Here is a 121886-nt window from a genome sequence, read left to right as displayed (position 1 = left end):
CGCGGCGGCCCTCCTCGCGGGGGCAGGGCTCTGGCTGCCCACCACCCGGCTGCTCTCTGAGCAGGGAACACGGGGCCGTCTCGGCTGGGAACCTGGAGAAGGGGAGCGCGGCCCTGACGGGGCGATCAGCCCCCGGCAGAGCCGCCACCCCCGCCCGCTCCGGGCGCCGCGGCGCGGACAGCCCTCGGAGGCGGGAAGAATCCCTCCGCCCCCCAGCCGCAGCACCTCGCCGGCTGGCGGCCACTGCTTCCCTCAGCGTCTCCCTCCGCCAGCAAGGAAAGAGGCCGTTGCCTTCTCCTCTCCCCCGGGCCCCCAACGGGAAGGACGAGCTGGGATTTATGCACCAAAGGCCACCAAGGTGCTGTAGAAACTGCAGTTTGGTTGGAAACTCTTTTCCTCAGTGCCTGAGCAATGACGTGTCACCGACTAGAGCCAAGCAACCCACTGCCAATTATTTCTACGAGCCAGATGTATTTTTCTAAATTGTCTAATTCCTAAAGCGTGAGATCCTATATGTACAAATGCTGGTGTCCATGGCCCTTTTCCATGCTCCTTCTCTGATTAACACACAGCAGAAGAGACCTTGCTTCCCTTTTTTTTTTTTTTTTTTTTTTTACAGTAGGAAGAGTTGATTCAGCCAAAGACTTTATTCCAAAAATAACAAGTATTCATACAGCTTCGCACTTTTGAAACAGGTGTTTCCTCTTCAACCGCTGAAATTTCATTTCTAAAAGGTTATTTTTTCAAAGTTCGTGCTAAATTGGTTGCTTTAAAACCATCAAGAGTGGGCAATAAAAATAGAAACATCCTTAGCGCCTGTTGCTGCAAATATTTTTTTTAAGGATTATCATCCATACTACAGTGAACAAATCCACTGAAGCCCAACAGATCCATTATTCCTGGTAGTAAACATTATAACAGGAATTTTATAGAACTGAGCCTTAAAATAGCTTTCTCTTCGATATTTCTGCTTTTGTAAATAAATCTGGCTAATAAATGCTTTCTAATATTTAAGAAATAATATTAATTGAATCAATCTTTAGTTAATAAGGTATGATTCCTGTTTATTTTTAAGCAACAAATTCACTGAAATCAATTGGATTACATTCACATTTTAAAATACGTACAATACCATATGTAGTGAAGGCCATGAATAAAATTAGAAATAGGATTTTAAGGCATGTAAGAGAGCAGCATATTCACCACAGCACTTACGTTTGCTGCTTCTCTGCATTGGAAGAGCATCTCGGAAGCATTCCTGGCGAACAAATTATTGTGCTTTTCTGAAGTGGAATTGCTGTAGTGTTCGCAACTGTTTATAACATCTTCTGAATAACATATTCCCCCACTTGCCTGCCAGAGAGAAGTCCCTCAGTATGCAGGGCAGGCTGCAAGTAAATAGGAGTCACTTTAAAATAACTGATGTCTTTGAACAGTAGAACAGGGCAAACAACTAGAATTGCATGAAAAAGAAGAATGATTTTTCTTGCATCTACACAGCTATAAATCAAGATTATTTATTAAACTCCATCCACTCGTTTCACGTCTATGGCTTACTTTGTTGTATATAACTTAGATACCTAGCAGAAGCTGACAGACTTCCACTGAAGCACATGCTGCATGCTTTGCACTTCTCAATTTGCAACTCCTGAAAAAAAATTATTCATGCTACTTGTTTGCTGATATTACAAATTTAATATAGCATATTTCTACTAATGGTGTGGAAAAAGACATAATTGCTTTCCCTGCTACTCAGTTCAATAATATGGATGTAAATACCACATTTTTGTTGTAGAATTTTGATAATTTCAAATTTTCACTTTCTGTCAATTGCCTACATCTCCATCACACGTATCATGTGTATAATAACTACTATTATACTATGTTTGCAAGCTGACAAAGTGAGTTGTAGATCAGCCTCTTGATGAAGTTGGCAAAGAAGTTTTGGGTTATGATGCAGCAATCAAATCTCAGAAATATTACTTCACTTCAAACTATGATTTAAAACTCTTACAAAAGGTTTTGTAACTCTCACTCTCTTTTCATTTTTCTTTTTTTTTTTTTTTTGAAAACTAGGAAAGAAAAACATTGGAAAATATTAAAAAAGAAAGGTCAGGAACAAATATTAGGACATTAAGTTAAATATCAACAAAGACAGCACCAAAAATAATTGTGCTATAAAGATCAAAAGACACCCAAATTTTACAATCTTAATTTGTCAAGTGAAGCAGTGTAATTTGGCTCAAGTCCTTTATCTTAATTTAGCTGTGCTAGCTGAATGACTGCAGCCTTGTCCTTACAATCCATTGTAAGTAAACTGCCTTTTTAGAACATGAAATTTCAAGACAGAAGGACTATCATGAACTGTAATGCTAAAAAATTCCACTCTGAAAGTAGCTCACCTTGTAACACTGATTCATCAAAGGTCATAATTAAGATTCCAAAGGAAATGTACTGCTTTACTAGGGAAAAGTTCATTTTGATACTTGTCATGTAAAGGGGAAATTGGTCATTAACATTCTTAAAACTGTATTTTTTAAATTATGCTTTTTTAACAGCTTACTGTTCACATGTCACACGGTCACTTCATCTTTAAAAGTATTAATAAAAAAAAGTTGATGTATGAAAATACTTTCTATACTTCCTGTCACAAGTGCTGCATCTGCAGCCATAGATAACATACTTGCTATCTATAGATGGAATTTTGCTATAGTTTAAATAAAAGCTTCACTCCTTCTCTTTGTTCCAGGGTAATCCTCAATAACTAATACTAATGGTTAAGCTTGCTTAGCATTCTTTGTTATAATAAAGATAGAACTACAACTTTACTCAATGTACTTTCAATCATAAGGAAGCTAATGTCTCTCTGTATGCATTGCATGTATTAATTCCATATTGTGAGCAGAGTGTCCATACTGATTAACAAAGAAAAAGCACCACACTGGGGGTACACTATGTTACTATCGGCTCCTCTGTGTATGTGGACAACAGTCCTAGGGCGGTTCAGCAATATGTTAGTCCTTCAAAGCTGGACATGGAATAAAATTATTGTGAAAATCACAGACTCCCTGAAAAGTTATTTACCAAAAGTTTGCTAACTGCTCAGCAGCATTTCTTGAGATTATATTATTTTTATAGAATCACAGAGTCATAGAGTCATAGAATAGTTTGGGTTGGAAGGGACCTTTAGAGCTCATCTAGTCCAAGCTCCTGCAATAAGCAGGGACATCTTCAACTAGATCAGGTTGCTCAGAGCCCCATCCAGCCTGGCCTGGGATGTCTCCAGGGATGGGGCAAAGGTGGTTTGGTGCTCTGATTTCCTCTGGTAATAGACTCTTCTGTCTCTTTCAAAGGCAGTTCTTTTACATCTTGAGGGGTATGAAAACAACATGCTTAAGAGGTGTTTAAGAACTTAAGCCAGCCCTGTTTAACTGTAGAGAGAATCATATCCCTCTGTGACCCCTTTATTTTGTCCGCTGCAATGAAGTCACTGCTCGACTGCCTCATGTCCTATGCATTTGACAGCTGTCACTTCGAATAAAAACTGCTGTTTATTGGACTTGATATTTTGGACACATTCTGTTCCTGTCACCTGGTACACTGCTTGATCATACTGCTCCATTGCTGAGACCATATCATTCTCTATTATATTAACTCCCTGTACAATTCCAAAGATGTTCTCATTTTCCAGCTGAAATACCTTGTTTACAGCTTAATGCCAAAACAGAAGTGGCAAAAAAACGCATCTTGAATACAGAGCACTAAACACACAGATACAAAGGAACTTCATGCAATTTTAGCTGCCACTATCCATCTTCTTCATAAAGGGCAGGGAAAATAGTTCTGCCTGCCAGACGGTTCAAACCTCTTTGTTGAAAGTCTGCAGTGCTGTTGAATCCAGGTCACACACGTCCAAAGGCACTTGGAATGCAGCGTTCTTCTTTTCATGCTAGCACGGCAATTAACTCAGCCCATATGACCCCCAAGCCTGATTGACTTCTGCTCAAGATACTGCATAGAACATACAGGCTTGTTCATAGAGCCATAGAAAAATAGAGGCTGGAAGGGACCTCTGAAGATCATCTAGACCACTCCACTCAGAGCAGAGCCAACTTTCCAGTTGCATCCAACTTCAGTCCTTGATCAGGCTGCTCTGGGCTTTTCCAGTCAAGCTCTGAGTATCTCTAAGGCTGGAGATTCCCCAGTGCCTCTGGGGTGCTTGCTACAGAAAGCGAGTTGTAGCACTAAATTTTAAGCAGCCCATCTTCCCTTTTTCGGTGTAGCTGTCTTCTTTTAGTCTCTATCATGTACAGACTAACTAAACCATGTGTAACACATGAGTTATATGCATAGTGATTCACTTTAGTCTTACAGTAGTATCTATTTCTGATAAAAAGCTAGTTAGACAATAACAGATCACATTTACATGGCAAAGCTTAGTCTTAGCCACATCTGCTTATCAGCCGTCTTTGATATCCTTGGAAATAAGTCTGGTTAACAACAAACACATCATGCCTTCAGCCATCGCTAACTGGGTATCTTGTAGAAGTTGCAGGATTTAGCTGCTCAGGCAGCTTCTCACACAAGCAGAGCCAGGTAAGAAGTGATAAAGTATTGCAGAAACTCCGGGGAAACGGAGTCTGTGTTGGGAAGTCCACAGCAGAAAAGCCAAGTGTGAGTTGCACCCACACAACCTTCTGCCAAAGCATGTAATCAAAGTGCGAAACATCCAGGGGGCAGCTGAGAAGTTTCATGAGATCGTTTTCCTTATATTGATTGCACCTCAATTCCTGTATATGGAAAAAGACAACTAAAATAGGTATTCAGCTGTCTTATGGCAGTAAGAGCAGTGCAGATTACTGATTTTGGTTCCTGGACTTCCACACAGAGGTATTTGGCAAAGTTAATGATGTTTCATTTTGTGATAGTTTGGAGATGTATCAGAGGCAGGAAAATACTAAACTCTTCTAGTTCTCCTATGAGGGGAATTTTGAAGTTTTGTTCAGCCCCTTCTCATCTAGCTTCTTAAAATTAGGCAGATTATAATGCTTTTTTTATTGGCAAGAACAGATGAAAATTAAGTGTGCAAGATGAAAGCATCTTTTGAAGCAGAAAATCAAAAACTGAAGTGCACTTTTCAGTAGTGTGTATTTAGTCTCTACCTATGGCCATCAAACTTCACATGAAAACAAGCTGATGGGCTTCACAAAGCCTTTGTTCTCTTTTTATTTCTGATAAACTGTGCAGTTCAACATACTCATAAATTACCTGGAAAACTATGTAAGACAGATCACAGTTATCAGAGGTACTCAGAGTTGATTGTGAAGAATCCTAGAATCATCCTGCAATACTAAATGACTGCATAATAAAACTATAGATAATTTCCATTATTGATAAATGAGAGCTAATATGTAGAAGAAAAATAACCCTAACAGTACATGTACATTTAGCATATACTACTACTACTGCTACTCAAGAATAAAAATGTGGAGGAATCTGCAAAGAATCTCTGAAAACAGTAATTCAACATTCACCAGCAGTGGGGAAAAAAAAAAAAAAAAATTATTGGGAAAACACTACTGATATCTCTATAATCCACAGTATGTAGAAATCTTTAATAGTGAGTGCTACTCTGGTCATCCCACCTGGAAAAAAAAAAAAAAAAAAAGAGCTGGAAAATGTAGAAAAAACAATAGTGATGATCAACATGAAACAACTTTCATACAAGAAAAAAACTAATCCACTGGGGCTTTTAACTGAAGAAAGGGATGATTAATGGAGAATAAGATATGATCCTATAAGTAACTGGTAATTTAAAACAGGGAAAAAGAAGAAGAATATTAACAGAAACGTAAATGTGGCTGTATTGGATCATACTCAGGTCAGTTTAGCCCAGTATTCTATCTGACAGCAACTAAAAGCTCAGGCATGTTGTCAAGAGAATAAGATTGGGATAAAACGTGGGTTTCCTCAGAAGTCTCAGAATGCAAGTATTTCTAGTTTGGTCACTGCCTATATATTCAGGATTTCCATGTGGGTTTTTTTTTTCTTCTATATTCTGGTCTCCCTTTAACTCCATGTGAACTTTTAGCACCCACAAAATTTGGGAACAAAGAATCTCACAGCTTACCATCAATAATATAAAGAACAATCCCTTTTCATTTATTTGAAACCAGTGCTCTGCTTTGATGCCTCCCCTTCTTGTGTTGAAAGACACAATGAACACTTAATCCAGATATACCTCTGCCATACTATTCATGTTTTTCAGACCTCTATCACATCTTGATCAGATGTGTATTTTTCCAGATCAAAGAAGTGTTTATAGTGGTCAAGTTGCAGGAGCTTCACATATTTATGCAGAGGCACACTAATGTGCTGTGGGTTTTTTTTATTTCTTTCCTAATAATTCTTAACATTCAGCTTGGGTTTTTTTGACTGGTGCTGATCACTGACCTTTTCATTGAATCACCTATCACAACTCGAGGAGCTGGCTTCCTTGCAATAACAGTCATTTCAGAGCACATAGTTATAAATGTGAAGCTAGGACAGTCTTCTCCTCCTCTGCAGCAGTTTACATTACTCTAAATTGAATTTCAACTGCCAGTTTATTGCCCCAGCTAACAAGGTCCTACAGTTCTCCACACGGTTCCCACTTTTACTACTCTAGATAAGCCAAAATCATCAGTAAACTTTGTCACCTTTGTACGCATTCTCTTTTCCAGATCATTTTTGGATGTGTCAAATAGGGTATAAGAAATTCCTGGCAGGACAAGAAACAGGACGTATCACTAAACTGACTGTTCCAGAAGATTAGCACAAACAAAATATAGTACTTTTCATGTATAATTAAATTGTGGAACTCATGGTAGCAGGTAGCGGTGAGGCTCAAAGGTAAAAGAGGTTTCAACACTAATTAAGGTAAAATTCAGGAAAGATACCTCCATAAAGCACAATGCCTTGACTGCAAACTAAGGTTTAGAACATCGCAAAATGTTGATTGTCAGAAGGCAGAGGGTACTAAGCAAAGGATTATTTTATATTTGCATCACTTCATAGACATTTTCTCTAAGCATCAGCCAGTACTGGAGACAATCTACTGTGCCATCTGTATGCAGATTGGACATACATGTCTGATCCAGTATGGCCATTTTAGATTCTTTGATTAGATATGTATTTCAGATTGTTATTAATGCATCAAAAATGTGCTGTATTTTCACATTTTCAATAAGATACTTTATTCTGAAATGTGCTACTGATGAAGAGTAATCAAGCCTAAATATTCATGAAATAATAAACTACTGGCGTTATGAACTCAGTGCCCATTACACAGGTTGAATATCCATCTGTCTTTAAATCTGTTAGAGATTTTTGAATGACTTCTTCCTTTTTTTCTCCATTAATTCTGTTTGAACTGTTTACAAAAAAAGTATATCTGTCCACTGATAAAAAAGAAGATATGTTGATCTTTCAGCACGCGGAACAGCATAATGGTATGTTTTGTCCTAATAACAGAAGGTTTTGATTTTGAGAGCAATTGACTGGAAGTTGAAGAGCACGTTACTCCATGGCAAATGATTCAAAGGGTGTTTTCATTACACATGAACCTCCCATAAGTTCTTCAAAATTAAAATGTCTTCTTTGGACATCAGAAACTGTTTGCTGTAATAGGACTGCAATTGAAGACGTCGTATTTCTTAGCAAAATATCTACACCAAATTATTCACGTATGCAGTCCATGACTAAAGCTCTCTTCCAGACACATGTTCCTCTGTTCCTATATATCAACCATGATAAATATTTTCTGAATTCTTTAATTTAGTATGATTGCAACACATTTGTCTATCATGAAGAAAGATTTAAATATCAAGAAATCAAACATATTGCTTACACTGTAAGGGAATTGGGACATTATAGTTGATAGATGCATTATTTTTCTTTTTTTATTTTCTCCCACCAACCTGATCTAATAAATACTATTATTTGTGGGCATATAACACACTCATTTAGTGAAGTGTCAAAATGCAGTTGTCAGGAGTTCATTTCTGGCAGGCACACAGAACTAATGAGAAGTAGCTGAAGTGGGTCACCGAGCATATGGGCAACTTATGTGTTCCCTGTTAGTTTTGTAAAGTCTCCAGATGTCGTGGCTGTTAATGTAAATAATGCAGGTGAAAGCTGATTCCTGATTTTCCAAAAACTGGAAAAGATTAAGCTTATGAACTACAGAAAAAACTCTTCTCCTAGGTCTTAGTTGTCATCCCAAAATATAATTTGCTATCATTACACCAAAGTGAAAACATTATTATAATATATGGATCACATTTGTATGAGCCTTGTATTTTGGAAACTGAAATTCTTAAGGTTCTTTGGTTCTAGGCTGGAAAACACCTAAGAAAGAGGCACATCTAGGACATCCAGGTGAGGTACATCTAGTACTTCAGAATACCTGATAATGTGCTGATTTAATGCACTGGTTCTCACTTTTTACAACATAGTTTGTATAACTGAGCATTTAAAAACTGTCTTTTCATGCATTTAATAGGGAATCATTGGGAGTTGATTATGGCTTATTGTGAATAAATTATGTACTATATTTTAAATTATGACTAAAAGATGTATGATGTAAACATTGTTGGCAAAGCTGAAACTCAACAGAAAATCACAAAAGTGGGAATACTGTTGCTAGTATTTGAGGAAACTCTAGGTTGTAATGATGAAACACTCTAAATGACTGATAATCAAAACGGAAGTGTTTTTCCCCATGGAAGCACAATTCACAATTACTTGTTGAATTTTGAATATTCAATAATAACACTTAGACATCCTGTGCAGTATTTGTAAAGTGAAACCAAGTGAACTTAAAATGTGGCACTTCCCTCGTAGTATCTTTTAAAGTTATCTTAGTCCAAATGAGATTCTGTAATTATAACAACATACATAAAATACTGCAGATCCAAATGTATATTTTAATTTGTTAGGATGTAAGACTGCAAAGAATAGGAAAAATTAGTAATGTGATATGCTAAAGCACAGGAGTGATGATAAAAAATGTTATGGGATCATTAATATGAGCAATCCTTTACCTGTTAAAAATAAATATAAAATAAATAAATGTAAATAAAAGCTATTTTATTTTTAAGGGAACAGTGTACAGTGCTGCTGCTGGACAGTGATTCTACAACATAAAAGAAATATAGAATTCTTCATTTTTATTTCTTTAAAGCTTAAACAATCAAACCATAGGTTATCATCATAACATCACTGGCTTTTCTTATTATCTTGAAAAAAATCCTGACCCTTTGTTCACATGGTTTCATGTATAAGATGCTTTATAACATATACCACGAATTCACAGTGTAGCTTCAGTGTCAATTTTTACACAAATATTTATTCACAAGTCCTCCTCTCCGCAGACACAGAAAAACACTAAAAATATGGAAAAGTACTTAAAGTAGGCAAACACAGGAATAAAATACCCATTCACCAGCATTCTGTTCTGCCCACCCTGTTGAGGGCCCTGAATGACAATATATTCTCCCGTGATCCCAGGCTTTCCTGCCACTGTTGTGAGCTGAAGAGCATCGTGTCTGTGTCCAGCCAGTCCAGGAACCAGGCAGAGCGGACGGGCAGGTCGGTTATTCCTCTCTGCTGTTTCACAGCATGTAGTGATTTGATATAGCTGAAGGTCAACACTATAAATGAGAATCCTAGCAACTGGTAAATGGTTTCCACACTGACTGCTTGCTAAAACAGCCGCTAGGCTGTGTTGATTTAATAAGTAGTTTGCTTTTAAATGAAACGATTATTCTTTCTAATCTATTTTCATATATTCAGGTGTTGCTAGTTTGAAAGAGACATGGAATTTTAGTAATACTCATGGTATGAATAGAGACCAGTTAATTATTTTGATCAAAATCTCCTTTTTAGATGTCTTCCACAGACTCAGGAAAAAACAAGGAAAAAAAAAAAAGGAAATTATGCGTAGAAGGAAAAGAAATTGAGCAAGGTATATGGGGTCCACAAATCCAGGAAGAATTTAATGTTCTTTTTTCAAGAATATGAGTCAGAAATTTGTGTTCAATAAAAGCCTTAGGGGGAAAAAATGTTCTTTAAGAAGACGGAGCTTTTTCTTGAGGTTCATGCTGAACAACTGCAAAATGAGATAGCTTCCACCTCCTGCTTGGCCCCATCTTAAACATGGTCAACTATCAACATATGACACAAGAAAGACTGCAGGCGTTTCTTCAAGTATCTTGTAAACGGGGCACCACCATTTTCACATAAAAGGTACACAAATTAAATCTATACAGTTTTTATATTTGTATAGAATTGTATATTATTGTATAAAATAATACGTACATTTATGCAATTTTATACTAAATGCATTCTTATGCGTAGAAACAGTTAAAAATGGCAGTTATGCAGGTCTTTACAAAACTCTTATGTCCAATCCCCATTTCAACTACAGATAGGAATTTAGAACAGACTCAAGATGAGGAAAGAAAAACAATTAAACATCTATGAAATAGTTCAGATGTCCTGTTAGACATCAACACATTGGTAAAAGAGACAATTCCATAGAAAGACTAAAAAAATCAAACTACCCAGCTGCCTAAAAAACAACTAAGAGGTAGGTAAGTAACAGCCCCAAAATTCTGTAAACAAATTTTGTAAAGAAAACATTTAGTACATGAGATTGGGCAGTAAATAATATAGACTTAACATCTTGTGTGCCTAGTTGCCTATACACACAGAAATTATGTATATATATTAACCCACGTTTAAACAACTCAAATAGACCAGAAAATATTAAATATATCAAGAGAAACAACAGAATCTCAGTTATGCTACATTCACATTAAACTAAATGGGACAAAACACTCATCAGTCTATCATTGGTTTGAAATGGCATCAGAGAGAAGGATCATGAATTACTAGATGTTTTGCAAAGACAAAGAATCTGGAACATAAGAGGACATTAAAACATAAATCATTGCTTTCTTAAGATATAATGCCTGAAAGTGATCATCTTGGTAGTAAATGAGCTCTAAACTCTGGGCCCTTTCACTGCGTAGCTAATTATAACCTCACTTCTGTAATTTAAAAGTCAAATGTCCAGTGTGGGAGACTCATCTGGCTGGTGACTCACCTCAGTCTCTAAGAGAGAAGAGATGTGTTGCCATGTGGTGGCATCTCCCAACTACAGAAAGAGTGTAAAATTATTTGCAGTAACGGTGATTTCTTTATAATAAACATTAAACTAGGTACAATGATTTGCATCTAAGCTGCCGAAAGATCAACATGCTGTAGGTCCAAGAGGTAAATCTGCAGTTGACCTATTACCCGTTTCTTATTGAATTTATCTGAAAGATAAGATTAAAACCAAAGTACTAATTAACAGATTATTAGAATGAAATAATGGCACATGAACTGACTCTCCCTATGTTTTCTAAAATACATTATGTCTGCAGGAGGGAGAATATAATCTAAATTAATGCAAATTTAACAGCTAAGCAATTGGGTCAGCAATGTAGATCCCACAGATTCGAGCACCAGGACTGCCATTTTTACAATTAGCAATATTTCTTACCAGTCTGAAAACTACAGGGTGCTTTTCACGTAACCTAATTTAGGATATCTGTATCTGAGCTAACCACTCAAGGTTCCCTTTATAGACAGTGGGGAAAAATAGGCATTTCTGGGCTGACATTAAATCTCAAGTATTTTAGGTGTTTAGGAAGAGAAAAACTATTAAAAATGCCTTTTTGTTTCAACTGACTATACTGGCAACACAGTGTGGCTACCTCAAATGCAAAGGGCTTCTGCGGTGTCTAAATTTGGTTAAGTGAATGTGTTTGCAACTAGGTGCTAATCGTTTGAGAAGCTAGTAAAGTATTGCTTCCGAAAAGGCTGCAAAGAAAATAAAGCAACAAAAGATTATGTAATGAACAGCATGTCAGAAGGTAATGTCATGAACTCTAAATGATTTTGAGTATAGGAAGCAGTTGGATCAGCGGGTAAATAAATCTGGTTTCAGGGATGCATTAGGTGACTGTCCCATTGCTGGAACCTAAGTAAACTCACTCAGGATTAGGTGTCTCCATCTCGAAGAGCATTATGAAGCACAGACACGTCTTTTGACCAACGCTGTTCTTTTATTCACTGTTAAATAACAGTTAAGCCGCCACTTTTCCACTAGGCAAGCTCAGCAGGATGACAGAGGGAAACATCATCTTCACGGAGACTGATGCTTGCAACAGATATTTAAGCTGAGTTGCCTGGGCTTCCTCTTGAGTTCCTAGATTGTGCATGCCCACAGAGTTGCTCTACTCAGAGCAGAACATGCTCTGCATTTATTAGCAGACATCTCTGTGGAGCAAAAGGAATGAGAGGCTGCCTCCCTTCTCTGTCTTGTCCTTTCGTAAGACAGGTAAGAGCACAAGGAATTCTATGCTGTAATCAGCCTCTGGAAAGCTCATGGTGAAAGTACTGAAGAAAGGGTCTAGCTTACCTATATACACCAGATAGACACATACATATCCCAGTATATGTGTACAGGCTATGATGAATCTTTGTCTAGCAACATATGCCAAAGTACAGCATGATAAAGGCAACAGGTCTAAATATGTTTGCTCCATTCATAGACCTGCTTGGTTCTTGTTTAGTTGATTATTTATGCTCACAAAATTTTAACTGGAAAAATATTAGCTCTTTTCACTTAGAACAGCCTTCAGAATAAACAATTTTCTTTCCAGAATTATTTTAAAAATCATTATCCAAGGCAATGGATGACAGGCATATTACAGAGACATTCTTTAGCTACTCATTAACACTTCTGATCTGGAGAGAAAAATTACTGCTCAAAAAATCAGAACTGTTTGGTCTAATAACATTACATGAAGTAAATTATACTCAGCATTTCCCTAGACCTTGTTAAATCTGATGAAAAGATATAACAACTGATGGTAAGTTAAAATATCTAGTCTAAGGCCTCTATTAGTTTCTGGGTTTATTAAAACTCATCCAACTCAATATTGCTTTCATTTCTTGCTGTGATACAGTGTTACATTACAATACTCTACCCAGTGAGTAGCAGTCTGCAGTCATATAATAATGAGCTAGGGGCAATCTTTTTTTCGCAGTGAGTTGATTTTAAATTAATTTCAACTTATTCTGCTATTTTTGGTTCACCTCCCAAATTACAAACACTGCTGGCCTCATTATTGAACAAAACAGCACCTGGGATAACTTGAAGTATGCTGACCAGTAATGTAGACAACATGTAGAAAATCGTATAGGTAAGAAAATCATTATGAGTAAAGAAACTGAAGATTGGAAGATTAATTGTACAGTGTAAAGTACTGCATAACATGAAATAAACTACCAAATTGTTAAAAAGAAATAAAAGTCCATTTTAAGGATTAAATTTTTTTTTATGGATATAGCTAACATTTATTATTACTATATTATACATAATTCAGATAAGCCAACAACTGTATGGAATAATGCACAAATATTTCTCATTAGTCTGCAGATACATATTAATAGATGACGGAATAATAAACAGCTAGAAAAGTTGATAATGCTTATTTGAAACAACAGTTTTGCAAAGTATAATATCTGCTGCATTTGTTTGAAGCTTTCTGGCTTCAGGTCTGTGTTGCTACAGAATAATTTGTTTATGACAGCCACACCAGACTGTTCCCTGTTTGTATAGCTTACTTTGCTATCGGTGCTAAACAAATCAAAAGAGCAAGTAAAAATATTAAAATTCTCTTTGTCTTACATAAGATAATAGGCCACATTTGAACTTTAAAATATAATATGCACACAGCTACCTTATTTTTTGGTACACCCCTCCACTGGGAACAACCAGCCATTCTGGAAGAGGCTTGTGCCTCAGGCTGTTGGATGCAGCAGAGAGCATGGGAGATGCCAGGGATGCAGGAATGAAGAGTGATGCTGGATGGTCAGACAGGAACCTGAGAGGGAGGACAGCATGGATGGAAATTCAACAGCGGCTAACCACAGGGCTCCAAAAGGGAGTGGAAGTTCTTCAGGAAGGCTCAGGGAAGCAGGAACACTTCCTATCTGATGTCGAGCTAAACCACCTCAGGTGGTTCTCACAGGGAAAGTGTTTTCAAGCTCTTAGAGTTTTAGGATGAAGGTTCTGAGAACAGCAGCTCTCTTCATCTTTCCCTCTTCGTCCTCTACCATCAAATACAATCATCCACCAGTACATGCATACCCCAAACGCTTCCTGAGGTCTGACTTTGCGGGAAGGCCCTTGAGTTCTGCAGCAGGAAAACATGGTGATGGGATATGCTACAGAACACTTGTTCACAAGTTTTAAAATATTCATTTTGTTTTGTTTTCTTTTTCAGTTTTGTAGAATCATAGAATCATTTCAGTTGGAAGCGACCCTCAGGATCATCAAGTCCAACCATAACCTAACTCTAGCACTAAACCATGTCCCTAAGAACCTCGTCTAAATGCCTTTTGAACACCTCCAGAGATAGTGACTCCACCACTTCCCTGGGCAGCCTGTTCCAATGCCTGACAACCCCTTCTGCGAAGATTTTTTCCCAAATATCCAATCAAACCTCCCCTGGCACAACATGAGGCCACTTGCCCTTGTCCTATCACTTGTTACTCAGGAGAAGAGACCAACACCCTCCATGCTACAACCTCCTTTCAGGTACTTGCAGACAGCGATAAGGTCTCCCCTCAGCCTCCTTTTCTCCAGGCTGAACAGCCTAAGCTCCCTCAACTGCTCCTTGTAAGACTTATCAGATAGAAAATAATGAAAATCAGTACAGTTAGCTCAGTATTGATTTTTCTTAAATATTTATATTATGCATTTTAATGAGTATTTACAAATTTGTATTTTCAAAGTTACTTCAAATTAATATGTTGATATTGCACAGCTTGTTTTCAGTGTGGCACTAAATTTTTCACCATTCATGTGAAAAACGGGTACGGGTGTATATTTCCTCACACATCTAAAGCATAGTTACTTGTGGAACCCATTGCAATAGGAAATTACAGAAACCACAGATATAAATTCATTAATAACGGCAAATTCATGACTAGGCAGCTCACCAGTGCCTGTTAAGCATCCTGATCCAAATGTATTCTCCAGCTCTGCATGTTCCTAAACTTGAAACTACTAGAAAGGGAAGTGTTCTCGTCAAAGAAATGCTGTGTAACTGTTGTGCTTTTGATAAGCTTTCCTTAAGCTGACATCTCTACTACCAAGTACCAGACTAGATGCTGTGTGATGTATGTTGGCGAGAGAAGCAGCAGCAGCACAATTTTGGCAAATAGAGATGTTGGCAATTAGAAAGGTATGTATAGAGGACTGGCACTTATTTTAGGAGCTAATAGATGTAGTAAAGATGATCTAGTATTACAGATGGAAAGATTTCCTTGCAAATGGAATTATGAAACAATTTGTCAATGTTTTGTTTAACATCTCTTTTCTCTGAAGAGCACTTTTGTCTGTTGGTTATGTGCTTATTTTATGTCCAGTAGCCCACTTTCTTACATGTATCTCCACTCTTAGCAGTACATTCTGCTTTTGCGATTATAATCCAAGAGTGCTGATTCACTGCTGTTTTCTCAAACCAAATTATATTAAAAAGTATTACTTCTGAAATAAAGACTATTATGAGAAGTCATCGCGTCTCACAGTGCAGTTTAATTACAAAAAGATAACTACCTCAATGTGCACCAAGATTCGAGTACATTTTGTCCACAAGCAAGTAAACATTCCTGCTGCAACCTTTATTCCCCATGTACCCTTCCTGCCATATTTTAGTAGAAAGTGCATTCACAGCACAGCGTAGAAGTGTATTATTAACCATACAGAACTGCATTAAAAAAATTAATAATAAAAATAATGACAAAAATGCAAGTAAACTGAGCGAGATAATCTGGTGTCTAAAACAGTTGGGTAGCATCTTGTTTGTTTTGATGTGTATTGCTAAAACTAAGTATTTCACTATTAATAAATCTTCTAACCTATCTGGAATGTGGGCTTTTAATTTATTATTTAATTTCATTTCCTTTATTATTATTTCCACAGCTGCATTCCAATTTTTTATGTCACCATTATAGTATTTTAGCTAAGGATCAAAAAAAAAGGATCACTTTTGGATCAAATAAGCAACCAAAGCCCTCTTGGAACGTCTCAAGACTGCATGACCATTTTGACTTCACAGGAATTATTTTGTATATGTAAGAGTTCTGCCTTGAGCTAAATGGCAGAGGAAAGCATGACACTATGTTTAGGACATTTATAGAAAATGAAATGTTTCAAAGTTTTGTTATTCCTATCCTTCTAAACAACCATTATTTACCTGAAGCTTATATTTCTTAGGTCCAGAATGCCAACCTTATATTTCTGCTTGAGCGAATCCCTCACTTAAGAGGAACAACTGAAACAGCTTCTGTGGGAAACTCCCTACTGGGGTGAAAATTGGGCTCATGCCATTTACCTTTAGACGCTTCATTTAGGTACCTAAACTTACAAGTCTTTTTCCTTGGCTCTTGGTAGCCAGGTTCCCAGTCTGAACCACCCTGTCAGGGCTTCTTTTTACTTTCATTGACAGCAGGGGCAATGCAAGGAAACAGGCGAGTAACTTAGCTATCAAATGTAGGTATCTAACATTGGGCATTGTGTGTACTCTCCAGTTGTGACTGTATTATACAACATCAGAGATGATGTTACATAAATGATATTTCCTTTACGTTTCATTCCATGAGCCTTAGAAATTGAAGACAAATAATCTCATTAATAAAAAGACTGAATTATAAATTATCTGGTTTGACACATACAAAAGTGATCTGTATACATAAAATCATCCAAGTTCAGAAAGAAAAAAGATTGGATTTATTAGTTAAGTAAATACATTTTGTTTTATCTGTATTCTTAGGGGCATTATTTAAAAATGAATGAGAGATGAATGTGAAAGATAATGCATACACATAAAAATGTAATTTTCATATAATTATATATAGCACATTAAAGCAGCAAGACAATCTACAATCATTTTGAAACTGATAATCTTGGTCATGCTCATTGTTTGCTGTTGAGTATCGCGAATCTCACCCTTTTCCAACTGCAGTGTGTTGCAGCAGCTTCATTTAATCCTAAAGCCTTGCAGCAGCTCCCTTCTGCCAATCCTTGCATCCGCAGTGCTGCTTTCAGCTCCCCACATACAGACAAGTATATTCAGTGAGCAGAAACTGCATGAAGGGAACACAGAAGGGAAAAAGGCAACCCCTCCTTTAGAGGCCTGGCAGAACATAAAGGATACTGCTATAGATACAGACTCAAATTTCTTCCTATTATACTTATTCTGCTGTTGACTCTCATAAAATATATACGCAAATATATTCTTAGTAAGTATTGAGCATAAAAGGGAGGGGGGGAAATGCAACCCATGAAATGGTATTCTGCAATTAAATTGGTGCCTGTAAAACAGGAGATCATGCTAAAAAAAAAAAAAAAAAAAATCTCATTACCAGTAAGCCGCCTGCTGAGATAGTGACTCCTCTCAGAGTCAGTGTCTTTTAATATTGAATTCTCTACTCTGGAGCAAAGAAGGGAGAGAAAAAAGGAGAGGAAGATCCTCGATTTCATTAGATTTTGATTTTCCCTCTGGAGATGCCTATCTGTCTCCCTTGACAAGATCAGAGGCTTAGGGCATCACTTGGCTTCTTTCAAAGGCATAAGCAGAGCGTTTAGGAATCAAAGCCTAAAAGAGACCCACAAAAGTGATGGTGGACTGTAAAAGGAGCATGTACCTACATTTTTGTTCTATTCATTCCTATGCTAGAAATTCTCATATTTACACTGTTCATTCTGAAGATAAGATAAATATACACTAAATAGAAAATTTTGGGTCAGATCCTGACTTTGTTTAAATTGCTGTAGCTCGATTATGAGCAATCAGTTCTTTAGGTTCAAAAACCATTTAAAGCTGCTAAATGGCAACAATTAGTTTCATTTGCAAAATTCAAAGAACTGAATAGCAAGAAAATGAAAAATCCTACCATTATCTATATGATAAATAAGTGCAGTGCATCTAATTCCCCACAGTCTAAAATCCAATATTATGATTTACATAGATTAAAAATGAATGTTAAGTGGCTGAATATGCCAATGGTCTGAACTGGTAAACTTCTACACCCAGCTTACAAAAGCCTTCAGAATTGTGTAAGGTGTAGGACAGCACAGCATATGATGTGTCAACACCATTGCTGATCATGCCGTTAGTATCTTTTCAATAATCCTGTGCATGGTTTAATAGGCAAGATTTGTTAAATTGTTGATTTATAGCAAAATGAATCTTCTTCATGGGTGTTTTGAACTAAGCAGTAATACTATGAATGGGAAGGTTTTATATATATTTACTTTTCATACGGGATTTTGTATTGCATTGTTACGTGAAAAAATAAACCAAAGTTTTCTATAATAATACCTCAGAGTACTTGTTTTTTTGAAAGAGTATCATGTTTTCAAATGCATTCAAAAACATGGTCAAAGTAACCTGATTTTATACAGAATTACCTAAACGTAGATTGGGAAAGTCATACATGAAAACACACTATATAGTACCTTCTACTTAACCTACACTTTTTTATAGTAGAAGGGAATTCTGCCACTGAATTCATTGGAAAAAAAAATCATTATAAGAAAAGTTCTAACGTGCAGTAGGCAAAATATTTTAAAATTCAACCTAAGGTTTTTGTTTTCTGAGGGCAAGCAAATGCTCATCGCCTTTGTGAAAAGCATGCCCCTCAAGAATATTGAAAGGCATGTCAACTACAAGTGCCAGGTACGCAGCAAACAACCCTAGGCCAGCTTTCAGCCAGATAACTGAGATATTGTTACCTCGGTAGCTGTGAAAGAATGAAACAGCAGCAAAACCCAACTACAACACCGAGTAAATACCTGGTCTTACAGCCAACACGGAGCTCTGCGCTCCCAGGGCTACACGGCTGCCACTGGAAGAGTTACCCAAGATGAGATGAAGTCATACAGTAACTGCAATATGGGCACCATCAAAATAGGTCTCACACAATTAATGTTGCACTGTGATGGTAAAAGAAAAACTTATAAAGAACTGAACAAGAGGCAGAAAACATGAGGGAACCATGTGGTTAAAACTTACCAAGCAGATGCCACAGCACATAACTTTCATTATGCTAAAGATGATTATTAATGATCTGGCAGGCCGAGCAAGCAATGAGGTAGCAAAATACGAAGATGACAGGAAATAATTTAAATTAATCAGAACAAATAAAACAGGAATTTCAGAGATACTCAGTGAACTAAATCACCTCCCAAGTGTTTGCTTGTGCTAAGGTTTGAATCAACCTAAATTTTTAGCATTTTCAGGCTGCAGTTTTGCACCTGTAGAAAATCAAAATATGATCTGAGGAAGTGACATGCTCTGGGAAACTCCAAAGAAGCATAGCATCCTAATATTATTGTCTTACAACAACAACAAAAAATCTGGATGTAAACTTAGTGATTTTTCCTTATCATACAGGTAACTAATGAATTCAATTGTCTAATAGCAAAGTGAAAATACTGTATCTTCATGTGTATTTATAGAATACTTAACACATCAGTTTGAGTTACAATTGAATTCTTTGGGCATTTCAACAATAAACTAAAAACTATTATGTCGCGGTTGAGACGGACAAACGACATAGACCAAGTTCTTCCAAGATGAAAGTAGTAGATGCCATTTATTGCCACAAGTGCATTTTTATACAGTTTTACCAATTCATGTGTCTCTTCGCTATTGGTTACAAGTTACAGCAGTAATCTCATTGGCTAATTTTGCTATCATCAATGTTATTCTTCTATTCCCTTCTCTCTCACGGGTACACCTTAATATCTCCGGATACTCCTTTACTCCCATCTTTCTCATGGGTAGGCCTTAATATTTCAAGGCTGATCTCTGTTCCCATGCTCTCTGTCAGGGAATCCACGGACCCACCAGAGTCCTCCACACTATTACCATCTATCATGTATTATACAATCTTCATAGTTTTGTTTTTCTGAAACAGAGTAGCAGGATAAAAATGGGCATGGCTTGATTTAGATACCCTTTTTTGTACGTGCCATTATTTTACTTTCCTTTCACCTCCTTGCTGCATCCATTTGCTTTCTCTAGGACATAATAAATATGCTTAATTTATGTATTGCAAACAGCTGGCAACAGAACTTGCCATGCATGAAAGTAAACATTTATGTATGTCTTTGCCTTAGAAGGGCTCTACCAATTAGTTACATGCTGTGTGATGCCTATTGAATGAGCCACGATCTTTACTCCTTCCAGAACACCAACTATGACGAGAGTGACAACAGTGAGAGAAGGGCAACATCAGTTGGATTTTATATCGAAGGGCAAGATCAGTTTAATTTTACATCAAAGGGCTGAACGTTATGCAAGTTAACCTATCTAGCATTAACTCTGACGCTGTTATAAGAAGCTTGTGGAAAAAAGACACAGATGTAAGTGTGGCTTGCAATGCACAACGATGTCTCCACAGGTGCGCGGTGGCTACAGGTGGCGCCACATGCTGGACACAGGTGCCGCCATCCCAAGGGCAGCTGCACTGCAGGGCCGTGTCACAGAGTCACAGAACAGTTTGGGTTGGAAGGCACCTTCAAAGCTCATCCAGTCCAACCCCCCTGCAATGAGCAGGGGCATCTTCACCCAGATCAGGTTGCTCAGAGCCCCGTCCAGTGCGACCTTGAACGTCTCCAGGAATGGGGCATCCGCCACCTCTCTGGGCAACCTGGGCCAGAGTTTCACCACAGGTGTGATAGTTTCGGATGGCTCCACGCGTTGGGTAAAATCAGAGCTATGTCCCCGCACGTGCATGATGGCCACAGACCATGGTGGCCACCGGGAGCGCCCCGGCGGGCCACGGGCCTTTTGTTCGAGCCACCAGGTGTGACACTGAGGACACTTGGCTGAGGCGGCCAAGGGGGCAGCCCGACGAGAGGAAACGGCCTCAAGTTGCACGAGGAAAGGTTCAGATTGGACATTAGGAAACAGTTCTTCACGGAAACGGTTGTCAGGCACTGGAACAGGCTGCCCAGGGCAGTGGTGGAGTCACCGTCTCTGGAGGGGTTGAACAGACGCATAGACGAGGTTCTTCGCGACATGGTTTAGTGCCGGAGTTACATTACGGTTGGACTCGATGATCCTGAGGGTCTCTCCCCACCAAAATGCTTCTGGGAGTCTATGACCCGCACGCCCCACGGGTTCCCGGTCCCCCCGTCCCGGGGCTTCTCCCGCTCCCTCCCGCCCTCGGGCGCCGCTCCCGCCACCGCGACGCCCCAACCGCCCGCGCCCGCGCTCCCCCTCCCTCGCGCCCGCGCGCATGCTCGGGGCGCGGGGCGGCGCGTGCGCGGGGGGGCGCGCGGGGCGGCCGTCTGCAGTGCGGGGCGGGCGGGCGGCGCGCGGGGCGGAGCGGGGGCGCGCGCGGCGGCGGCGGCGGCGGCGCGGAGTGAGCTGCGGCGCGAGCGGCGGGCGGGCGCGCACCCTGCGAGCCCCGTCCCTCCGGCCCCGGCACCCCGGCGGGACCCCGCGGCCCAGCGCCCTCCTCCGCACCGCGGACAGCTCTCGGCGCCCTCTGTAAGTGCGCCCGGGGTGCTGGCGGCGGCGCGGGGGTCAACCGGGGTGGGGGGGGCTCCGGGCTCGCCAGCCGCCCGCCCGCCGGGCGGCGGGGTCGGGAGGGACGAGGCTGTCCCGGGTTGCCCCGCGCGGGGATTTTCCTCCCGGGAGGGCGGCGGGGGTGCGTGCGGGTGCGGGGGACGGAGGCGCGGCGGGGGCTGCCCGGGCGGCGCGGTCGGCGCGGCCGCTGCTCAGCGCTCGGGGATCGTCCTCGCCGGGAAAGTTGATGTGCGCGGTTGGTGTTCGCCGCCCCGTGTGCGGGAGTTGTTGTTTGACGGGCGAGGCGGAGGGAAATCGCGTCCGCAGCGATTTGCCGCGAACTGTTGCGTGATAAGAGACCGACTCCCGCATCCATCCGGATATAAACACCGACAACATCAAAAGGAAGCATTGATCTGTCGCTTAATAATTTGCGCTTGGGAATGTTTTGGTCGAAGTGGAAGTCTTTGGCGTTCTTGTTCATTTGAAAAGAGATAGCGAAAAGGTCGTTATTTTTTTCCAGTAGGGGAAAACAAAAAAAGAAAGACCGTGTGAAACCGAAGAGCAAGAGCAGTCCTCGCAAGGTCATCACACCCACTGGGAAGGCAGAAGTGCTCCCGATCCTTGCGATCGCTTTATTGATATTCTTACTGCCTGTAAGAGATTTTCTACTTTATTATTTTATTTTGTTTAACACGCGAGGTGTTTGCAGGGTAAAGCCTCGGGTTGCGGTTGCCGGTGGGTGCGCTCGCCTCGCCTCTCCGGCGGGGAAGGTGCGGGGTGGAGGTGCCGCGCTCCTGCTATTTAGTTGGGCATCAGTCGGAGTGAAAATGGAGGTGGGAGGAGATAACAGGAGCTGCTGTGCGATCCGAGTCATTTCCCACACGAAGGCGTGAGAAGGAGGAGGGAAAGGAGACGACGGGAGAGAGAATTTCATTTCCAGAGATCAAAAACAAAAGGAGGAGCAGGGTGAGGCAGATCCGTGAGCAGCCGTGGGGGGAAGCGAGGCGTTTTCCGCGCTGACCGGAGCGGAGAGGAGCGTGGGGGGCTCTGCGCGGCCGCGGAGGGAGGGAGCGCGGGCGGGGGGCAGCCTGGTCAGCGCAACTTTGGGCGCAAGCACCGCTTGAGAATGAGTTGTCCGCCGCCGGGGAGATGTGCTGTGTGTGCGGGGGCGAGAGGGAGGCATGCTCGCCGGTGCTCCGGGGTGGCTTCTTCTCCCTCCTCTTCCCAGCCCCCCCGTGAAGGGCTGTTTAGCCCCCGGCCCTCTCCGGGAAGGCTCGGATCCCGGGGGTGCGGTGCCGGAGGAGCGCGCCGGGCTCCGCGCTGCGGCGGGGACGCTTCCCCAGCGCACGGAGGTGCCGCGGCGGGACACGGAGGCTCAGCGCCGGGCGGGGGCTGCTGGAAGGGCTCCCCCAAGCGCTGCCTTCCCTCCCGCACAGCCCACTCCCCCGTGCATCGCGACCCTCCGCCCTGCGCCATCCCCCGCCGCAGGGCTGCCCGTGCTGCCGGCTCCCCCGCTGCAAGGCTTCCCATTCCCCCCGGGGGTGTCCCCAGCCCCCCCGCAGACCCCCGCTCTCCCCACTGCCCCCACCGGGGAACGCCGCCCCCTCCCCGCTGCCGAACGGTCCCCTCCCTGCATGAAGCCACCTGCAAAGTCCCCCCCGCCGCATCCTGTCCCCAACCCCGTGCGCCTTTCCTCTGATGGGGTGTCCCCACCCCGGCTTGGCTGCTCCGGCCCCCGACCTGGGGAGAAACGCTCGGAGATTGGGAGGGAAGGCTGGAGGGGGAGCCTGATCTTATGCAACTGCAGGGACCCCTTCCTCCCGCCCCTGCAGGAGCCCGTTTAGGGGCTTTTCGGGGGTGGGACGGGACTCTCCGCCTTCCCGGGGCGGGAAAGGGGAGCCCCAGCCCGGCCGTGCGGAGGCCGCCCCAGCCCGGCCGTGCGGAGCCCCCGGGCGGCCGGAGCTCCTGCCCCTGCGGACGTACCGCCGGGGGCACCGCGCTCCCAAATGCCGCGTCGTCCTAAACAGTGCAGCGATGCCGGGGGAGGGGGCGGCGGTCACCTGCACCACCAGCTTCTCAGCTGACAAAGAAACCGTGTAGATAACAGGGTAATTAAAAAACAAAACAAAACAAAACAAAACAACTGCCCTTTTAAACGCCAAACGTATGAAAAAACTCTATGTTCTTGTACGGAAGATATTATTATAACAGGCGTGTTTAAGAGATACAGATACTTCTCCCAACAATTCTGCTTGCAAAATATTTTTAGCAATATTTTGTCATGCGTGTTTCTGTGTAGAGGTGTTCTCTTCCTTCAAATATTAGAAAGTTCAGCTCTTAGAGGTACCACCACCGTTTTATGAAGAGTATGCACATATTTACTAACCATAATATGATAAGGAACAGAATCCTCACATTCAGAGAAAAAGAAGTACGTGAGGAAGTTCAGTCTTTGTAAAATGTATATTCACTGGCCTTCTCAGAGCACATGCTTACTAATAGTTTATTTCTGACACATTTTCAGACCCATTAGTTTTCACTACTACCTTCTACTTGACAGAACGCCTTAAAAATGTTTATTTAAGAACACAGTTCATTTATGAACACAGTTCATTTAAGAACATCAGTTTACTTGAAAGGTCTTCCAGTACAGTGTTAGAACAGCACTATCCATTTCAGGTTTGTGGACTGCAATCAATTTTAATTAAAACTTTAATTACATTTTGCTTCTCCATTCAAACAAAGCATAAAGTAGTCTGAGCTAATGCTGCTCTCAAGGAAAAATAAGGATACATGTTCTTAATCTTCATTGTGTATTATTCCTGCCTTTTAATTAAGGACTGATTCCTTATCTTGTTGGGCTCAATAGAAATTTAGCCACAAACTTTTCTGACATGGAACTGGAATATTTAATCAGTTTTTCAAGTTGCCCTATCTTCTCACCCCATACAAATGGATACCCATACATAGAATTACACCACTGATTTTCCGCTAATTTTTTTGACGTGCCTTGTGTTCTGGAACGTCCAGCTATTGACGGCACCTCAGCTGTGTCGTCGAGCGACATCCTCTTCAGACTATCACAGCATTACGTAACCTCACAACCGCAGAGCGGATGCCAGAGATGTCCCCGCTGCTGCCAGTGCCGTGGAACGGTCCCCTGTGTGCACTCCCCTGATGTCACATACCAGAAGAGTGATAGCTGACATCACACTACAGTACCAGCCAGAACAAATGTGATGCTCTGGCCAGAGTGGTACAGCAAAATCTAACTGGGATGTGCTGGAGTAGGGTAGGACAGAGCAGAGCAGAAGGCACCTGGTTCAGCCCGCAGAAACTGGGCTGGCTCTGTGGAGTGGGAGCAGTACAATGAAGGTGGCTTTGGTGGTCTTCGTCCCAGGGTGTGACGTTAGGGGATGCGCTGGGGATCCTGGCGTGCCTTCCAGCATGTTCCTGCTCACGGGGATGGGGAAGAGGCTGCAGTACCACAACCCAGCAGCTCCATTTCTTCTCTTTTCAGTGTGTTGGGAAGGAATAGCCCTCTTGACCTTTCTTTCTGTCTGTACTCTCAATATAGCTGCAGGCAGGATCTGAATCTAAGAATATAGATTCCTTTTAACAAACACATGAATACGGTGAACTTTGTTATGGGAGCTTTCAAAGTTGTTTACTTTTCAAGCTGTTGTTCTGGTTCTGTTTTTCAGTTTTGGAATTTTAATGCACTGTGCATTCCTGAGTTTTTTTGTGTTATATCTGTGCCTCACACTCGTATTTTAGGTATTCAGTTCTGTAAATTTTGCAGATTCCCGTGGATTTCCGGAAGTTTATGTCACTTGGGCAAATAATGCTGGCTAATCATCTAATTGTGAATTAAACAGCAATGTACACTAATTGAAATTAGAGTTAGAAAATTTAAAATATGATAGGCAAATTTGTTTTTAAAGGAATTGAAATACATAGCACTTACCATGAGAAACTGTGCTTCTTGTCTGTGATATTGAACATTTTCAGCACTGGTCTTCACCTGTTTGGTTTTACTGTGTCTTGTTTTACCAGCATGGATTGGTGCTAAATACCCTTTGTCATAAGAGTGATCTAAAAAGCACCTTGTTTCAGAGTAGTTTCGTTTGCCAGTAGATTTTGTACTTTCCTTTAAGTCCCACACTAAATAGGGAAGAGCAACCATGTTGTCTTTCTGCATTATTCCTCATGCCTGATTTTGACTCAGACTTCACTGTCATGAGCCTAGACCATTCCATCCATCCCCATTTTCTTGTGGGTCCCCGTTACCTACATTTGCATACCTTTTGCCATTCTACACATCCTTTGCCTTTCTCTTTCTTCCTTGGGAGTGTAATTTCATTTCTTCTCTGATCTTTGTGTGCTTTAATTATGTCTTTGGATTGCTTTTCTCTTTACCAATTATCTTCTTCACTCTTTATTTCCCTTAAACCTTGGGAAAGATTGTGACTCGCTCTATAGCTTCTCTAAGCGTTGCCTGATAGAGGAATGCGGCATGAATTGGGGAGGCGATGAGCTCGAGTGGTGCTGTAGGATGTGGGGATCCGGATGGGCTCCCATCGCAGGGAGGCGCCTTCTTACCTCAGCTCCAACCCTTTAGTCGTGGAAAGAATCTTATCTTTTGAATTTTGTACTATTACTCTGAGAGTAATAGCTATAATCCTTTTCAAAGATAACGAAACAGATGATAAAAAGGATATGGCATACTTGTTAGTGGAATACAAAATCTCTGGGTAGTGCTTCAAATCCATATTGATTTTTAAGTTATGATTTAAGTTGCTAAGGATACATATGTATATATTTTTTTCAATTTTGTTTTAAACTTTATGTGGACATTATCCACAGGGTCTCTGCTTTCAGGAGCTTTTCCGCACTTAGGTGTGGATATGACCCAAAGGACAATAATACACGTGTAGGAAATGAAGGCAGATTATTAGAGACGATCTCATAGCTGAAAGTTGTAAAAGATAAGTAGTTTCAAGGAAGCAGTTGAAGGAGGGGAAAAGATAGAAATCCCTTGACACTCAGTTTCATTGATGTGTTTATAGAAATATCAAGCTGTTTTTCTTTGTGATTATTCCCCTGAGGAGGGTAAGGAACAGAATATGTTTTGTGTAGTAACTTATAAAACCACAATTAATTGAAATAAATACTGTTCATTGGGAGTGAGATGACAAATGCATCTCTTGTTGACCTAAATATGATGTATTCTGAAATTCTGATGTCACGGACAAAAGAAGAAGTATTACAGACATTACTGAAGATCTTCTGCCTGGAACAAACCCTGTTACATCACATTTTAAATCCCAGACTGTACAAGTTTAACAGAACATGTTGTAGTTTCCCCGATTTCACTGTTTTGAAAGAGCAAGAGTGTGCTACATCCTTGAGTTTGTCAACAACCTATGATTTTTGAAGTAATGAGAAATGATAATTTGAGGTAATCAAGTGGATCTTTTAATATAATTATAATAAACTCATTTCCTACTAGGAAGATGAAGAATTTTAAAATCACTGTCTTTATCATCACAAAGCCATTTGAGGAAGAATAATCAGCATTACGAGAGTCTAGATTGATGTGCAGGAAAAAAAAAAACAGCTGTAATGGTGATATTTTTTCTAGCATTTACATTTACTAATATATATGAGGCACTAAACTTTTTGATTAAAATTATATTTAATCACTTTTGAATTAAAGCAAATTTAATTTTAAATACTTGATTATTCCAGAAAAGCATAATTGTTTTTATGCAGTTCCACTATATGGTTTAGTAAACACCAGAAAGAATAATTTTACCTGTTTCTTGTTCACTGATTTAGACTTTCTCAAAGTTCATTGGTAAAAATGATGTAGAAACTGAGATCTGTGATGGTAAGACTTATACATGGCATTGTAACTTTTTTGGGGCAGGTCCTGCTGAGGTATTTTCACACCATAGTTAGGCATAAGAAAATTTTGGATTTTTGTTTCGCTCCTGATGAGCTGGACCAACCAGTGTAATAGCAACCAATGGGATTACCTTGGTTGTTCAGACTTTGATGAAGAATATACTGTCAGCACTGTACAAGTCAAAATAGATACCCAGGAAGAAAACAAGCCGTGATGGTAATTTACAGAGCTTTTAGGCTAATAAATATAAGGCTCTAAACTTTTTGATGAAAATTACTTTAATTAGTTTTAACTTGTAGCTAAATAGGAAGTTGTGTGCTAGAGATGAAAGCTTTGAGATTCATGAATGTTTAACTCTACAAAGGAGAATAATGAGAGTTTTAACCAAGTGTCTAGCGGAGTCCATTATATTTGACTCAGCGATGACTTTATTTAGTCTCCTGTTCATGAAACACATACGTGTTTTTGGAGAAGGAAAAAAATCTTGATTTAAACACCATCGATAATGGAATATTTATCTCAGTTCTCCCTAAGCTTTTCTAATATAATTATCCTTAGTGTTAAAATGTGCACGTTGTGTGTTGGTTCCGGACTTCATTACCAGTTCTTGAGCCAGTCAATCCCTGAAGCCGTTGATGAGCCAGATGTGTGTATCTATGGCTTTATTTTAGTATCTAAAAATAATTTCACAAAGGCAGTATGTAGCTGGAGATTATTTTTTAAAATAAAAGATTAGTGTTCCACTTCTTAGTAGAAAACACTGTTACTCAAAAGTAGATATTAAATAATTCACTATAAGATAAAATTAAATTGCAGTGAGGAGAGCTGAATATTACCCTTTTTGTGGACTGCGTTTGAGAATATCCGTGTATTTAATTAGACTTTATTCAGAATGGAGTCCTCTAAAATTAGAATGTCTTGTTTATAAAAGCTCTTAGAATACAGCATATTTCTGTGTACTCTTATCTGCTATATTTAGAAATACAAAGTAACTGAAGACTGTTAGAGAATGAAGTTTGGGATATTGGTAGTTTGAATTAAAATGCTTTTGGTTTTTAGTAGAAGTTGGTATATATAGAAAAAAAACTGAGATTTTGAAAAGTGAAGTAAAAGTGAACATTTTTACAGGGTCTTAGCACTGAAAATAAAATTAGCTCGTATAATGGATAATGCTGCAAAAAGTTACTTGTGCAAGTATTGCTAATATCCAGCACGTATCCAGTCGATACCACTGTAGTCGATGTCCTGTAGTTACAACAGCATATATACTGTACTTTTTAAAAGCAGTAATTTTTCATTTTAAATGTATATTTTTTTTCAAATGATACAGATGAGTACCAACATTCAGGAATGGTCTTGAAATACCTGTTCCGAATTGTGTAAAAGGCTTTCAGTTTGAAAGTATGATAGCCTGAAAAGGAGTTTTATTTTGGTGCATATAACATTGGATCATATTGATGATTTTTTTGCAAATGAGACTGATTTATACAAAAGGACTGTATCTTCAAATGCCTTCTAATGAAGTTTGACCTGTATTTTTCATCTGGTGGTTTTTTGGCATCTGACTTGCATATGTTAGTACTCTTGGGTCTGATCACATCAACTGCATTGTAACATCAGAGGATGTGCTACTGTGTGCTCCAGTGGGCTTAGAGTCTGGTCCTTGGGATCCGTGCAGAATGAGAAGATTCAGAAGATTAGCATGCTTTTTGGCCTCGAAATCAGAATGTTACACGTTTTACCTTGTTAAAATTTTTATATTATGCATCCTTAACTGTGGAGAGTCAGAGAATCACAATCTGGTTTTCCCATATAAGTACATAAAATATGCCTGCCTTCTTCTGTCAGTGAATTTCTGATGATACAACTGTATAACTGAAATGCCAAAGTGCTTAAGAGAAGTACTTTCTAAGGCTTCATTTTCCTCCTCAGTTATGGTAAGTAGATCACAAAGTAGCCTTTATCATTCTTCATAAACAAGTTTTATTTACAAGAGCTGTCTCTTGCTATGGTACACATTGGGTGAATGCTTAGCTGTTTAGTTCAAGGGCTATTTTTTAATTTATTTTAATCCTTATCCGGGGAAATAGGAAGGCTGGAAGCTGTTCTGGTGCTTGACATTTTTCCCAAGTGTCTACCACAAAGAGGTGCTACTGGAACACAGATCAATAAGTAATATTAGTTTGTACGTGGTTTTAAGAGGTGAATGTTACTCATCCAGGCTTCCCACTCTGTTATATGAGACTAATCCTGAAGTGTCAGCAGGTACTAACTCTGCCTCACGTTTTATTTAATCGTTCAGCTTTTACTGATGCCTTTTTTCCTCCCTCTCTGGCTCTTCTTCCTCTCTCTGATTCTGCTCCAACACGCTCCTGTTGCCTGTGAGTCTCCCTCTCCTTAATGACACCTGGCTGTGTGTGTTTCACCATGGTGGGTGCCTCCTTCATCTTGAATTTTAACTGCGGGTTTGTGTTTGTTTTTTTAAACTGTGAGCTTTATAAAATAAGGATCTGGCCTTTGTATGTGTCCTAGGAAGTGCAGCTGTATGTTCAGTGCCATAAGGGTAAATATTTTTATTAAAATTTGAACAATATACACTGTAACTACAACCTGTGCAGAAAGATAAAGTGTATGTTTGGGGGTTTCATGGAGTGGCTTTGAACCAATCCTTGTCTGATAGCAGCAACCAAGTCAGTCTCCTGCAATGCTGATTAGGATATGTTTATTCTGCAGTGACTAGGTTGTGAGTGAAGTGTGCTGACATACTCAAACTAGCCCTAAACCCAATATATGATGAACCTGCAGCAAGCCAGACACGGCAATGCAGCGCTTAGCGTGGCTTTTGTCCTGAGCTCTCCGTCCTGCCCTTGAGCGGCGTGCGCGGCCGACACCGCATCCCGCTCTGCCCCGGCAGGGCTGTTTGCAGCGGCACAGCCGGCGAGTTAAAACCGGGTGCAGGCACAGGCTCTGCGCCAGCTGCAGGGGCTGCGGTGTAGATACACCCTGGAACGCGTGCTGAACAGCTGGGTTTGTATCCAAATATCTCTAGACTGGTTATTTGCAAAAAAGTCTGTAAGGAGTCCCAGTACAATGTGAACAGATGTTGAATACAGCTGTGTTCCTGCTGTGTATCTGTCTGCTTTGTCTGTTGAATCACTCCCTTTGGTGCCCTGTATTTTGGTGCAAGGCCCAAGATGTAGCTTCTTGTAAATCTGCATGGTAGGAACATAGCCTATGTATTTTTTTTTTTCTGGGTTGTGTAATGTCAGAGTAGTAAGATGTGATATAGGAAACTGAAAATGTTACAATAATTTAGCATAACGTAATCTGCGTTTTTTATTTCTACATACTGCTGTCAATGGTCCTCCTATCAGTATGTGAATATCACGTACCACTACATACCACATCTTCAGCAGGTACATATCACTTCATGCCATAACATCTATGTTGTTAATTAGCTTAAAAAAATCTATTAATGCAAGTTCTTCAGTCACAAAGCAGTTTGCTTTCTTTAACAAGAATGAGCCAGAAAACTGTTTGTTGTTAATTGCTATTACTTGTGAGATACATTACTTTAGATTAGTAACTCCTTCAAATATTTTTCAATGAATGTAGATTTTTTCACAATATGCAACTATAAATAAAACAGTTCAACAAGGTTCTGAATTGTTGCATGAGAAATCTGTGGTAAATATAAAATAATAAAGTAATTTGCATTTCAGTGTCAAACAGTCCTGTCATTACTTTGTATTGCTGTTTTAATGTTGGTGAAATACAGACTAAAAAATTCCTGCAACTTCATGGTCTTGAAATATATGAAAAATGTGTCTCACCCTGACTTGAGTTTCAGTGGGCATCTTGTATTCCATAGTTGGCTGAGGAGGAGACAGAAAGATATGTTGAAAATTCCACTTTCTTCCATATAAATTGCAAGGTGTCGCAGTACGTGACTCATTTCAGCTGTCTGCATCTCCCTGTTGCCAATAGAAGTGTGTTAGTGATGACCAATAACAATATGTCAATGTCAGCTTATCTTCAGGTAAAAGAAAGAGTTCACAAAACGTTCAAGGTTATTCTGGGATTATATGTAACAGAGGTATCTGGAGACTGTAATTCTCAGTGTTGCCCAGTAAACCCAACTGCTTACTGTTGTCAGCATTGATATATTCAGAAGGGCTACAATATCCAATGATTGAAGTTAGGGTTATCACTGTAAACACTTGAGTAATGAGATAGTCTTTTATAATATTGAATCTATGAGAATTAAAAAAAAAGGATTGAATTCACACAAATTACAGGGGCAAAGTCACCATGTGTCAACCGTGCTGTGGTAATTGGCCATGCTGCAAAAATTCAGATTACAGTATATGTGACTTACGTGTGGTCGTACAGCGAAGGGAAATGTATGCCTTCGGTGGACAGTGTCATTAGCAGTGATGTTGCCAAGCACAGGCATCAGGAAACATGTAGGAACAAATGGGAGGATGACTTCATGGTGTTTCATTATTAAACATGCCCATGGAGTTGAATATGAACTGGAAATTTCTTTTCTGAATCAATAGCATCCTGAGGTAGCTGGACCAAAGACCAATGCCACACAAATACAAGGACTCCTGTGGGCTGATCTGTCAGGTCCTTATTGGAAAAATTGGATAAAGGAATGGATTTGAATAGTGCAAAGTATATCCTGAACTACCAAACCACTTCTGCAAGTGATTAGATTTAAATACATGGGAAAATCTGTTGGTTTGAACACAGAGTTGACTAGAAATGTAGGTGTAAGTGTTCAGCGAGCTCATAGCCTAAGGGAGATGAGACTTGGGAAAAGGAGATGATGTGATCATGAATCATGTCAGAGATGTAGGAAGGATCAGAGTTGCGAGGATTTCAGTGCTAGGGAGAAGACATTTTAAATGGATCAAAAAGGAAGGAGGAGTGAAGAAAAGGAGTAGGATAGCATTTGAAGGTAGCAGAAGGCAAAGGTGTCAGCATCTGGGAAAGACCGAAGGGTGGAGAGCCTCTCACAAATGGGGCGATTAATTAGAAAATTACCAACAGATTTAACACTTTTCTCAATTACTTCGGTTTTGTTAAAAAACTTTGCAGGGAAAATTTGAACTGCTTCTTCAGATACAATGACAGCCAAGCTGTGTCAGAACTGTACTAGGGCAAAAGCATCAGAGTTAGGTGCTTAGAGAGAGCCTTACTGGGGTGCCAATAGCTAGCTGAGCTGTGATAACTTTGCTTATATGTATGTGTGAGATGGGTGATAGATGTAGCTGTTGGGCAAAAAGAAGGAGAATTGAGATGGTTTTAAGTCACACGTAAGTGCTAAAAATGACCAGAGAAACACCTCCAGTGCAGGCTCCCTTCGGCAGTGAGTTCTGTGTGGGTGCAGGGGAATTGGCTCATCTAGAGGCATTTGGGACATGAAACTAAGTGGAGAGAAGGAATGAAAAATAAAATGTGAAGCATTTGCATAAGACTTTATATGTTTTCCCCTCATATGATTCATTGATCTTATGACTGAACTGCTGCTTTTGAAAATGCTTTTCTGCAGTAGAAAGCTGTTAAGTTTGAGGCCCTGATTTTGAAGTATTTAAATGACAAGTTGCTCATTGTTTTGCATTTGTGTTTATGTGCCACGTAGTTTTTCACTGCTGATGTCAGTTTTGAACGGGATATGACACCTACAGTATTGGCAAATTTATAGAATTTGACATGAGTTCATTCACATTGTGTTACATGATGAAGCAGGAGGCAGAAATGTGACTTGTCCAAGAGCTTTTATAAAATTCATGGCAAGGCAGGGGATGGAATCCAGGACCCTGATTCATGTAGTGAATTAGTTGTAGGCCATGTTCTATCTATTTGCTTGATCACAGTGCTATAGTGAAGTTTTTTTTCATGGGAGGAACTCAGTTTGCACTGCTAATTTGAAAGACGTTGGGCAAAACATCAAAAATCCTATTTCTAGTTGTTACAAGTCAAAGTAGAAAAATGTTTGACAATGGTTAAATTTTTCACTGATAAGATGCAAGTGTTTCAGTCCTGTATATCAGTAAAGGCCAATCTCTTTGTCAAAAGAGTTGCCCATACAGTTCAGGTATCATTCCCATATTGATGAGTGTCTTCTGCATCCAGGAGTGGGACGGATAGTACAAGATCTGCTGGTGGGGTGACCACATTTTGGGGTTGAAAAGAATGGGGATGCAGATCTAAAAATTTGGATAAAAATGGTGTCCCGTTGGACTTCAGGTGTGACACTGGTCTGTCCCAAGTGAAAGGTGACATCTGATTACCCCAGCACCAGGTGATCTATGTTCTGACAGCAGAAGGATGATGGCACCAGCTTGTGCTGAGCTCTCTATCTAGCCCAACCCAACCTTTCCCAGCTGGGTTGTTCAGCCTGGAGAGGAGAAGGCTCTGGAGAGATCTTGTTGTGGCCTTTCAGTACTTAAAAGGGACCTATAAAAAAATGAGGACAGACTTTAGCAGGGCCTGTTGTGATAGGACAAGGGGTGATGATTTTAAACTAAAAGAGAGAAGACTCAGGTTAGACATGGGGAAGAAATTTTTTACAATGAGGGTGGTGAAATACTGGCCCAGGTTGCCCAGAGAGGTGGTAGATGCCCCATCCCTGGAGACAGTCAAATCCAGGTTGGACAGGGCTCTGAGCAACCTCATCCGGTTGAAGATATTCCTGCTCATTGCAGGGGGGTTGGACTAGATGATTTTTGAAGGTGCCTTCCAACCCAAACTATTCTATGATCTATGATATAGTAACCAAATCGTATGCATCTGCTAGAAAGGGAAGCTTTCACCGTTGGCTCACTTCCCTGTTAGCACCTATTCTTTTGTGGTTTAGCTCACCCAAATGGCCTTTCTTGTTGTGGGTGAAGGGGCATGGCCAGTTTTTTCTTATCCTGCCTTGCACATGGCCATACAGATCCTAGGGTATGTATAAGACATTAGGCAAGGGTGTTTTCCAAAAATGAGAGAGGTTTCTTATGGAGGGTATAAATCTCTTTTGGCAGCAGAACTGGATTATGGCAGATTAAAATCATTATGTAATCGTCCTCCCATGGAGTAATGGGACCAGTGCAGAGTTATCGTTGCCTGCCCATGACCTGTTTCTGAGTCTTGTCTTTCCTCTTGGCTCTCTGAGGTAAACTGGTATGAAGCTAAACAGTGCAGTTTAGAAATATTGACTACCCTTATAAACTCTTACAGAAGCAAGTGTTTGTGTGCAGTTGATGAACTAAAGATGAAATAAAATTATTAATGAACTAAAAGTAATAATTATTTTATACCTTAAATTTGAGTTATTAGGCACCACCAGTCTAATTTTGGAATATTTATAAAGTGGAAATAAGGAGGTATTTACATCTCTCCCAGGTTCCTCTGCTTTTGCTGCCGAGGGGTTGGTGTGATAATGATGATCCATGTGGACTGGAGCTGGTGAGGAGATGGGCCGCAGCGCACGAATTGAGCTCTTTCACAGTGAGGAGAGGCACATCTCCATTATTTCTGGGTTTTAATTACATTGAATTAATTACATCACTTTATTACATTTAAATATAATTATTACACAAGTTTTAATTATCAGTTTAGCCGTAGTCCTTGACATATTTTTTCTTCTTAGGTTTTTGCATAATGAAATACAGGTGTCAGCACCCCACTACACATATGAAAATTGCTCATGCACACATGGTTGTCGAAGTACTATGAAATAATAAGGATCCAGATCAGTTTCTCATTTGGATTTGAAGCTATCCTTTAAAAAGAAGCTTGGAACTGACCTCTGCTCAGTTGTATGCTTTATGGTAGACTATAAAATGATAGAGCTCTTCTATAATATATAGCCAAATTCCATTTGGGATATGCTTTGTGGCTTTTTCTCTTGGACATGTGAAGCATTACCTAGAAATAAGTCTGACTATGAATAAACTGGAACGTGAATATTTCTCAGTACAGCGCGGTAAACAGGCATAACCAGTTACCTTCTGCTAATCTATGGGTTGTGCCTGGGATTTGTCACTATGGAAGAGTTGGCAGGAGTGGCTGTTATCTGTTACTGCTTGTTTCAGAGGGGAACGGGTGTGACAGTGTAAAGACTGAGAACTAGTAAAGACTGACACCTGGTAAAAACAGTTTTTTAAAAAGTACCGGAGCAGAAGAAAACAGAAGGTACGTATTTTATGTGGAATGGTCCAGAAGTTGTATGTTCCCAGTTTTTACTTTGAAAAGTCTCTATTTCTTTGGCCAGCTGTGGGTGATCATTACTTCTTATTTATTATTATGGCAAAATATTTAAAAGTGGAGTCATTTGAGCACCAATCACACTGGATATAAGCCAGTTCAACTCCATCAGGCTCCATTAAGTTGTTATATTGCTGTCAGCAAAGTCCACATTATGGAAGGCAAAAGATGAAAATCTGCCATATGTAAGAGTTGGTTATACAATTTCTTTTCAGCATAGCAAGAGTCCAGAGCTTGTACAGCAAACGTTTCAGCTTAGGTGTGTATTCTGAAAGTAGAACTCCGTAGTCTGGTTGTTTTTCAGCAAAAGAGCTTGCCAGTTTTTTCTGTTCCTGCAGCTTCAGACCATTCAACTGGACTTTTTATCACTCTAAATGAGAAATTTAAAGTGGTTTAACTGTAATGGGATTTTGCTTTGGCAGGAACAGCCCTGCATCCCATGGCCAGCTGAAGGGGCTCAGTCACTTGATACTTTGCTTATTTTGCTGCCTGAGGCTCTTGACAGCACTTGCCCTAATGTGTCACTGCAGTTCTGCTTGCTCCCTGGGGGGCAGATGAACAAGCTGGGAGGAAACTGCTCATCCTGCCTTTCTTCCTGGGCAGCATCCATAGATCAGTAGGTAAGGCAGCTCCCTGCACTCTGCCATTCCTGCGAGCATTTCTTCAAATCTCCCTCCCCCTCTGTCAAAATGGAAACGAGCCTCAAGAAGTAGAAAGGCAAGAATATGGCTGGTGGGAAGCAGCATGCAGCCCTTTCTGCGGTGAACAGATGAAGTAGCTGTTCAAAAAGGGGATTGCGATAGGAATATATTCTCTAGCATGGAGCTTACTCAACCTGTCTGAATTATTTCTCTTAGGTTTATCAGATTTTGTCTGGTTTTGTGTCAGGTAATAATCTCCTGTGCATCTGCATTGTACATGTATTAGCTCATGTCTAGACTGCTTTGGAGTGAAATGTACTTCCTTGGTTGGGGAGCGGATGGTGTGCGGTAAAGCACAGAGGATGCTGCTGGGGTCCTGCTCCTGGCTCTGGTGTGGGCACAGCCTGCTGGCACCAGGTCTCTGCCTTGGGCGGGTTGGGGACACCTGTCCCGGGGACGTCCCCAGGAGCTGGGGCACCTCGGCAGTCCGGTGCACAGCCCGCCCCAGCACCCACCGCTTCAGTGACAGCTGGCACCTGCCGCCAGGACACTCCAAGGGAATAAAGACCTGAAGACCCCACAGACAGCTTGAAGGGTAACCTATTTTTCCTAGGAAATAAACAGCCCGCGTTGGTTATGCCCAGGTCACAAGTTTAACCTCACATTTCCCCGAGGCCTGTGTCAAGCTTTGAGGAAAAGTTTCTTACTCAGCTATTTCGCACACAGACGAGGGATGTCGTGCCATTACCTCTGCTCTGTCAGTTGGCTCCAGAAGAGCCTAACTTACTTTTCCCTACATTATTAATGAATAAATTTGCAAAGCTACCTTCTACCTCTGTGCAGAACCTCTATACCGTGTAGTATGGAGTATATAAAGTTTATAAAGTATTGAGCACCAGTGTGCACAGCTTGTGTGGACATCTGGGGATTTAAGGGGAATCTTTTAAAATAGATTTAATTTAATTCAAATTTAATTTAAATCCTTTAAAAAGGTTTATACAGCTCACTGTGAAATCTTCAACAATTTTGGTTGTTTTTTGTATGGTAATTCTTCCAGTGAACTTCTGATAGCATCCCAGGGTAGAATCAATTCTACTCTTGATTGTCCAAGATAATCAATAATAAGTTATATAAAATTTCTTTCTGTAAGTATCTAGGTCCATGGATCTTATACCTTCTTTGTAAAATGAGAGATCACATTTACGTCGCAAAGTGAATACCAAAGAGGAGCTCTCTCATTCCTGATGTTCTTTGGGAAAAACTCTTCCAAAATCGTTCTATTTATAAGATACTCTTAGTCTAGAGAATTATTGTTCTCTGGAAACACAGCTGTGCCAGTAAGATGCTTTTCTGAAGAACAAGAAAGAGATGAAAGTGTTATTACCTTGAATTTCTCAGGAATACCTTTTGTACTTCATATCCACCATCAATTTTAGTCTGAACTAATATTCAAGTATAGGCATGTCCATAGCGATTGAATCATTAGAAGAGTTTGGAAGGATTACAGAAACTTGAAAGATGGCAGTTACCAAAGCAGTAAAAGTAATTCTTTTTATGTAAGAATAAAAAGCTAAGCCTGAGACTGAAACCACAGCTCCATAAATGGACTTACTGCACATCGTGTTCTTAACCACAAAATCCAGGAGGTAATTACCTGGCTTAATCAGGCACAAAAGAAGGGCCGTCACAGGAAGAAATTACCTCATCCTGAGCTTGGAACCAGGACAAAACTTCCTGGTCCCGAGAAAGGTGTATTTACCCTCCTCAGGGTGTCCATGCTGTGACAGCCCACTCACGAGGCAGTTGGTGGTTAATATCTCTGTTTTGTCTCAATGACGCAACCAGCCTCAATTCTTTTTCCAAAAGCTCAACATTGTCTGAAATGCCACCATGTGACCCGTGGAGCTTGCCGCTTGGGTAAGTGGAGCTTAAAGGACAGCCTACGCAGTTTCCAGGGTGTAGGAAACATTAGGAAATACTGACAAAATCATTGTGATGAAATAAATAGTATTCTCCGGCTGCCCTTTGTCTTACTTCGAAAACATTACTTTTTATGGCCACGGATTTTCCAGTGAGAAACATCGAATGCAGTTCAGGACCAACTTTGTCTAGACTTCCCCTGGTCCTAACTCCAAGAAGCTATTTGACTCCCTGTGCACTCTAACAGTGCTAGAATTAAATTCTATTTTGTAACAGAAAATCACCCCCTGATTTAGTGCCTAAGGCTGTTAATGCTAGTGCTACACAGAGACCCACATCAGCATTTTTGGATGGAAAAATAATTGTTGCATTACTTAGATCTGTATCTAGTATCCTAACTCAGGTGTAGCATCCGTGGAACATTTCATGGTGTTCAGTTAATCTAAAAAGTGCTCTGTCAGAGCATACCACAGGTATCTACGTGGTAGATGTAGTTTCGCTATTTATATTATAGCATTCTACAAATATTAATAACACTGTGATTCAGAGTGAGATACAGCCATAAACCTGTAAAATAACTCCCATCAGTTCATCTTGATAGTCTGTTGAAATTGGACTGCTCTCACTATACCCCCTTCAGGCTCACTGCCAATCTCATATTTTATACTGAAATTCCATGAGGAGACACTCAAAACAAACACTACACTAGCAACAGCTTGCATTATCTTTAAGGCAGTAGCTAGCATCAGTTTCACTTCAGCCTCTCTGTGGTTTTCTTCATTTGAAAATCCATAAAGTTTGACCTTTTGGATACATTTTGCTCTTATTTATTCCCCATGTTGGCTACAGTGGGAACTGAATGGATGTAGCTGAGCAGAGAATGGGAATATCGTAGATGCTAACCTGTTACGGCTAAATTATCCCTGTTAGTCCCATGCTGCCAGCACCAGCCACTTCATCTAGTGCGTATCTCCTCAGTAGCTTGCTTTCAGGATACAAAAATACAGCTGTTAGCTTTGTATATGAGTTTTCTTAGGAGGGAAAAAGAAAAAAAACACAGCCTGGAAATGATAGTATTATTCCAGGCACCATTTCAGCTTTTTGTTCAGCAAACACTTTTTCTTTGCTACTGCTTTTGAAAATAAGCTGATCTTGTAATTAACTATTAAAGCCTAAAGGTGAATGTGATCAAAATAACTGATCAGCAAGGTCAGTATACCCTTGAATCAGAGAGGTTTGCTAATTTTGAACTTCAGTGTTTTTCAGAAAGTAGTGTGTTTCGCAAGAATAGAAGAGGTAGAATGTAGGATTGGGACAATATGAATGTGCACACATCGCTGCCAATGAAAGCAAAGCTTGCAGGACTAATTTTAGGCTTTTCAGCCTTGGTATTGTTCCTTACAGCACAGTTATTTTCCATATGATACAAAGCAGTCCTTTTTTAAAGTTTCATAAACTGCTTTAGAAAGTAAAAGCAAGGACAAAGCGAGTATATGTCATGGTTGAAAGCAAATCAAAGCAGCTTAACCAAGGCTGAGGTTAACGACTATTGCATGATGTTTCTATATTCAGAGAACAATACTTTAAGAAAAGCAAGAACCTACAGAAACATGTCACGAGATGTGGAAGTGAAGAGAGTTATACAGTATCTGAACTGGGACCCTTGGGTGTGACTGGATTTGCTTCGGCTCATTTAATTAATTTACACTGCTTAGATACCCAGTAACTTAGTCCTCCTAAAATGTCAAAATGACCTGTTCTGTTTGGAGAAGTAGGACTTCCAGGATATCTACCCATCTCTGCGTGCTTGAAACTAAACATTGTAGATGCAGTGGGATGTTACAACTAATTCTTTATATAACACTAGCTAGATGCTGTTTTCTAAAGTCACCTTTTACTGATACATTCATACAGAATTAGTTTATAGAATTATAAAAATATAATACTGTAGAAATGCTTGTGTTCTTTCCTATATATGAATTTCCAAGGACTGGAGCCAGTTGGTGCTAAGCCGTTACCCATGGAAGTGTCAGCAAGTCAATGGTACTAAACTGTCAAAACTATTAAAAATACCTTTAAAATAATTAAGTTAACGTAGTCCTCATTTTTCATCCAAGAGAAGCCTATTAACCGAATGAACGTACGACAGTTGCCATACAAGGGCCAGAGAAATCAGAGAATATGGAGCTGTGTGATTTTTATTAGTAAACCTAGACCCCAAAACGAACTGTTTGAAACAGGTTGGAACTGGCTGTATTGGCAGAAAGGCCGTTTCTTGGGAAGAGTCCGCACAGGGGCTGCAATAACGTCGAGCTGGTATTTTGTCCCAGAAGTTCAGCCAAGATCCGCTGCCTCGTCTCCGGACTTGGGCAGCCAGGTCGTAGCTCGGTTTGGTGATGAGGGCTGCAGCACAGTTTGGCTGGAGGTTCTGCTGGTGTCCCCAGCTGCGGGAGTCAGCTCAGGGCTGGAATTATTTTTCATGCCATTCTAGCTGTCCAGAAGTTCAATGTTTAGTCTAAACTAATTGTGTAGGGTTTCCTGTTTGTCAAACGAGTAGGCATCTCCAGAATGCAATTAATCCCACTTATCTTGTATATATACTTCTAGCATGGGATGGATTGCCTCTTAGTGAACTGGGTGCCTGTTTCTCTCCATTCTGCATTGGAGCCTTGACGACTAGTTTAGATTAGGTATCCAACTTCTGAAGGGTGCCACCCAGGTAGAAATAACCTGGATTAATCAAGTTCCCTGCTACTGACTATGTAATAAATTCCCTGTTATTATTCTGTGCATGATTTGTGGATGCTGTGTTAGAAGAAAAGAATCTTCTCTTGTTTTTCTTTGCAATAATTTCAAATAGTTTGGCATTAATAGTACAGTTACTCAGTTTTCTGTTGTCCCTCGTCATACAAAAATTTTAAAAATTGTGACCTTTTTTTTAATAATAAAAACCATTTTATAATGAAAAAATAAGAAACAGTTTCCTTAAGTTTCTTGAGGGAACAGATTAAGTTACAGATTGGCAGTTTGATGTCCTTCTGCATTCTGGCCAGGTTCTCAGAGTCGTAAATCAGCCTCGTTCCTTTCAAGTTAGGGAAAAATAATGTTTCTAAGAAAGTGTGGAGCACTGATACTGGAATGGGGTGGAAGTATGACATCAGTGAATAATGAGCAGACTGTCGAGTGGCTTTATTTGGTGGCAGGCACTAATTTGATAGAAACTTTGGGACAGTAATTGTATAGTTGTTTGGGGTATTGCAGCGCCTCAGGGCTTTCCCATGCCCGTCACATTTAAGATTTTTTTTTCCTTGTTTTTGGCAACAGATCTATGTAGCAAGCAGAGCAGAGGAACAAATGGATTGTTCCTCTTAAAAGAGGTTTTTCCCAGGTGTTCTGAAAAGTTTTTTTGAGAAGTATAGCCGGTTTTTAAAAGAGAAAGTACAAATGCAAGTGACATCTCTGACCCCGGTGCCTTTTCTGTTTCCATGTTATCCTTTTATCAGGGCAGATTGGCAGCAGCAAGAGTCAGGTTCGTTTCTGCATTTGTTCTGGGGAAAACAAATAAACAAAACCAGTTCAAGCCTCCACCTAGAAACCCAGGTGATGAGATGGGTGGGCAATGATGCCTCCTACAAGTGACACACAAATAGGTGCACCCAACACTGCTTTGAGGAGAGAAGAAGGGATATAGAATAACATGTAGAAAATATACATAACAACCTCTCTCCCCACTAGTTTGAATTCTCTTTTTCTACTTGAAGATATCAAAATCAATCTTTTCCCTTTAGGGGTGTGAACTCCTCCCACACTTTTTCCTCCTATGCCATTGTTTAGGTGGTTGGGTTTCACCAAGACCCCTTAGGATATGAAAACATTGTGCTGTGCGTCTCACTTGCCATCACTGCTAATGAATGTCGCTGGTTCTGCTGCTCTTCCCGACCACTGGCAGCTCCTCTCCACGGGCATCTTCTCCTCCAACTTGTCCACAGTAATTTCAGGTAGTCAGAGGAGTACACATACATCACAAACCCTGCACATCTGCCCGCATGTGAGGGAGATATTTGTATCCATCTTGCCTTCCTCCCTGCATCTAATGTCTGTAAATCACAGTGTTTCTCAGATGGCTGCCTTGGGTTGTTTAAGCTTTACATAACATAAGTATAAGCTGCACAATTCACTTAGCTTTACAACCTGTTTTTTAACATAAAATGGTCTCCAATACTGTATAGCGTGCAGTATCATTTAAACATGCTGCAGCCTGCCCCTGGTCCCTCCTGTTCCGCGGCTGCCTCTCTGCAAGATGCTGGCAGCCGTGCTGGCAGCCTGGGCACCCGTCCCTCTCCGCTCTTTGGGAGTGGTTGTGTTATCTTTGTGCTTGAAGATGCCAGGATTGTTTAAATGTTGATGAGATGTTGCCCAGATGAATTTCTCTGCAGCTTAAGCAAGCCTACCTCTTTTTTTTTTTTTTTCTTTATGCATACACCTTGCATGCTATGAACATAGCTGCTCTCACTGCTTTTGCTGATAAAAAGCCGAAGAAGGAAAAGAAAAAAGTGCAGGGAAAACACAAGGGGTGATGAGAGTTGGCATTGGGTAGGGAATAGAGCCAGGTAGGATGGAGGGAGGGAAGGAAAGTGGGAGAAAGAGTCGGGATGAGCTGGTACAGATTTACTGGGACTGGTTTGGCAAGTGTGCTGCCAGAGATGGGGAGGAAGCCAAAGGTACAGGGAGAACACTGGATGAAGAAGAAGAGGGACAACTTGGGGCTGAGATTCACAATCAGTTTACTGTTACCTAACTGTGTCTGACAGCAGAGCCGCGGTAATACTGCGTAGACGCTCTTAACACTAAGCATGTCTGCATACTAAAACCAGCTTAGCCTATATGTATTCCATGTATACATCTATATAGGTGTTGGTGTCCCTCAGCAACACTATAGCCAGTAATTTCACTGGGCTGTTCAGGCATGTTCCTTACCCCACTCTGTTAATGTGCAGTCACAGCTTGGCACTCGCAGCTCCCCAGGACTAACATTAATGTGACGTGTGATTATTCGTGTGCCTGGCTATTTTTATGAAGAATCGAATGCCAACCTGAGTGTTTCACAGTGGCAGTGTGTGAGAAATCGGGACCTTCAAAATGCTAAGAAATGGTACCGTGTAAAACAAGGTGTGGATGCACAGGCCAGCGTTACGAAGTTCAGTGCCTGGCCTGCTTTGTATGCTGTTGTCATTCTTAGAAAGTAGAGGTGTTTAAGTTGCGTTTTGAGCAGGGAATGCAGCAACTAAATACTTCAGGTGAGAAGCATAGCATAGCTATTTAGGTACTTGGTGAGATTTTGTAAGAGCACTCAAGCTGTCGAGACAGTCGATACGTTTATACTGAACGTCACCTTGACTTATTTGAATAAAAATGAACCAGGCAATTAGATGACAGCATCTCCATTAGCCAGCAGTCCAGACCCATGGAAGTGCTTTCATGTCTCTGTAAATCTGGCTCCTTATACCACTTGCCTTGAAGTCTATGTTTTTCCATTCCAGGATACACACATTTTCCCACAGAATATAGTACAGGGTTTTTTTATAAGTGAGAAGTCTTTGATCTTTTTCCCTGGATCTATTTCTTGACATACACTTGTTCCCCTCCCTTTTCATTTGGCCTTAGTAATGGGGCTGCTCTGGTCAGGAAAGATTAAGTGGTTTTTTTCCACCATGAAAAAGCAGGCAGATTTCCTGAATATTTGTTTTGTATTCCCTTTTGTCTTGGAGATTGAAAAATATTGCTACCAAAAGTCCATTATTTGGAGTCTTGTTCAGTCCCAGAGGGAATTCTGTAACAGGTTCTCTTCATACTGAGTCTTTTTGGAGTAATTTAGGAAAGAAAAAAAAAAAGAAAAAGCGCCACAACTATAACCAGCTCAAACAATTATTTACCTTCTGGCAGCCAACAGTTTTTATACTGCATCCTCAGATTTGATTTACAAGCTGTTCGAAGCTCCTGGCAAGTGCCACAATAGCTTTTAAGATTGCTCTGTTTCTTGCTGCTGGGTTTTGGGGATTTGGAGATTTTTTGTTATTATTTTATTCCACTGTTTACCTTATTTCTAAGCTGTATCATTCCTTTAACTTCTCCCTTGTATTGTCACACCAGAGAGAGTTAACAGCTCTACCAGTGCAGCATTTAGCATATGCATGGCCTGATCCAACTATAGACCTGGTAGATTATCTGTTATTTAAAGCTTTAAAGCGAGACCAGGTGCCTATCTAAAAACTGTACTCTCGTTCAATGACAAAGGTTGGAGATGAACCAGGATTTTGTATATGAATTTCTACTATTTCCATCCTAAACGATCACAACACTTCTTCCCAGGATGTTAAAATACATGAATCTATGAAACTTTTTATCAAGTTTTTAACCTTTAACAGTAGCAACGTTTTAAAGCCATCTTCTGTTTAGTTTTGAATGTTCTAAGTCATTAGTAGAACTTATTTATGCATAATATGGTAAAAGATAGGCATAAAACCAGTTATCACACATTTTTACAATTTAGGGAGAGTGGGGGAAAAATGAAATGTAGTCATAAACGACTTGCGGAGTTGACTAATGAAGTGAGAAAGCTTGCATATGACTTCAGATTACCTATAACGGTCAGATTTAAATCTGACTACAAAGTGCTGCATCATCGTTACGTAATACTGAATGCTGGCAAGATTAAACAACAGGTGAGTTTGGTGGCAATAAAAGGAAGTTCATGTCTGTGCGACTAACTATATTGATGACTATATATTAACAAGTAGGAATCAGGAGAGGAGCTGAGCATTACTCAGGATAGATCTCTGAAATTACCAGTTCATGACAAATAGCAGTTAAAATGGCTAGGAAAGGCTAGGACAGAATTAGAAAAATATTCTACTGCATAAGCATGCGGAGCATGCTATCTGTAATTGTTGTCACTTGCATGATAAAGAGTTAGTAAAATCGTAAAAGGTCTAGAAAAAGGAAGTAAAGTTGGTTAGGAGCATGGAGCATAGGCTAGGCAGAGTCTGGCTGTTCCATGACTGATGAAGAGCAGGTGAATAAGAAATAGTTGCTGTTTCTCACAGTAAAAGAAATAGGGTCACCAATGAAATTATTTTATAACGTTTAATTAAATTATGAAACTGGTTTCCACAGGATGTTGTGGAGACCAAGATATAAATGTGGTCAAAAAGGGATCAGACAAATTCAGGAAAGCTAATTTAATCAGTGATTATTAGACATGATAGTCTGGAGAGTCAATGGAGAGAGAACAGCACCTCCAAAGTATGACTCATCCCATCCGAGGAGAAATGTCTCAGATCAACTTGCTGAATCGCTATCTGGAGATGATTGTGTCTCTGACCTAAATGACTATCGTAGTGTAGGCACCAAAATTTGACAGCGTTCATACATTGCACTGTAGATGTTACATTAACTTATACTGAAGGTGTGGGGCATTTCTGCAGTTAAAAAAAGCTGTGGATGCAATTAAATGGTGAAGATGGCATTGAATATAAAGAAAGGATATTTTTCTATTTGTCATCCAAGATATTCTTGTTCTTTCTTAACTGCAGTTTCATTTGTGTGCCTTATTGCAGAAGTATAAGAAATATGAAGGCAATTTTATCATCCTCAAAGTCACTCCCAGCCTCTGGAATCATTAGAAAGGGCAACAACCATTTTTCATCATAAACCCTTTCACCTCCACATTCTCCAGCCATCAGTGAAGTAATCATGACGTAATGCCAAGGAAAGCAGTGTTCGGTATTTCTAGCTTTCCAGATTCTACAGACTTAAATAGCCCAGGGAGGCTGTCAATGCAGTTGCAGCTGCTCGGTATCATAGAATCACAGAATCATAGAATGTATCGTGGTTGGGAATAAAAGTATTTCACCCGCTGCCATGTCCTGTCCCATGGGAGCAGCAGTGCCTGCAAAGGGCACAGCCGTGTGAATGCTGTCCGGCTTGCTCCTCCTTGCCCATTGCCTCCAACAGTTCCCCCTTGACCTGGAGAGATGCTCCCTGATCGAATTCAGCAAGACCCTCAAGGTTGTCTCAGGAAGTGCAACTCTGCTTTAAAATGGAACTGTCTTTTTATGGTTATTTTTTTCTTTTCCATCCAGTACCTTGGTAGTCCAGGTCTATGGGCCTCAAGTATTCCCAGGGACGATTCAGCAACAGGCAGCCCTAAGTCAGGGAAAAACATCCTGCCCCTGGGGAATTAGAATTATACCTCATGCTTTCCAGGATTCATAACCTATAATAATGTCTTTTTCTTGCTAGGTTTTCTAAAGTAGATTTCCCAGCAGGTCCTTATCTTCCAGAGGTGAGCAGTAAATCAGAACAAAATTTTATTTTCCTAGGCAATTTGCTGGAACTGCAGGCTGATATTTTAGATTTGCAATTTTGAGACCTTTGAAAAGATTTCTGAGTCAGCGTGTCTGTGCTTAGCAACCTCAATCAATTGCTTTATCCTGGTGGATGACAAACTCAAGGAATTCAGACAGTATTTCCCGTGAATTTCATAATCATAATACTTTAAATGTTGATATAGCTTTCATTTGTTTTCTTTCATATTTTTATCTGCATTTCTATTGCTTTTCTCTGTTTTGCTGGATGCATTGCTACAGTGTGTCCCAGAGCTGTCCCTTTTTTACAGCTTCCCATGTGCTTTGCCGAAGGAATTCTACATGCATGGATGTCCAAATCAAAAACATTGCTAGCATTTTTTTTTCTCACCTTTTTCTGTCATCACTAAAAAGCTAACTCCTGAACTATGTGTCCTAGAAAACCAGCATTTTAGAAAGTAATCTGAAAAGCAAGAATTTAAAGTAAAAAACAAACAAACAACAGACTGTACCTTGTGTGTTGTCCTTTGCAGGTTGAGGCACTGAAGTTCTTGTGGATGGTGCAGCACTACAAATGTGTGACACGTTGTATAGATCTCTGTTTCCTCCTCTTTCTTCAGTATAGACTTTATTATTCTTGGCCATGGTAAATACTACTGAAATTTAGACTGTCTCTCTTACTCTCTATCATTTATTATTTCGCAAAAAAAAAAAGCTTGTGTGCACACACATGGATTAAGCTGAGCAAGTGTATCAGTTTTATTAGCACAGCTAGAATAATCAGTTGTTATAAAATTTATTTCAGTAGACCTCTCATGGAAAAACAGTTGGAAGAAATGGTTCCAATTATTTTTAATGTATGAAATTATAAAATTGAGCAGTCCTTTAGCATGAGAGGTTTCCTCTCTCTCTCCCTGCCTCCCTCTGGCTTATCTTTCAACAGAAAGACCATATGCTGTGATTCATACTTGGAACTTATGAAAAGTTACATGTTTTACCCTGCTGTCTCTCAAAACTCTTCTGCTATGTAAATGAAGCCAAAACTAGAAGAAATAGCTAACAGCTTTCAATTATGCTTATCTGACATTTTCTGTTTTATGTTTGTATTTAATTTTTTTTTGTTATGAAGGACATACATGAGGCTTAGAGGCTTGCCATTAAGGTAATGAAATAATAATGAGACTCCTGTACTGGGGACATAGAGTCTCCTCAGAGACAGCCAGCTTTCCTTTTGCTTTGTCCTTTTTGCTCATTTTGCAGTTTCTATCAATATTAATGTCAGAATGCATTCTTTTTTTCCCTCAATATATAACCTTGCTAGGAGCTCTGTCATCTTTTTGAGGAAGAGGGGTTTGTGAGACTCATCTATATTATCTATCAGTCTGTTTTCAAATAACTATAGTGGTTTCAAATAGCTATAGTGTTTTCAAATACTAGGTAATGGTTATGTGCATTATTACTTTGATGCTGGGTTTGTCCATGTAACATAGATGATCTGTACTGAAGAACTCATGTTCCTAATCTGTATTAAAGCCATTTTTACATTTTTAATTAATTGTGTGCTTTATGACAGAAGTTGGATTGGCAGCTCTGGTAAGTGCAACTCCTAAAGGAGGAAGCACAAGGAATACTTCTAATTTCAGTCCTGGTGGGACCAGTTCGGTTTCACACTTTCCCAGCCTTGACCTTTTTGCTCCCATGTCCATCAATGATACTAGTCAAGGCCAGCACCTCAACATCAGCATGTTAAGCTAGATCAGAAAAACCTTACTTCCCACCTAACCTGCAGGTGCATAACAAAGCTGTCCCAGCATAAGTGGGCAGTAAGGGAAGGCCGGCATTTTTCATGGACTCCAGAGGGAAAGCCTATAGATATAAACTTGATGAATTAATTTAGGTCTTTCCTCTGTCAGCAAAACAGGGCGCTTTGGCTCTTAGCTGGTTTGTTGGGCTCAAGTTAGTTGTCTAAATTAGGTGGACAAGAACTCATTGAACTGATTCGGCTGCTTAAGCAGAGGTGTCCAGCGCCGTCTGAAAAGCCACGTGGGGCTGGCAGGTACCAACACAGGGACCAGCCGGACACCCTGTGTCTGCGCAGCTGCGTTGACCGGGGTGGCTGGAGTCACCCTGACCGACACTGCCTGAGGCATCTCGTCCTCTCGTTGCTGCGACGTGGCCGCCAACCTGCCTGCTTAGAACTGCACTGAAGGAACTAAAATGTTATTTCAAATGAGCCGTCAAACCACTCTCAGTAAAACTGTTATTTATTCCAAAACATAAAAATCAAAAGTGATGGAAAAACTTTGGATTTCATAGTAGCGTGATGAAGGAATTTTTCCTTGAAAATTCTACCTTACGGAAATCCATTTTGTGATTCTGTGAAAACATTTTCAGGTTTTCTTCTGTGTTTCTTTGATAGTCAGTGCTGCTACCAGACAAATTTTAAGTATATTTTTCCTGTTCAAGCTGTTTACGTGATTCATTCGCTCACTTGTTTGTCTGAGTAACATTTTGACTGCCCCTCAATGTCCAACTCAAAAGTGTAAAGCCATTGATTTCTTTCTGCAGAATTATGATTCATCTTCTCAGTAATGTATTTCCTCTGCATTTAATCATGCTCCATCTGAAGCAGTCACAAGGGATAGTTCTGATGATTGGCTTATAATGAATTTGGGGCAGGCTTCGCACCAATGGATCACTAGCCACAATGATGTAAACACTTCGTTTTGACTTTGAAAGGTTTTTAGTAAAATAAAAAGCTGTAATCTGCTTTCTTGCTAACCACTTCTGTTAGTATCTGTCATAATATAGCCATGTGGCTTTTAGTAATGTAATTGTTTAGCACGTAGGTCAAAATCAGCAGTTGAAATCCGCTCATTCACAGCTGTCATAGATGCATGTGCAAATGCAAGCTAACTCCAGAGTCTTAAACATTCCTTTTTCATGTAGAAATTGAATGGAAGCAAAAGATTTATGTATTAGCTTATATTTTTTTCAGTTACCACGACACTATTTATAAACCGCACACTGATACCCCTGCTCAGAGTTTTACTCCATCTTTTGTCAGTCACCGTTGTCATCACAGGGCACAGGAACATGAACAAGACAAAAAGGAGACCCTGTCACTGCCTTCTGAGTTGGGAACAGAGAGGAAACAACCTGGGCACTGATCCTGCTGCCGTTACCCCCAGCAGAGACTGGAGGAGGGCTGTGCCGTGCTCACCGTACCTGCCTCTCCCGGTGAATCCACAGCCGTGAGACAGCACCTTGCACTGCCAGACATGGCTGTGGTGAATAGAGAGATGAGTATTAGAAATGGGCTGGAGAAGACCAAACTTTAACACAGCATTTAGATGGTCAGAGGGAGATTTCTCATAAAGAATATTGTATTTTGTAATAATAAATGTTCTTCTTACTCCTTGATGCCAAGACTTTACTTGGCTAAGGACTATACTAAGGAAGAAGCAGGGAATGACGAGGGCACGATGAAACAATTTTGAGCAGCCTGATCTTTACAATCCAGCTACTGAAAACTATTTTGGTTTTGCAAAGGCTGGAAAAGGATGGAAAAGAGTTAATTTTTCCACTGTGTTGATGGAAGTCAATAGCAGTTCTGGAAAGACAGCCTCTATTTGGTAGACCAGCATGTTGTACTTGCAATGGCATTAATTACACTTGAACACAGGTTCTGATACATAGGAATAACAATCAGCCTCAGCAGATCTGTGTTATTCTGATGACATCAGGAACGGTGTTTTGATTCTAGGTTATCCACTGTTGATGAGCAAGGTAGGATTTTTCTTAATTCACTTCAAGTATGTAGAAATCCAGTTTCAGATCTGAGTAAGTTTACAAGGCTGCCTCTACAATCAGCAGAAAGAAAGAGGCACTTGTAGAAGGCGACTCATCCTGTCTTAAAATAAGTATGCATGTATTCATCCTGCCTCTTTCAGGCATCTTTCTCTGCATGGGCTGAATCACTCTGAAATTTCTGGGCATCTCCATTGGCTGCAGGGGAACCAAAGACAGCTGACTATTTAAACAGCTAACGTTCGACGCAATTAATCCACCTTTTCAGGGAAGTAGGGTAGTATTGTTTAAGAGCTGTGATGAGGACTACGGATATAAATGAAGAGTGAAGCCTGTACCATTAAGTGGAGGCCAATGAATTATGAGTCAGAGGTGCAGTCCGAAAAAGTTGTGTATTGGATTCAAATCCAAACTAAAATGAGGCTGGAAGGGGAGCAGTAAAAGTAACTCTTGGTAAGCATACCGACTTAGAGAATTTGGCTTTGCACATATCAAACATAAGGGTATAGTGACATTTCAAACTACCAATAAAGCAAACTGATAGCATATAAGAAGACCCGCTGTAATACAAGTGGAGAGAAAGCATGTATTACTTTTATTTCTAGGCAGTTACAACAGAATAAATGAGTATTTGTTTAAAAACAAACAGAAACTAAGAAAGAAAATTTGGTGCATATATGAACCATCAGTAGTGTTTCTCTCAAAGAAAAGCAGCATTTTAGTTAACACTAGTCTCTACAAATTGACTAAAATTCTCTATCTCAGGCAGAGGAAACGTTGATCTAGTTTGGCAAAACAAAACTAGATGGATGTTTACAGCCTACATAAATGTTGTCCCATAGTTGCAGAAGATGACATGAACCCACTGAGGGGAACAATCATCTTCAGGCATGCCTTGCGAGGCTTCCTCCCAAAAAGGAGAAGTTTGCAGCAGCTGTCCCAGAAGAGGTGGGATACTGATTAGTGGATAGATCTCTGAAATGTCTAAAATTGTATAAGCTACTCTTCTGAAAAACAAGGCTTGGAAAGTGATCAACAGCACTGATGCATAGCTTGTTCCAGTGGCCAGTCTGAACTAGTGATGTCCAGGAGGTTACAGGTTTCTCTGTTAACATATCAGCATCTCATGAGGGAAAGCCTATTGGAAATCATATTCTAGAATAAAACCTCAGAGAAAGCAATCAAAACCTGTTATATTTGGTATAAGGCATATAACAAGCTTGTCACAGCAATCAAAGCTCTGATGTTGGAGCATTCTGGATAATCAGACTAACCATCACTCAGGTGATTGGAATGGTATTCAGCATAAGAATTATTACAAAAAGGTACAGTAAATGTTCTGCATGCATTTTGAGATTATTATTGACAGGGACAAAATTGAAGAGAATAGACCAGTGAAGAAAATAACTCGTTTCACTACTGAAAAATGAGATTTCTTCCTCAACTCATACCACCTTGTTACATACTGATCACCACAGCTGATAGAAACTGGGCCAATAGCAAAATGAAACTATGGCAACAGATGTACTTACATGTTTGTCTGACAGCATTAACAAGCATATTGTTCTCTTCAGAAATTAATCACAGAATTCTCTAGAACATATAAGTCACCAAATCCTGTCGAAATATTGGAGAAGAAATGGACATGAAAAAACCGAAACAAACCCAAACAAAAAAAAAAACGAGTTTGTATTATGGCATGCAACAAAGCCAAATGATAGAATTAAGGAGGAAGTAAAAATTTTGTTAGGGACCAGTGATCATCCAGAGCCTAAGCTTTCTGTAGAAATACAGACACTCCCTTTGGTCTGAAAAGAAACAGAAAGAGCAAGCGGAAGAGCGATTTTGTCCCTGTCCCTCCAACTCTAAAGCTGATAGAGTGATAGAGTCTGGAAGCTCTTCTGAGCACTCGTGTCTTGTCGAACAGCCCAGATGAGTCTCTGCTTTTTGCTATTTATCTCCTCCCATGTCCACTTGCAAAGAAGGAAAGCCAGCTATGGCATGTCCATAAGTAATTCCCCAACCCAGATGAGAAGAGGGAGCAGAAATAAGACCCTGTGATGTACTTCAGAGCACGTCTGCAGGTCAGTTTATACACAAGCTGCCGCCTTCAGCATCGGGCTCTGAATAGAGCCCTGCTGTGACCCACAGGAGTCCATCAACAGTGGAGCCACTGGTAAGCCCGGTATTGCCCTTGACTCTCATGTTGAAAATGTAGAGAGCTCCCTTTTTGGTTTATTCCATACTAAACAGACAACAAATCCACACTTTTAAAGAAATAAACTAACCTAGAGAAAAAAATGCCCTACATACCAGTTGTTGTTATATTAGAGCATCCTCCTGCACAGCTTTTACCCTTTCAAATGTTTTTTTTTTTATTGCTTGAATCTAATTTAATAGCCATCTCATTTCAAATAAAATTTTAAAATATATCTCTCTTCTTTTGCTTAAACCTCTCCTCTCCATTTATTATTTAATTCCATTGGATAATTGCATTCCTTAATGTCATTACTCTCTATTTTTCCCAATTTCTTTTACACGGAGAGATCGCAGGCCTGAATCTGATCTTTGGTAAAGCCAGTAAAGTAATCTGAAATCACTGGATTTATTCCAGTTTTTGCTGTAGTGCAACATAAATCAGAACCTAGCCTGTTTGTTTCACCCTTAGTTTGAGGTTTATGTTATCAGCAGTATATTATGACTGCTTCTAACTTCGGTATGATGGTACGCAAACACAAATTCTTATTTTTCGCTGGTGGACAGCCCATTGTTTTGGGATGGGAGTTTGATTAAAATGAGTTTGATTAAAATGTCAGAAGAGAGCCCTCTATGTTGCATGAAGGAGAAAGCTGGTAGTTCAGGGTGAGTTTTGCTTCTGAGTAGGGAGAACAACACATTCTGGAGGTCACTGGTGGACAATATACCACTATCATGAAAGTATATTAACTCTACCTATACCTGATAATCAATTTCTCACGAAATTACTACTGAAAGGATGTCCACAGTTCTTGAGTCACGGAACCTTGGAGGTTGGCAGGGACCTCTGAAGACTCTCTAGTGCAAGGTCCTGCTCAGAGCAGGGTCAGCTGGAGCAGGTCCACAGTGCTCGGCATTGCCTGGCCCCGTTTGGCTTTCACCGTGTCTGGTGCTCTCTGCCCTGGTGCCTCTCCCAGTGTCTGGGGTGGTGCTCCTTGCCTGGAGATGAATTGCTTTCATCTCCTACAGGTTGTCACAGCCCTTCTTCCTTGCTGGCAAAGTGCAGGCACGGAGCTGCTGTGTGTTTGGATCCGTGGGTTTTGAGAGAGGAGGTGGAGGATGAGACTGAGCCGTGCGAGGGAGTCTTTTACCCATAAGGATTTTGGAGAGCTGCAGATGCCACGCCATGATGCAGTGTCTGTCGTGAAGTAACGGCTCCTGGTCACTGAAGAGGATCCAGCTGTCTGGCTTACAGGAGAGACAGTGAAGGGAGAAAGACAACTGCTGCCATCACTAGTTCCTTCTAAGCTGACTGATCCCTTTTTCAAAAGGTTTAAGATATCTGTATTGGGTTTGCATGGCAAGGTTTTGGTAGTGGTGGGCTGGCTACATGGGTGGCTTCTGTGAGAAGCTGCTGGAAGCTTGTCTGATAAAGCCAATGCCAGCTGGCTCCAAGACAGACCACTGCTGGCCAAGGCTGAGCCCATCAGTGACGGTGGTAGCGCCTCTCTGATAACATGTTTAAGAAGGGGGAAAAAACCTGCACAAATGTAGCCAGAGAGAGGAGTGAGAATATGTGTGGGAAACAATTCTGCAGACACCAAGGCCAGTGAAGAAGGAAGGGGACAAGTTGCTCCAGCCACTGGAGCAGGAGGTTCTCCTGCAGCCCATGGGGGAAAGCTTCTCTTTTCTTATACACTCAGCTGGTTTAAAATAGTTCCTGCAATTCCTGTAACATGTAAATATAAAAACTTCAGAGAAGTTCAGACGCGGGTGAGTATCACCCACACTGTGCTGCAGCGGCAGGTGGAGCAGCTCGTGCAGTGGGGCGCAGAGACTATCACTCCTCGCTTGTTAGACCTTCTTACCTACTGCCAGTGTCCCTGACTGTTGCCAAACATGGTCTCCTCCAGGAAGAGAGCTTGTTTAAAGAAGACTGTATCAACTCAGACGGAGCTACTGCCTCGAACCGTGGCTGTCCAGGTGTCCGGCTGCAGGGAGTGCCAGAGCCTGCTGCTGCCGGGAGAGGGAGATGAGCATTCAGCCTGTGTGAGGTGTGAGCAGGTGCAAGATCTGCTCGTCATGGTTGCAAAGCTTAAGGAGGAGATTGAGACACTGAGGTCCATCAGGGAGTGTGAAAGGGAGATCGACTGGTGGAGTAACTCCCTGGCGTGCCAGGCAGAAAGGCCCCAAGGGGGAACCCCCCAAAAGGTGATGGACCCCCTGCCCTGTTGGGCAGAGAGGGAAGATTTGAGAGAGCCCCCGCCCTGTCGCTGTCGGGCAGAAGTAGGGGGCCAAACAGCTGAGGAGGGTTGGAAGCGAGTTCAGTTAGGCGTCGCGGGCAACCCCCCTCCCTACCTGCTTTGCTTCCCCGGGTGCCCCTCCGTAATAGGTTTGAGGCCCTGGATATTGAAGAAGATGTAGGTGGGGACGTGGTGCAAGGGCCACCTACGAGGTCACATAGGAAGAGGCGATCGACTCCACGCCTCAAGACTGCCTCCGATAAAAAAGAAAGAAGGGTAATTGTGGTAGGCAATTCCCTTCTGAGAGGGACGGAGGGCCTGATATGCAGAGCTGACCCTCAGCATCGGGAAGTTTGTAGCCTACCTGGAGCTCGGATCAGGGACATTGCCAGGGCCCTCCCCAAACTGGTGCGCCCAACGGACTACTACCCGCTGCTGATCTTCCAGACAGATGGGGAGGAAGCGGCATCCCGTAGTCTGAGGGAAATGAAGAGAGACTTCAAGGCCTTGGGACGAATGGTGAAAGAGTCTGGGGCTCAAGTTATCTTCTCTTCCCTCCTTCCATTTTCGGATGATGATGTGGGACGGAATAGAAAAATTGAGTCCGTAAATGATTGGCTTCGGGACTGGTGCTACAGGCAGGGCTTTGGGTTCTTTGATAACGGCTGGTTTTATAAGACACCAGTCCGGTCAGTGATATGTGGGAAAGGTTTATCCCACAGGGGTAAAAAGATGCTGGGACAGGAATTAGCAGGGCTCATTTGCAGGGCTTTAAACTAGATTCAAAGGGGGATGGGGTTGTAGCTGGGCTTGCATCAGTGGGGCAACATGCTGGAATCCATAAAGACCGGGAGGCCCCCCAGGCCCCTAGGGTGAAATCGGTGTACTCAGCTCGCTCCCTGAAGTGCCTGTACACCAATGCGCGCAGCATGGGGAATAAGCAGGAGGAGTTAAAAACCTGCGTTCGGTCAGGAGATTATGATCTGGTGGCATTAACAGAGACATGGTGGGACAGCTCACATGACTGGAATGTGGTCATGGATGGCTATGCCCTTTTCAGGAAAGACAGGCCAGCCAGGCGTGGTGGTGGAGTTGCTCTTTACGTGAGAGAGCAACTACAATGTATAGAGTACTGTCCAGGTGCGGTTGAGGAGCAAATTGAGAGTCTGTGGGTGAGAATTAAGGGGCAGGCTGGCAGGGGTGACACTGTTGTGGGAGTCTATTACAGGCCACCAGATCAGGGTGAGGAAGTTGATGAGGCCTTCTACGGGCAGCTGAGCATGGCCTCACAGTCACAGGCTCTGGTTGTGATGGGGGATTTTAACTACCCTGATGTTTGCTGGAAGGACTACTCAGCCAGTCAGCCTCAGTCTAGGAGGTTCCTCCAGTGCATTGACGATAACTTTCTGATGCAAATGGTGGAGGAGCTGACTAGGAGAGGTGCGCTGCTGGATCTTGTCCTCACTAACAAGGAGGGTCTGGTTGAAGCAGTAAAGGTGGGGGGCTGCCTTGGTTGCAGTGACCATGAGATGGTGGAGTTCAGGATCTCATGTGGTGGGAGCAGAATACCGAGCAGAATTGCAACCCTGGACTTCAGCAGGGCCGACTTTGGCCTTTTCAAACAATTGCTGGAGGAAATCCCGTGGGCAAGGCTGCTTGAGGGTAAAGGGGCCCAAGATAGTTGGTTAGCATTCAGGGACTGCTTCTACCAAGCTCAAGGTCAGTGCATCCCGACGTGCAGGAAGTCAAGGAAGGGAGCCAGGAGACCTGCTTGGTTAAACAGGGAACTGCTGGGCAAACTCAAGTGGAAGAGGAGGGTTTACAAATCATGGAAGGAGGGGCTGGCCACTTGGGAAGAATATAAGGCTGTTGTCAGAGGATGTAGGGAGGCAACTAGGAAAGCTAAGGCCTCCTTAGAGTTAAACCTGGTGAGAGGGGTCAAGGACAACAGAAAGAGCTTCTTCAAATACATGGCAGATAAAACTAACACCAGAGGCAATGTAGGCCCACTGATGAACGGGGTGGGTGCCCTGGTGACAGAAAATACAGAGAAGGCAGAATTACTGAATGCCTTCTTTGTCTCTGTCTACTCTGCCGGAGGCTGTCCTGAGGAGCCCCGTATCCCTGAGGCCCCAGAGGAAGGCAGGGCAATGGAGGAGCTTGCCTTGGTTGATGAGGACTGGGTTAGGGAGCAATTAAGCAATCTGGACATCCATAAATCCATGGGTCCGGATGGGATGCACCCGCGGGTGCTGAGGGAGCTGGCTGAAGTCATTGCTGGACCGCTCTACATCATCTTTGCCAAGTCTTGGGAAACGGGAGAGGTGCCTGAGGACTGGAGGAAAGCAAATGTCACTCCAGTCTTCAAAAAGGGCAAGAAGGAGGACCCGGGCAACTATAGACTGGTCAGCCTCACCTCCATCCCTGGGAAAGTGATGGAACACCTTATCCTTGGTGCCATCTTAAGACATATCAAGGATAAGAGGGTCATCAGGGACAGTCAACATGGCTTCACCAAGGGGAAGTCGTGTTTGACCGACCTTATAGCCTTTTATGAAGACGTAACAAGGTGGATTGACGATGGCAGAGCAGTGGATGTGGTCTACCTTGACTTCAGCAAAGCATTTGACACCGTCTCCCACAGCATCCTCACAGCAAAACTGAGGAAGTGTGGACTGGATGATCGGGTAGTGAGGTGGACTGCAAACTGGCTGAAGGAGAGAAGCCAGAGAGTTGTGATCAATGGGGCAGAGTCTGGTTGGAGGCCTGTATCTAGTGGAGTGCCTCAAGGGTCAGTTCTGGGACCAATACTGTTCAATATATTCATCAATGACTTGGATGAGGGAATTGAGCGTACTATCAGCAAGTTGGCTGATGACACCAAACTGGGAGGAGTGGCTGACACGCCAGAAGGCTGTGCTGCCATCCAGCGAGATCTGGACAGGCTAGAGAGTTGGGCGGGGAAAAATTTAATGAAATATAACAAGGGGAAATGTAGAGTCTTGCATCTGGGCAGGAACAACCCCAGGTTCCAGTACAGGTTGGGGAATGACCTATTAGAGAGCAGTGTAGGGGAAAGGGACGTGGGGGTCCTGGTGGACAGCAGGATGACCATGAGCCAGCACTGTGCCCTTGTGGCCAAGAAGACCAATGGCATCCTGGGGTGTATTAGAAGGGGGGTGGTTAGTAGGTCGAGAGAGGTTCTCCTTCCCCTCTACTCTGCCCTGGTGAGCCCTCATCTGGAATATTGTGTCCAGTTCTGGGCCCCTCAGTTCAAGAAGGACAGGGAACTGCTGGAGAGAGTCCAGCGCAGGGCCACAAAGATGATTAAGGGAGTGGAGCATCTCCCTTATGAGGAAAGGCTGAGGGAGCTGGGGCTCTTTAGCTTGGAGAAGAGGAGACTGAGGGGTGACCTCATCAATGTTTATAAATATATAAAGGGTGGGTGTCACGAGGATGGAGCCAGGCTCTTCTCGGTGACAACCAACAGTAAGACAAGGGGTAATGGGTTCAAGCTGGAACACAAGAGGTTCCACTTAAATGTGAGAAGAAACTTCTTCTCAGTGAGGGTGACGGAACACTGGAACAGGCTGCCCAGGGGGGTTGTGGATTCTCCTTCTCTGGAGACATTCAAAACCCGCCTGGACGCCTTCCTGTGTAACCTCACCTAGGTGTTCCTGCTCTGGCAGGGGGATTGGACTAGATGATCTTTCGAGGTCCCTTCCAATCCCTAACATTCTGTGATTCTGTGTGATTCTGTGATGGTGCAGACCACGGTGAGGCCAGCTGTCCCCCTGTAGACATGGAGGCCCACGGTGGAGCGGAGATCCACCTGCAGCCATGGAGGACCCCACGCCAGAGCAGGTGGATGCCCGAGGGAGGCTGTGACTCCATGGGAAGCCTGTGCTGGAGCAGGCTCCTGGCAGGACCTGTGGCCCCACGGAGAGAGGAGCCCAGGCCGGAGCAGGTTTGCTGGCAGGACTTGTGTCCCCACGTGAGGACCCACGCTGGAGCAGTTCGTGGAGGACACTGGAGCAGGGGAAGAGTGTGAGGAGGAAGGAGCGGCAGAGACGAGGTGTGATGAACTGACCAAAACCGCCATTCCCCGTCCACCTGCATCACTTGGGGGAAGGAGGTGGAGAAATTGGGACTGAAGTTGAACCCGGAGAGAAGGGAGTGGTGGGGGGAAGTGCTTGTAAGATTTCATTTTTTTCTTATTATCCTACTCTGATTTGATGGTAAAAGACTAAATTAATTTTCCCCCAGGTCAAGTCTGCAAAGGCAGTGTCAGAAGTGGCATGAGGAGAAATGAACAATGCTGGGAGTTATCAGGATTTATAGTTATTATCAGCACACAACTGGAAATTTGATAAACAGCCTGCTCAAAAATAATATTGAAATTATTCTGTTATTATAGATTATACGCATAATTATTTGCTTTCCCCAGAATTTAATTGTTTTGGGTTTTGTTACCCCTGTGTAGGTATGTATGTTGGAGTCTATACAGTGTTTAATGTACCATGTATAGATTTGCATTGTATCAAAGATTACAAAGACACCCACCACTCTTGCTTGCTCAATGCCTGAATTTCACATGTAGTCCCCAGGAGCCAGCACGTTCCTGTGGGAGCGTGTGGGCTGGGAGTGGGCAGAGGGGTGGGGATGGAGCACAGCTTTCCTTCCAGCCTAATGAGTGCCTGCCAGCACAGCTGAGCTGGCAAAGCGAGTGTTGTAATTTGCTTCTGGCATAGTCCACAAACTCATTCCCATTTCCCAGAGCCAGGGGAGAGCAAGAAAAACATGCACCATACAAGGGAACTCATGTAATGCACAGACCTCATGAGAGTGCAGAGATGTTGGTTGACTAACCCCTTCAGCTCGTGCAGGATTGCTGAGAAAACAAGAGCACATATGTGGGCAGGTGTCAAAGCAGCCAAAATGTGCTGAGATAGGTTGGGGTAGCCCTGTTCAGTTAGGTGCCTGTGCCCAGGGACATAAGGTGAATCTCCCTGCTCTCCTGGAGTCAGAGAGGGGAGGGAGGTGTCTGCAGTCACCAGCACATCTTCTCCGAACCATCCTTTGGATGAGCCCTTTTTCTCTCAGCTACCCGTGGAAGGAAATTAGTGAAACTAGGCAGCTACTGTGGATACCAAAAGTTAAGTAGCATGACTGCCCCATTTCCCTCTAACTGTTTCACGGAGTCACAGAATCACCGAGGTCAGAGGGGCCTCTGGAGATGCTCCGGTCCAACCCCAGGCTCAAGCAGGGTTATCTGGAGGTGATTGCCCAGAGCAATGTCCAGTTGGGTTTTGAGTATCTCCAAGGATGAAGGCTTCACAACTTTTCCGGGTAACCTCTTCCATCGTTGGATCGCCTGCATAGTAAAAGTGTTTTCTTAGATTCAGACAGAATTTCCTGAATTTCAGTTTGTGCCCATTGCCTCTTGATTCTCTGGCCACCCCTGGGAAGATGCCGGCTCTGCCAGTTTTGTTCCCCCCATTGGGTATTTAGAAACACATTGATAAGACCCCCTGAGCCTTCTCTTCTCCAAGCTGAACACCCCAGCTCTCTCAGCTTTCCCTTGTATGACAGATGATCCAGTCCCTTCATCACCTTCATGGCCCTTTGCTGGACTTGTTCCAGTTGTGTCCACGTATGTTTGGTCTGGGGAGCCCAGCACTGGTCCCAGTGTTCCAGATGTGTCTCACCAGTCCCGAGCAAAGGGCAAGAATCACCTCCAGCAACCTGCTGGCGACACTTTTCCTGGTGCAACTTGAAAATAAAACGGTTTTATATAACTGGGTTTGAGGAGAGTAAGCAAAACGACACACAACTGGATTTTTAGGGACATGGTTAGACTTTGCTGGTCCTGTCTTCTCAAGGAATCTGGGTCCTTTTTCAGCACAAATATGAGATCTTCAGCAGCATCAGTTTACCCTTCGTTAGGAGCAGCCAGGGTTACATTTGTTTGCACTGGGTCCCTTTGAACATTGAACACTTGCCAAAGAGGCCAAAGGGGAACAGAGAGGAGGGGAAAGAGGAAGCAGGTGGGAAAGGAGCTGTCGTAGGAACAGTTTGGGGAGGTTTTGAAATTGTTAAACAACAAACAAGCTTCCGTAAGTCGTAAGTCACTTTAACTTTTCTTTTTTCCTTCTTCTTAGGTCTTCAATAAAATTTTGGTTTATAAAACTGTGCTCCCACTGGCAGTTTAGTACTGGCAAGCCAAGTGGGAGAGGCAGACCTGATAAACCTGTGCAGGAATTGCTGTAAAATATTCCAGGGAAAAAATCTTGCCAGTGGCCAGGAGGTTTGGATGATGATCATGTGGAGAGCGGAGAGCTTTTGAAACAGCACAAGCATGTGTGGGACCCGTGATAGCATTGCAGGATAGTTATCTAATGAAAGAGATAAACTGGGAAAAAAAACTGTTTTAAAACCAGTTATGGTCTTAAAACTGAGGAACTCTATTGTTCTTCCTGCGTGTGACTTAATGCGTTACCTTCAAAGCCCCCAGTAAATCATATCAAACCAGTTTGCTAAGCCGTGCTGCTGAGTCATTTCAGAGTAACTTGCAGCTGCTGCTGCAGCCCTTTCCTTCCTCCAGGGCTGGCCGGGACCTCCTGAGGTCCAGCGGGGCAAAGAGCAGGTAAATACATCCTCATACTGTCCCTGCCTGCTGCTGGCACAGCCTGGACTGCTTCAAGCTGGGGACTGGTTGTTTAATAACATTCTGCCTTTTAGACCTGACCCTCCCATGAACCTGTAAAAGCAGCAATTAAGGTGTTACTTAATGAAGTACTGAAGTACTACTATGCTAAGCATTTCTGAAAAGCTTGTTTCTCTGGGTGGCTGATGGCCCCTTTGCAGTATTTCAGCCAAGATGGGTTTTCAATCTCAGCTTTCATTGCTGTTGCTACTTGTGGCACAACAGTAGAGTTTCAGTGTTTTTCTTGACCTCTAATCTGGGTCGTGCTGCCCTTGCTAATATTAATAAGCATTCTCCTGCCAGAGTAATCTCATTGGGAACACACTTGACACCTTTACTAATGCTAAATGCCACCCATGGACCTAGTTCCTTGTTTACTGTGAATCTTTTTCCCACAGTGGTTTGGAATCAAAGCATGTTGCTTTTTTGTTGCATTGTGGGTTTTTTTTTTCTTCCCCTTTCATGATTTTTGCCTATCAGAAAACACAAGAGAAGATGAATAACAGTGCTTGGATTGTTACATTGCATGGCTGGAAGCATGGGAGTTGGAAGCAAATTTATAGTTTAAAAGAAAAAAAATTACTAAACAAAGAAATGCTTGCAGAGTGACCTTTCCTCCCCTTGAAAACTTAGTGATTGTGCAGCTGTTTTCTCCTGTCTTTTCCTAATCCATATTCATAGATTTTCACAAGGAAAAAGCATGTTTGGGAAAGCATGATTATAAGTTAATTAAAAATAGTTTTCATTTTAGAAAATTAAATGTGTTGGCAGGGGCATACTCATTGCTAATGGGTGATTGTACTTTTTCAATAATAATAAGAGATTCAATGAAACTCTAGAAGATGTTAGAATATGATTAACTAGATAATCTATGTATTTGAGTTTTTATTCCCAAATAAGCCAGATCTCCTAGAGCCAGAAGTGTGAGTTTATATTTGATAATTATATGACTCTTGAGCTTTCTTGCAGATGGTAATTCAATTCCATAGGAAAAGAACTTTAAACCGAGAAGAATTAGTGCCTCTAGGTACAGGAGGGCTTTGTGCCTGGCTTGGTCAGCTTGTTCAGTCCCTTGTCTCAAACAGAGCCTGGCAGATCATGCACTGGAGTAGCGAGTAAGAGAACAGAACCCAGCAGGCCCAGATTATACCTTCCTCAAATACTGGCTTAGTTCTGTGGAAGAAATAGTTACTGGAAGTGTTTATCAAGATGTCAGCTGTGGTTTTGATTTACTGGAAAACATTATATGGTGAGGTACATCAAGGATGGCTGGAAGGTGTTTGGGACTTATTGGACAACCTGTGGCAGAACAAGCAGCTGACCAAAACTCAGGACCTGTATCACAGAGCCAGAAAACTGGTGTCTTGTTTCTCCTAATCTGATGACAGAAAGGGTTATTTGTGGATATATTCATCTGGCTCTTCGCTCATGTATTCTCACATACGTGCATACACACTCCATTTTCTGTAGTGTTTTACGTCCACATTACTGAAAACAACACAGCTAACTTTGGAGGATGGTGCTGAGATTCACAGTTCTGTCTGCTTCCATCTCTGTGTGGTGCCAGGTCCAAGGCCTGTAAAGCTAACACAATGAATACAGAAAAGTTGCTACTACAGAAAATTTGTCATTTAAAACCACCCAATCTTTGCCCATTGAAGATGCTTTTTTTCATGTGTAAGTGTCCTTGAGTTAAATATTAATGGGTATAAGAATCCAGGTGAAAAGAGTCAAGCAAAAGCACACTTGGATAAATTAAGAGAGCCAGAAGATGCCTTATGAAGCTACCTAAGGTAGTTACTATAATTGCTGAGAATCTTTAAGGGTCTCCTGGGTCTTAAGAAAAGCACCTTATGACTGCAAAGGGTAACACAGTTCTAAGTAGAAAAAAGAAAAAGGGGGAAATAAACAGGCTGCTTAAAGATTAAAACAAATAAAATAGTCTGTTGTTTCACTTAAAAGCCATCTGAGTTGGAGCTAGAGAAGTAACTATTAGTATACTTCAGTCTCTATGGGATTTAAATTCAGATTATGCCAAATTAGGTCAATGTCATACATAAGAATATGGGAATTTACAAAGAAAAGGCCAGGACAATTGTTCTAAATACTATAAATTGCAAACCCGTTGTTTAGTCAAAATGGCTAATTTCTGGGACATCTGCATGTGCAATTAAGCCTGTGGCAATTAACTGGGAGGTTGAACTCTGCCACATTTGTGCAAAGCTTACCAAAATGTGTGGATGAGCTCTTGGCAAACCTTCAAAGTGAGTTTAGAGCAAGCAGCGTGCTGCCCTTAATTAACAGCTGTGTGAGTCTTTGCAGCAGGTTCTTGTAGTTTGGACAAGATACGGGGCCTCGAGTGAGCAAGCCCTGCGGCAGCTTGCAGCGTTGGTAGAGGAGGGATGTGCAGAGCCAGAGGAAGGAGGATCAGCTTGCTGGAAGCACCCTAAGAAGTGGTGGCCCACTTCCACCTCCAGTTACATCTGTGCACAGCACCATGCACTTCTCTAACAGCCATGTCCCAAAGGTGTTGAAGCATTTGTGGCTGGAGTTTCTAGCCCCATGGGATGTAGCATTTTGTACTTTCTGATGACCGACCTTGAATACTGTGTTCAGTTTTGGGCCCCTCATCTTAAGGACATTGAGGTGCTGGAGAGAGTTCAGAGAAGGGCAATGAAGCTGGTGAGGGGCCTGGAGCACAAGTCTGATGAGGAGCGGCTGAGGGACCTGGGGCTGTTCAGCCTGGAGAACAGGAGGCTGAGGGGAGACCTTATCGCTGTCTGCGACTGCCTGAAAGGAGGTTGGAGCATGGAGGGGGTTGGTCTCTTCTCCCAAGTAGCAAGTGACAGGATGAGAGGAAATGGCTTTAAGTTGCGCCAGGGGAGGTTCAGATTGGATATTAGGAAAAAATTCTTCATGGAAAGGGTTGTCAGGCATTGGAACAGGCTGCCCAGGGCAGAGTCACCATCCCTGGAGGTGTTTAAAAGCCATTTAGATGAGGTTCTGAGGGATATGGTTTAGTGCTAGAGTTAGGTTATGGTTGAACTCGATGATCCTGAGGGTCACTTCCAACTGAAATGATTCTGTGATTCTGTGAATTTCCCAAATTGTACCAGCTGAATGCTGTGATGAAAGACACTTTCCTTCTCAGTGTTAAGAATGTTTGTGCAGCCAAGTCGTGTGCAGTCTTGGCAAAGGTGATTGCTGCCAGCCCTGGTTGTTCTGGTGGGCTGAGGGCTGGAAGGGATGAGGACAGACAGGGGAGCACCATGGCCAGAGGGGACAGGGACCAGGAGATGGATCAGGAAGAGACCCGGTGCCACTGGTAGTGTGGCACCGGAGGACATCTTGGCCATGCACAGACCAGGAGGAATGGTTAACTTTGCTCCTGCTCAAGGGAGGTTCCCATGAAGGAAGTTATATAAATATATTGATTCATTAGGACAAAGCAAACTCTGTCCTTCCGAGGAGAAAGAAGCTTCTCCTTCAAAATAGGGAAAGATGCCAAAAGCAATAGATTAATATCAGGAATGAGTGGTGTTATGGACTAGAAATCGATGCATTCGATGTGGTGCTGTCATTAGAGATAGATGCTGTACTGGGAGATAAAAATGGAAATGCTAAGCTTGGCTCATGAAAGAAATTATTCATCACTTTGCAGTTCTGTACAGGACAAGTTAAGTACTGTCTGTCATCTGATCAAAAAATAACTGAAAGACATCTCCTGTCATGAAACAAACTGTAGTAGAATGGGAAAAAGTTAAAGGAAATGGTTTCTCAAAAGATATCTCAAAGGACAGGTTCGGTACAAGGCCAATGGACCTGGAAATACCTCAAAGGGCCAACATGAATAGTACTGAAATAACTGTATTTTTCTCTACACATATGCCTATTTTCTGTTTCTGTATGTTTTGTGTTTAGTTTTTATAAATGTGTATAAAAATATATATATAACAAATGTAGTAGATATCTCTGGAGTTAACAGTGATGAAATATAAACCATGTGTTGTTTATCAACTATGCAGTAAATATATAAATATACATATAGGTATATATATGTGTAAATATACATGTATTTATGCATATATATATAAATTGCATTTGTTTTTCCTGTTTGGTTTCATCATTTTTTGGGATCAAGTGTGTGGACTCTCACGTTGCTTCCTCCCAGTGGAACATCTAGTGCTGTACATTACCAGCCCGTCTGTCCACAGCCTTGTACCTGTGAGGAGTAGCTGCTAACGTGGGTGTCATATCAGAAGAGATTTTCGAGACAAAGATAAAGAGAAATTCTGTAGACATTGTGAATCTGTGAAAAATTTTTCTTAAGTTCAAAGAAAAGGTGAAGTCATCTTTTTCAGCCTCAGTGTAGAGAAAACTAGAAATTACCTAATTTGTAGGCAAATTAACAGTCTGTCTCCAAGGCTTAAGACTTCTACATGAAAGAAGAATCTGTCTTCATAGCATCTAACATTCAAGTGTAGCTTACGTTTTTGGTCACTAGTGAATCTGTGAAGCTGTGTTTGACTAAAAACAGCAGTGAGTATGAAAACAGTGATGTGTTCGAGCTTTGTCGCTAATTCCAGTTTAAAATGTTCACAGCAACTTGACTAATTGTATTAATTTATTTCTTCTTAAGGCAGAATGGGGAAGCAGAATAGCAAGCTGGCCCCTGAGGTGATGGAGGATCTGGTGAAGAGCACGGAGTTCAATGAACACGAGCTAAAACAGTGGTACAAAGGATTTCTAAAGGACTGTCCAAGTGGTAGACTGAACCTTGAAGAGTTTCAGCAGCTCTACGTAAAAGTAAGTTGTTTAAGTTCCTATTATATGGCTGTAGAAAAGGTTGCAAAGTAATGTAAAGCAAACATATGGTCAAGAGTTGCCATTCGCTTAAACTAAGAAACACCTTTGCTAGGAGCAGCAGTGGTGAGTAGAGGGCGATAAACAGCAAGTGCTGCCCTCATCATCCCAGTGATTTGTTTCGCTACAGTGACCAGAACCAAAAGTTTAGGAAAAAACCCGTGCTTTACCCTTTCACCTTCAGAGTGTGGTTGTGGTCCCGTTCAATAAACCGCGCTGTACTTGTGTAATACCACTGGAATATAAGTGGTGTGACTGCTGGACGTACTCATATAAAAAGACTGTCCTTCTTTTGGTTTCAACAAAAGTGGTGGCATTTCATGGCAGCATACCCTGCAGATAAATTGTGCACTGTGCAGAAAGGATTTCTTTCTCTAAATTTTAAGTGTTTTCTTCCTTTTTTCCTACTGTCCCTTTGCCCTCATTATATAGGAAAGGAAAACCAGGCTGGTTGGTTTATTTTCTTCTTAATTTTCATCGTTTTATCAAGTTGAATGTAGTATTTTCCTTACATTTATTATGTATTTATTCTGTAACAAGAAGAGCATGAGGGCAGCATTAGAAGAATATTCATGTTACAAAGATAATTATATTTTAATTCAGAATTGAGTGTCTGCCTAAAGGTCAGAGACTTCAAAGTAATTTTAATTAGGAAAAATATTGGATGGCGATGATGAACAGTAGGATCAGAACAGTTCATAAATACAATGTGAGGCTGAATAAAAATAAAAAAGCCTTTCAAATATAAGTAGTTAATATTGAGCACACTGACAATTTATGCAGACAAGTGGGACTATCTGTCTTTTCCCATAAATGCATGGTACAGTCCTTTCCTAAATTTCTTCAGCCTAGAACCAGATCACACTGCATACTATTACCTGGCCTCTTTTTCCTTCTAGTGAATGGTCTAACAAAAACTGTTAGCTCCAGCTTACGTAATTAAGCTTCCGTCTTCATATTTTAATATTTATGGATCAAGTTGTTGCCTCACAATCCTTTTCTTAAGAAACTACTCACTTCGTAATAGCTGTTATTTTTAGATGAATGAATTTTTACTGCCTCAGGTATTATGCTTGTTATTGACTGATAATTTACAGCATCCATTTTGAATAGTACTCAGTGCACATCCACCAAGATCAGACATTTAATCATTTTTCTTGCGTATTTCTGAGACAATATACTGGTCTTTACAAAATATGGGTTCCAAATAAAGTACATCAAGTGTTTAACCCTTTATAAATCATTATTTTCTTTTTGTCAAATTACAATAAAGAGGAGGTTTTTTTATGATTTTGTGTGTTGTGGGGAAAAATATCTTCTGAAAAAAGCTTGAAGCTGTTAAGGCTTCCTCCCTTTAAAGGGGTGTTTAAGTATTCACAGATATTTTTTAAGAGACTTTACTCTTGGAGAAATATCAAGAGAGTACATTCAGTATTATGTTTACAAAAATGGTAGCACAAAACATAATGTGAAATGCACAGCAGTATTTTGCTCTTGAAATTCGGAGACAGTTCTGTTGTCTTATTAGGCTGCAATATCTGGCTTTTAGTTTTATGGCCTCATATATTTTTAGACATGCACATCAATTAAGATTGTCTCCCTTGCTTTGGTAGTTATGGGTTTTGAGATCTGCTCTGTAATGCTACTGTCATATATTTAGTCCAGTTTATTGTCATTCTATATATAACGTCTATCTACAGGGCGAAATACTAATTTTGCGGAGGAGAAATAAAATTAGCAGTACTAAATCCATAGCTTTACTTCTCCTTCTGTCACAGAAATGTTTGTAAAGTAATGGCCCTGGGCTCTTGGAGGAGGTAATGGTCTGAGCGCCGTCAGTGGTGGTGACTTGGGCAGGCACCGAACTCTTTAGTGACCAGCGACAGAACCCAAGGGAATGTCAGGAAGATGTGCCAGGGGAGGTTTAGGTTGGACATTAGGAAAAGGTTCTTCCCCCAGAGGGTGCTGGACACTGGAACAGGCTCCCCAGGGAGGTGTCCCGACCCCAAGCCTGACAGTGTTCAAGAAGAGACTGGACAACGTCTTCAGACACACGGTGTGAACTGTGGAGTTGTCATCTGCAGGGACAGGAGTTGGACTCGATGATCCTTGTGGGTCCTTCCAACTCAGGACATTCTATGATTCTACGACTTCTCCTGTGTAGGACACTCTGCCTGCAGGCAAAACTCCAGGTGCTGTCTTTCCAGAAGAAGCCGCCAGCAGGAGACCCAAATCCTTATGATTACATTAACATCATTTCAGTTCCTTTAATGCATATTCAGGGTGAAAATGTATGAAGTGTATATTGATTAATAATTCCTCTGCATGAGCTTATAGTTGGGAGAGATGACATTTTATCTGTTGGTCTGAACTGGATTGTATTGAAGAAGATTACCATAAATAAATATATTTTGAAAAGAAATACAAGCCTTACTTTCAGTTCAGATTTACATTTTCTTAAGATGACACCATTTCTTTGTTCATGGGAGGTGTGTGGTACATTTTTTATGTGGATCATTAAAAAGGGTCTTGGTCTTCTGACTAAAATGCAAAGAAAGCTCTTTCCTTTTACTCTGACACAATAGAAAATATCCTCAGCTTAAAGAGCAGAAACATTTTAGGTTCTGTCAGGACCATTATTTTGAAGTGAATTTCTTTCTTATCTCCACTTCCTGCACTTCCATCATAATTACAGTGGGATGCATAATCTTGGATCACAGAAACTGCATTTTTTGGGGTGAAACTTAACTAGAAGACGTGTCCTGGGATCACACCTAATGTGCTACTGTATCTAATGCCTGCACATAAGCTAGAGTTAATCTAAAGTAAAACATCCAGAATATGTGTGATGTGTGGATGCCACGTCCTCAGCACTAAATCTTCCACTCTACGTATTCGTATCAATTGTAGTGTGCTGTTTACTGATGTAGATGAAGTCTGTATTGACTAAAGGGGGAATTACTCTAGTTTGGCTTGGAAGCCTTTGCTGTTGAAGTTTCCATTATGAATACAATCATGCAGTGCTTAAAATAAATAGCAGTTATACAAATGGACTCTGCAGAAAAAATATTTGCAGCACTGTTAGTGGAAGTGTCTATAAAAATATTTAGTCAAGAACACCTCTTAAATAAAGAGCTAATAGATGGAAATATACTTTCTGCTGTTGAATATTCATCATTGTTTGCAATCTAACAGATTCGTTAAAACTATTAGTACATTTTGGGGTGGATAGATTCTTCTTGGGATCCAGAATCTGTGGCAAACTATTAGAGCTCATGTTGCTGAATAAGGTGAATGCTTCAGTAGGTTTTAAAATAGTTTATTGAAGAATTGTTTATATACAATAAGCCCAGAGCCACAAAGAGACCTAAATGCTGGAACACCAAGTTAGCTGACCCGACAGTCCGCACAGGGCTTGGGAGGGGGAGAATTTTGTGGACACCATTCTGAGAAAACTGAAAATCAAGCCAGCATGTTGTAAACAAATTTGGTAAGGCAAAATCACAAGGTAATGCTCAAGACAGGGATTTATATTAAATTCTACGTTTCTCCAGGGTACATGCATCTGTTTTCATATGGGAACTGCATCTTTCAGACCTCTCCTGCAGAGAACTATCTAGGACATTAGAAGTCAAAGCAAAATCAAGTGACTGGAATCCTTTTTCTTTCTCTCTTAAGTAACGAAGATAATGCGAATGCCTCATCTTTACCACAGCAGTTTAAGTACTCATCAAGCTGTAGGAAATTCTGAATCAGTTATCATGTCCCTGTAGAGTTTTAATCTGCACTGCTCACCCTTTCATTGCTCTACCTGTGATGAGATTGGCCCTTCTGGGCTGCTGACAATATCACAATTAACCTCTTTTTCTGGAGGAGATAATGGTAAGTAGCATCAGACAGGCTGGAAACCTGCAGTTTCCATCTTCAGAGTGAATATCCTAACTGTTACGCTTAATCCCCGCTTGCTTGCTTCATTTTCTTTTTTTCTATCCTAAAAGTCCTTAATTATTTTATTTTACGTAAAACATCATTAGCATTGTGGGCAAAGAGCTGAAGGAATTAATATGCAAAAGTGTCATTAAAATAAAATATACCAATAAAACATTCTGGACTGTTCCTATAGTTTTTTAGGATTTCTTGCAGTCTAGAGGGCCAAATACATTTTTCTTCAGATCTTTTGAATTCACTGGGTTTAAATGAATATGCCCTAGAGTGTGTAAGTGTGCATAATCAGTGCTAATGTTTATGCATGTTTATTAAGTGGAAAATAGGCTTCTATATTGTGATACTTCTTGGAACTGGGTCACTGAAGATGAGAAGCATATCCTGTGGATTAATAACAGAAACAAGCACCTGGTCCTTTAACTGGAAGGGCAGGATTGGGAGTAATCATGATATAATGCGAGCATTAAATAATGTGATTTGCTTTGTGAATTTATTACACATCTCTTATTTAGCTATGTTTTGTGGGTTTAGAGAGAAAGTTTAAATTAAAAAAAAAAAGTCATACCTTTTGATTCATTACCATCAAATGGTTTGTCATATTTTTGGCTTCTACCTCACATTTCTTGCCTTGAAGGGAAATGATTTAGAGTCCTTCAATTTAATATGTGTAGAACAAAAGAAACTCAAAAATCTATTGCAATTTAAGTGGGTATATTTGAAGCCTCTTTTTCTCGATCCAGATTTTCGAGACAGGTCAGCATCTTTCTAAAGACAGCTCAGAGCTCCTCAAACTGTCAGGTTAGAGCTGCATTTTAGGCTTTCAGTGGCTGTGAAGAAGTAGGATTCCAGAGAAGCACAGCTGTGTTTACAGGTGCCCATAACACAGATGTGGTTACACTGGCAGAAACTAATTTTCCCAGGATCATCTCTTTTAACTGGAAGAGCTGTGCTCATTTTACAAGTGCAGTTTGGCCACTTAAGTTCTCCCTATAGTAGGAGTACATTTTAGCTATATTATACTAGTATTAGGTATATTATATCTAATATATTTAATATATTTAGGTATATTATACCAATCATATATTGCTAAAAAACTACAGCATGTTTTGAAGTCACACATTATAAAAAATACTGATGTACCTCCTCGTACAGTGATGTGGTTGCCACTTCCAGAAGATCACATCTGGAGTGCTCGCAGTCTTCTGGACAATATGGCAGCGTGTTCGTTGGATGCATCACCTAAATTTAACTGCAACATAGAAAATATATAAATGTATTTATTTATAAACATGACTCTAAAAACTCCTTAAGCAGCTTCATAGTATTGCTGTGTTCTTGAATTTTTTTAAATTGATACAGAATAACAAAACTATTATTGTTACATTACAGCCAATTTGAAATAGTATTTGATGCAAACAAGTAAAACAAGGAATAGCTGATCCAAGGACCTTACAAGGTGGCTCTATACTAACATACAGAGATAGGCAAACAGAGGTTAGAAGAAATAACAGTAACAGTATTGACATCAGTGGAAGTTTTGCTTTGGGGCATTTGTAGAACAATCTACAAGGTAAAGATTCTTAATGTATCCTTAAGCACTTGATACAAATCCTCACATTTGAGACAATTACAGTAAAATCATTAGGAACAAATGCTCCTAAAGAGTAAAAAAAATTTCACCAGAAGTACAGTGGAAGTTCCTTTGAAAGGAAAATTAATATAACAGAATCCAAAAGGCAATATGCTGAAAAGCAAATCTATTTGCGGTCCGGCATTATCACAGGGGAGTGCGTTTCAGGATGAAATAAATGTTTAGTGCTCCAAAGCTGTATTAAAATTGGGTTCTGATAACTTAAAAAAACAAAAGAGATCGCAATTGCTTTTCATACAGGACTTGGTTAAAAAAACAAAAGGCGTAGTCTTGTTGCCTGGATGTATTCCATTCAAAACTGCTTTTGCCATTATTCCTCCCCCTCCTTATAAACATGAATAGGCAGGTGCTGTGCCAAAATGCAGGTCTACTGGAAAACCACATAAGAGGCTTATTATATGTTTCAAACAGAAGCTAAGATTGTCATGCATCAATTTGAAAACAAAGGGCCAGAATGCTTCTTACAGATAAAACCCAAATCAAACAAATCCCAAAGGCAGTGTTAACTTTGAAGCTGACTTTGAATGATTCGGGGAAGGGGAGGATACTGGTAATATGCCCTTCTGCTGCATTTCTGTCTCTGCACTGATCCCAGGAAAAATAATGGTTTGGACTTAATATCATTGTACAGACGATCTTTTAAAATCTGTTTTTAGTAAACAGAGCTTTAAAGATCAGCAACCATATTGAAAAGTAAAATGCAGTAAATAAACATGGATTCTCATTTAGGCTGCAAAGTAAAATGAAAATGGTAATTTTCAGAAGAGGACCAGTACACCAAGTAGTGAACTGTTCTGAAAATACAGCCATAAATCACAACACTGGATACTAAGAGCCTCTAACAACTTAGAATGGGGTCAGTTTAGATTGAAATCCTGATGTTACAGAAGCTAATAGGAGTTTTCCTTCCTGATCCTTATTTAAGCACTTAGGACTACTCTGAGCTCTTGAAAGTGTTTATCATTTTGAGCCACAAGTCCTGTGAATTCTGGTACAAGCTTCATGAACATCCAGTTCTACAAGCTGGATCTGGAGTCTGCAGAGCTCCTCTCATCACGTGTGAAGGATGTACTCATTGCTAGCTGTCATTTTAAGGCAGCAGTTACATAAAAACTAAGTCTGTATGGAGGAGTGGTGAGAGTAGAGTCCTCAAGTTAGTAGAAAAACAAGTTTCAGAGGCAGAGTAGGACAAGTCCTTTTCTTTTTGCAGCATTATGGCTAGTGGCTAATTTTAAAGGCTAAAATATATTTTTCTTTGCTTCTGCTGCAGAGCACATAATGGCCCATATCCTCCAGACGATCTCTGGAGACTCTAAACCTAGAAAATTAGGAAGTCTGACAATTCTAAGAGATGAAATCTAAATAGCTAAATCTTAATTGCTCCAAATAGCTTGTGGAGTGCCCAGGCTTGTGGGATGAATCTTCCTGATGCTTGAACAATGCAGTAACATGCTGACACCCTTTCCATGAGAGGCAGGAGTGCTAGTCACATGAATCCATAAGGCAGTCTGACTGTCCAGAAGCATCTCCAGGGCTTACAGAGTCAGCAGATGTGTGGGGATGTGAAGGTTTAGTCAAAACCTCTCATTATTACTGAGTATTGAATAGTTCTGTAATTCTGTGGTTGTATGTGGTTCCTGGAGACACTCTAAGCTAACATCAAGTCCAAAGCATTGAGGAGAGCATGTCCGGCCAGGGCAAGATGATCCAGCCAGGATCCAGGAGATGATCCAGGAATGCTTAAAAGCTTCACCATGTACATGTATACCCTGGTTTCCAGCATAGCCCAATAAAAGAATCCAGACTGGGTAAATTTTCCAACAATAACATGCAAATTGCTTTTATTTCATCTTTTATTTTGAAGGACGCTCACCAGTTCAAAAAACTGTCATGTATTTTTATAAGAGACCTTGTTCCTTTACAGCTCACCTTTGCTCTGTGTTGGATTCCTCAGAGAAATCAAAACGATGAATTTGGGATACTGTAATTATTTCTGTAGCAGAACACTGAGTTCATTAATATGGTTATGACTTCCCTGAAGGGTACTACAGAAGGAGTGGTGCAGCTTGGATGGAGAGAGCCATTGTGAACACAAAGTATCAAAGCACCTCAAAGAAAAACAAGCAAACAAACAAAAAACATGCAAAAAAAAAAAAAAGTCAGAGCCAAGTCCCGTAGCTGTAGTGGTGTTCAGGTTTACCATTTGTTGTCACAGTACTTGTTTTACCATTGTTAAGTAGTCCTCAGAGCAGCTGTTGAGACTGATCAGTGGTTCATGACATTTACTCAACCTGTTTGCAAAAGTCAAGTGTTTGGGATTTCTTTCCTTCTGAAACTTGTTATTTCCTAGCTCGCTTCATACCACCTCAGTGCTTTTCTTCTTATCACGAGGAAAGGTGTTCACAAAACTAGTCAAAACCCTTGAGGATGTGCAGTGGAGAGGAGGAGTGGTGATACTGCCTTTTTTTTCAGATATATTCCCTTCTCTTGCAGTCTAAAATAACCATGAATGAGGCATATATTATGTATGGATAGTTGAGATACAAAAAGGTTAAACCACTTGCTTGGTGTCTTTGGCAAGGATAGGGTTGAAATGATACCATGGGTCAAAATATAAATGTCCCTTATTTTATTTATTTGGAGTGAGATTTTTTTCCTACAAAATGACATAGGATGGGGTTTCTTTGACTTGCTGGGTTTGTACATGCACATTATTATGGCACTTCTGGCCAGACTTTAATCAAAGTCTGCTCTAGATCTACACTATGAACTGCAGGCTATGGTAAAGCTGTGACCACATCTTAGTGGAAACCTGTATTTTAGGTCTTCAGTAACTTTAATTTGGAAAACCGGATCATCCTAAAACTTTTCCTGAAGGCTAGTAAGTATGTGGTTTTGTTACTTGAGACAAAGTGAACAAAGGTCTTTCAGGGACTTGAGCTTGTCACATTTCTTGAACTGTAAACATTTTTGTTTGTTTAAAATGTAAAAAAAGCTGTTTGGTATTACTGGGTTCCTGAAGGAGCCTTTGAAACCAGGGCATGTCATTTCATCACTGGAGGAAACTAATATGATATTTTGTTTTAAAACACTGAAGTGTTTTCCTCTGGTATCAAAGTCTGCTTCCAATATCTCACTTGTACACACGGCCTGGGGCTGAACAGTGTTCTTGTTTCATAAGACTGAACGGGAACTTGATGCCCTGAAGCGAGCCCCTTCACCCTGATGTCATGTCCCTGACTCCAGGCCTCAGCTTCACCTCCTCCTGGGGAACTCATCGGCCCTTCAGAAAATTAAATTATCTTAGTGATACGTACTTCCAGAGCTTCCCAGATACACAGCTGTGGGTCACTGTAGCTGGGTATGAATACTCCAAAACTGAAAGGGGTTCACTTAGGCTGGACTGTGGCTCTCGGAGCCATGCATTGCGTCTCAGCCTGCTCCATCTGCTTGTGGTACTTTGAGATGGCAAATCACTGTTACCACTGCAACGCGTGCTGCTGTGAGCAGCTATAGCTATGCGAGCGATGAAGTGTCAGGTGTTTTTTCAGGGTTCTGTGGTATGGAGAGACATTTGGGAGCTTGCTTAGTTACCAACTTAAATGCAGTTTTTATTATCCTGTAGACATTAGTTAGGATTCCAGTCAGGTTTCTACTAATCATAGTCTGAACATTTCCATTACCTTGGGATATCAACTCTATTTTTCTTCAATAAGAGTAAATTTCCATCTTTTCATATTTAATTAAGGCTCATAGGAATAGACTATTTGCACCAACAAATCTATTGATTGCTGAATTGAGATGACTTACCTCTACTTGGCATGAGAATTAGCTAGCTATCTTAATTTTATATTCAGTCACAAACAAAACAAAATGAGAAAAACATGCGGTTTGGAAGATAAAGTAATCAACACAAGGAAATTCAGACTAGAGGAGACTTTGCCATTTTGCTGAAATGCATATGAAACATGCTCAGAAGAGGTTAGTGTGAAATCCGCCCTGTATAAGAAGTTGTGAAGTTTGGCTGTCTGGTTGGAGGGATAGCCCAGAACTGAATATGCAGCTTTAAATAAAATCTCCCTGTAGTCCAGAGAAACAGCAATACAAGCAGTAGTGTAAATCAACATTACAGTTCACCTCAAAGTGAATATCAAAGTCAATTGGGGATTATTTCCATGTTAACAAAGCTAGTAAAAAAAAAAAAAGGCATTACAAATTCTTAGGTCATTAATTGAAATAACATTTTATGTGGACCTTGTCAGCAGCTTTCAAGAGAAGTCTATTCAATTACAAAGTTGTTTCTAGATGCCTGTGTCCCCTTTCCTTTGGAATGAGATACCCTAGATTTACTGTTATCCCTTACTAGGAAACTACACACCTGTATGCATACTCATGACTCTTCATAGCTTTCTTTGAAAGTTATTCACTAATTTCCTCTCTGTCAAACTGATCGGGCTAGGACATGGTTAAAGCCCTAGCCCAAGATACACAAGTTTTGGCTGTGTGATTCCTGTCCCTAGTGCTAACATCAAATACAAAAGAACTAGTTAAAAGGAGCAGTCCTAGAATTTGCTTTCATGTTTGCAGGCTCCAGCTACCACTACTTCTCCTGTCCATGTTGTCTAGATCTGTGTCTCTCTTCTAAATACTTTTTTGGTAGTGGAAACACTTTTATTTGTGTTGGTATTTATGAATGTAGCATTTACAGTGCCTAATTTTACATGTCAGCGCAGATAATTATGTAGTTAAACCATGTAACTCAAATGATGGAGTTGTCTAAGAATGGACCCATTAAAACAAGAAATTGTGCTGTGAAAAGCTCATGGGACACCACAGGTAAAGCCTGCAGATGACTTCAGGAGACCGATCCCTCCTAGCGTAGAGCTGTTTTCACCAGAATAAACTCCAGCCACTGCTTTTCAGCCAGCTGCTAAACATGGGTAGCTGGAAGGTGATGCTCTTTGGATGTGGTCCCAGCGAAATGCAGATGCCCACACACACATGCCTTAGCCCCGGCGGGAAGGGAAGCAGTTGTTCCTCCCGCTAAATCACGGCTTCCCACTTTCCCTCTCGCAGATGCTGGTGTCACTTCGGAAGGCCGAGTGCCATCCGCTGTTCTCCATTAACACCCCTAGCTTCATTCAGGAGTAAAACACCTCTCCTTTCCTCAGGGTCCTGTTTCTGCATTTCAGTACAAAGCATCTTCAGGACATTGAGTCTTGTATTACACATGGGTTGGTAAACTTGGTACAGACATTATATGCGTGTTTATATATCTATAGATATATATATATAGACATACAGATTACACTTCTCTTGGTTTCTTGATTCGGACAAGTCACTTAGGTGGAAATCCACCACTCTGAGTTGCTTAGTGGTGACCTAATTCCAAAGTTTTCTTGGACGAATACAGTCATGCTATTTCATGTATATCTAAAGCCACAGGAAGGTACCGCTGAGCATCAGCTTCACAGTGATGGTACCGCATGCACGATTGTCTTCTTATCACTTCTGTTGCTCATTTGTGCAGAAGAAGGGATGCCTTAACACTCCATTTTTACTATAGGAAGTCATATTTCCCAATATTGGGCTTTTAAAAATATAATATCCATACATGGCATTTTTTTGGTTGTTTGGATTTTTTTTAAGTAATACTTCAGATAACACTTGGACTGAGAAAGGTACATTTTCTGAGTTCCAGTATATGGTTGTTCTTAAAAAGCCAGCAAGAAAACTGTGCTTAAAGTCTAGAACAGCTGTTTAAAGCATATCTAATGTCTTTCTTTTTTTAAGTTGGAAAAAATACTGGTATGTAAAATAAGGTTCTGAAACGGGAGTTTATAATAGCAATAGTCATATTTAATTGTAAGAGTGCTATATTGGCTTGAAGAGGCAATTATTTATCTATCAATTAGTTTTTGCTACAGTTAAATACAGCATATGACAAGGAAAGCCCAACAAATTAGTGGCCTTGTGTTAGAACTGCAAACTCTGTGCCACAAATTAGCCCCTATGGTGTATTAGTCTATCCACTCATTTATTTTTAAGATTCTTTTCCCCCGAAGTTTTTCTGTATAGCAGGAAAATGGTGTTTAATGGGCCTGATGTTATTTTCACAGAGACATAAATTCTGGGGTTATTCTAATGTACGGCCAAGAACAGGGAGAACGGGGCAGTTTATGTTTCAGGAGAACAGGGCAGTTTATGTTTCCTGTGTCTACTGCACTGGAGTATCCTTGAAACATGAAAGATCATGAAAGAGAGCACATGGTGTAAGAGAACATGTAAGGAAACCTTATTTTCACTGTCAGAAAATTAAGTTACTCATATAGAAAATAACTAAAACTGAGTAAAAAAATAATGCTAACAAGAGGCAAATGGTAGAAATAAGAAGCCTTTCTATTCAGCAGTTTCTTTTAAAGTCATGTACCTCTTTGTTACCTTTGCAAGAATAATGACATTTCACCAAAGTAGTCAAATCTGTTTCCAAAGGCCGATTTTCGCACATTCAGCATAAAAATGACATTAACACATTGCCAAATCTATTAAAGACTTGTGCAAATGATTGTTTTGGCACGCAAACTTCTAATACGCATCCTATAGAAGTGGGCTATCAGTGGGAAATTAGCTCTTGAGCTCTATCCAGTGGGCGATTGTCAGTGTGAGATAAAAGAACTGCATTCTGGCTATCCGAGGGTGGAATTTTTCCTGCACAGGCACAATAAATAGTTTTTGCTAGCGGTAAAGAGGCTGCCAAATCAACCTATCTGATTAAAAAGGATGTTGTGCTTTACACATGGGAAAAGTGCTCCAGAACAGTTAATCCCTATGAAAACATTATCCCCGCATTATCGCCAATCGTACTTGCCTTCAGGCAGTTTTCAGTTATTTGTTTCCATTTTCTATACATATAGCCAGTGTTCTTTATTTCCTGGTGATTGTTCATCTCAGTCGTTTTCTTTGCTCTCATCTATTCTGGGCTCATGCGCATTCATTTTACATATTGCCAGAATACTTTGGGCTATATTTAAGTTTCCAGATTCATAGAAACATTGTTCTACATACAATGCTGTGAAAGCAAGCACATAGTCCTGAGAGGACCACTGATTTCTGTGGGATGGCCCATGTCACTGTGAAGTACGCCAGTGGGCAAGAACACTTTTTACCTTTTCCCCTTCACTTTTATGTAGAGTAAAAGCCTGGAAAGATATAAAAATCCCGTGGAAGTCCTGTATATGTGTGGTGTGAGTGATCTCAGGTAGCCTGCTGGTTGAAGAAGTCTCTCCCAGGTTTTATTGCCAGAATATTGGTGTGATAGCTTGGTCAACGGACAGCTGAAGTCATGTTGCTGTGCAGACAAGATGTCTTGGAAAAACAAGAAAAACAAGAAAAACAAGGGGAAAAAAACCCTCTTTACAAAAAGCAGTCCCTAGCTACTCTGTAGATCATTTAGCATTTAACAAAAAGGAACGGTAACAGTGCACAAGTCACATGTATGGTGAAGTGGAAGCATTATGGTAGAGGGAAAGAGTTTGACCAAAGTGAGAATATTTCTTTAGTGTGGTCCATGATGGACTAAAAATACACTTTTTGAATTGTTAAAACTCATTTATTGTATCTATTGTACTCATCTATTATATCTACCTTGCTATCACTGGGTAAATTCACAGAATGTGGTATAATGATAAAGCAAAAGTTTTCTTCCACAAGGACCAAAGTGCTCTCTTTCTTCCTGGAGTGGGCCAGAAGATGGAACCTCGGTGTCTCCAAGCTCCTGTGCAATCCTGGCTGTCAGACATAGAGAGTCTTGAGCTACATCCCCATCTTTTTCTTGACCATAATGTGCTTTTCTTCTCAGCTAGCTCATCTCCTTCTTTCCTACGGCACTGGCTAGATAAGTGGTGAAGCCTGATGTGATGTCTGTACCTATGTCGTTTTCTTCTCCAGCTTTTGAATTTCTGCAACTGTGCCTTGTTGGACAAGGGATGCTGTGACTTTAACATAATGAGAAGCTTGCTGTTAGTTGTGTTCGTTTAGCCTTTGATGTGGGCTTGGTAATTTTATTTTGTCTCTTCCTTTACCTCATGTCATGGGGACACCCTAGAAATTATTTTAGGCAGGTGATAAGCTCCAAACAGACTTTATTCTAACCAGAACTATTTAATGGAAAACCAACTAAAAATGCAGTTTATAAAAAATTATTCAGCACCCTGGCAACATTATAAAACACAGATTTGGATCCTGGTTAGGATTTCAGTTACTACACAGCCAATTCAGACTCAGTGGATCAGATCCCACAGCTCTAGAATAATGATTCAAAATGCGCATCTTCCCACTCATATGAAGTGAGGACTCTCAAGGGTACCCAGAAGATCACTTACCAATAAGACAAGGTGTCTCAGTCCTCAAGGAGTGTTCCTTAGGTGGCCAGTCTAAGGAGGAGAGTGTTCCACTGCAGACCTGCTGCTCTGAGGAAGACCAGCCCAAAATGGGGTCTCTGGGGGGCTCCATTTATACCCCAGTTGAACCTGAGCTGTGGACATTTATTGTAGTTGTCCGGAAACTTCTCTCAGCCAAGGCATTTTATTGGTCAAGGACCCTGTCTGTCAAACACGGGGCATGTGTATGACCGTAGTGGTCCATCGGTGTAGCAGTTTTTGGTGTTTTCAGAGGGAAAAGGGTGAAAGGGGGAAAGTGCATCTGCCACACCTTATTACAAGGGCAGTCCAAGATCAGAAAACCAGCCCGATCCATTAGGCAAAGGTGGACCTTAGAGTTGAAAACTTTTCTGAAATACGAGCCTACAAGCTCTGGCAAGATTCTGCATAGCAAAGCAAAATGAGTGGGCATAGCTGAGTGTTCGTTATGCATTGTTAATGGAGCTGAACTGTCCAGAATCTTTCACTTGAACTAAAATGAAATGTCTTCAGAAATATTTTTGAAATGCCGTCCTTTAAATCTTTGAACTTATATATTTCTCATTTACTGTGTCAGAGGTTTAGGGTTTTTTTCTCTGTCTTTTTTTTATTTTTAATTTTTTTTTTGCAGTAGTGACAGTTATATGAGTGGTGGTGGTGGCAAACAGCACAGCTTTGAGAAATGAAAGGAAATTTAAAAGAAAAATGGAGGCTGGATAAGTGTAAACTTGCTGTAGACCTTGGAAGATTTAAAATTACATTTATTTTTATAAACATATAGGCTTTAAAAATTAAGACAGATGATTAAGAGAATGTTGGCAGGGGGACATTGCCTGGACAATCCATTCCACGTCTAAGGTTATACATCTGTAATAAAATATATGGTTCTGAGAAGAACTGTATTGCAGTCTTTAAATAAGGTTATAAATGAACAGATTGAATAGCCAACGGTCCTCTTCAAATCCATGGAGGATTTGACACTTTCCGTGGGACTAAGACATGGCTTGTGCTTTACCAGTTGCTTGTTTTATAATATATTATATACTCTGCAAAGAATGACAGATGGCCTTATGACTGGTTTTTGTTTGGTTTTTTGTGATGAGAATATGTTCACTTCTTTTTTCTTTTGTATAGAAATTCCTTCTCTCTTGGTAACTTCCACAAGCAAATAATGTGTTACCAAGCTCATCCTAAAATGACAAATATAGTATCTGGAAGCGCACAAGGGAAGATGCTGGGCCGGGCACTCCTGGGAACTCCCATTCAAGCCATTGTGGGGTTTTTTCAGTTCATTGGCCAAACAAATCAGATTACCGCATCTGTTTAGCCAGATGGTCTTCCTAGTGTCATGAGGCAAGTACAGACAAAATACTATCTACAACTAGCAGAAGGATTGTATTGGCAACTTGCTGCAGAAAAGGATTTCTATTATGGAAAGCCACTGTTGATGGCATTTGATGGTGAGTGTCCAGAAGAGGGCTACGAAGTTGGTGAAGGTTTTGGAGGGGAAACCGTATGAGGAGCGGCTAAAGTCACTTGGTTTGTTCATCCTGAAGAAGAAGAAGAGACTGAGGGGAGAGCTCATGGCGGCCACAGCTTCGTCACAAGGGGAGCAGGAGGAACAGGGCTGAGCTCTTCTCTCTGGTGACCAGTGACAGAACCCGAGGGAATGGCAGGAAGATGTGCCAGGGGAGGGTCAGGTTGGACATTAGGAAAAGGTTCTTCCCCCAGAGGGTGCTGGACACTGGAACAGGCTCCCCAGGGAGATGTCCCGGCCCCAAGCCTGACAGTGTTCAAGAAGAGACTGGACAACGTCCTCAGACACACGGTGTGAACTGTGGGGTTGTCCTGTGCAGGGACAGGAGGTGGACTCGATGATCCTTGTGGGTCCCTTGTAACTCAGGACATTCTATGATTCCATGATTTTCTAACAGGCAGATGAACTGAGCACCATGCCCAGCCATGGTTGGAGTATGCAGGTGGCAACCTAGAAGACTGAGTAGTGCTCTGGTTGGTTTTTGGATTGCAAGTTAGGAACATGAATCTTCCTGTTTATCTTCTGTTAATCTTGGCCTGACCTGCTTGATATTATCAGATCTTTTAACTTATTTGTTTCTTTTTCCAGCAACTGTCATCAAAACAGTATTGTGTGTATTTTACATTCATTATTCTACTTCTCTTTTCTTCTGCTGGATCCACTGTATGTACATTAGTACTGTTAGGTCTATGCTACATAATTAGAAAAGAAAAAGGAGAAAGAAGTTATCACAACTGCTGTGCTTCCAGCTAAAAGAAAGTACCTGAGATCCTTTTCCAAATTATCATTCAGTTGATTATGGCTTTATAAGGAAGCTTCTCCCAGAGGCTGACCCAGCTGTGGTTAACTCCGAAGAATTTGCGGTGACTGGCTATTATAATAGAGCCCTTTGAAAGTTCGAATGTTGTATGACACTTTTGTATAGTTACTCAAATGGGTTTTGTCCCCATAGACCTTGCAAATTCCAGTATTACAGGAGAAACGTATGGATGATGTTATTACTGGAGAGCAAAGGCATCTCCAGTTGGCAAATCATCTCATTACATGACAGATGTATGAGAGAGGTGGCAGAAACCATTCTCTGAAGAAACCTGTCTACTTATGTCTAAATGGTGTGAGTGAGCTGTTAGAAGGCTAGAATTAGGAAGAGGAATCCAGACACTAGTGAGAGGTATTTGAGAGAAAACCAGCTTTACATAATAAATTAAAAATTAATGCCAATTGCAAGGTGTCATAGAGGCTTTATAGTATTGTTTGGAATATATAAGCACGTTTTATATCAAGATCTCAAAATGTTTTCTTAGCAAATAGCAAAAATCACAGAGGTAAGCTCACTTAATACTTTTTTACTGTTGTTAAAATCAAGGGCACCCTGTGGTCATTACCAAGATTTTCTTCCCCTTTGGTGGAAGCAAGATCAAATCCTGTGGACTCAGATGAACAACAGAAAAACAGAAGCTGAGATACAGGAAGAAAAAGTGTGCTTTGAGGCATTTGTAAACACTTTCTTTGCTTAGCCTAGAGCACGTTCATACTGAAAAGAAAAAAAAGGTTGTTTCTGACTTTTTATTAGTTTTATTATAATTATTATAATTACTTTAAAAGTCACAAGCCAGGAAATTCTAAATGAGACAGTATAATTATAATATATAATCGTAATAATGCTTCCTTCCATTCCTCACTTGGGTATTGTGAGGCTTAATTAGTTAATGTTTGTACAGCAGTAAAATGCAAAACACCGTAAAAGTATTAAGTATTTTTCCTGTTTTGGTTCTTCAGTAGAACTGATGATCTTTCACAAGGTTCTTAAAGGGGGGCAATTTAAAAAGGTCTCTATAAACCAAACTGTATTTTATTTCTGTCTTACTGGTAGCTGGAGTGGCAAATCAGTGTTTAATTGCATCAGTATTTCTCATTAATATGCTGCCACTGTGACAATGGATTTGACCTAGAAATATTTGTTGATTGTCATATTTCTAGGCCTTGCAACAAAATTGAAGTGTTCTCAAGGGAGCCAGAGGCACAGCTGATGGATATGAATAGAGAATGAGTGACACAGGCTGATAAACGATCATATTTAGAAGGGAGAAAAAATCACAAATAAATGATGTTCAGCTGGAATAAATAAAACCTTCTGTGAAATGTTCAGGATAAGAAAATCCACTATTTCTTCCTTTCTGCTCAACAGAGTTCAGTGGAAAGAAAACCTTGTGCAATGTGTAAATCTGCAGTGTATAAACAACAAATGGAGTTAGAGCTCAGGGAATGTGGCACTGTAGACTAAAATACAATGTTTTAAATTATCTCTAGGTAGAAGTCACAAACAAGGTCTGGGTATCAAAATAGCTCCTTTCCAGACTGTAAGAATCAGTCTGAGTTAGAAGTGGAAATGGAATTCAGATAATTTTGGAGTGATTATTAGCACCTTTGGGGATAGTTCTCAGAGCCTGTGAGTTAAAATCCAGTATGTTCTCGACTAGGGTCATTGCTTATTTAGTCACCCTCATCCCCACGTTTGAGCTTCACCACAGATGTAAGGGTTAAGATTAATTTTTCCATCTAAAGGCTAGTTTGTAATTTAGGCTCCACTCAATGGAAAGAGAGCGGCATTTCCAGAGGATTATTTCTTTTGTCTGCCTTATACAAAACCACCTTCGTTTCTTTAATAGCTAATGGGCTGAAAGAGAGTTCTCAAAGGAATTTATCTGATCTTAGACATTTATTTTTGGAAGAAATTAATGTTAGTATGGAAATGCCATTCTCTATTTACGATAAAGGGATTCTCAAGTTTCATAGCTGTCTTTTAGGCTTAGACAATTAACTTTTAGATGCCTCAGCCAAACAGCATCCTACATGTGCAAAGAATTAGGCCTTAAGTCTTTAATAATGAGCATGGGCACAACCCTCCAGGATGCTACATGCCAACAATGCAGAAGATACTGAAGCACATACAGGAAGGGACAGCCCTCATCATTGACCTGGGTTATGATCAAGTCCATTTGTTTCCATTTGGAGACCATTTTAGGTTCCTTCTTGCTGATGGAATTAAGAAGCTTCAGCTGCAATCCACATGTTTCTGTGGGCATATGGACCTATCAAATACAGATTAAACCAGGTATTTTTTTAAGCTGAGACGGAGTGCTTAGGAGTTGGCTTTGGATTCACATGGACACTTGGATCAGTGCTTGTAAAAATAAGTTTTAACAAAAAAAATGGAGAAAATATGAAATCCTAGTTCTATAAAGGCAGTGAAAGTTTTGCAGTTGACTTTGATGAATCCATTATTTCACTCATTAAACAAAATGGAGTGTGGTGTGTTTTACTGGTAATCATATGATGGTTAAAATACTAGAGTGATCAATACATAAAAACGATCATAATTAAATATTGACTCTTGGTTTTTTAGCCTCAGTGTCTCTATTATTTAGGTTGTGTCAGGCTGGTTGGCTTTGTATTCAAGACTGTATTTTGTTTGGAAAGAATTTTTCTAATCTAATATTGCCACTTACTCTCCTTCCAGCCGATTTATAAACATCCGCTTTTAGCAGGCAAGAGCTTTTCCACTTCTGTAACCGCGAGAATTTCCATCATTGCATTTACATGTGTCTCAGCTGCTGCTAAGCAACAGGGCTGAGTTAACCTGCCAAAGCTTCAGTTTAAATCCCAGGTCTCTAAAAAGGATGGAGGGAAATATAGATGTGTAATATACTTAAAATAACAAGTGAAGAATGTGGTTTTGAAAATGTGTAGAAATGTGGAGGTATAAGAGGAATACAATTCCATTTTAGAAATGTGTAAATAAAGGCCGTGTGATGTGTTAGAGAAAATTTAGAGGGTCAATCAATTTGAAATATTTAGGTGATTTGTTCTTGAAAATAGACTGTTGTCAGATCGTTTTTGCTTTGCCAGATCTTTCCACAAAGTGTTAGGTCTATGTGCAGTGTTAGAAAATGGGCAGCAAGGAGCAGGGAGAACATCAAGCAGAAAACTTAATTCAATGCATGTAATATTCCTAAATAGACCACATTTGATTCATAATATTTAGTATTGGTTTTGCTTCTTCTTTTAAAGACAGATGTATTTATATTGGGATATGAAATGAGTCATTCTCAAGTGCTTTTCTAAGACTTGATTGACATTCTTTTCTGTTGGTGTTTTTCTTTTTGGTCTCATGCCTTTGGCTTGACAGAGTGGGACTGTTTCTAAGAAATGGTTTGGATGTTAGAAATGCCGTTGCAGTTAATAGCATTAGGATTTAAGGCTAAGGGCGTGTTATGAGTGGTGCTGTACAAGGCATAAAGATGGTCTTTACCCTGCAGACCTTAGAGTGTGCATTTAAAGAGGAGGTGGTGGATAGAGGGAAATGGACCGCGAGAATAAAAGTGCACAGTGAAGCAACACCAAGAGCCCCACAGGTCACAACCCAAAGGCCTGTTGTCCAGCCTTGTGCAGCCACAGACAGACTTCGTGAAGACATTTGGAAGAGAAAATACCCTGGAGTGGGCACGCACTGGAAGGACACGTAATGCTGCCTGCTCCAAAACCGTAGATAGTTACAGGCAACGTCGCCGCTTGTAGAGAAGAGCTGGTCTACATTTCTGCCTTGGTACAGTGAAGAAAGAGGTGCCACGAAAGCTGCAGGTTGAAGTGACAGGACAGGTAGATGAATTTTGCAGCAGTGTGGGCATGGTGTTAACAGTGGGAAGATACATTTTTGTAGGACAGAGAGCACTGTCAACTAACAAGTTCAAACTGTTTGGACAGAGAAAATGTCAGATTTTTGTCATGTACAACAGAGCAGAAGTTCTTATTCTCCTCAGAAGTTTGTTCATATTTTTCCCTGCTTGTGAAGGGATTGTTTAATTCCTTGGGGCATTCCCTCCTTTAGAATAACACTATGAGCCAAGTAAAGCATTTAACTGTCTTTACTAAAACATTTAAGAGAAGTTTCCTAGAAAATGGTTACTCTTCCCTGCACTTCAAGGCGCACTCTGATGAGAATATAACATCATAAAATGTCATTTTAGACAGGCAGTTTATGCAGTAAATGCCTAATATTTTCTTTAGTTCCCTTGGTTTGCTTGGAAATGACGTATATACATGTGATCTCTTAACACCAGGGTTGTAAGAAACAAAGCATTTTCACATGTATTGCTTGTACTTTGGTACACACTGTTTTACTAACAAGACTGTTGAAACGAGGCAACACAACTGTTGTGACATTTGGGTCAAAATATTTAGGCTGTGGAAAACAATGGGACAAAACATTATGTAGAAAAAAATATACTAACACACTTATGGCTGTGGAAAACAAGAATAGAAAAACTGAATTTGCAATGTAATTTTTTAAAAAATAGGACTAGTTTATCTCTCTGTAATAAAACTGCATTGTGTTTTTTAGAAAAAAAATGGGCAAATGACATGGAAAACGTGACATACAAGAAATTAGATTAAATCAATGGTTCAGTCTAAGTGAAAAGAGATTATTTTTCTTCAGCACCCAGGTACCTACGTCCAGTTTAGTTATATTTCCATTATCAGCATCACTAGTATGAAGTTGCAATTTATCCATTGGGATTTATGTATTTACAGTCTGATGGGGAAGAGTCAACACCATGTGCTCCTTCCTCACCTCTTAGCAATCTCCAGAGGGGTAGATGGGCATGTGTATAAAGGTAACATGGTTGATACCATTTACATGACTTTCCAAAGAATTTGACAAAGCCCTTCACCAAGTGAGGAGTGAGTGTCTCCTAGATTTCTTTACAGTTACAGAAAAGGCTGCTCCGCAGGATCTCCCAGAACAAGGATCTCATGTAAGGTCTCTGGTTTGACCCCATGTGAAACCTGTCACTCTCTGTTGACTCCAGAGGAGCTTTGGGACACAGGTTTGCCTTGGATAACCCCAGCCTTTGCAACTGCTCCCTTTAATATCCATGCTGGGTCTTTAACTGGATTTTCTGGATTCCTGTGTCTCGCAATACTTTATTATTTTTATTGAATATAATATGTTAATGCTGTTTTAAAGGGCAATGTATTCTTAGCCTGAACTGTCTTTTCTTCTGGGGATATATTTAAAGCTGTAAGTAGAAGCAATGGTTATCTCATTTGAAAATCTCACTGCTATTCTCAGAGCAGTAATTGATATGTCAAGGAGTATGGCTACCTCTTTCTTTTCTCATGTGTATTAAGATTTATAAACGGGGATCTTGAATAGCAGTGCCTGAAGGCGCCAACCTGAAGTGCTTGGAATGAAGAGATTGTGTCATTGGCACCAGTGGAGAAAAGCCACAGGAAGAAAAATAAACCTCTAAATAATTTGATTACTTCTCATGCCAGCACTTCCATTAAAGCTCTCACCTGGGCTCATGTGTTTTAACTTCACTGAAGTAATTTAAGTCAATGTACCCGGGGAGAACTTGAAATGAAAGATAAGCTGAAGACTAAATAGCATCACGGGTCACAAATAAAAGCCTTGTAAGTAAAACAAAAACAAAACAGGCAAAGAAGTTGTGTAGATGTGGTGCTTAGGAACATGGTTTAGCGGTGGACTTGGCAGCGTTAGGTTTATGATTGGACTCAATGATCTTAAGGGTATTTTCCAACATAAATGGTTCTACAATTCTCTGAAAAACATGTCTGGATGACATCAGTCAAGGAAATCACTTCTTGTTCTTTTCAGTAGCCGTGTTGAAGTGGAGACTGAAGGAACTGTGTCCCTGGGTTAACTAGCCAAGAGAATTAACCCCTTAATCCCACTGACTTTGGATGAGAGCAAAGCCCGTGTTGCATCTGCTCTGATGTTTGCCAATGGTTGTGCTGGCAGGTGCGGTCACAGTGACTCCAGCCGGGTCTCCCCAGGGGACAGGGATTATGTTATCACCCCTGAACCAGCAGTTTCTGAAGCTGGGACCACAGGGTAGGCCCAGAAAAAGCAGGTAGTCTTTACTCCTGCCCCCTTCAAACTCTCACTGCGAAGTGTCCCTGCAAATTGTTCCTCTATGTTGAAGGAGTAAGCCGGCAATGCTGTTTCACTTGCAGATAAAACGGGCGCAGTCTACTGCTAAAACAGCGTACTGGTAAAATGGGAACAGTCTGCTAACAGAGGGAGAAGTCAAAGTCAGGTGGACAGTTCTGGTAACTGACGGAGAGAAGGAAAATAGAGTCCAAAAGCTGTGATGGTTTCAGTCAGCTGTCAAAACAATCTTTAATTCCTCTAGAGAGCCACCTATTACTAAATTAAGAAGAAATAAATCGTTGACTGGTCTTGTGAGGCAATATTTGAACTCATTAAGGACATGTCTTCCTCTCATTGCCTTAATCTTTAAAAGACATCTTCCTTTTGTATATAAAAGCACTTTTCTGGCAAGAAGGCTCACCAATGTCAGTGATATATCCCTCTGCAATGTTGCACAACCAAGAACATGTTATTTTACCTTCTGTTGCTAGTGAAGGGCTTAACATATGATGTGTGTAATCAATAAACTCTGCAAGCAGTGGCTGTTCTGCATGGTAAGCCTTATTTTTCACAAGTCAGGGTCCCAGTGTGTTTGCCTGGGTTTTATCTCTTTTTCTCTTTGCCAGCTTGTGAGAAAACCATACTTTATCTGCCTTGGACAAGAAAGAGGGACCTGTTATGGACGATTCAGTGCTCAGATCTGTGTCTTAAACATCTATGTGTTATACCCTGGCTTCAGAAGTGCAATCCAGGTGCTAACAACCTGCACAAAGGAAATTAAGCATTCTCGAGCAAGAACAGCCTATTGCTTGTGAGTGGTTTGATTTGGAAAAAGTGACATGAGCAGTGTGCATTGAAGGAAAGTACTCTTGGGGAGAGTTTGTGCAAATGACAGGTGCACGAGAGACCTGGGTGTACCAACATAATATAAATGGTAGAGAAACATAAAAAATGTGCAATTGACCTAACAGATTCAACAGGAAATAAATTTTCTTTTTTTTTCTTCACCCAAGGTGTGTGTGTGGTGCCTGCTTAATGGGTAGGGTCAGCGAAGTCACTTGAGTCAATATTTTAAGGGGAGAGATGCTTCTCTGATGAGAAATGCCCGGGAGGGAGTTAAAGATTAAGCCCTGCTCCCAGGAAACCTTGCATCCCAAAAGCTGTGCTAAAGGTGGCCGTGTCCCTCAGTTCTTGTCTCCTAGAGCAAAAAGCCCTTCCAGGGCACCAAAGCAAATTCAAGCCCTTCTACCAAAGTAGTGTTTCTGTCTCCTTTACAGCCCCCAGCGTAGTGCTTAAAGTATATGGGGGTCGAGGTGTTGTCTTAGCCCTACTGGAGAGGATTTAAACTCAGTTTTGTGAACTCCTGTTAGGGTGCCTTGACACGTGGTGCTAATGTGTCTTTGTCAGTCTCCCTCAACCTCTTCTAGATGATGCTGAAGAAAGGGGAGCAGCACTGGTCTGTCCTGTGTCGGCGCTTCTGGCCGAGCTTGCTGGTTGCTCCTGGAGTTAGTCTGTCATTTAAATCTGTCTGGACAATATTTGCTGTCTCCTTTCTTAAGGAAATAAAGATGATGTGATTGAGCTGTGTGCATGTTTACATCTGTCTTTCTGACTTCCCGTAATGAGTTTTGAATCTATGTCTATGATTCATGCAATTTGGACAGAGGAATAAAAGGCTCAACACACAAAAAACCAAAACAAAACCCAAAACATTCCTACAAGTTTTCTATAACAAATATCCACATGAGGCCAGGCACGCCTATTAATATCCTCATGGAGGAAAAACACCAACATGCACTGAAACCTTCGTAGATATCAGAGAATTCACATGGGCATCTGATTATGAGATGTAATGATGAGTTTCTCCAAGTCTGCTGCTCAGGAGGTTATCTGTCCCCTGCTTAACAAGTTTAATAGCTCATTCAATATTGTACTTAATAATGAAACTCAATTATTAAAGATTTAAGAAAGTATTTGATATTAACTCATTAAGATTATGAAGCCTGTGGAAGCAATCAAGTTCTTGTTTCTCTCCCATTCTCTTAATATCTTAAGATAAAAATGTATTAAATTAGTTTTTTCTCTTATCATTCTGATTTTACATTTATTGCTTAAAACTTAGTAGGTTATAATTAATAGCCTTACATTCAGATCTTGATAAACCTCCCTGTCATTGTAAGTTTGCAAGGTATGCACTGCAGACTATTTTCATGGCTTTTTAGTTGTGATGTGTGTCTCTTAACACTCCAGTGATGCGATGCAGTGATTGTGTGTGGAAGAGGACTTCATTAGTAAAGGTAATAACAGAATTTGCTCAAATCCCCCTACATTTCAGAAGCATTGTTAGACTGGCATTTGTCTGTGGTTCATGCCTGATTTTTGAGGAATGAACAGTTCAGTGCCTCAGACAGCATTGCCTGTATTCATTCCATCCAGTCACAAAACAATAGATGAAATCTGGTGACTTCACCCCCAAGTGCTCCCCATCAGTGATAGCTCGAACAGCATCCCCCAGTTCACTACCCGATGAACTTGTATTAGAAAAGAATCGCTTATAAAAGCAATATAGCTAGGGCTTAAATACAAATAATATTGGCAGGCAATATCATTCAATCATTAGAAACCATGACCTTGCTAAATGACTTTTGTTTGCATTATAGCTGAGTTTAAAAGGTGCTTCACTACAACACATCAGTCTTTCAGCACAGAATAATCTCGGTCCCTTCCACTACCAGGCATCAGGTGTATTAGTCCCCACGTAAATTCAGTTGATTGAAAGACATGCCATAGGAGACTGGGCTGTGTTTTCTGCGTCACTTGTCTATCAATGTCATGTCATAAATTTACTCCACTCTTTGTAAAACTATCCAAATAATCTTTTCTCATGTTAGATCATTAAAATAATCTTCTTTCTCTCTAATCTGGGATGATCATCTTTAAATGAGGTTTGGGGATAGGACTTTCCATTTGCCTGCTGTTACCAGCTAGTGGTGATTATATTGAAATTAAAAGTCTCTAGAGCTAAGCTGTTAATGCCATAAATGATTGATGTATTATCACTCTTTGGAAATGAGTTCGTCTTGGAAGGGAGGCTGGGAAATCTGAAATCTGTCTGTTGCAGACCAAAAGGGACAGGTTGTCAGTTAAAAAAAAAAAACTAAATTAAAAAAAAAAATAAAAAAATAAGTGCAGATGTTGCAATTAGTAGACTGTTAATTGTAGAGAGCCCTCAGAAGGGCTGGGGCTCTGTGTGTGCCTTTGCAGCGCATGGGCAGGAGAGGGGGCAGCAGGGTCCTGGGGGTGCCCTTTGTGCCGGTGGGGTCTCCCATGTCCCTGCCGCTCAGGTGGAGTGGGTGCCGGTGAGGGGGATGCACTAAAGGGCCCCTCTCTGTGTCCATGTCCTTATGGACAGCCTAAACACAAGGGGGGAAGCACGCCAGGTCTTGGTGCAGTGGGGAGAACTGCTTTTGTGGGGGATGGACACACAACTGCAGCTGGTCCAAGTGGTTGCTCAGCAGTGGAGGTCCCAGGTGCTCCCCAGGAGGTCGTTCCTCCTTCCCTGTTCCCTCAGTGTTCCTCTTGGCTGGCTGTGCAGGACTGACTGCAATATTCCCTTCAACATCTAAACCACCATGTTGTTGTTTCAGATCAGGTTGGGGTGGGGATTTCTGAGGAAGATAAATCAATTTCAGCAACAACTCTTCAGCATGGAAGAGCTCTTGACTACACAGCCTCCCTCTGCTCAGAGGCTAGATACCCTGGGTTTGCAGACATGGTTTGCAAAATGAGCTGTATAATCTAGGTCTGCATCAGCAGCACAACTCAGAACTGGGCTGCAAATTGTAGCACCTTTCAAAATGAAGAACTTTTAAAATGCAAAATGCAAGAAACTGATGGACAGGAGTCTAGATTGCAGTGTGCTTGAAGAAGTAGTTTCACTTAATGCTGAAAAAGCCTTTGGGATACAATCCCATTTCATCCAACCTGTTCGCAAATTAATTATGCTAAGCAGGTTCTTTTAATTACATTGCTTGAAGGGAAAGCAGCAGAACATGTAAATTCCATAAGAGAGAAAGCAAAGGTTTCCACCGCCAATTATGGAGCTAAATTCAACTAAGGCAGCTGTAGCATGATGGGGCAGAATGTGAGTATTTTAAATGAACTCTAGAAAAACTCCTGTATTCCTTATTTTTGTAAATGTCCTGCAGAACCAATTGTATCACCCTGGGCATATTTTTCCCAGATATTACGACTTTCTGTTATGCAACTTTTGTGACACAGCAGCCTGTAACAAGTTAAAGCACTTGGCTCTTGCTTGGGAAGGATCAAGGATGTTGTTTGTCGTACACCACAGTGGAGGTCTGTACAGTGTGCTGAAATGTTTCTCCTTCCTCCAGGTTTCTGAGAAAGCCAAGCAAAAAACATCAGGTACTTATGTGTGGTAGACACCACCACCATCTAGTGGTTACCTTACAGCTTGATGGATGGATGGATGGATGGATGGAGACCACCAAACAGAATTATACTGGAAATTGGGAAAACACTCACCTGGGGCTGTTCTACCTCAGGACATTTCTGTATCGTTTATTTGTTTACTTAGGGAAAGTATTCAAAGAAAAAAAAAATCCGTCAATAAATCTGTCCCTTTTTAACAGCTGGAGAGGCTATTTGAATGATCAGTATAGAATTTGCACAATTCTAAAAGGCAATATGAAAGAGCACTGTTTTTTATAAGAAATTGCTGAATATGTAATACTTAGAAATGTGATTCTTGCATGTCACTTACACAGTTCCAAAAGTAAGTGGAGGAGTTTTATAAGGAAAATACTTTAAAAAAGGCGTGGGTCCTTTTTGGGCACATTTCTTGTGCACTACAGCACTGGTCATTGTAAGGAAGAAGGAATTAAAACCATAATTTTTAACTCTAAGCTATTCTTTTTATGCACGTTTGATGTGTCATTTTTGCAAATAAATATCTTCAGATAATTTGACTATTAGATGTAAAAATACTGTACTTTATATAATAGCATCAAGAGTGCATTGTTGAAGGCAGGACCCTCCTATTTTAAAGACAGAGAAGTCTCCTGTTAGAGGCAATTGCTTCTCTTCAGGCACTGTCAAGGGAACCTTGACGATTAGTTTAGGTGGAATACCTGATTTTCAGACAGATAAAGTGAGATAAATCTCATCCAAAAAAATAAAGGCACAGTTAATAGAGAAAAACAACAACAAAAAAATCACCATTTGCTCTTATGAATCAAAGTTGATTTTTTAAACTTAGCCTTTACTAAATAAATAAATAAATAAATAAATAATATTACTTTTTAGTTAAACATAGAAATCAGAGCTCTCTGTTCTGATCTGCAGTTGGGAGTATCTGTCTTGCAAACTGTAAAATAATCTCTCACTTCCTGATGTGAATGTTAGATATTTCACATAGGCTTTGGAAATTCAGGCCTTTCTCCTATTGTAAAGAAAAGTGTTTTGAAAAGGCAGCAGTAAGGAGTTCTGTTTCTTATTAGTCATTTCTGGGTGGACCCTTTATTCCGATTATGTGAATTACAACGTCATCCTCTGCCCACACCTTACGTCTCATGTATTGCGGTGACTCCTGAGAGGGACTCCGGGCTGGGGGGCAGCGTGGGTCAGCGAGACGTGGCCACCTGGGCTGTTCCTGCAGCCCGTGGTGTCCACTGTGACCCACCTCAGAGACAGTAGTGGGACCAGCAGTGTACATAATAGACTCTTCACTGGACCAAGATGTGAAAACCAGGGAGCTCCATGTGGGGAAAGACCCATGCTAGGGTCATCTTCTGTGTTGTCATCTTCTAAGTTTGTTCAGAGCTCCTTCTTCCCTCTAAGTCTCTCTTTTGTTGCCTTGGTCTGCTCCCTTCCTTCCTTCCTTCCTTCCTTCCTTCCTTCCTTCCTTCCTTCCTTCCCTGGCTTCATGGCTCCATATGTCGCCCTCTCATCTGCTGGTCCTGCCGCCTGTGCTGCTGTTGTTGAAAATATCAGGGAGAAGCCCCGGGCCAGTGTGAACTGGTGTCACACCAGCGCTTCGCTGGAAGCACCAGCTGCAGACCTGGCCCTTGATCTGGGTTCAAGGTAGCAGTGTTTCCACAGCTCTCTTTGAACTGTTTTTTGCTTTCTTTATCCTTTGTTGCCTCACAAAGATTTATTACCCTTGCGATAGCTCAAGCTGACACTAATAGAAAATGAAGCTTTTCGGTAAGGGAGTAGAGGTCCTCTCTCAATGCCCAGTCAGTCCTTGACCTTCCTGCCTATACTTTTAACAGCATTACAGTTCTGTTGATATGCTTTATTTTGCAGATACCACTAACAATTAAACCGAGACCACCATCTCATTCTACATCACTGCCAGACAGCTGTCAGATACTAACAACCAGAGTTTGCTATGACCAGAACTGGATTAAAACTGGTGACCTACATGTGAAAGACTTTGTGTCTCATTACCTCAAGCTATTCACCCCTAGATTTCTTTGAAATGTCATGCTGTTTTCTGTCTTGCTGTTATTAATCATGTTTGCTGGCGTCTGCCTGCTTTATCCAGTGAAATGTCTGGCGATCGATATTCGATGGTCCTCTCTCTCATATTTCACACAGTTTTTACCCATCCTAATTTTTGTTCACTCTGGTTGACCTTAAGAGATCTAGAAACTGGATAATAACCCAGGAGTAAGAAGATCAAAGCTTTTCACATCTAGGTCACTACTAATAATCCAGTGGTGGTCATTGGAGCATATGTTTAGCAGATGATGTAAATTCTTTCAATCCTCTTCCCTGTGGTCACAAAATAAAATGTGCCTTCATTTTATTAGCACCTCTGGTGACTTCAGTGGGTATTTGGCTAATTAAGAACAAATCTGTGAGCAAGGCATCTATATTCAAGATCTGAGCCCAGCTTAGTAGGCTGCTTTGTGACTGCAGTGGTTTCTGTGAGATGGGAACCAAATAAAGATCCAGCGCTGGAGAATTAAGATGCTCCAGGCTGTCAGTACAGTTTAGACCCTGCCTTGCCGTGTGCTTCCATTAAGGTTGTCAGTGTGGGGGTCCTACAGAAAGCCTGCAGCTGTTGCATGTTTCCAGAGAACACTGAATATGAAGAAATAAAGGTTCTAGGCAGATATCCAAAGCAGGGACGTTGCCAGGGTTCAGTCTGTGTTTTAATCCACTAGTGTACAAATTTTCCAGACAGGCTGGTTCAGCGATTCAGATGGTCCCACCCCGACTCCTGGACAAAGCGAGTGAGACACATGACACATCCGCGTGTAAAAGGGAGCTCTGTATGCCGCATAGCTACTGCCAGATACAAAATACTGTGAAGGAACAGAGAAATGCTTTGAATTCTGTCATGCATGCTGAGAGTGATGTTATTAGCAGTGAGATTGTCTCCTGAAATAGAAATACATAATTCAGTTTGTGCTTCAGTTAGTTCTATTAAAACTTTGTCTTTATTTCTGCTGTCAAAATACATTTAGAACAAAACTTTCAAGTTGAAGGCAGGAAAGATTAAATTGCTCTTATCTTTTCGAGTTAAACTGACAAGAGATGTTGGTGGAAGGGGGTTCTGGAGGTAGAGCAGTGCCATAGGCTCTTTGTATCTGCTCCCCAGGCGGGGGGAGAACAAGCCTATGGGATCTCAGTGCAAGCTTAGGAATGTAGGGGAATCTTCCTTTCAATGTCATAAATGTTTCCAGTGAAAACAGTCACTAATTTCAGGGCCCCAGAGCTCTGGCAGTTCCTTGAAGCTTGTTTGGATGCTGCCTGGCTTTTAGGAGCCCAGGAACGTTGAACAGTGTTAGGCACAGAGACAGTGTTAAACTGGCCCCCAACTGTGGAAGCTCCTACTAGGTCCTTTGTGCTTCATACTCTCGCTCAGCTTTGGACAATCTTTAAGTAAAGCCGAAAACCTGGCTTTAAAAGTGCAATATAAACCAACGAATTATGCAATATTCAAATGCGAATGACTAAGTAAATGGTTGGGACTTGTTCAGAAACATAACACAGACATAAAAGCCTCATCTTAGCTTATTGGTTGGCCTTGACATTTGTTTCTAATGCCTAAAACCAAAACCCAGCCTTTCCTTGGAGAATTTGGAAGAAGATCAGATTCACAATCCAGGGTATTCAGAAACCAAGATCTCACCTGCTTTACATGGAAACTGTAATTCCTGAGCTTTTCAGAGCAGCCAGAAATTTGCCGGCCCTCTCCGTAGTGCTGTTTGCTCTCATAACTCGAGAGCTGTAGATGATTCAGCCGTGCTAATTCTTGCCAATATCTGAAATTAAAAAAATGCTGTTTGTCACAGTTGTGTCTAGACTTCTTGGTGGTCTTCCTGGGGAGAGCTACGTGCTTCCACACCATGCAGTATGAACAACAGGTCGACACATTGTAATGTCTGTATGTTGTATAACTAATGTCTGTATGTTGTATAACTGATGTCTATATGTTGTATAACTAACTTGCACTGAAACAATGAGCTTTGCACCTTCTGGTGTCAGCCCTGGGCATGTCGGACATGTGCAGATTGACCCTGCAGTGCATGGGCAGCCGCTCTGGTGCTCCTGGCACTTGTCAGCTTTGCTGTGCTTCACTGGGGACTCAGTCTGCAAACGTGGGGTGGCCCTTTATCTGGGAACTTTTTCTTAAAGACTACTTAAGGCAAATATTCCATGCTGTTCTTCACACAAAAGTCCCAAGCAGATGGACCCAAAAAGTAATAAGGTGATGTGTCAGATATAAAAGTGGTAGAGTTGGTAGGTTGATAATTTATGTATGATCTCGCAAGCTCATTTATTCTGTTACCTTGCTCTGCTTGTACTCTGGTGTCCACCCGTGTGGGTAGGATGTGGGATTAGACTGATGCTAGCAAAGTACTTTGGGATCGCTCAGATTTCTGTAGGTGTGAAAACAGCTCTTTTTAAAATTGAAAACCTGTTATTAACCACACATCTTACAAATCGGTGTAGCTAGCTAAATCTACAGATTGGTACCTCTCCTGAGGCAATGGGAGCGTTGATAGCTGTCAAAGCACAAACTAGTTTGCTGTGACTAGAAAATGTACATTGCCCTCTTGTGAAAACAGTCAGCTCTGCTGCAGCAATAGAAATATCCAAGGATACATTCAGTTGAAAAGTCAACATGTTCTGCCACTCTTTAAATATAGCACAGGTCAGTCTTTGCTTTAGACTGACAACTCAGAGTGTGCTCATAGGACAACAGAACAAATTCTTTCCTATTTATGTACACAGGGTAGGAAAAAAAATGGCTTTTTTTCCCTTGGCTCTGCAGCCATACTGGATTTCAGTCAGTTCATCAGCATGCTGAACTATACTGTCACTGTATCACTGTGACAGCTTCACTTTTATTTCAGCTTCATGACAGGTCTCAAACACGATATCATGACCTCAAATTTGCATCACATTCAAGCTTCGGTGCCACACCATCCCTTTCTCTCCCTGTCATTTCACATCCCTGATTAGAATAGTTTGTTTTAAATTGTAGCTATTTATGAATTTTACTGGAAATTCAACAGGACTGTCTAGTTCATTAGTAAATCTGGAAAGGTTATAGGTTAAAGACAGCATTGTGGTTTAACCCAAGCTAGCAATATAACCACGATAGCCGCTCACTCACTTTCCCCCTCCCATCTTGCATAGGGGAGAAAACCAGAAGGGAGAAACTCGTGGATTGAGATAAATACAGTTTAATAAAATAACAAAATACCACTCATATACTACTACTACTATATATAAAATGGAAATAGAATATAAAATAAGAGATACTCGATGCAATTCCATGAACTCCATCCGCACCAAGCAGCCAGTCCCAGGAAGCAGCACCTGGTCCCGAACAGCTGATCCCAGAGAGAGAAGAGAGAAAAAGGCAGAAAGGCCCAGAGACCTCTGCAAAATGACAGGATGGCAAAAGGTCGAAATAAAGGAAGTCCCAAACAGAACTCCTGCAACAGGTCTCCGTCCCAGCTCCAAGAAAGAGAACCGAGAAAGGAAGATCCCGACTCTTCTTAAATATGAAGCATGATGCTAATGGGATGGAATATTCTTATTGATCAGTCTGGGTGTCAGTCAAGCTCTGCCCCATCTATGCCCCCCTTACTGCCTCACACCTGTGGGCAGAGCTCAGAAGGTCCTTGGCTCTCAGACCAGAGCAGTTAAAAACATTACCTGTGTGCCGGGGTGTTATCTTCTTGTTCTCAAACCAAATCCAAACACTGACCGTGCTAGCTATGAAAAAAAAAGTTTCTAACAGCACAAAGAAAATTAACTCATTTTCAGCCGAACCAGCACAGACCGTTAAAGACAGTATGAGGAAATAACACTTGGTATTTCAGCTGAGAATTAAAATCTCATTCTTTACTGAGCCATTCAGTATTCAGCCTATAGTCGTGCAATCCTTCATATCTCAAGAAATCACAAAGCAGGTCACGCCTGCTGTTGGGATAATATAGCCTGTCTTGGGATGTATTGCCCCATCAAGATGCAGCCTCTCTTTCTGTTGACAAAGAAGAATGAAGAAATGAGCTTTGGATTGCTGCTTTGTCAGGCTGGCTGTTAAACTAAATGTGACAGACCATTTAAACACTTTGTCTCGCAAAAATATTTTTTCAGCAAGCAGTGCTACCAGAACAGAGACAGTGTATTTATGGATGACAAATGCAGGTGCTCTGGTACCGATCAGATATCAGGACTGTCCACAGCTGAGTGTCAGTCAGAAATCTAGTGAATAAGAGAAGCCAGACACAAACATTTTGGGGCTGGGGCTGGAAGAAGTATCGATGCTGACAGCAGGTAGAAATTATTAAATTTAAGACCTTCTTTCTCTGCCAGCAGGGTTTTATTTAGATGGTTTTCTTTGTGAGTTACCTGGGCAGCTGTGAAAAATCTACCTTTTTCTATGCTTGCTTTGAGTATACTCTCATTGTTCCCCAAATGAAGAGCCAAAACCTCGACAAAGGGATTCTCCAACTGGCAGACTTCTGTAACATTACCATTGACCCCTGGGAACTTCCTAAGAGTTGGTCATATCCTTACACTCCAGCAGGAAAGACTGAGCTATGTCAGAGGTACAGACTCTTTCTGATGCTTGTGTAAGATGGGAAGAACGGAGCTACCTCAGAAAGCAGTCTCTGATTGACCATTGTAGATTTTGGTGCTTTCAGAATTCTCTCTCCAGCTTAGTCAGAAAACCCAAAATACTGCTGCTACCTGCTAATGGTTTTTGCTTGAGTGAGTGCTTAAAATGTTCACTTTGAGAACCCTGGTGCCGTGCTTTAGGATTTTACCTTCTTTCTCCTGAGTTGTCTCTGCCCAGGGTCATGGCAGATGATGCTGCTAAATCTGCCCTGGCAGCCGGACTGAGTGTCCTCTGGGCTCCATCCCAGGCGCAGGAAGAAGTGCCAGTGTTGTGTTTTCTAGTTGGACTCTACACCTCAGCCTGGAAGACAAGCTTCTCCATATTTTGACAGCTCTAAAAAGCTCTGGCGCCCATTAGCTTGGTTGGCTCTTTTTTTTTCTTTAGACATGCCGTGTCTAAGGCATATTTCAAGTTTCTTCTCTCCTGTTGTTTAACAGGGGCTGTACACAATTCTCCTGTGTTTCTTGTTCCTTATTTGTTACATGCTAAGAGACTGAATTCCCTGGCTGGTTTGTTAAAGGTCTTTGCCTGGGCACTATTATCACCCTTATGTATTTGACTCTCATCAAGGAAAGATAAAAATAACTGTAAGACTTCTTTACAAAGAAATCTGGTTGTAACCTTAATTACAAAGATGCTGACACCTCTCTGCCCTATTTTTATTAGAGCATGACCTCTAAAACAGAGAATTCTGTCATGTATTTTAAATAAGATGCCACATGGAGTCTCTGTGAAACTACTTACATTCTAGAGACAGCTGCTTTCAGAGGGTGGTTGTTCATTGAATGCCTCTCGCAGATGATTTATGAAGTTTTTAGAGGCTTGAAAATCCTTTGACCATCAAGAAGAACCTTTAATCCAGGAGTGTTTTGAGAAAGGAATGCAGCAGGAAGGCAAATTCAGAACAGCCTCCATGCTGGAGAAGATGCCCACCTGTTATGTCTGTGATAATAGCAATCAACTGAGAGAATGCTTTCTTGTTCTATTCTCATCTTCTTTTAACTTTGGTTTTGATTTTTTTCTTGTTTGAGAATTTAACGTCATGCTAGAATTAGCTCATTATTTTTCATCATTAATTACATCTGGTATGAAATGTGACTCTATCAAGTATGTGTGAAATACATGTCATTACTCTTCTTCTAGCAATAACTCATCTCTAGAGAGCATTATACGCAGTCAGCTCATAGAGGAGATATGAAAGAACCTGGGGGTGTCAGGAACTGGATTTTATCTCCCAGCTGTAACCTTTAAAAGGACGTTTTGGGAACTGGCATCACCAAGAACAGTTTTCATGGGAGGATCCCTCTTGACGAGCATAAACCAGCATCCTTCTGGAAAGTAGTTGGTAGCATAATAGTTTGGTCATGATTACATAGTTTATTGTCCAACCATTGATGTTTACAGGGCTTTTTATTAGTCTTTATTGACTCTGGGGTACAAGAATATTACAGATAATGTGATCTGCTGCTCTCATAAGATAAAAGAGCTAACTTATCCGAAGGCATCTATGACTAATTCTCCTTTGAAATTTCACCTCAATACTGAATTCTTTTTTTGCCATTTTTATTGTTGTTGTATTGTTGCATGCTTGCTAAGGACTGAGTAGCTGTTGCGTATTCATGAAAGCCTACAACCTGATTTATTTAACATGTTTACCAGAATACTTGGGGGAAAAAGTCAAATCTATTACTCATATTCATTACTCAATGTGGAAAAGCAACAGTTGTTCCCCAGTGTGAGCTGCTTACCATAATTATGCTGCTGGGCTGTTCAAATTGCATCAGTCTACGTTTTTGAGTGTATTTTTGAGGTAATGTTTATTAATGGGAAAGATTGATTTTGATATATCCCTCTAGTTATGTTTTGCTGTGTCTATAAATAGACCTTGTGTTTTGTTCTTGCAAGTGGATTTAGTTGGGCTTTCAGATTTTTAGAGATTTTTTTGTAGCTGAGGGGAAGAACTCAAATGGATGTGATTTTGAAAAGAAATTGCATTCACCACCACAGTGGAAACATCAGTTTGACATTTGACATGCTCATAATTTTATGTGCAATGGAAGTGGTACAGGTATCTTCAGCTGGTCTGGTGCACAGAGGGTTACTTCATCCAAAGGAGAACATGTAACTACACTAAGCTTGTGTGATAAATAAAGCAGCAAGGAATCAGTGCTAGAGAGGTGTATTGCTTAAGTGCTTTTTATTGTATCATATTTTTAGTTGACTCCTAATTATGTTACTGAAACTTCAGTCATTATAATGGTGTCAAATAGTGCATGCAGTGAGATGTCCTGGTGTTGGAAGAACAGGCATGGATATTAGCTTTCTTTTAAGCATGAATATTGATGCATCTTTTTTGTTAGTATGGTTTTGTTCACCTTTTAAAATCATTTTTAATTAAAGGCAACTCATCTGCAGAATTTACCATTAATTTTATACTATTTCTTTGTATAGTCTTATTGAATTCTAGTGTTAAGTCACTGATAGACTAAATATATGAATAATTATAAGATCTTAAAGGAACCAAATGGACTCCTAGCTGGTTATCTGTCTTTAACAGAAGAGACTGCTCTACCTCTTGTAGCTTTCTGCTTCAGTGGTGGTTTTCTCCTGTCAAAAAGGAGCTGAAATTCAAAGGTTCCACGTACTGAAGGATTTGAGTTACTCAAGAAGGCAAATGCAAGGGAGAAGGCAACTCTGCCTCTCTCTTGCAATGCTTTAAATCAGCAAACAACATATTCCAGTTTAAAGTAATAGGTTTACAGATTTCTCTAAAATAAGCCTCTGTGATTGTGGCAGATTCCTGAAAGAGTGGATGAAGCCACAGAAACCCACTGGAAGGTGATAATACAAAGTTACAGTACTGACCAAACAGAATCTGTGGGTAATTTTCCCCTTCCAAACATCCAGTTCGTTTAAGCTGGTCTCATAAAAGTCTGCACCCCCAGGAGTTGATTGGAGTAGGAAAGGTGTAACTGGGGAGAAGCTCTACTCTGTGGGATGATACTGTGTTCTTTAGCTGGCCAACTGCCTAAAAAAGAGACACCTTTGGGAAACATCTAGTACTAAGTATCACTGGCATGAATATCCCCATTTTATCCACATTGGCTCATGAGCACAATCAGTACTGGCACAGCAACAGCATATCCAGGGGGATGGCATCTCTGTGGGACAGCCATGATCCATATGGCCCACTGGGAGTTTTTCTACATCTCTTTCTACAGATGGCAAAGAGCGTGAATGATGGAAAAAAATAATTTGTATACAAAAAGGATTTTGCCGTCTTGCACCGTTTTAGACATGGAATGAGAATATAATGCTCCTTTACATCCTTCCATTCATCCTTTGAAGGTCTTTGTTCAAGATCCCTTCTCCTTAGTGGAGTTGATCTCTGGAGCTAATAGAAAAGGAGACACTGTACTCAAGAGCTGCCATTGTTAGAATACCTGTGGTTTATTCTAGACCTGCCCACATGTCTTCGTAATTCCCAAAAGGTGCCACAATGGGCTATGTCATTCCCTCTCCCACCCTCAGGAAAATCCATTGGATTCAAGTCACAAAGAAAAGTCTTCCAGGCTTCTTGCACTGACATTTAGTCTTTCCTCTTTCTTTATCTTCTCTGTTGAGCTTTAGTTTTTATCTAAATGCTGCTCAGCCAAAATTCCTAGATATCGTGACTCAATAGCAGCAATAATAATACTGTTATTCACATGGGACTACAAATGTGCAACAACACTTCATGTAATTAAAACTGTGGGGTTTTTTTAAAGTCAGTGAGCTCAAGAGTGTTGTCTTCCAAGACATTTTTGCTCAGCAAGAACTGATGTAGTCCACTCCCTATACACGTAGATATGTGTGCATGATCCTTTGCATCAGGATCCTCGTATTTCAAAGTTTTTTATATACTGTTTGGCTTGTAAGTCTTGACATCAGCCCTTCAAAAGGTTTGTGTTATTAAAGAAAGCCTAGATATGGAAGACAATACATAATCTTGCAAAGCTGGATTCTTAAAACTGCACTGTTCTAAAAGAGTCCCTTTTCATTATTCTCAATAAAAACAAACAGAAGTGTTACAGATGGATGGATCTCCTAAGTAGGGCTGTACAAAATTTTCAGAAGGAAACTGGAAAACCTATCTGCTCACAGCTTCATTGCAGAAGAAAAACATCAAGACAGACCTTGCAGCATGTAGAAATGTGGACCCATTTCCAGTTTCGAATGATTAGAAACTTCATTTTAGTGTAGTTCCTCTGTGAGTTGTTGGATTGTTTTGAAGCTCAGTACCGAAAATAAAACTCAATAGTATATGCATCGGGACAACAGGGAAAAGAAGGACTCTCTGAGATCTCGAGGTTCAAATCCTCAGTTCTCTGATACTCTGATACTGTCAGCTACAGCCATTTTCCTCCTCTTTCTGCAGTTTCCTTTCTGCAATACTGGGCTATAACAACTCCATATGTATAAGGATTTTAGGAAGACGTATTACGTAAGTATATGAGACAGTCAGATATTTCAGGCACAAGCATTTTTTCTGCAGTTCCATTTGTATATTCGTAAGATGGTTGTCTCAGACTTCAGTGACTCGTGTTTCAAATTCCTTTTTGGCTGGAAATAGCACTTACTGATGCTTCTATAGTCCTGTTCTTTGGGGAAATTTGCACTAAGGACTTTACAACACAGCAGGCACAGCACTCAAGTTAATACTCTGAACCTTTGGAGCCAAAAACTCACTGGGAAAATAAAGCCTTTTTCAGAAATGAAATGGAGTCAGATGATCTTTAACGGGGGGAAAAAAAAAAAAAAAAAAAAAAGTGTCCCAGATCAGTGTATTCTCCATCTGGTATGTTCCCAGATTCCTAAAGAGATAACATGGTGTCAAGAAAAAGGATGTTGTAATTAGGCTGGGGCATAGCTACAGCACAGCAGGATCCTGACACTGTCACAGCCCTGTGCTATCGCTGACCTTGGGGTAGTGGAAGACTCTGCCAAACTTAAAACAAATAAAGTGTTCCAGTGCTGCTGCTCAGTTAAGGAAGATCAAAGAGAAACAACATTTAATCAGCGGTAGTGGTGGTGTTGTGCACTAGTAATACTAATTGTTTTGACAACAATTCTCTCTGAAGATTTTTTTTTGTTAGCACTGAGTAATAACTGATCTGCTAGTGTTTTGACCTGTAGCACTACCACAGCTCAATTAAGTTTCTTATTGTCCAAATCTAATCAGAGAAAAGCTGAGATTGAAAATCGATTCATTTCCTTCTAGTTAATGACTAATTCCCCACAAATGTGAATATAGAGATTAACTTTTCAGCTTTAAAGTTTTTTTTAGAGGTGGACCCTGCCAGATGGATGTTTAAGAAGAAGTGCAGCTTCTCTTTCCTCATCCATCTTCCTCCAACCTCTTAGAGTATTCTGATTGTAGATTTTTTTTTTTTTTAATTGTGGGTCTTCCTTTATCATAGCCTGTGGTGTGTGCTTGTTCTCCGGTCTCTCAGCCCATGTCTCACACAACTGGTATTGATAATTCAAGGTCAGCTCCTAAATTCTCCTGTATTTCTTCTCCGTATGTTTCAAATGGGTATTTCTGCAGTGGCTAAAAACATCTGCAAGACAGGGTGACTTAGTCCTTAAAAATAATGTAAGAGATAGTTGCTGTCCTTAGAGGTCTGGGAAAGACAAGAGACTCTTCTCTGATCCCACTTCAGCCTCCAAGTTGTGAATTTTCCCCGTAAAGGGGAGAAATTAGACTTCTTGGCTCTTCTAAATATTTCTTCTTTATTTGAAGAGCAAACAGCTGCTTATGAGCATCCCCATGTGTCTTTGTATGCATATGTGTTCACAGCATTAAAGCTGCTGAGCAGAGACATAAGCAGCAAACATCCATGCGGTTTGGCAGTTCTCCCCAGTTCTTGCTCATTTTACGGCTCCTGCTGCAGCAGTATCTGAAATAGTTGCAATCCTCTGTTGCGTTTATCCTCGCAGCGTGCCTCTGAGGTGGGGGACATCACATGAATTTGCACGTGGAGAACTGAGACCTGGTTCTGAATAGTCATTTAGACTCTGGTCTTTGGTGGTCCTCAAGGTGATCCTTTCCAGAGGCTCAGTCCTATGGCTCAGCTGCTGCTGAAGCCTGTAGACCCATGGCTGTGGTTGGTGCCCACTGCCTTGGGACCCTCCAGCAAGCTGAAACCAGGTGGCTGGAGGCTGTTTTCCTAAGGTAGGACATTTATACCTTTTACTGCAGGTGTGCGTAAGAGTGCAGCTCTATCAGACTCAGAATCTGTGGAGTCAAAAGGCTGGAGGGCTTTTACTGTGAATATTAGCTCTGGGACAGTGTATAAGGTTCTTTCTCATGTTTCTGTATCATTCCTGCTCTGCAACTCATGTTTAAACCCTGATGTCTTTTTTTTAATTCACCTTGCTGCAGAAAATACTGTGCTGGTTTCTGCTTAGCAGCAACGAATTCTGCCAGTGTTGAAAGGTTCACGTCTCTATCTTGTCAGCCTGAAGCCCAGATTCATCCATTGTGATCCTATGGGGTAATCTCTTTTCTGATAGTCAGCAAAACATAATCAGACTCCTTTTTTTGGCTGACTCGAGAGAAGAACTCAATTGCTCTGAAAGAATCTGGCTGGTAAAGCCCATGCAGACCTGCAGTACAAGGTTGTGGTATTGCAGGCTCCGAACCTGCGTTTTTCCAATGGCTCAGTCTCATGGAGTCTTTTTTTGTGTGTGTAAAACATAATAAGAAGGCTAGAGTCGAGCCAGAAAATGGCCTTTGTCACAGATACTGGGCAGGAACTCACATGCTTTGGGTGTGAAGCTCTTTGGTACATGTATGACAAGCTGGAAGGAGATAATAACCCTTTGAAGATTGATGGGGAGAAGAGGGAGAAACAGGAAAAATGATTATGTTTTGCTCCCAGTTAAGGCGGCTATAGGAAGAACAGAAAATGAATCTGACTTCTGAAGTGGTGAAGCTATATTAATGTGCAAGCGAATAGAATACATTGATGCAGTTGCTTCTTTGCATATTCCATCAGCAGAAGCTGCAGTTCTACACATGGGCAGTCTAAAGATCATTGTCTGCTTTGATAATCGTGCCGTTTCTTGGGTTACATTAGTGCCTAAGAGCTTGGGTTTCAAAAGGTACGAACTCTGACACAGTAGTACCAGTATTTGTTTATTTGTATTTTGGAAGTGTCTTGGTTTCAGCTGGGATAGAGTTAATTTTCATCCTAGTAGCTTGTGTAGTGCTGTGTTTTGGATTTAGTGTGAGAATAATGTTGTCAACACACTGATGTTTTAATTGTTGTTAAGCAGTCAGGGATTTTGATCTTCTCACGCTGTGCCGGGTGCACAAGAATCTGTGAGGGAGCACAGCCAGGACAGCTGACCCGAACTGGCCAAAGGAATATTCGGTACCATATGACGTCATGCTCAGTATTTATTTTGGGGGAAGCTGGCTGGGGGAACCGCTATATGGGAACTGGCTGGGTATCAGCTGACTCGTGGTGAGCAATTGCATTGTGCATCACTTGTTTTATATATTCTTTTATTATTGTCCCTTATTATTACTATTATCATTGTTTTTATTCTTATTGTTCTTTCTATTGTTGTTATTATTTTCCCTTTCTGTCCTATTTAAACTGTCTTTATCTTAACGCGTGAGGTTTACCTTTTTTTCCGATTCTCCCCCCATCCCACTTAGTGGGGATGGTGAGCGAATGGGTGTATGTGGTTTTAGCTGCTTGCTGGGTTAAACCATGATAGGAAGACAGAGGTAATGTGATTCACCAACCATGAACAGAGTTTGTTAGGACTGTGCTTGCTTTTTCCAGCTTCATCTGCAAAGTAAAAATAGCTTAGCAAAAAAAAAAAAAAAAAAAAAAAAAAATTAAGCTGACTAGCCTGATGATACACACAAGATGTGGTTGGGCAAGGCTCTCGGCTATGAAGTATTTTCCACAAAACCCTGCTGCTATTCCAGGCAGTTTTTACATGCATCATTAACCCAGAAGATACAGCCAACCTGCCCATTTTCCTCCGGCTGTACCGTGGTGGAGCAGAGACCCAGGATCCACATTGGCCCCGTTAGAGTGGCACTTGCTTCAGCTCACCTGGGGATCAGAGGCACCAGTGCTGTAGCTGCGGGTGAGATACTGAGAGAGCTTTTAGACCTCTCCCAGGATTTCTCTGCATAACAGAATGATAATGCAGGGTGAGGAGGAACAGAAGATAAGGAGAAGGTTGAGGAGAAGGTCCCATGTTCATGACACATCTAAACATTGTGTCTGGATTTATTGCAGCATCCCATCTCTAGCACAGCGTAGAGACATGGTCCAGTTCCAGCCCGTGGAATTTCAGTAGTGACATTAAATCATTGTAATCCTCACTTTATTTTCAATGCATACGAACAAGATGGCCCCAGACCTTTCAAAGGCATGTGGTGTGCCTTTCTGTGCTGATGTGCTGCTACTCCGTGTCTGGGAGCCGGGAGCAGGACAAGAACATCTGCATCTCTGGGATCTGAATCCCTTAACATCTGATTGAATTGTTAATGGAACTGTGCATAGCTGCTGAAATTACTTCTGCTTCTGTGGAGCCAAATTCTTGGGTGCTCGTTCATGGCCTGTTATGTCTCTGCAATAAACTTCTGCCTCGGAGCGCTCTGAGACTCAGATCCTCAGTGGTTATCTAAATGCATCTAAATGCTTTTCATTAAAAGGGCAGTTGGGGATAGGAGCCACAGAAGGACTTCAGCACAGTAAGGGGTGGTTAATTGTCTCTGGGAGCAGGATCTCCAAAGTCTAGACAGAAAAGATTTCCAAGGAAAGCCTTTGGAAATCCACAGCTAAAACATTTGGACAACTTAAAGCGGTGAGAGACCTGGCTATGAAGACGACTGCTCTGTACCCTTCATTGCCTGTGTCCTTTTGTAGGTTTTGCCTTGATTTCCTAAAGGCCCTTGAGGGTCTGGAGTTGAATAACATTTGGATGTGTTTCAGTTCATTAAAGGTCTCGTCCAATGAATAGTAACTTGAGGAATAACCTTTGACAGAACTAGAAAGTGGTAAGGAAATGCCTGCAAGTTTAGCAGGATCATAGGCTCAATTCAAAACCCACTGAAATAACTGGATTCTTTGCGCTGGCCCATACTGCTAATAATATACATTGTGCATAGTATCATAGTGGTTAAGATCCAGATGAGATGAAAGGAGGACTGTGAAAATTATCTGAGTTAAAGTAGATTTTAAAATACATTCATTGGGGGAAATGCTAGAATCCAAATCTTCTGTTTCCTAAAGGAGCTCTTCAGCCACTAGTATGTTTGTGGGTTTGATGTTGCTGTATTTGTTTGGTTGGTTGGTTTTTGTTTTGGTTTTGTCGTTGTTTATTTGATTGGTTGGTAGCCTTTTATGTGTGCGTGGTTTTGTTTCGTTTTGGTGTGGCTTTTTTGTTTGGTTGAGTTTTTTGTGGTGTTTGTTTGTTTTTTAAAAAGTTTGCTCTCTTTCTGATCTCCTTAATATTATTTCATGGAAGCTGTTCCCAGTTTGGGAACTCATCATTCCCTGACCCATACTATGCTGTAGCTGGCACTTTCTCCTGAGCTGCCTGTTCGATTTATCTCAGATAAGGGAGGGAAGTGAGTGTGGAGTTGCCATGTCCAACCTGAGACCTTTCAGCAGGGGAAGGATGTTGCATCATCCCACTGCGGTGATTTTGGAAAGCCTGTTTTGCAGGAAAGCACTACAAACATTTGTTTGGCCAAAACCATGTGAAAGATAGCTGGGTAGAGGCCTAATCTGAAAATTACAAGGACTAGAAGTCTCTTGGCCTAGGAACTGTGAAGACTTGCTTTTCAATAAAAAAAATGCAATTTAAGCTTAATTATTCTTCTGCTCCCTCTGCAGCCAGTCAAGGGAGAAGCCTCTGACGCTTAATTTGACCACTTCAGGTGGCTCTTCGGAGAAGCCTCTCGCCATTGACCAAAGAGCGACGCACGGCACCGATCCGGGGTGCTGCTGTGCACATTCCTGCTCACAGCTCCATCCTGCTTGGCCTCGCCCTGTCCCGCTGGTCCCTCCCCACCGTCCCCAGCACCCCTGGCGGGGTGCTCTCCGCCAGCCCTCTCCGCTCCAGCGCTGCGCCGGGAGGCAGCTCACACCCTTTCACATTCCTTTCACTGGCATTACTCTGGAGAGTGAGGGTGAGACGTAACGTGAATAAGAGGGGCATGTTGTGCCTTATCCATTCCTCATCCACACATCCTCAGGAAGGCTTGAAAATATATTTTTATCTATTCTAAAGGTGTGTCTGTCCTGACCTGCCCTTGAACTGTGTATTCCCAAGGCAGTCAAATCTCTTCCAGAAGAAGGACAAACGTACCGGCTCTGCCTCTGTGCTGCTGCGGTTATGCTCTCGTTACATTAGTTTTCAGTTCTGTACAAAGAGGTGCTGGCAGGCACAGGCACAGCCCTGCAGGTCACCCCGTGCTAGAGCGGCGCAACCTTCCCGACAGGTCCCGACGGTCACAGCCCGTACGTCTCGTCTCCTTGTCGTGCCTTCACACATAAAGTGCAAGAGCATAGTACATTATAGTAAGTTACCATTCTTTTTTCTAAAGGAAAGAATTTAAAAGTATTGTATTCTTTTTTTCTCATCTCCTGGACTCCTGTGTTTGTACTGCTGGCAGGAGCCCAGACCTTTGTAATCTTGAAAAGCTAGCGAGTAGCAACCTGCTCCCCAGTCATCGCAGGCAACCCCCTTAGCGACCAAAATATCGCCACAGCTTTATCTTGTGGTTAAAATATCCACAGCATTCATGGACTGTAGTTTCGAACAGATTTAATGCTGTGGCTCTGCAGAACGCGAGATTGTGTCTGACTGGTGGCATTTTGGGCCCCTCATCATAAGAAGGACATTGAGGTACTAGAGAGAGTGCAGAGGAGGTGACGAAGCTGGTGAGGGGTCTGGAGCACAAGTCTGATGAGGAGCGGCTGAGGGAGCTGGGGCTGTTCAGCCTGGAGAACAGGAGCTGAGGGGAGACCTGATCGCTGTCTGCAACTGCCTGAAAGGAGGTTGGAGCATGGAGGGGGTTGGTCTCTTCTCCCAAGTAGCAAGTGACAGGATGAGAGGAAATGGCCTCAAGTTGCTCCAGGGGAGGTTTAGACTGGACATTAGGAAAAAATTTTTCATGGAAAGGGTCGTCAGGCACTGGAACAGGCTGCCCGGGGAAGTGGTGGAGTCACCATCCCTGGAGGTGTTTAAAAGGCATTTAGATGAGGTTCTGAGGGACATGGTTTAGTGCTGGAGTGAGGTTACAGTTGGACTCGATGATACTGAGGGTCTCTTCCAACCCAAATGGTTATGATTCTACATACAAAGCTGGGGATAAAACCTCAAGTCTGAACTTGGTCTCTCTACAGAAGAGGTTGTGGGTAACAGCTGCTACAGTTGTTGAGCAAATACACTTCAAAGGGCTTCTCACTTCTGAGGATCTGCAAGATGGGGCTTGATCAGCAGCTATCAGCATCTGGGTTCAAATTTAAGAGTTTTGCTATAGAAAGTACCTGTCTGAGCTTCTACCAGCAGCCAATCTTTCTGATTTTCAAAGTGCTCAGGTTCTCCACTCATGAAGATGAACTGGGTGCCTAGCGAATAAAGGGAAGGAAGAAAACCCTAATGAAATAGAAAAAAGGAGTAAGTAACTCCTTCCTAAAGTGTGACAGAAGCAATTGCATAAGGTGTTTTCCATGGGAGCCAACTTCTAGGCTTGTTTCCATGTGCTGACCCCCAACAAGGCTCATGCTGCTCCTGGCGCTGGCTGTGCCCCGTTGTCCCTCCTCACTGCCTCAGCCCTTGGCAGAGTGAGGCAGGGCTGAGCCCCAAACGGGGCATCTCGGCTTCTCAGGGAATCGGCAGCTGCTTCTTCCACCTTCTCCAAGCCTGGGATACAGGAGGTCCATCCCACCTCCTGCTCTCCGACCTCCTGTGCTCTCCTCCAGCTCCCACCTCGGCGCTGGACGCTGTGACCTTACATCCGTGCGCGAGTTGTCACCTGGGCATGTGTAGGCAGCACGTTCAGTTTCCTGTGTACTACTCTAAATCTGGTTTTCTCCATTTTATAGCAGAATTTCACTTTGAATAGAAATGCATCTCAAACGTGATAAAACATCGCATGAAACACAAAGTACCTCTCGGGCCTGTCTGTAGACTCTCTTCACCCCACCCCATCAACGAAGAAGAGTCCCTTCTTTTTTGGACCCTTCCACCACTAGGGAGTTAAGGGAAATGTATTGCTTCCGCATTTGGTTTTTTCTTTATATTTTAGTCATATGCTAAAGCTTTAGCCATGTGCTTTGGCATATGCTTTATGCTTTTTCAATAACTACCTCCCAAAGATGAAGGGAACAGAGTTGGTCACAGAGTTGCCTGTGAACAGCATCACTTCAAAGATGCTAAAGCATCTGCAGCCAAGCAGATAAATATTTCTAGAGGTTTGATCAGTTCCCAAAGATTAAGTTATGTACAATTTGCAGATGCTATTCGCTAGATACTCCGGGACCCTTGAAAGCTCCCCATATACCAGAAAGGTGTCCAGAAACACTCTGGGGAGCTAAGACAATCTTCTCCAAAATTTAGAAGCAGAATAAGAGAGATTTTTTTTTTCTCTTCCTTTTTCCTTTCCTAATTGGTAGTTGTTTGTAGGGATGACACTTTCCTCACGCACCAGCATGTTGATCTAACAGTTAGAAAACACACAGGCCAAGCAAGAGATGAGACTAGAGAAACAGAAACAAAGGAGTCACCAGTGTTTGGTCACCCGTGGAGCCGAGTGCTGTAAAAAGCCCAGGCAGGTAAAGTCTTGATTTTTTGGATGAAAAGAGTAAAGCAGGAGAGAATGCTGGTGTGGAGAGGGCACTTCTCAGTAGCACCGTTGCAGCACAAGGAAAGGAGTTGCTGTCATAGGTAGATCGATCACCTGGACAGGGGTTTGCAGAGGGGGCTGAAGAACCCAGTGACTTGCCCAGTGGCTGTAGCCACTGAAAGTCCCAGTTGTGTTTCTTTATTTGTTTTGGGGCATTCACTGAGCTCATGCCAGAGGCCAAATGAGGCAAAATAAACTACCCTCGTATCCTCCCTGCCAAAAATGGGTGTTTCTCTTCCAGTGATCCCTGTCTCCCATTGCACTTGGCTCAGACTAGGATTAAAGTAGTAGTTAACAGTCTGTGCCTTTATGGAAAAAAAGGACTTTACACCTTGCTAAGGCCTCACTGTAGTTTAATAGTCAAATAATGTTGTACCAGAGCTGGCTTATTTTGCTCTGTAATTGTTTTGGGTTTCTTTTACTCCATTTCTTATTTATAAATCATTTCAAAACAGGCCAATGGAAGTCTTCAAGTAGGCTTTTAAACAAGTTTTGACACTGTTTTAATGTTTTTAGTTGTTCTGAGCTAAAAATAATACAAATCGGCAGGTACAGACTGGAGAAGAGTGCCTTCAGTCTCTAAAGGACCTTTTACTGCATTTGCTCCCTAGAGAGAGGCAAACAGAGAGAAAAAGGGGAAAAAAAAGAAAAATATCAGTTCTATTTGTTTACCTCACTAGGCTGTAAATGCCGAGGTTTAGCTCTGAGCAGTGTCACCACCTTTCTCCCCTCAGAAGAGAAAATGTTGTCTTGTCCGTGATGAAAAAATTAGGATGCTTTTCTCCCTTCTACATAAGGTTAATGGTACGAGTGGCATGAGAGGTAGGCACGGCTTGCTTATGCTCCTCTGGTGGGAGACCGAATGATCTGAGTTTCCCCAAGAATAGTTTAGAAATGGTCTTTGGCATCTGTAGCCACTGACCCCTCCTGATCCCCCGCTTCAGTCTTGGGCTCTTGAGTATTTCTGGGTGTCTGCCACTTAGCCATTTTTGCAGGTGAGCTTCTTCATTGTATTTTAGTTCTTTGGTCCCACCAGTACGTTCGTAACATTTCTCAGTCTGGATCAGAGGAGAAAGCACGTGAACGTGTTCTTCTTCTCTGGACAGTGAAAAGGACGATGGCATTTTCCTCCGGCCACTTGTCTTTGTGTTACATACACTGCGGAGTGACAGTCACAGACGTACCGATCAGGCCGCATCTTCAGCGATACTCAGCTCTTAACCAAAACCCTTGGAAGACTGTAAAATATTGAAGAATTTCGTTTTGTAACCTATATGTCATGAGACAGGGATCAGTACAGATTTAAAAAGCAAGAGATTATTCTAATTGTCTTTTTGGCTTTAAACAGCCAGCAAGCTCCCAAGAAATAGAAAGGGTGGGCAGTGGAGTCCTGGAGGAGCAACAGGGCACAGGAGCCACTTTTTAACTTCTCTGCAGTGATCTGTGGAAGTGTACATACATTTATATACACACACCTGAAATATCACCAAGATTAACATGTCCAGTTGATACAGAAGTTGGAGAAAAGGTAGATCATGAAGAGAAAGCTGTGAGCAGGATTTTCAGTAACCTGCAAATAACATTCAGGTTTTGAATAACATTCACATAACTTTGTTCTGACGTGACCAGATGTAGGGTTTTGAGCCCAAAGAGCCAGTTTGCTTTGACAAAAGGTTGAGGTTTGCGCTCCAAGAGCAATTCAGTGCGGTCTGGTAGCTGCGGTCGCTGCAGTCCTGAATGGTATGAGAGAATCCATGTATCTTTGTACGTGTTTACGAGCCAAACCATGCTTATCATACCAGAGCCCAAAAATTTTTAAAGGTCAAAAACCAGAAAGTACAGAAAAAGCTGCAACAGTACCTTGAGGTATTTACAGCTCCGTCAGTTTGGATTATCAAAACAGAAACAGCGGCTGCTTTGAGTACAGGCACGTAAGTTACATTTTCAGGAGAAGGTGACACCAGATGCCTCTTTCAGCTATTGGAGAAAGGGCACAGAAGTAGCAGGTGGATGCTGACCCATAAAAAAGCAATTTTAACAGCAATGTTAACCTGGACAAAATGCCACTGGAAGGGGTGCAGTGTCTCTGTCTCTTGATGCCTCCACGCTGCCTTCAAATATCTTCCCAAAAAGATACCTGGGAAGCGAGATGAGCATATTTGATACCTCTTCTAGGATAATACAGTGATTTGCATCCCTTTGGGGGTAATTCACAACAGGGCAATACTCTGAACGGATGGAGGTAGGCAAATTGAACTCTGGTCTCTCTAGAATATATACTACTGATATAACGCCACTGAGTCAGAGGAGCGATTGCATCGCACCTCCTCAGCAATGCAAAGGTTATCCAGAATTGCATCTGAAAAGCTGGTATCAGAGCAAACAGTCAGTTTAAAGGGAACTTTCAGGTTAGGACGCGTTCGGCAATGCAGCGGCACTGCTGAGACCACCTGCATGGCCGCGTAGTGCAAGCAGCCTGCTGCGCACCATGGTTTGCATTTTTAGGGCAAGACACAGTATCCAAATGGTCATTTGGCCTCCTCAAAGGAAAAGCAGCAAACGCTTGCCATGGTCTACATCTGTATGTAGTCAGCCAGTTACCAGCGCTCATTTCTGTATGTGCCATGAGATCCCGAAGATCCCCCGTATGAAATTTGAGCATATTATTCAAGAGCTTTCCCAGCTGACCACAGCAGCCGCCAGCCTGCAGTGAGAGCTCTGGATGGGGAAATGGAAAATTGTACAAGGCAGATCCGCTTCCTCGGCTGCCGCTGAAGTCTTTTCCCTTCAAACTTACATTATTAAATGCAATACTTAGAAGTGGAATTCAAAAAAGCACAAAATGAGATGGATCTCAGGTTGGGAGTAATATATATTTCAGGAGCACAAAAACCTCCACAAAATTGTGCTGTGAATATAGAAACAACATTATCCGCATATAGTCCCTGCACTGCAATGGGACTTCAGCACTGGTTTAAAACTCCCTTTCGTAAGAGGTATGTTTTCTTGAGTCTGGGCCACAAAAATAATAACTACTCTCTCAAATGTCTTAAATCATACATTTCCCGAGGGGAAAAAAGATCAGCTGAAAGCCTACATGTTATGGTCATTTATATATTTTGTTAAGCTACAGTCAGTTGTGGTGTTCACTGAGAACAGATAGCAAACCTGAAAAGCTTTGCTTTGTATTGTTTAACTGAATCTCAGTTCTCATCTTAGGTACTTGTGTGATGTTGGCTGGCAGATGAGAACATAAGTTCCTGGGTTTTTTAGGCTACGTGTGGATTATTTTTTTAAAATAACTGAGGTTGTATAACAGCAAGCCCACACAGCTACTCACTTGCAACATGTCAAGGGCTGGTTACTCCCAAGCAGTAAAAATATTGTTAAAATGCACCGTGGTTGTTGTATTTCATAGTCAGAGAATACTACATATGATCTCCCATTTGCACCCAAATTCATTCTAAGGCTTGCTAGTTAATTCAGCTTTAAATTTGTATTAAATATACTTGTAACACAGTTTGCGGTAAACTAAGAGATTTTTGTAGAAATGAGTTTTTAATAATCGTTACACTGTAACTTCCACACAAAGCCCACCAGCAACTCTTCCTAAATGCCTCACTTCAGTATTTCACAGGCAGGCACATCGCTTGCCCCCTTGCATTGACCACAGCTCTATTTATTGTTTTATTTTGCAGTTCTTCCCATATGGAGATGCTTCGAAGTTTGCCCAGCACGCATTCCGAACCTTTGATAAAAACGGAGATGGGACCATCGACTTCAGAGAGTTCATTTGTGCCCTGTCCATCACCTCGCGAGGCAGTTTTGAGCAAAAGCTGAACTGGGCCTTCAACATGTACGACTTGGATGGTGATGGTAAAATTACAAGAGTGGAAATGCTGGAGATTATAGAGGTGAGATCAATTTGACGCTCCAAAATAATGTGTCTGAACGTTCATGAAATTTGATTACTTGTTCACGTACCCTTTAGATTTTAAGCACACAAGAGGCTGTACTGCATCGTTAAAAGCGCACATTATATACATTCATCCTATACAGTGGTGCAAGCACACTAACATTTTAATAGATGTAATCTTGAGAATTGCAGAGAGCATGTGCATGGAAGCTTTTAAATATCCAGAGGTATTTTTTTTTTCCTGATGAACAGATTAACCGTAAGACCAACACAGCAAAGGATTTACAAAGCCCATCTCAAAATCACTTGACACCCATGAAATTACTGGTTTGCAGCTCAAGTAGCTGAAACCTTACTGGAGATTAGCTTTAGGTGATTACAGAAATTCACAGGGATAACACCACACTATTTCAAGTGAGCTCTCACAGATGCGCTTCAAGATGACCACAGCATCGAACAGGAAGTATGACATTTATCACCCTCATCACCTGCCAGCCACTCGCCACAGTAGTTAATAACAGATTTTGCTCACATGTACACATAGAAAACTATTAAAATGTGATGACTTCAGAAAAGATTATTCAGAATTTATGTGAAATATTTCAGTGGAGTGACTAAAACTGAAAAAAACAGTTGGTCGAGAGAACAGATTACAGCAGCTTTGCACTGTGAACCAGTAAGCCAAAGAAATTCACTCTAGGATGCACAACGCAACCACCAAATTAAATGTACATCTAAAGAACGTAAAACACATCCTTCCTTGTTTTAAGTATATGGACATGGGATTCTAAGAGAAAAAGAAAAAAGAAATCTTTAGGGAAACTGGCAATCATTTTATTGCTAAAATATCTTTCAGAATTTTATCACGTTAAAAAAAAAAAAGAGGTTAATTCGTATGTTGAATTTTCCATTTGATTTCTTTCCAAAGGCCATCTACAAAATGGTGGGCACCGTGATAATGATGAAAATGAACGAGGATGGTCTGACGCCTGAGCAACGGGTAGACAAGATCTTCAGCAAGATGGATAAGAACAAAGACGACCAGATCACACTGGATGAATTCAAAGAAGCTGCAAAGAGCGATCCGTCCATCGTATTACTCCTGCAGTGTGACATTCAGAAATGAGCTGGTGTACGATGCGTCATAGACTGCACAGAAGTTTAATGTTCCATTCAGTTTGCAGCTATTTCCACACACACAAAAATTTGCTTGGACTACCTATAAATGGACTTGCTTCTTGTGTTTGAAACACTTGTGTGCATGAGAATGTCATTTGCTAAAGAATTTTAAAAGTATATATTATAAAAATAAACTGCCACAACGTGATGTGTGCAATGTCATTTCATAACAACCCTCTTCCTCTGAAGCCTGTGCAGCAGTCCTGTGCTGCAGTGAATTATATTATTTATTGTTCATGTTTTACTGATGCTAGCTCTGTGTCTCCTAGACTGAGTAATGTTAGTGACACTGAATTCCCATGGTAATGTTAACTGTTTATTATAAATCATGTCACCATTCTGCTGTAAAGTAGTACTGGACAGACAGGGGAAGGGTTCCTCAGCTCTTAAGTCTGATCCACACACGTGCTTGTATTGTCAGTGGATATAAATGTATTTCATTTGCATGCCTTTTAGGTTTGCCTTAATTCTTACCTCATTTGCATCCCTTCAATCTGGAAAGAGCTATGTCAGAGGAATGCAGTATAAAAAAAACCCCAGAAAATCCTGCAAAAATGATCCCTCTAATTAAAAATATAAATATATATATATATAATGTTTAAAATATTGTTTTATTGGAAGTTTAAAGGTTTTATTGGAAGTGTATTGATCTTTGCCTGAATTTTCAAAAGCTTCCACAGAGGTTGCAATATATATGTCCCAAAATAAATTTATAACATTTGACCTTTTCCCCTAATTCTTATTTCATGTCTTCAGCATCATAAGAGGAAAAAAAAAAAAAAAAATCCATCTCTTTCTCTGTCACTGTACAACTGGGAAATATATATTTCATTACAAAAGCATGAAGAAAACTTCTTTGCACTCACTCACTTGAAGAGTCATATTATATGAAACCAAAAGTTGTAGTTCTTGTATTTACCAAGAGAGCAGCTGTTTAAGATGCTAACGCTAAGATTTAACAGTTACCGACTACACCTGTGATTATGTAGCTTCTCAAGCCAGCTGGAAGTCAAATACAGTTTATTTGCTTGGCCTAAACGTGGTCTTCTAATGTTCTTCCCTCCTTAAGTCAGTCTTTTCTCTTACCATATGGCACTAAACTACCCTGCGTTTAATATAAACAATATAAACAGACGTGTTGTTAAAAATCATTAGTGATAAATTAACCATCAAGTATGATGATTGAGATGGAATAGTGAAAAGAATCACCTTCCCTCCTCTGTTCTGTTTGCGTCTAACAAGTTTATACTGTGGTAAGTTCTGTACATCCCCAGGAAAGCATCGAGAACTCACAGACTGCAGAACTGCAGATAAAAGTCTTTCCTACACATTTCCCAGTTGCTTTAAACAGTTGATTGCTTGGAAGACTACAAAAAAAGAAAAAAAAATCTGAACATTTTACAATTGCATGTTTGATATTTCTTCTTTACCTTATGAAGAAACAAGATGGTACACTTAATAGCTAAAAATGAAACAATAAAACATGACACAAACCAAATAATTCTCGGTATTTTCAAATTCAAAAAGTGGAGCTTATCTTAAAATTGAGGGGAAAAATCAACAACAACAAACAGTTTTACTCATTTTGCTAACAAACGTGGTGGGGGGAAAACAAAATTGTTGCCACAGCCACAGCCATTCTCTCATATTGAAGTTTGTGTTCCAAACAAACAGCAAAATGCAGAAATTTCAACTACATTTTTTTAATATCAGAATTTTACTTAGACTACACAGGCAATAGTCGTAGCAAATTAGAGAATGGTCTACTTCGTACATTTAGCTGTAACTTAATTCTGAAAATGATATATTTCTGAGAATGATAGCCCCATGATAAGCCCACTTCAGCTTAAATTACTAGTTGTAGAGAGGATGTTGAATATTCCTGGAAATTTATAGCTCTTTGCTTTACATACACTTATCAGAGAAGCAGCACCTCATTCAGCATTTCCCTGCACCTCAAATTCATGTAGCTGGACAGGCTCCATTTACTGTAATGCAGCATTAAGGAACGTGTTGTCACCCCAAACGGCCAACAACTCAAATGCAAGCACAAAATGCAAAACCAGCACCACAGTTCTCTCTCTAGGTAGCTGGTATAGTAAACTCTGTATTTAAAATACCAAAAGTAAGATATTTTTGAGACCTTAGTAGGATCGCTGCAAAAACAAGTACATCCAAGCAAGTGCTTCAGTAATTGTTTATTCAGAACAAATCCTCTACCATGAAAACAGTTGCTTACAACCATTACACAGTCAGGCACACATTTTCATCAAGTACAGTGGTAGATCAGAATAAATACAATATATTTATTTGAATGAAAGTGCAGGATTGTTGCCAACTGCTCCAACATTTCAAATAAGTCTATAGAAAATCTGGGAGACAGCTGAAGTGTTAGCTCAGTAGAACGCAGTAATTTTTCTTAAACTCCTTTCTCCACATTTTATAAAAGTACTAATGAAGATAAATACTTTTCTCCTTCCCGCCCCTGCTTTATTTTTTTGGATGCTGAAGAAAATCAGGAATAAATAAAGTTATGCCATTCTATCCTTTCAAATTGTAAAAGTCTGAAACATATTCATCATAAAACTGAGTCAAACTGAACATGTGGCTCATGATCACGTAGCAGGATCAAGGACTCCCAGTACAAACAAACTGGGCTTGTGTTCCAGACCAGTTTTGCCAAGTATGCACTTTGTGTGGTTCCTGCTCCACCCAGCATTTTCACATAATCCTCAACAAGTTACAAGTATCTTTAACATATTCCATCAAATCGCAGGATTATGGAATGGTTTGGTTTGGTAGGGACCTCCAGAAGTCCCTTGTACAAGGCCCTACTTGAAGGAGGTGCGGTGGTCTGCCTGTTCAGACCTGAAAGCCTCCAAGGATGGAGATTCTACAGCCTGTCACAAAAATGCTCAACTGCCTCATACTCTCATCAGGAACAATCCCTCCGCCCCGGCTTATGCAGCCAGAACCTCCCCACTTCAATTTCTGACCGTGGTCTGTCTGTCGCTCTCCTGCCACGCACTTCAACATAAAGCCCGGCCCTGTTTTGTCAGTCAGCTCCTTGTGGCTGCTCCGAGTCCCTTGGCCCATGACCCTGGGCTTTCAGAAGCAACAGCTGAAGCTTTGAAAAGATCACTAGACTTAATTCCTAAAGTTAGACCGCACTAGCACTGCAGTTAGCTTTCTCAGGGTATCTCCTTCAATTCTTCGACAGCCTCTGTATTTTAGAGATACAGAATCACAGAATGGTTGGGGTTAGGAGGGACCTCTGGAGATCATCCAGTCCAACCCACCTGCTAAGGCAGGTTCACCAGAGCAGATGGCACAGGCATGTGTCCAGGTGGGTTTGAATGTCTCCAGAGAAGGAGACTCCACAGCCTCTCTGGGCAGCCTGTTCCAGGGCTCTGACACCCTCAGAGCAAAGAAGTTTCTCCTCATATTCGGATGGAACCTCTTGTGCTTCAGTCTGTGCCCATTGCCCCTCATCCTAGCATTGGGCACCACTGAAAGGAGTCTGGTCCATCCTCTTGACACCCACCCTTGAGATATTTATAAACATTGATGAG

At 41.2% G+C, this 121886-nt stretch overlaps 1 protein-coding gene across 4 annotated transcripts; it reads left to right on the top strand.

Annotated features, from left to right (window-relative positions):
• Positions 1–21601: 21601 nt before the first annotated feature.
• VSNL1 (visinin like 1) lies at positions 21602–118966 on the top strand. Of its 4 annotated transcripts, XM_065631652.1 has the most exons (5): positions 21602–21668; positions 22210–22342; positions 66384–66550; positions 116918–117133; positions 118064–118966. In XM_065631652.1, the coding sequence occupies exons 3-5, from the start codon at positions 66389–66391 to the stop codon at positions 118259–118261; spliced, it is 576 nt and encodes a 191-aa protein (XP_065487724.1). In that variant the 5' UTR covers positions 21602–21668; positions 22210–22342; positions 66384–66388; the 3' UTR covers positions 118262–118966. The 4 variants fall into 4 exon arrangements, with proteins under 4 accessions (XP_065487724.1, XP_065487725.1, XP_065487727.1 ...); XM_065631653.1 differs by lacking the exon at positions 22210–22342 and having other exon boundaries at positions 21613–21668; XM_065631655.1 differs by lacking the exons at positions 21602–21668; positions 22210–22342 and adding an exon at positions 22458–22655 and having other exon boundaries at positions 66388–66550.
• Positions 118967–121886: the final 2920 nt, after the last annotated feature.

The sequence above is a fragment of the Caloenas nicobarica genome, chromosome 3 (genome assembly GCF_036013445.1).
Source record: "Caloenas nicobarica isolate bCalNic1 chromosome 3, bCalNic1.hap1, whole genome shotgun sequence".
Classification (NCBI taxonomy): domain Eukaryota; kingdom Metazoa; phylum Chordata; class Aves; order Columbiformes; family Columbidae; genus Caloenas; species Caloenas nicobarica.
Note: the sequence above shows the minus strand (reverse complement) of the source record. Positions and strands in the feature narration are given on the sequence as shown.

Coding starts and splice junctions, on each gene's coding strand:
- VSNL1 (XM_065631652.1), top strand. CDS start 66,389: ATGGGGAAGCAGAATAGCAAGCTGGCCCCTGAGGTGATGGAGGATCTG. Junction 66,551..116,917: donor TTCAGCAGCTCTACGTAAAA/GTAAGTTGTTTA, acceptor TTTATTTTGCAG/TTCTTCCCATATGGAGATGC. Junction 117,134..118,063: donor AAATGCTGGAGATTATAGAG/GTGAGATCAATT, acceptor TTCTTTCCAAAG/GCCATCTACAAAATGGTGGG.